The sequence below is a fragment of the Gambusia affinis genome, linkage group LG01, assembly GCF_019740435.1.
Source record: "Gambusia affinis linkage group LG01, SWU_Gaff_1.0, whole genome shotgun sequence".
In the NCBI taxonomy this organism is placed as follows: domain Eukaryota; kingdom Metazoa; phylum Chordata; class Actinopteri; order Cyprinodontiformes; family Poeciliidae; genus Gambusia; species Gambusia affinis.
In genome coordinates this window covers 29,537,659-29,667,080 of record NC_057868.1, presented here as the reverse complement: position 1 = coordinate 29,667,080, position 129,422 = coordinate 29,537,659, and the positions used below count along the sequence as shown (strand labels likewise).

The 129,422-nt window shown below is 37.6% G+C and overlaps 1 protein-coding gene and 1 long non-coding RNA gene across 4 annotated transcripts; one reads left to right on the top strand and one right to left on the bottom strand.

Moving 5' to 3' along the window:
• Positions 1-8,075: 8,075 nt before the first annotated feature.
• LOC122824863 (metabotropic glutamate receptor 7-like) lies at positions 8,076-114,742 on the bottom strand. 3 transcript variants are annotated; one of them, XM_044105739.1, is made up of 10 exons: positions 113,532-114,733; positions 70,249-70,465; positions 54,613-54,748; positions 53,819-53,973; positions 52,126-52,263; positions 49,020-49,220; positions 36,771-36,910; positions 26,239-27,174; positions 15,935-16,187; positions 8,076-10,642 (listed from the first exon to the last, which is right to left on the bottom strand). In XM_044105739.1, the coding sequence occupies exons 1-10, from the start codon at positions 114,018-114,020 to the stop codon at positions 10,593-10,595; spliced, it is 2,715 nt and encodes a 904-aa protein (XP_043961674.1). In that variant the 5' UTR covers positions 114,021-114,733; the 3' UTR covers positions 8,076-10,592. The 3 variants fall into 3 exon arrangements, with proteins under 3 accessions (XP_043961674.1, XP_043961766.1, XP_043961857.1); XM_044105831.1 differs by lacking the exon at positions 113,532-114,733 and adding an exon at positions 78,636-78,748 and having other exon boundaries at positions 8,078-10,642; XM_044105922.1 differs by lacking the exons at positions 8,076-10,642; positions 15,935-16,187; positions 26,239-27,174; positions 36,771-36,910 and adding exons at positions 42,812-48,477; positions 48,582-48,637 and having other exon boundaries at positions 113,532-114,742.
• On the top strand, positions 40,709-45,099 carry LOC122824996. Its single transcript, XR_006369571.1, has 3 exons — positions 40,709-40,792; positions 41,709-41,801; positions 45,021-45,099. It is a non-coding gene; the product is annotated as an uncharacterized LOC122824996 (long non-coding RNA).
• Positions 114,743-129,422: the final 14,680 nt, after the last annotated feature.

The following is a 129,422-nucleotide window of genomic DNA, read 5'->3' as shown; positions in this document are numbered from 1 at the left end:
ATTGTGTAGTTGAGGCTTGGTTGGCCCCTTCTGTTCTCTGTGAGGGTCCACTCATGGGATCAAAACCCAGGAGACTTGAATTAGAGTCGCTGGGTCACAAGGTTCACAGTCTACAAGCTGAAGAGAGACATTACTTCAAATCCAGAATGTACAAACAAACCCCGCACAGGTACAGCACTGTGCAACAATCCTTTCCTCATATTTTGCTTCAAAGGACTTCCTGGTCTGAAATATTAGTTAGATATATTCTGAAAGTCTTTCACTGTTTTCCTATCAGATTGATCGCTTGTGCCAAGGGAAATGATTTTTTTAAAATATCATAACTTATTTTTATTTGAATCTTAGCTTATATTTTTATTTTCTCATATTACAACCACAGTAATATTTTATTGGGATTTGATGTGATAAGCCCACATAATGGTCAGTCAAGGGGATATGTTAAATGCTTTTTAATGTTTAACCAATAGAAATCTAAAAGTGTTTATTTATTTTGGGTTTGTTTTTTTTTTGGTATATGTCGAATGTTTTTACAAACTTATTACATCTACAGATACAATTTTTTGTCCTTTTCTTATGCAAAATGTCCCTCAAACTCAGGGAAGCTGCATGTGATTGTTGGTAATTTTCTTGATTATTTAAAGAATCCTTTTTTGCACAATGCTGTCCAGATGTTCCAGGGTAATCAACATTTAGGCTGTTTAGTCTTCTTAAATGTCTGACTTCTGCTGCTGCTACCCCAACAGATGATGACCAAAGATGTTTCACTCTCCACAACAGACTTATAGAATATGTATAGCATCTTGTTGCAAACGTTTAAACTTAATCAAGAAGCAAAATCAGCTCAGTCCCTTTTTGTGGATGGCTTCAATGTTGCATCTGCAGTTCAGTTTGCTGTCCAGGTGAATGCTGATGTATTTGAGATTCTCCACCATATCCACTTCTTCTCCTATGATAAAGATACAGTAAACATATTTTTCAGTAAGACCACATTTCTGCTTTCAAAAATATTTTTTATTGGTCTGATGTAATATTCTAATTTTAAATATAATAATTAGTTGTCATGATAAACAAGAGAAAACAAGGTGTTAAAAGATCAATCTTTAACTAATGGAGTGACTGAAATAATCTCACTTGTTTTGTTCACAGGATGAAAATATTTCCACACCATGACACACAGTATCCACCCAGGGAAATCACCAATCAGGTGTTGCACAACAATACTACATTGACTGGATCATGCATGGCAACAGTGGACTGAATGTGTTGGATTCTGCAATTTTTCTCGAGGGCGTACATCAGGCAGCATGATGTGTCCCTCATTAACAGGAAAATTAACAAAAGAGTTTCCACTCATCTTTAATAAGCTGGAAGCAGACCTGATCTTTTATCATTCCAGACAAGCTGTTCTGGAGGGTTACATTATTGAAGTGATATTTTTCTTGCCACGTCATGTGGAAATTTAGTCAAATCATCTTCAGCTGCTATTGCAGTCCATTAACTCCATTGTGAAGATACATAATTGATGCAGCCTTTGGCTAGAGTTTAATCAAATGGAGAGTGCTCCACACTCCACCACCACCACCTGAAAAATGAGAGGCACAATGCTCCACAATGTAGTTTGCATCGCAAGACTATAATTCACACTTTGAATTGATTTATCACCCTTTGACTTTACCGCAGTGTCCAGAGAAAGACTTACAGTATTTAAGTACGTGGGGGTGGAGTTGTGTGACAGAATTGTAGAATGGACCTGAATTGGAATCAATTTTCAGAAAGAAAAGACACATGAGTCATTCTGGATAAAAGTATTTCTGAGACATCTCCATCCTTAACAAATGTAATACTTTCCTTAGAAACTGGCTCTACTGAAAAAGTACTGTTGAAACCAGATATTTACATAGTAGGTACAAAAATCTGGGATGCACAGCGGCACAGTTGGTAGCCGTGTGCCGGGCAGCAAGAGGGTCCAGTGTCCAAATTCAATGTTTGTCCTACATGTCTTTGCGGTGCCCCATCATGGACTGGCTGTACATATAATATTTATTACTATGCCTTTAAATAATTTGGTAAAGACCAATGTCACAGCTTAGTGTCTGATATATTTGTGTTAACTGCAGGCACACCTATGCATGTTTTTTCAAGGCACCATGCACCCCACATATACAGATTGCTTTTGTGGTATTAAGGAAAAATTAAAAAAAAAATCAATTAAGATAGCAGAAAGAAAAATTGGGATAACTTCCACATTTGTAGTACTTCCAATTATATATATATATATATATATATATATATATATATATATATATATATATATATATATATATATATATATATATATATATATATATATATATATATATATATATATATATATATATATATATATATATATATATATATATATATATATATATATATATATATGTATGCACAACATTTGGCGAAGGGAGGAGGTTTATAGTTGGAAAAATAAACCATTTTGGTGCAAATCATCCCGATAAAAAAGGAAAAAATACATTGTGAAAGGTGTCGATATCCACAGTCCAACATTGACATTCCTCAATGCCAATGAAAAAGGCATCCCTCCAAATGCAACACAAAATCAAGATTTCAGTTTACAGATACATTTTAGGACAAAGACATGTCCTCTGATCTGATAACAGATGAAACAAAAAAATATGTTTTGCAATAACGACCATCATTACAGGGGTGGCAGCATCACGTTGTTTGGCTGGTGGGACAAAATAGAATACATAATCAGAAAACAATGTTATTTGAAGAAGCATGTCATGATGTCAACCGCAAAGATAAAGCTTGGGCACAAATGGTTCTTCCAAATGAACAACTCGAATCACACAGCCGAATTAGTTACAGAGTGGCTTAGGGAAAACAAAGTCAATGTTTTGGAGTGGCTATCAAACAGTTCTAGTCTTAGTCATAAAGAGCATAAGTAGGCTAAAATGGCAACCTTCAGTAACAGGAGTTCTGTTAGGAAGAATGACACATTTCTGGAAACTGTTATGAGAAATTTATATCTAATACCTAGATCCAATTATATGTTGCTAAATGTAATTGACGTTATTTCTAAAGATGCAACACACATGCAGAAAATGTACGTCTTAGTTAACATGAAAACAGTATGACCCTTAAAGCCCAACGTAAAACAAAATATACTATATGAATATTTTAATTTCTAAAAAGCATAATGTTTTCAAATTACCTTTGGTATCCTGCTTAAAAGAGTTAAAGTACAAATACAAGCACTAATAGAGCTGCTGGTTCTACTTACCAATTTAAAGCTTTTTTCTCTCTGAATCCTTTTGAGAATACATTTCTTTCCCTTCGCCCCTACCTGACGTGCAAATTTGTGACTGTAAGTCAATCATTTATTCATCTCTGTGTACTTTGCTTTTCTTTTGCTTTAGGAATTTGCTTTGTTGGGAAATAACAGTGGAAGGGATGTGGGATGTGTGTGATTGCAATTGCTATGCCGCTTGAAATAAAAGACTCGGCTCTCAGGTTACATTTCAAAGCCAGACACCACTTAGACATCTCTCCCCGCTCTGGTTAAAGCCAATGGTGAGATGCCGCGGTTTAAATGCTCTTGGCTTTTGTTTGGGCTCTCAACCTGAGCTTTGATTCACCTGAAAAAAAAAAGAAATGTGCTGCTTATTTCTCTTACAAGTACAGGTTTTTGATCCTCTGTGCAGCCAAGGCAGAACAGATTTGCAACGTATTTACAAGGTGTACACCAGTTCTCGTCCATATTTTCTTCATGAAGGCATTTCGGTGACGGGTGATGTTGGGGGAAAATGTGAAAAAGATTAGAGCGCCTCCACGGCTGAAAATATTTAAGAGGTGTCTTCATACCCCAGCAGTCGATTAAACCCACAAATTCAGACTTGCACTTTTCGGATAATTATTGACTGCAACTCGAATTTTGCACACGGCGGGGAAACCGGATGGTGAAAACGGAGTGGGAAAAGAGTTGAAAATCCCTCAGCCAGTGATGTCTCAGATGAGTGAAGATAAAGGAGGTGACTGAGCTAATTGTGAACTGTCAGAATTCATCTCTCTAATGACTGTCAAATGAGCAAATTTTCAAACGTATTCTCTCCTCCCACCCAACTCCCTCGTCACAGGGGTGAACATGCCGAGATAGGAATAAATACCAGGAGACACTAATGTGATGAGAATGATGCCTGGTCTCTTCCGCTGATTAAAAATGCAGTAACACACACACGCAGACACGGGCAGAGAGGGATCAGCCTATAAACAGGGCAAGGTGCAGCTCTGAGTAGCAACAGATAAGAATTCAAACCCAGTGATCTCAGGCTAATTTAGAACAGCGGATAAGATTATTGAAGACGTCAACATTTTCCTGTGGAAATATATTTCTGATGAACTAATTGTTTTGAAATTAGCTCATAAATTAAGTCGTGTGTAATAAATTGGTGTTAAAATAATAAGTATTGGACACATGCAGGACAAACAACTATAAAAGTGCATTGCAAGCCCCGAAAATAATTGATAATAATAGTTAGAAAGCCTTCCTGCATCTTCAAGTATATAGAAAAAAAGGTTTTTCATTTGTAAGGTACCTCATCAGAAGTAATCCATAATTGCTAAAAGCAAAGACATTTGCAATCTTATTGCAAAACACTCAAGATGGTCTTGGGAAGATTTCTTACAGAGTAGTCAAAAAGACAATCAAAAAGAATCATAAAGGCTTCAAAGAGCCTTTATGATTTGTCACAACACAGGACTCCACTTTAGAAGGAAAAATCAGGTTGTAGTGCATTTAAAGTTTGATGCTATACATTGTGATAAATTAATAAAATGCTGAGAGTACATAGTCTGGTCAGATGAAGCCAAAAATGATTTCTACATATCATCACAAAACCACCACCCTACAGATAAGTTTGTGGATGGGAAGATAGTGGTTTGGGTCTATGTTTCAATATATGGTACACAAAATAAAAATAAAAAGAAATGGTTGACTGGGAAATGGTACCGAAAAACTCCAAAAGAATCTAAAGAAAAAACAAGGCTAGATTTTTGTTAGACAGACAGTGATGCCAAACAAACAGTCAAAGAGCAGGAGGCAAATAAAGATGCTATGGTTGCCTAGACAACCATCTGTCCTTAAGTGAAAATCTATAGAAAGGACTGTAGAGTGCATACAATGTGCCACCAACATATTTAGTATTGAAGAATGGTAAAGGAATGGCCTGAAAACCCACCTGAGCAATTTAATGCAAGGAGACGTGTTGAAGTTGCCATGACCACCATAAGCCTTTTCTGAGTACTGAATACATTTGAAATGTGTTTATCGAAATGGTTTGGTAAAACTAACTGGCCTGTTTTCTTGAGATCAGAAAAGGAGAAAAATCCTGCAAATTGTAAAAGCCTCATGGCGAGCTTTAGAGTACAAGATACAACAGAGAAGAAAAATAAGAGAACTGAAGAGTGCCTTTATGCACCCCATGTTATATCAGGCTTCAGCTGGTCACTGACGGGAAGCAGATAAGGTTTCACTCAGGCTGCACTTGGATAATTGGACATTTATGGAGAGATAGGAGAGCCTGAGGCCCAGGAGCCATGAAACAGGGCTAATCTAGACTCAGCATCAGTAAATTGTCTGTGAAAGAGCGCATCAGGAGCTCTGACAAGATAAAGAAGGCTTTCCTCAAAGGCGGAGCCGGACCAATGTGACATGAAACTCAGACAGAAGAAAGCCTGAGCCTTTGGAGCTGGGACGTTTACATGTCACAAGAGACACATGTTGAAATGTGCCTTCCTCAGAGCAGCAGTGTCACCTTGTCATCAAAATTAGGTCATGCAGTCCTGTAATTCTTTTGACAGTGAGGACATTTGTGACAGCTGTGTAAGTAGACAGCGCTTAAGAGCAAAAACTTTTCGGCAAGGCGGCTTACATTTTTAAAGAGTCAGTAAAATCTATTGTTCACATCAAATGCAGTAGAAATATGGCAGACCATGCTGACATATAATTAAACCACGGCACTGCCCACCATACTTTTTAAGCTTTCCTCTTAGTCAAAATAGTAGTCAACATTTATCTTAAGTATATTTCAAATAATAACTGAGGTACTAAAACACATATTTCCTAAAGTAAAGAGAGATGTCTAAGAAATGTAAAAGTTTAAGTAATTTAGTAGCTTGAACATACATTTCAGGTGAGGTATCTACCAATCAATTCTTTATAGTCAAAATTAAAATTTCAAATATCTTTACTAGTCCGGAAGGAGGGATTGCAAAAGAATCCAATCTCACAAGACAATGGCTTTGAGGTTGTTTGTTTACAAAGTTATTCTAAATAAAGGAAGAATGTGTGGAAAAGTGTTACATGCCCACTTTTAACAGAAGTTAATGCTCCATATGTGGGTCTTGCAAACTTGCAAAAAAAAATAAATGAATAAATAAAACCTACCAGGAGATTTTAAATAGAAAAAACCTGTGACTCTTATACTCTTATACTTGAAAACAAAAGTTGAGTCATCTCTGGGGTTTCATCATCGGGTCAAGTTTACACAGAAACGTTTCACCGGACACAATCAACCATTTCATTACTTCCACCTTTGCTCTCAGGCCTAAATCCAGAGGAAGATCTGTGGAGTGAGATGAAGAGATGGTATAAGAGTGGACTCTGGATGATCTTGAGAGTGGAAATAGGAATGATTACAAGTCCCTTTCTCTGTAATCTTGTATCACAGGAAATGTGGGAGAAGAATAAGGCTTCTTTGCTTAAAAATAGATCTTTAAAAGGGGGTTGGTGCAAAATGTGAGCAGCAGGCTTGCTAATACGTAGCACCAGTGATCTTGTTAACCAAATTACTTAAACTAAAGGCTGGATTTTTGTAATGTCTCAAAGCGGAATGTTGAAATTGTAATAAAAGACGGGTTTATTTTAAATACTTTACTCATCCTTAACAGGGTTGCAAAAAAGTGTGGGAGGTGCTGTATTTGTTACTCATCATTAATTTCATAATAATATGAATTCTGCTAAATTCTTAATAAACACCCAAAATCTTTCCCACACATTTTTATTTAGATTGTTTATTCTCTAAAGCTGTTACTCAGTAAATAAATAACGAGTCTTCATAATAGCTTGATGTTTTGAGAACACTTTTTCTTTGAGTTTTCAAATAAAATGGGAACATTGGAGTCATTTTTTATTTATAGGTATAACTTATCAGGCTCTAACACAGCTGTTAGGTGATAAATTGGTTTACCGTGGCCACATAATCAGAGATAATAGTTGAGAAAGAAAGACTGACAGTTAAAAACATAAGTTCTCCTGCTTGCTCTCCATCCTGTGATTAGCTTCCTTCCTTTGATGTATTTCCCATTTGATTCGCCCAGGAAACTGCTGCCTACAGAGCAGGTGCATACTGAGCAGGTGGACTATTACGTAGGAGCCTTGAGAGACTGGGGCTGACAGAGTCCATGCTTCATTTTATTTTAGGTGGATGAAAACCGTTCTTGGATCAGCCTTTCTAATATTCCTCTGTTTTTGTTTCACACCCACATTCCAAAAGCCATTGCTTGAGCTGTTTAGCAGTTCTGTTCTTTTTGCTGAGCTGCAAATCTAAACTCTGCTCAGCCCCCACTGATTACTTGCACACAGACTCTGACACAGGCAATTAATTTGCCAGGGGAGAGGCTAGTCTTAATTGGGTATAAGTGGGATTTTTCTTGGCTGTGTGCAACAAAAAATGACAGACTGTGTGCATGAGAAGTGAAGACCATCTGGTCCCTCAGGAGCTTCGAGAGATGCCAGACAAATGGAAAGAGAAACAACAGAAAACCCGTGTGGGTACGGATAATGTTCCTTCCCTCCTCCTCGCTTGTTCACTCTCTTTGAGTCTCACAAACACACAATAAAGGAGTCGCAATCATTTGGTCATATTTCATGTGCCTGTGTAACTGCCTCAAGGGGATGTACAGAAGATGAGTAAACTGAAGTGTTTCAATCGTGGCATATTTATACATGATCAATATAGAAAATACCAACATAATGCCAGAAGGCACAAGCAGGTAAAAAAACGTGGTTAATGTGTATAAAGTGTATGATGGCCTGTTAATATATGGAGCATACTTACTTCACACAATGCGACTTGCAAAAGTAGTCAGATGCTTTTATATTTCCCACAGTTATTCATGTTACAATCAAAATTACCAGTGTATTTTATTAGGATTTTATGTGATAAAGCAACACAAAGTATAATGCATAACTGGGAAGTAGAAGGAAGAGGATATATGGTTTCCAAGATGTTCATCTAGTTAGTAAATAATACTATCCACCTGTCTGTAGTTTCATCTCAGAATAAATCTGTCTGTTATATGAAGGCATCACAGAATATAAGGGCGCAAAATGCATCATAAAGACCAAGAACAAGTCAGGGATAAAATTGCAGAGAAGTTTAAATCAGCCTTGGGTAGAAAATGGAAGATTTATCCTGGTTTTTTATAAAATTTCACAAAGCAAAATTTCAATCCATTTGTCGAAAACGGAAAATGTATGGCACAAACTGAAGACCCACATGACTGTCCCCCCAGAACTGACATGTAAGCAGAGGTTCATTTAGAACCGTGACCACATAGCTCATTATAACTGTGGAGGAGCCACATCCATCGGTGCAGCTAATGGTTCTGATGTTGACAGAAAACCTTAAAAAGTCCATTTGCTGTTTGCCACAGGAAATGGAAAACACTGAGAAAAGCATGTATTGGTCAAATGAGACCATAACTCTCTGGCTGACAAGTAAAATGTTATGAGTGGCAAAAAATACTGACAACAGCAACCCCAAACATAGTGGTGGTAGCATCATGTTGAGGGGACGCAGGAGCATGGAAGCCAGTCAATTTTCATCAAAATAAGTATGTATTAGCAAACTATGGATGGAATTGCTGTATTTAAAAGAACAGACAATGTTAAAGTGATATAAAACAAAAAAAAAAAGACTTGCAGGTATAATTGCATCAGAGAGACTGCATTTTTTTCTGAGATTTTTCTTGTAAAACATTGTGAAAACCATGAATCACTTTCCTTCCACTCCACAGATTTGTATTTGTTGGTCTATCACATAATGTCCCAAAAAACAAATACAGAGTTTGGGTCTGACATGACAAAATCTGGAAAAAGAAGAGAAGGTTTTCAAGTCACCGTAGGTGATTGGTAGTGATACCTTAAATAAGAACATTTGATAAAGACGGATGAGGATGCAAGAAGACAATATGGGTAAAAAGATTGTGCTGGAAAATCTCTTCTCATCAGGTTTTGTTTCTGCTCAGTGAGCTCACTAATATGTCCCACTGTGAGCTGAGACAGTCAAGCAGCACGTAAGATATCCATCAGCTTTCAGAAACAAACACCACAGCGCCTGCTTGTTCTTATCCATTCCCTAGTTAAAACCATTTCGCAAGATGTCCAGCTAAAACACACAGCAGAGTAGGTCCAGGTGGACTCTCCTATGCACATGCATAAAAAAGATTATGATGTTGTCCAATATGATTGTATAAACAATAACAAAATGATTTTATTACATGTTGGTAATTTGACAAACATCACAACATACTTGCATGATTGCTCCGATGTGACTGTTTCCCACACTTTAATTAGGCAAAATAAACCCAGTACAAAACTATATAAAACAAACATGCTTCCAGGTACACTTTAAAGCCATATTCCATAATCTAACGAAATTCACATCTGGTAAAGATTAAAAAATAAAAATGCAGAAGGATGCAGAAGCTCATCATCATTTTCTGAATTTATTTTTCTTATGATTTTTTTTTTGTTTGTTTGTTTGTTTAGTTTACATCAAATAGAACAGACATACATTGGCACATGCAAAGTGGACACTTTGTGGTGCTTTTTAGTTACCATCCAAATCCAACTGAACAAAGACTGGATATCTATTTCTGTGCTCTTCAAACATGAAAATACTCTCAAATATTTACAAAAAAAATATACTCACAATGCCCATCACTCGGCAAAAATCATCTGGGACTGAGTTGAGTTGAAGTTGATAAATCAAAATGCTGTGTGTGGCAGAGATCGCTGTTCAGGGTAATTAAATCAACTCCAAGAGAAAAAAAGAGGCACAGAAGAAAATCACTTAAACAATACAAAACAGAAATCAGATAATGGACACCCCAAGAGAATATGGCTTTAATGACATTTCAAAAGAAAATTTCTTGAAGCAGATCAACGGTCCATTTTTTATGTGTTTGTCCTCTTTCACAGTGACCCCATTTTTCAGCAGGCAATGCGTTCCCCGTCAGACAAAGAGAAGAGGGCCACATCACAAGTTTACAACCTGTGGTTTAGTTCTGAGGGGCCGACACAGTCACACAGGTCCAGCGCTCTGTTCGTATCCGTTAGGACTCATGCGTCATGTCTGAATGAAGGTTGGATGCTTTCCACAGTCCTGGAGTGCATAGGTACCGCAGGTGGTGCTGGGATGCCTGCGCTCTCTGTCTGTCTTTCTTTCTCGGATCCTACAGCTTTCCTTGCTTTTGTTTTTTTTTTCTGATCACAAACAGAGGACAAAGTGATTCTAAGCAGATCAAATCCTGAGGTTGTTGTAGCTCACATACGTTTTCTTTGTGGCTTGACCTGCGAAAAGAAGAACATAAAAAAATAGATTTATTTTGAGACGTTCTCACACGAAACAAAAAGCAGAAAGGAATGGCGCTCGCAATAGTAAACAGACATCATTCACTTTGGCGAACTCTTTCTGCTGTGCAGTGAATTCCTATCACCAGCTGTGTGCAATCAGTTGCAATATTTTCTGGGCTAGCATATCATTTCAGTGTGCGCTCCCTGCATGGAAAGATTCAGCTTCTATTTTCAGATGTCAACTAGTGATAGAAATCACAAACAACACTAAAGTGGGCACCAAACAAATGCTAGGCCATGCAATGTGATCCCAGTCTCCATTACCATGGAAACGTATCAGAACATGGCTGAGCGCCCAGATGCCGTTTGTGTTTGTGTGTCCTACTGCATAGCTTTCATAATGAGAACCAATTTGAGTTTCAGCCCTTGAGAGTGGAAGCATATTTTGTTTTATTGTTTCAGGTCATTCAAGCTCATTGTGACCTTTTTAAGAAATTATTGCTCTCTAAAAGTTAATTCTAAGTTTGTGGATTGTTTCCAGTTTGAGGTCATATATCCCCTTTGATGCTGTACAGCAGTGATTCACAAGCTGTAGGTTGATGCACCAACCAGCTCCAGTCAGGGAGCTTTTCATCAGAAGTTCAAGGTGAGCTTGTGGAGACCAATTACCGCTCAAAATGTTGTGAGCACCATGTTTAAAACTACTGGTTCTGTTTTTATCTTAAGTCAAAGAGTTTATACAAATTTAATTGCTGCACTTCTATGTTTATTTATTTGTTATTATTATTTTTTTATCATGTCTTATCTTCACACTCCAGACATAACACATGGAGAAACTGCTCGTGTATATTTACCATGGCAGTTTAGCACTACAAAAAGGATATCTAAAGAAAGAATTTTAACTATAGTATTGATTTTATTAAATCAATGTTGATTTAATAAAATCTATAGTATTGATTTTATTAAATCAATGTTGATTTAATAAAATCAATACTATAGTTAAAATTCTGTAGCATCAGAGTAGGTAACCATATTGAGGAAATAGTAACCAGTGTTTGTGTGACTTTCTGCCATTTGGTTTATTTGTGTATAATGCCATATTTTCTTATAACGTAGTTTTAAAATAGATATTAAAATGCGATAATAGGAATTACCTTTACTTGAAAATGGTAAATGTTTATTTTACCATTCTCATTGGTGGATCTCTGTAATAAATTATTAACACATTAAATTATTTAATACTTTAATAATATTGAGCAGTGCTAAAGCAGACACAGCAGCCTTTTACAAGTTGTTCTGTTTCTGCAATTAAAAGCATTCTACAAATTAACTATTACTTTGTATATTTTTATCAAAAGGTGCCGACTCTGAGGACCCACAGTGGCAATCAACAAGCACATTCATTATTTGAAATCTGTACCACAACAAACAGAAATGTGTTGCCTGTTTTATTAATTGGTAACAAATACATTCACACCTAAAAGTAGTATTACACATTTAGATTTATGCAGAGAACATAAGATTCCTCAGGAGCGATAAACTCGCCTGTCTTCAAGCTGATTTAATATGGAAGACAAACTTCTAGAAGGTTGACAACAAAAGGTTTTTAACTGTCAAAAGAGGCGAAGCTGTAGTCAAAGTGATCAAACGTGGCGCTTGAGCTTAGTCTTTCTTACAGTACACGTACATGTAGTAGTCTTCAGCTCCTTGTCAGAATAAAAGCAAAAGCCTGTAACCAGTTGCTACAAGACACACTAACATTTAATTCCTGGAAATAGACATGAAAGATCAAGGTGGGTTTTAGTTTTTATGAAAGGCAAATGTCAACTTAAAAATATTTAAAATAAATAAATGATAAATCGGAATTATTCCTTCGTTGCTGCATCTTGAAAATGATTGTGTGTGTGTGTTGGGAAAGGGATGTGGGGGCAGGAGCCCAGACTGAAGTTTGAGAAAACTGGTGTAGAATCTATTATTCATGTGAGGAAATTGACTGTAAATGTAATCTAAGATAGAGACTAAAGATACAAAACCTTTAAAAGTTTTTAGATTTATATGTATGTATGTATGTATGTATGTATGTATGTATGTATGTATGTATGTATGTATGTATGTATGTATGTATGTATGTATGTATGTATGTATGTATGTATGTATGTATGTATGTATGTATGTATGTATGTATGCATGTAGAGAGAGAGAGAGAGAGACAATCTGGAAAGTGTGGCTTGCATTCAATGGTTTGCTAGCACCACATTGTGTTTCTAGATATGGTTTTGTTAACTTTGCACATCTGGAGATTGAAAGATTTGCAGTCCATCAGACTGGATAGGGAGTGTTGGTGAACATTCATTTTCAAATTTCAATATAGAATCTCAATTGCATTGAAGTTTGGACTTTGACTGGGACATTTAAAAATATAAATATATTTTTAACTAAACCCTTCCAGAGCTCAGGCTGCATGTTTTTGGCTGTTGTATTGCTGGAAGGCGAACCTTCATCCAAGTCTAAAGTCTTTTACAGCCTCAAACATGTTTGTTTTCAGGACTGGCCTCTATTTAGCACCATCCATTTTGACCTAACCCGGCTTTAAACTTCTCAACAGCTTTCTTCCAAACCTGTCTGTTGTGTTTCTTGGTTTTCATAATCCTTTTTGTTCACCAATGTCCTCTAACAAATCTCTGCGGCTGTATTTATTTTGAGATGAAGTTACACACGAATGAACGTGTCCTCAGTTTTGTTCCAGGGTGTCAGAGTAATTGGGGTTTTAATACAAATGTACACCTCACATTCAGATTTGTGTGCGTGGAGCAAATATTTCTATAATTCACAATTGTGCCCTACTCTGTTGTTTTATCATGTCTAATCTCAGTAAAAAGAACAGGAAAGTTCAAGGGGTGCAAATACATTTGCAAGGCACAATATGTTTCTGCTTGTTTCAATGAAGAGTGTCTGTGGCGGGTCAGTCAGTATGTAAACCTTCATCACACGCGTTCCTCTTAATTCTCATTCTACTGTGTTAAAGTTGCTATGGCAACCAGTCCCCAGGAGCTACACAATTAAAGTCGCACCATTTCTTTACAGCTGGATTTTGTAGTCTCAGCCTGCAAGTATGATGAATAAAACATTAGAAAGTGTACAACAGGCTCTCGCTGGTAACCATTAAAACTCTTCAAGACGGTTTTTGGAGGGGGAGACATTTTGAACTGTGTTTACAGGTCCAGAACTGATTCATTTACCTTTACTATCCCATTTTTATATATTTTTTTTACATCTGAAAGCTTATGATGTTGTCTCACCATGCACCTTCTATTATGCATGATTTTGGCTTTTGTTACACAGTTTTATTACAGCACTATTCCTTGCTGAATAAATTAAATCTAAAAAGAATTAAGGCCTCCACACACACACACACACACACACGCACGCATGCAGGAGTGCACATACACAAAGGCACACATGCCCATTGGGAAAAATTGTGTTTGACACGGAATCAATTCAACAGAATTACAGAGCAAATGCTTCTGTCTGAGAGCCGTAATCATGAAGATATTACACCTTATCAATACCAATGTAAATCTGCAAAACTGCTAATGCTCTGAATCCTATAAATCACTCTGAGTCATCTCGTGCCGGCCTGATGGGGGCTGGAGGGGAGGTGGTTGGCACTCTGACGGTTACAGGAATTGACGGACAGTCTCCTGGGATGGTCGAGGCACAGTTCAGGTTTCAGGCCGGTCATGCACATAAATTTGCCATTAATAAATGTCACTTCCACTGTTGCTAAAAAAAAAGGGGCGAAAAGAAGGAGAGATTGCGCAGGGTAGGGGGACGAGGCGAGGAAATATTTATGCAGCAGAGGCAGAAGGTTAGAGACGCACAGAACAGATGACATTGTGCACTTTTGGGACTTCCCTCTAGAGGTTACACGTCCTGCTCGGGGACTTTTTAATGTGCTACTGCAACAGATGTTATGATTTTACCCTCGGTTCAGGGTTTGTATCCAGTCAATGAGCCACATGTGTGAAATGCGGGGATCTGTTCTCCCTCCCCTGACACACTCGCCCAGCTCCCTGACTTACATGTGTTCGCCTCACACATTCTGTTTTGCGCCGAGACATGCACCCTCGCAGTTGCACAGATACACCCAAATGCGTTGTGCTCATAACAGATGAGTATGACAACTGCTTGGAGAAATTCCCTGAAAAATCTGCTACCTCAGAGGAATAATTCAAAGAGGGGGCGAGGGAACGGGGTACCTGTGGGTGCCATGATTGCTCGACGTGATTAGAGGCATCGGGGGAGAGAGGGAGGCCTTGAAAGCCATGATGTGAGATTTGCATGGGCTGTCAATCTTCTCTGTCTACGTCCCTGACAGTTAAAGATGAGCAAACAGCTTCCTCTGCAAAGTGAGTCTGAAATGCAGTTTTTTTAGAGCTTTCTTTGAAACTCTTTCTAGTTTTTTTTTCTGTTTCTCATCCAAAACAAATGCTGCACCATCCAAATAAGGGACTACGTAGGCTGCCTTCCTCACCTACTAATACCCCGTATTATCTTTGCTAATAGGATCATGCCTACCGTTTCAGTTGAAGGTTGGCATGAGTAATACACAGCAACAGAAACAGATTATCTGGCTCATTTTTCAGTGACAGGGTCTTGTTTTTTTTTTTTGTTTGTTTTTTTAAATCCTCCTCAGAGCAAGGCCTTCATCTTCTCCCACGCTCGCTGCCATGAACTTAGGCAAAAGGTCTTGCCATTTGTCAGGATTTAAGATAACTTGGCTCTCTGCAGAGGATATGGAATATGATTCCAGCACCCAATTAAATCAGAAGAATGGATTTTCTAGTGAAGAAAAGGAAATATGGAGAAGATCTGAGATAGACTTTAAAAGAAAAGAAAAACGAATGCACATCTAATAGATATCTACAGCTCAGAGCTGAACTCTTGGGGATTTGTGTTCGGTATCATTTCCTGGTTTCACTGCCTTCATTAACTCTTTCAGGACGAACAAGAAGCTGCAATATAAATAATGTGAAGCGGATGTCCAAATTATTTTGATTATATCAAACTAACTTTGGTATTGGCTGGAATTGGTATTTTTTGGGAGGATATTTTATTTCAATATATATATATTACGCCCCTACAGTATTTTACAGTGACAATCTTTTATCAAGCTGCAGTATAAAGCATTGAGAAAAAGTTTTGTTATAAATTTCAGATAAATATAAACGTAAGAAAACTTATGTGTCTTCAGGTCTTTACAGGGTGACCTTTATGTTGTGTACTCACTCATGGGGTCAGCAGCAGGGTTCTCACACAGCTCAGTCTTAGCCTCGCCGTTGGGCCTCTCACTGGGTTTCTGAGACAGACGGGATGACATTGTGGCAGCGGTGACCACAGCCTTGAAGCTACGCTTCCTCTTCTGCACGTTCAGCTCAGGGTGGAAGATAATGATGTACACCTTGGGCATGTAGAGCATGCCCAGTGCGACTGAGGCACTGAGGTTCATGGAGACGGTCAGAGTGGTTGTCTGAATGTACAGCTGGAAGAAACAACAGACAAGAAAAGAATACACAAAAAAGAATCTGTTACTCTTCAGTGAAGTGTGCAACATTAATCAAATTTCGATTGGCTACTCTTTGAGGTAGGTACAAGTGTCAAATCTAAACCATAAAAATATCAAAACAAAACATCAGTGGATGCTGCACATCTGCAGATTCATTCTAGAGTTTCTTCAAGAGATAAAATTCAAAAACAGCATTCAGTCTAACTCATGTGCAAACATTGAAGAGGAACAGGGTTGCAGCAAAGAAGAATCTTATTGGTTTGTTTCTTTCTCAACTGTAGAAGCTATTTTTTTATGAATATAAATATATTAGAATTTATTTCAGTGACTCAGTTGAAATAGTTTAAATTATATATTTTATAGATTCATTACACCTTTTTATACAACACGTGGGCATCTTTATCTTTTTTTCTTCATTTCTTTTATTTCTTTTTTTTTATTTTTCTTTTCTTCCACGAAGCATTATATTGATATAATTTTCTGATGAAATGAACTGTGGATTGAAAGTCATAAGGATCTAAAAAATGAACACTTGAAATGTATTGATCTGAATGCAATGAATCTATAATTACTTTTAATTTTGAATTGGATTCCTCTTATAAATTAAATTTGATATTCTTATTCATTGATATCCACCTGCAAATAAGGGACCATTTTTGATATAAGGAGTGTTATACTTGTAATAAAGTTCTGTTTTTTCATACTCTGTCATGGTTATTATTTGTGTGTCACACGGGAGCAGTGATGCATTCAGTAGAGATGCAGAAGCCTTTATTAAAGCCTGACCTGCAGCTATTCACTCACGACTGAGAAGACAGAGGGCTTTAAAAGCCAATAGCAGTAGCACTGCCATGACTGTATGAAAAATGCCCTTACATGACCTCTGTCGAATCATTCTGTATCCTTTTGACTTGATTGATGGACCACACTGTGAGATAAAGATCCTTTCCTGACAGGATGCATACTCTTTTCCTTTTCCCGTGTTCTATTTTGCAACAGTGACTCCTCAGCCAGCAGTGTTTGCTCCTGGCTCCCTTTTAATGAATATTCTTGTGCTGCACAATAAAAGGCTAAATCGGACCAAGGGAAGCTGATTCTGCAGTACGCAGCAGGTCAACATTTGTTTTCTTCTGCTGCTTTCAAAATACCGACTGCAGCATCCTGAAAAAAAAAAAAAGAAAAACACTCCACAGTTAATCAAAAACAGATTATTTATAAGGTTTCCAGTTATGTGATATGGGATGCTCATGTGAGCCCTTCTTTTAAGGGACTCACATGATAGTTTTTACAATGGTAAGTTGAAGTTGTGGGATTGCATAACCCATAGCAGCCCCATATCTCGGATTTTAAACTTCAACTTCATTAAAATGTGTCGATTCTGCAGAGAGCTTGTAGAGACCTTGCATCGGCAGACATGCGAGATCCCCCTCCTTACTTTTAAGTGTCCTAGAGGAGGAGGAGTAGCATGACGAAGAGGGCATTATTGTTTCAAGAGCTTCCTCACTAATCTACTGCACTTGAAAGCAGCAGATATCACTTATACACCGCCTCTCTGTCAGTCAACGAAAATGGGATGAGCGTACAATTGTAAACACATTATCCACCACCGCGAATTTGCAGAGGCAACATGCTCATTGAATCAGCAAGAGAGGGGGGGAAATGTCACCATTTGCATACAATCTATTTTGGTACATATTGTTAATGATAATTTTTTGATCACACTAGTCTCATTTACATGTGAGGCATGCTTTTGTCTTTTAATCTAAAAAAAAAAAAAAAAAAAAAAAAGAAATCTCATCAGATGCCTAACATCAACATGCCAGTGCAATAAATTTCTCGCGTTTCCTTTCGCAGCCTCCCCGCTTGGCTGTGTAACAATTTCAGAGGCAGTGATCTGCCTGGTATACCATGCATTTATAACTGTATAAATATCACAGTGCACTCTGATCTGTTGCTCTTATGCTGAAAGGATGCAATATCTTAGCATTAAATTGGTTTTACTTATGGTCAAATTTTAGGGTATACACAAGCTATCAAGCAGAGAATCGTCTTGTTTTTGTTTTTTCTGCTTGGGAGCAGGTAACCATGTTAAAAAAAAAAAGCAGATATCTTAGAACCTGCACTGCTGACCCTAAGAGATCTCAGTTTGTGATCGAACTAAATCCGAACAGTGTGAACAATAAGAGCGTGCTTTCTCCCATTACTCAAGCTAAAATGTCTAAACAGCAGCAAAATAAAAAATAAATTAAAATGTGAGCATATGGACTTTCACCCTTGTTAATACTGCTACACATGAGCACAGACGCACACACTCCCCGACATGTAAACATACCAGCACAAATCCTTTTTTCTCACCGTCTCTAATCACAGAGACAGGATTTTTTTTTTTTTTTTTAGCGCTCCTTCTGAGCTTGACCCAAATTCATAGCCTCCTCTCAGCTACCACTCCAATGTTTAGCTTGTCACAGAACATTCATAATTAATTCCTTTTGCTTTAACATAAATAATTACATGAAGTCATTTTCATGACTCCTCGGCAACACTCTATTTATAGACGCCGTAATGATTTATTAAAGTCCTCATCAGGAATCAAACGCCTGCTTTTAAATTTTACATCTCATTGACAAATCAAATGCCAACATTGAGTCGGAACAAAGCGTGCGGCTTCCATCTCTGCAAAAAGCTGATGAGGGTGTTTCTCATAATTAGATCCACTCGGGACCCACGCACTGCAAAGGCAATTTAGTTGAGTATGGTTTAGTACTATAAATGCACACAGTGATAACGACTTGATTCAGTAAGTGACAATTAGGATGCTCTCTGGCCCGTCAGAGCATGCTTAAATAATGAATCCAGGGGATTTGCAGTCTCCACTCAGCTACCTGGATGTCTCTGGTTGTTTTGGGTGGCCTACTTTTTAAAAACCAGCTCATGTCATGAATAACTCTTGGTGGCTTTTGTGCTGCAAAGCCCCGTCACATATTGCAGACAATGCTTTTTGTGTGAATGGGCTCTCCTGGGTTTGAACCCCCATTGCTGTCTTTTAGGAGCAGTGCTTTAAGGGATTGTGACATATTAACTCCCTGAACACTTGTTGGTGTAGGTCAGTAAAAGTCAAAACAAACTGAGCAGGTCACCTGAGAGGGATAGTTAACGATTTTTCAAGAGAGGTCCTGATTAAAGGTTATACAACAAGCAGTGAATGTCTTCCTCCCATTAGACAACGCTCTTTGAGTCTTCATTGGTGTAATTTAGATAGAATGGACCCAGAGGCTGAAGTTAATAACTAGTGCAAAAGGGGCCAGACTTATAAAATCTTGAAACTACTCAAAATTTAAGTATCACAAGCCTTTCAATTCAGAGTAACTACCTAATAAAAAGGAAAGGCAGTGTAAATATCAATGACATAGAGTTCACTTAATCCTCTTTAATTTTTTATTTATTTCATTTATTTTGTTGCTTTTTACATATTAGACAGTCATGTTAAAAGAAAACGGTTTGCTTGCTCTGAGGTTTATGTCCATGCTTCCAGTAGTGGTTTTTGATATGGACAAAAGTTGCCCGGGGCAGCATTTCAAGAGGGACATCAGTTACACACTGAATGAGTTTTGTATTGCTTTTTTACAGCTATAAACTAGGGCTATAAACTTTTTACATTTTAACGAGAAAAGGACAGAGGTGATGCTTTTATGTTTTGTGGTACCACTTACACCCTCACCCCCAGGGAGATGCTGAATATACTACTCTTCTTTATTTTTGTTATAATGTTTCCTAATTGTTCTAATTGCATAGCTCTTTTACATCTTTAAGTTTCTTCTTGTATTTTACTATTTTATTTTGTTTTTAATTTTCTGAACAGAACTTTAGTCCACTGTGGTTGTTAAACTGCTTTATAAATACAGTTGGCTGGAACAGACTGGCAGCAGCAGCCTGTGAGGATTTGGCACGCCCTCTGTTGAGAAGGCACCCGCTGTTTGCTGCTTACGTTAGAGGAAGCAGGTTACCTGGCTGCACTACGTGTTTGGGTATTTTTCTCAGGCCAACGTCAGAGAGTACTTACCAGATATTGATGATGTCGATCAAACAATGCTAAAGTTCACAGAACCAGAGGTATTTTTATGTGAGCATTGTTGTCCTGGAACCAGCCAATGAGCAGTGAACGCCTGGCACTAAATTATTTGATCATCATGAGTCATCATATTTTACATTGTAAACTTTTAAGAACTGTAACAGTTTTGAGTATACTGATGTCAATATCAGAAAATAGTCTGTGATCGTTATCCTGTCAATTTACATTGATTGGGAGCTCAACTACAACTCAACTACTACTGAAAAAACATCAGACTTATTTTTCTGCCCATTAAATGCCTGAAAGATTAAACCTACTACTTTTTCAAAATGTGACTGTATCAAGAGGAAGACAGCAAGGTCTTTAAAGTGGTTTATTTGAAGTGTATTATTTATTAGATACAATTTAAAGACATGTGCTAATAATCAAATGGTAGTACATTTGTGATTTTAATTAGTTTACTTTTATTGTTTAATTATATTACCAGTTTAAACAGAATAATTCGTATATTTTGCAAAAAGGTTATTGGAAAGAAAACTTAAATCAGACAAAATTGTAGATGGCAGGAAACGGATAATCAGTAATAGTCAATCAAATCCTTGGATGTCAAGTTCAAGGACGTTTAATAAAGGAATGCAGATTAAAATAAAATGCTTTGGAGAAAACGAAATCCTTTCTAAAACAGATTTTGTACTGGTGCAGCAGAGGAGGAAGCTATCCATCTCTGTGGAAGCAAAAGTCCTCCAAAAGCTGACATTCTATTGAAATGAGAATAGTGCAAGATTGCAAAGCTGAGGATTACATCCAAACCAACAACCCTGATAATCAATCAGTTTGATCAAGTGTTATCAGTTTCATGCAGCGTGGGAAGGCAGCACAGCCTCACTGTGTGGGTAATGACTAAATACCTTCTCATGTTGAAATTTACCTCAAAGAGACTACAGCAGCTACCGTTTAATTAAATAACACTTTAGATCTTGAATTTGACTTTCTGAAGGAGGGAGTTTTACTGATGCAGCACATAAATTACCATTCGCTTTGCAAGACAGCAACATTGCATGGTTGTATACAAATTGTATCACATAACAAATCCTACTGATTCCCCTGAATGTTTGTGTACCCGCTGACTTTTGCATCAAGCATTTTTTTTTTTTGTATTCTTAAAAAGTCTACCAATAAAATGTTGCTGTCCATTCCACTTTTCAGCTTGACACTAAAAGCTGCAACAAAATTGTGGTGGTCATCACAATTTGAGTTCGCAGCTGTAAAACCCAATGTCACACTTCCCTGTCCTAAATAAATAAATAAGGACTCAGGTTAAAATCAAACCTACAACCTTTCTCTCTCTCCATTACTCTAAACCAGCTTTTGGCTTTTCTACTCGCAGTTAGCCCTGGGTTTCATGCATAAATCAAATGACAGGGAAATTTTACACAGAAAGACTGCAAAGCTCTGAAGGAACTGTCAAGTCCTGCTCTTAAGTGCAGTCGTTTGCAGAGAGAATGGGGATTTAGATGATGCACCTCTCATCTCATTGCATGAAAGTAAAAGAAAAGTATATATATATATATATATATATATATATATATATATATATATATATATATACTTTCTTCAGAATAGTTTGTACTTTCTAATAATCTTCATATGCACATTTTGTCTTTGTGAGCCCTTCATAGCTGAAGAAATACAGATGGTTTTATGGAAGTATTAAAGTGTTCATGACAAATTAACTTTGATGCAAATATAGAATAGAGTTGTCGGAGGTGTTTGTATTTGAGTGGCTCTGTGCTTCAGGGAAGAATGTTATTATACCACCCGGCTCTTCTAAATTCTGTTTTGACACAGTAGCTATAAGGCTTGAATGAATATATTTATGCTTATTTTGAGAAGTTTGATTTAAAGGGTGTCAGAAAAGTACAACAAAAGACTAATTTCTTTTCAGAAAAAAAAAAAAAGAATGCAGTGGCTCTCACAGTTGAAAACACAGAGCAACTGATTGAGGATAAGTTGTTCCAAAAAGGCTGAAGGCAAACTATCCATAAGTAAAACTCTTTAGGTCTTCTAGAGGCAGGGGTTGAACTCTGTCTTTCATTGGATTGAGTTTCAGATATGGGTCATTGTGAATCAATTTCCAGTCATCATAATTAGACTAATTGTATTTTTAATTTATGTCCTAATTTTGAGAAAGATCAAGTAAACATGAGCTTTGCTTCCACAAAGAAGTAAAGCTTTCAGAAACAACAGTGTTATACAAAATATATTAGTGTTCAATTGTATAGTCCAGTTCTTACTAGTCCATATCTCAAGGTTTTAAGGTTGGCAAGTTATAAGGACTCTAATGCCAAAATGCATGCAAATAATAAGATTTTGTGTTTTAAAAAGGTGAAATCTACAACCATTCAGATCAGGTTTGGTCAGAATAAAGGTTGTAGGTTTGAAACTGGAGATGAAAAAAGGATGTTTAAACTCATTTAAGAAAAAGTAAAATTGGACCAATAAGTTCAATGACCATCAGAATCCTAGTAGATACCAATGTCAGCCTGGTTAGCCAGCCAATGTTTAGTCCTGGGGTCTGTAACTCCAGGCTTGAAAGGCACTGTTGTGCAACTTTTGGATGCATCCCTGCTTCATCAAACCTGAATCAAATAAATAATGACTCAGATTTTTCAAAGCTTGCTGATATGCCGAGGGGGTAACATCCTTTTCATTCAGGTGCGGTGGAGAAGGGATGCATGCAAAACTTGCAGTATTCTGACAGTGTGTCCAAATTAATTTATTTGTCTGTCAGTTACCATTTCTGTTTTCAAGAGGGAACCCAAAAGGTTTAAATGTGCTAGAGGCTTCTATAATGCTGCTTTAATCTAGTGTTGTCAGTCAGTCTTAGATGTCTTTTTCAGCTTGATCTGTGATAACAGGGAAACTCAAGAAACAGTTTCTGTCTTTGCAGTAAGAGTTTTCAAACATAGACAGAGTGTCAAGATTCAAACACCTACCTTAATAACCAATAATCTTGTATAAAGACATGCCAAACTGTAACTTCAGAACTGAGAGATGCGCCAAACTTTGATTTTTATGTACACCCATTAACCTGTGTTCTACTGTAAGCGTTTCAAAAATATTTATCTTTGTTTAAAGCTAATGAGGTAATCAAAGTGAGGGTAAAAGTGTGTTAAATATGGACATCAGTATAATATGTACAGAGGAAAATTTATAAATACATTTGGTGGTGTTAAATGTTTACAAACCTGCGTCCAACAAAATCTGCCTATACTTATATATAGAAAAAACGTATGTTTAAGACAGAAAAAGTATTTTAGTATTCTCAAGACAAGAACTGCTGTTACACAGATTGGATGGAAAAAAAAAAACATATAAAAATTAAACAGTTATCATTTTTTTCTTTGAATGAATCATTAAACGGATACATCCTTCAACTGACATGCATTCTGAAGCACATTGATTTATAAACACCATTCTGACATTATTGCTCAAGTCAGATGTTTTTCTGACAGTTTTGAGAATTAGAACCTGCACTGATAAAAAAAAAAAGGAAAATAGTTCTCTTTTTCTTTTGAATAAATTTTATGTCTACTTTGTTTGGTCCTGAAAAATAAAATTCAATAAGTCCAAATAAGGTCCAATTTTCTCCCATTTACTGGAATGGGTAGGCACATTTGCTCATTTGTTTATTTGGTGTAATCTGTTTTGTGACTTCAGTGCTGAAGTTAACCATTTGCATCATGTACAAAACATTCAAAATGGAGATCACTGCGATACTTTGTGAATTTACCCCTCAGGTTGGTTGGATCTTTGGTTACAACATAGTGCTTGGGCAATTAGGAGTGTTTGAAAAGTAGGGGCTGTCAGAGGCCGCTGGCATGGTGCGTTTTGGGTTTTATAAATCATTTGATATTAGACAGCCTGGTGTGAGTGAGATTAGTGATGTCTGAGTGGGTGTTGATTCACGTCTGCACATAAAAACACAACATAGGCAAGACACTTACAGAGCAAGGCCACCGTCAAATGCACAACATTAATTTGTGCAGGTTTCCACACTAACAAATGCACACAGCATCAGTCTAATCTATCTTCTAATTACACTAATTCTTTACTCTCACAATTAAGAAGAGGGATAATTTGATAACTTATGAAGCAGAGAATACTTTCTAAACAAAAGGCATGTAAAAAAAAAATGCACATTGAAAGCTTTAGCACATATAGACTGAAACGAGAACATACAAAATCCCTTAAAACCTCAGTGTGTTTGGCTGTTAACATGTTCAAAGGCACTTCTCCCTATCAGTGGCCGAGAATGGCACTCACTGAAGACATAGCACTCAGAGATACAGTGCTGTGATCCAGATCAGCGTGTGAAGAAAGAGTTAACTGCATAAAGGGGAAAGATAAACACATTACTGCTTCACTAGTTGCCGTGAGTAACATAATGAACTCCTAATCGCTGCTGAGGGTGTAATTCATCTATGAAATCAGCCGCAAATTGAGATGAGGAAAATCAGTTTCTGATCTATCTCATGTGGGAGCTTAGCAGGAAGGATATTGAGCGGTGTGTCTCTCAAAAGGTTAGGAGTAACACATTCCTGTCTGCATTGAAATTCTGTCGGTGGAAAACTTTCCTTTGGCTCCGTCATGTAACTATGGGTTTCGCCAAGCGGCACACGAGTCAAAGCAGATGAATGCATCTGTATGCTGCTCAGCCACAGCCCAGATAAGCAGTGACTAACACAGAAGGTCAGAATGTCATCCTCTCAATCAACTCCAGCAGCACACTATGTCAAATGCTTTGTTGAGTGCAGTTGTCAAAAGATGGACTGTGTTCACCCTCCCAACTCCACCCCCATTCTCCACATTTTCCTTCTCCTCCAGGTCCTCATCATCCTCCTCTTCCACCTCCATTTGCCTGTCTGCCTCTCCAGATGAAAGCAATAATAGTATATGCTGAGCCTATGCACTAGGCTAATGGCACCTCAGGCGCTTCAAGAATTTGGTGCTTGACATTCTCTCCTCTACCACATTCACAGACCTCCTTCGCACAGTCGAGAATCAAGTGTGGGTTGCTGCACCGGTCAGAGAAGTCATCATCCATGTAGACTGTACATTGACCTACAAAGGATCTATATGACTGAGCCTTTTTCACACTTTGTCACATGACAATTGTGTAAAACGAAGAAATGCACATGTTGTATATGCATGTTTTGTCAAATTTCTTTGTAAATAAAATGTGATGTGTTTATTGGATTTGTATCCAGTCACTGTGAGCTAATACTTAGTAAAACCAACTACAGTGATCACATTTTTGGGGTATGTCAATTTGAACATCTAAAAACACAACTTTTTGGTCGTACTTCTTTCACAAAATTCAAGCTCGAACATCAAAACATCAGTCACTAGATCAATAAAAAAAATTATCATTAATGGGAATTCTAATATTTTTTAGGCTTTCTTTACAATACAGCTCAGATTTGTTGAGTGAATATTACAATTTATCACATTAACAGATTCTTTAGTCCGAGCTATTGACGTTGTTCCTCCATAGTTGCTACGGGTCACGCGGGTGTGTCTCAAATTTTTTGCCGTATTTGCCACAACCTTAGTCTCATTTCATATAATATCTCATTTTAAATCATATTTTTTTAGCAGTAGAAACACTTTTGTGCATACATGTATGTGTGCCAGAGTGGAGATTTTTTTAAGCTTCGACTGCTCTGCAACAAGATGTGAACAGGTTGAAACAGTATCAACGTTTCTCCGAGGCAACTGTAAACGTGTATTTATGTGTTTTCAGGTCATTTCATCTTGTGCATGCTCATATGTGTGGGCACAACATAACGAGTCCCATCAGAAATCAAAAGACAAATTGTGAAAGAAAGAAGGGAGCAAATACAAAGGGACGGGTGGTAACAGAGTGAGAAAGCACAACAGAAAGAAATGACTCACCTTCTCTGCTGACTGGGCTGTGCCAAAGAAAATTGGGATGAAAGCCAACCATACTATGCAAGTAGTGTACATGGTGAAGCCGATGGGTTTGGCTTCATTGAAGTCTTCTGGTACATCTCTGGTCTTGATAGCGTAGATGGTGCAGGTGACCATCAACAAGATGCTGTAGCCTAAAGAGCAGATTATTTGCAGGTCTGTGATGTCACACTTAAGGACTCCTCGAGCCAGCATGGGGTTTATCGTCTTTTGCTCGTCGTAGTCAACAATTGTGTTCGGCGGATCAACGGCAAACCACACCAGTACCCCTAGAAGCTGCACAGAGATGAGGCTGGAGGTGATGGCGATCTGTGAGGTTGGGCTGATGAAGCGAGGGGCTGTGACTGTCTGCTTGCCCTGTTCAAAGATCCGATAGATCCGGTTGGTCTTGGTGAGGAGGGCCGCGTAGCTGATGCACATGCCAAGGCCCAGGAAGATCCTCCTGAAGGCGCACACAGCTACATCAGGCTTGGCGATCATGAGGAAGGTGATGATGTAACAGAGGAAGATGCCAGTTAGCAGCACGTAGCTCAGTTCTCTACCAGATGCCCGCACTATGGGGGTGTCATTGTAGCGCACGAATGTCGCCATCACAAAGATGGTGGCGATGATTCCAAGCATGGCCAGAAAGACGGGGATTATTGCCCAAGGAGAGTGCCACTCCAGCTTTATGATGGGGATGGGCTGGCACGCTGTTCTGTTGGAATTGGGTCTCATGTAGTACGCGCATAATCTGCAGGAGGTCTCGTCATACTGGTACTGGTAGCCATCACATAGCTCACAGATCCAGCAGCATGGCATGCCCTTCACTTTCTTCTTCCTCTCCCCGGTTTTGCAAGGCAGACTGCACACGGAGTTGGGCACCTCCTGCTCCCCATCTGGCCACTGAAGCTCCTCCAGCTGGGAGAGATGTGACACAGGATGAGGAGTTAGTGACTGTGAGATATGCAAAAGATTGAAAAAGGTATCTAAAACTTTCAGAACACATGGCATTGATGTGCCGCTCAAACACAACACATTAACCTCCCACTGCCAAAAGAAAGGATTAATACAGTACAAGATCTCTCCTGCTAATTTATTCAGGGGATTGCCTTTTCTAATACTTGAAAGTAATTGAAATCACCATAGCAACAGAGAATACCTTTGTTCAGCGAAGTAAAAATAAATGTGAAATGCAAAAGACATTAGGCTTTAATACAAGACCCGGTGAGGTATGAAATACGTGATGAGGAGGAAGGAGAATGGGATTTGGTTTTGTAAAATGCAACCGTTCAACTATACCCCATTTCTATTCAGAATCTTGTCGTGAAACGAAAAAGTGCAGGTTACGTTAGCAGCAAACACTGTTACAATGTCATAAACACAAAGGCCTTGAGGTGTTTTATGATTTAAGATCAGTAGTTGGAACACACAAGTCAAACTAAAAAGCAATAGAGGTGGATTTACATATTTTGCAAAGGCATTAAAAAATTTATACCACTCTGAGCAGATCTTTTGATTTATTTTGAAAGTGCTCTGAACTTTGGCTTTAAAAGCACCAGGAGGATAAAAGCTTCTCAAACTCAGCTTCACAGAAAATCAAAACATCAACAGAATTAAGCAAAAATCTAACATCAACAGTAAGAGATATGATACTAAAATAAATTGCTTGATCTCCAACATATTGGGACCTGCTTATATTTGACACCAACATGGGTTTTGTGAAACATGATTGATTCAACATTTTTAACTGAAAGTGTCACAAATACTCCAGATCCCCTCATGATCGGTACAACCATAATTTTCAATACTGTGGTACAAAATTACACCAGTGGTACTTAGGCTGCCTTTAGAGCACAGGTGTCAAACTCCAGTCCTCAAGGGCCGGTGTCCTGCAGTTTTTAGATATGCCACAGGTACAAAACACTGGAATTAAATGGCTTAATTACCTCCTTCTTGTGTAGATCAGTTCTCCAGAGCCTTGCTAATGACCTAATTATTCTATTCCGGTGTGGTAAAGCAGAGGCACATCTAAAAGTTGCGGGACAGCTGCCCTTGAGGACTGTAGTTTGACACAGCTGCTTTAGAGGTACTCACAATAAATTCTGGTGTCAGTTATTAGCTAGATAAATAAGAAGAAATCATATATGCTGTGAAGCTAAAAGCGAGCACTAGCACAAACAATGAGTCATTGTAGCACATTGATCTTTGCTTCTACAGAAATGTCTTGAAAGAGAAGTGGAGTTAATTAACATAAAAAACTCTCTCCACTTAAACAAAAGCTGATGATTGCGAATAAGGAACAAGTGCTGTTGACTTCAGCCAAACTCATATTAAGACAACAGTGTATTTATACAACTTTTTGACATTATTCCAACACTGTCACCACATGTTCACAAAATAAATTTATGTGAAAATTTGAATGAGATAAAAATCATTGATCTATTCTCTATTTTCTCTTTCAGTCATAGTGAGTGATAAATCTCACATTTTGCTTCTTGAAATTTCAACTTTACACTGCCTTTTTTTCTAGGTTTTTACAACTCCTTTTTGTTTTATTACCTAACACACACAGCAAAAGTCCAAGTTGGATTGCACTGCAGTTTTAAAAATCCTGCTGATATAGTGGTATTGTGACTGTTTTTATCCACCAAGATTGTTCTTGCGCTGCATTTGATTTATCTCAGACATTGGAGGTCGATACTGGCAACATAGTCACACTAAATGAGAGCATTCTGAATGAATGAATGCTTTTTTGAAAATATGAACCACAAATGTCCACAAGCATAAGTGAACAAATAAACTAAAACCAACCGATTGATGTAATAAATACACTATGTGTATTTATTACGGATGTAGTACTGTCAGAAGAGGAGAAGGTGCATGCCTATAAAATTCAACACTTATTTGAATAATCTATTAATGCCGTAATATAAAATTTCCACAATTCATAAATAGAGTTCCAGTTCAGAAATCAACACTAAATGTATAGCATTGATTGCTAAAATTTTTTATCTACATTTGCCAAACTGGTGGCCATGGGAGAGTCTTGAGTAGTACATTCTTGAAACACATAGGACAATGTACACACATGCTGTAGATTTGTATTTATTTAGTAGTAGGGATTGTAATAACTGCTCGAGTTTACATATTTTACACTGTACTTTAAACATCATAGATAAGAATTTTATACATACAACAAATTACAAGTGCTGTTGTTATGATGACAGCTTCTAAAGAGGACTGTGATATGCCTGACAGTAATGATTCTGATGATATTGATTATTGTTAGAGCTTTGAGACCAACTCTAGGAAATTAGAAGGCTACTGTACTTCTGATTTCAGTGTCTTGTTTGACTAAAACTTTATAGTACCTTCCTATAGTTTAAACTTTAATCTGATGTAAGTATTTAATGCTAATTAAATTAAATTGAGGTCACACTTATATCTTATGAGTTCTGCTAAAATGATCTGTTTAAATATTTGGAAAACAAAATGTAATTTCTTTGCAAAATGCAAAACCTTTTCTACTATGAGGTTTGGACAGTCATTCTGCTCAGAGAAATAATAAACCATCTCAGACTAGGTCACCCCATTAATCCCTCCTGTTGAGAAAGTTTTATGTGGAGGATATTTTTAATGAATGAAAGAAAAAGCTTCAATTAGTTATAAGAATGTATTGTGTTTTAATTATTTATTTTTCTGTCAATCTTTGACCTTCATGTGATAAGTCACTCACTTGTATGACGTGTTTCCTTTTGCAACACTTCCAATAGCACACATCAGTAATGTTAAATTTACAACCATTTGCTGTTTTTTAGGCCATGTTACATTACCTTTGCTGTGATATCAGTGTCCTGCTCACATTTCTATTTTCATTTTTTAAACCCGACTATCTGGGAACGTAATTTCAATGTTCTATGAGTGCCCATCAGTTTTGACAGATAATTATTAGTTGATTGAACCAGAAAGTAGGTCATACTATCAGCTTTGCTTTGAGTTCAAAGTATCCGGTATGTTAAGGTGAGGGAAGTGTCTACATTGTGCAGAATGACATTAAATACTGTTTTTATTGCTGTAATATTTAAGTTCTGGTGAGTGTGTAGAACTGGGACATATGTGAGATATACATGTCTTTTTGTGAAAGTAGTCATGTTCATGTTGCAAAATTTGTAGTCATGTCCAGAAAACTCATGGCAGCTCAGGTTAATATCAAATTGAGCATGCTACAGTGTTTTGTCCATAGTGTGATGGATGTATTCTTTTTTTACTTTAAAAAGTTTGAGAGCCACAGACATGAATATTATTGAGATGTGAATGCAATATTGGTTTCCTGGAGCTCACTGATTGACCACCTACTTAACTGATGCTCAGTAATTGGATTATACAACACATACAAAGGAGGCATTTCTATGGCTTAAATTTAACTGCACAACAACACAAGAAAACAAACCTCTTGTATGTAGCTTTAGCAAAAAAAAAAAAAAAAAAAAAGATGTCTTCCCTTGAGTTCTGGGTTAGCTTAATATTCCTTTCACATTACTTGGATAATTGAAAATAGCAAATGTTTGGTCCTCAAAGATGCATTTCAGCGGAATTATAATTACAAAAACTAAATGACTAGAATTAACAAGGCATCCTTATCTTTGGTTCACTGAAAAAATAACTCTTTGGATGAACATAAAAAAATCATGGAAAGGATTTCCACCTGATTACTTTGCTTTATTTCAGCACCATATAATTCTATTACTCCTATTTAAAGCAAATGTGTTAGGTCAACTTAATTTATTAAGGTTATTCCAATGTAAAGCAATTGTGTTGGCTCAACTTATGTTATTATGGTTATTCTATGGTTGATTCTAAATCAAAGTGTTGGCTGAATTTATCATATTATGATTATTCTAATTTAAATAAAATGAGTTGGCTCAACTTATTTTATTACGGTTATTCTATTAAGTGTTGGCTCAACTTAATTTATTATGGTTATTCCAATTTAAAGCAAATGTGTTGGCTCAATTTAATTTATTAAGGTTGATTCAACTCATTTACTATAGTTGGACCCAATGTCATTTAAAAGAGCCAGCCCAACTAATTTGCAACGCTTTGGACCAAATAATTGACTTGACTAAGATTAATGGCAATTTAGTTGAAACCAACATTTTTTTTTCCCTCTGAAGAGTTTTTGCTGCGCTAGTGGCTCGTATTTTTTTGAGACAGTAGGCAGACAGGGTGAGGACATGGCAAAGGTTGCCAGGACCGGGAGTCAAACCAGCAATGTCAGCGTTGAGGACTAAGGCCTCCAAACGTGCAGTGTGCACCACCACAGAACACAGGAGAAACCAACTTATGTTACAGTGATACCTTCACACTGCTTATTAAGTGGATCCAACTCATGAAAACTAAGTTGGCTCAACAAACATGCTTCATGCTGAAAGAAAGCTATATAATCGTGTGAAAATCCTTTCCATGATTTAATTACTGTATGTTAATTCAAAGGCATTTTTTTTAAAAAAGTCAAAAACTTTTTTTACAGTTCTTAAATGCTGAAAGAAGGAACAGCACTGTTAAAGTGCAGTTTTTAAATGCCAATAGTGCCCTGCAGAGAAAAACAAATAGCCATAGTTTAATGTGTAACTAAAACCGCTTCGATGTTTTCCCAGGCGCAAAACAGGTGTGTCGTGTGATTGTATCACGATTTTGTTTGAAACATGAAATTATTTAGTTAAAAGTACATGATATTCTTTTGTTAATGTGATAACCCCCTAAGTTCATTTTTTTCAGTGTTTGAAAAATTTACTCCAGTTTTTAATCAAATAGTTATCTGAAATTTTATCATGAAAATAATAATAAATAAAAATTAAATTCAATCTTCAAGGATATGCACAAACAATTTCTGTGAGAGAGAATATAAGATTACATTCTTCGACTTGCCTCGCTGAGGGAACATATATATATACAGGATATTTCTGTTATATTCTAATTTGAACAATAACAATTCATATTCCTTCAGCACAATGACAGAAAGAACTAAGTAAGTAACACTTTGTCAAACTATAAAAAAAAATCTACTCTCAAACTATTTAAGGAATGCATAGTCAAAAGTAGGATTCTAGGGAGAAGCTTGACTGAGTTTTAAATCTGCCTGAAATAATTTACTCAACTTCCTGACACTTACGTTGTCAGAATTTAAGAAGGGCTCAAAATCCTTGCTGCCTATCACCGTTTCATAAATTATTTAAAGTGCAGGAGGGCGATGCTTTGAAGTGGTCTGATAGTACAATGAAAAGATTTAAGTATAAATTCATATTTACATCAGTTCTTTCCCTTTTCAGACCTCTACTAAACAAAAGGTCAGCTTCTTCATAATTGTAGTGACACAACTGAAAAGAATATGAACAGAGCTCTTAGACTTTCAGACAGTGAGGCAAAGATTGTAAGTGGCATTACAGTTTCACTAACTGCTTCTTGGGATTTTTCTTTGGTTGTGTTTTTTATAAAATAGTTCTTTGTGTTTTCTATGATAATTTTAATCCTTCCACTATCTGTACCAATAAACAAACCTTTTCGCACTGATGCACTAAACCACTGTGTATCTTTGTTATTAAGTGTTCAAAAGAATTCTGGAGATTAATTTCATTTCTTCTAGACTGAGGCCATTTTTTTCAACCAGAAGCAGGTGGATTGCTCCTTCTGGACCATCACTGAGTCTCTGCCTCAAGTGAGACAGAGCCAGAGATGGATAAATGGTTTGGTGTCATTTGCTGTATCATGAGCAGCTTAGTAAATAATGAAAAATTAAATCGCTGGTTGTCAAAGTGGGTCCAAGTTGAAACATGGTTCAAAAATATTCTGTGGCCTATTTTTATACTGTATCCTCTAAGTTGAAAAAGCACACATTACTCAATGGAAACACCGACTCTTACATTGTTTCATATAAGTTATATCTGGACCTGGGGGCAAACAGCTGAATACCGTAATCGTTTCCTTCTGCAGATAACATACTTGGTTTGATCTTCCTGTGTTCAATCCTATCTCTTCTATAAGGTTAAAGTTTTTGCTCCCTCTTTCATCCCATAGATTTTAGACCTGGATAGGACCCTGCATATTTAGCTGTGTTGTCCGCACGATGAAGCCACTAGAGGAGCTACTGCTGCCTTTAACGCTTTACTTTTTTTGTTAACAAAAAAAGAAAAGATTTCTCACCCTGAATCAGTTTTTTATAGAAGTTTGTTCCCATTAAAAGAGAGTCTTTCCTTTCCACTCTTCCCTCATGCGTGCCAAATATGAGGGATATTTGCAAAGTCAATCCCTCCTTGAAATCGGCTGGATTTTCTTAAATAAATTAACTTTTTTTTTTTTTTTTACAAATTCTCATGCAGTATGATTAGAACTGAGCTGGAATATATGTGATTGACTTTGAAAAGATTCATTTGACTGGACTGAATTTACAATATATTTCTGTTTATAAACTGGATCTGTTCTTGTAAAGTGCCTTGAGATATTTGTTGTGAATCAGTGCTATGTAAAACAACTAAACTGAAATGAAATCAGGAGGGTGGAATCAAATCTTTAAGGAGTTAATTTTAGACCAAGCATTTAACACATTTATCCACAATTAATGAAAGAACAAACAAACTTTTAACACTGACTGAAGTAGTTGTTTTGGAAGTCCAAGGACTTTCCCCCTCATGCTTCAGCTGCTAATTTGGTTGTAATTTCAATGTCACCAAGAACAACAAAAATGCTTGGTTTGAGCAGAGGTATAAATTGAACTAATGGTGGTTAATATGAAGATGAATTCATTTATTTTTAATTACTTGCTCATTAAAATTCAAAATTAGCTCTGTAATGTGTCACAAAATCATTGACTGAACAGCTCCAGAGTATTCAGACTAACCTATTAATATAGACAAAAAAACAAAAACATGCAAAATAAAAAGTCAAACAATTCCATGTGAATAAGAATATCTAGGTTGAGGTGCTCTACTATCGTCAGATATCACTGACTGAATTTGAACATGGATTTTGTTATATAATAAATAAAAAAAAAATGTTTTACACATCACTGACATTTTAATTGAACTTGATTTAAGACACACAAACACACAGCATGGTGTAATTAATTTCCACCACCTGTTGTTGCACTCAAAGTGCCTTTAAAATAAATATTATCAGGTGAAGCAGACACAACAGGGGCATTCACCGTAGGATAAAACATATGTCCAGGTAGGCAACAGAATGCCTCCTCCATATGTAGCCAGTGATTACAATTACTGACCTACAGCCAGGCAGCACTTGCAGCACTTACACACACACACGCACACGCAGACACACACACATCTGCAGTCTGCCTGTGATGTGTGTCTGTGTGACAAATGTATTATTTCTGAGCTGTCCAAATAGATTATCATCTGTCATTTATCAGGGGCTATGAAGGTGCCATTTGTTATTTGGACGATGAATGGTGGTGTGTGGGAAAACCTTCTGAACGCGCACAATGTGGACACAGTAATGAGACCAGTAGTTCTGTTGCCATGGAGGCCAGACACAAGGTTTTTTGACACCTTTAACTGGTAGTTTTCTTTCGGGTTTTGCTTCATCATTTCTACAGATAATTTGAGCTTTTCCATGAGCAAAAACAGGATTATCCTGACCTCTGAACTCTGAACTCAAGGATTGGTCATGTTGAAGAAACGGGATGTTTCTGATTTGTCTTGTAATGAAATAAATTTTCACAGAATTTAAATTAAATATATGAAATATATGAAACTGCATTTTTCAAATTATGATGAAGTTATTGCCCCCCCCTTGCTAAGACATTCGATTAAAAAAAGAGCTCAGAAAACAAAACTTGTTGCAGGGTGGCCTTGTCAAATCTTTTTACATACAGCCAAGGTGGATTGGATTGCTTGTTTTCCTTGACAAAGTTATCATTTGGAAAATTGATATATCTAACTTTCTCGTTATCTAAGATTAGAATGTTTGATGAGCTGAACAGGGTGTCCGAAAGCCACAAAATGACACGTACTACAGCTTTTTCCTCTGTGACTGCAGAATTTTGCATTTTCATTTGATTTGTTGATTGTTGCTATTTTCTGTCATTGCAGCATTTTATGATTGCAATGTTTTTTCTGTTGCATTTCTTATTTTGTGTTAGTATGTTTCGGAGTTCATCACTGATGTATTTTTTTTTTCTGGAGGTTTACATTTGCCGGCCACCATCCCATAAACATGTAATAAGAAAGAAGAAGAAGAAAATATATATATAATTTATTTCTTGTTGGCTATTAAGATAAACTGTCAAATTTAATAATTGTATTTGAACTGAAAGAAACCTACTTGTCTATTCAATGCAAAAATGAATGAGTGGAATTGGATTTTGTTGTTGTAACAGCAACTCATTTGGGTTTTATTTCCAAACTTTCCATTTTAAAAAGCATCTTATTTCCAGCTCTAAACATGAATCTATACAATGGTATGTTTATCGGTTAAATAAATGTATTCTGTATTTTAATATCTTCAATACATTGAAGGTTTTTTGAGTTTATATACATAAAAATATGTTGTTTTTTTTCCTGAGCTTCCAAACAATTTACCCTAGTAGTGTAATTTCATCTGCCAGAATGCAATCAGAGAACCCTACTATGAGCTGTAAAGTCTGAAGGAAGTTAATGAGCTGCACAAACAGCATAGAAGATGTGTGCAGTATTTTAGGTTTCAATTTCAAACAACATCAACATCTTCAGTAACTTTCCTGCCTAAAAAGAACTGTACGTATAGCGCATGGACTGGCATCTTCTTTGAAAATAGGCCCTTTCTTTTCCCTTACTCTTTTGCAGTCAGTTTTTGACAGATGCAGTGTAAGTATAATGAAACCCTCCTCTCACTGTTACCTTACTTCTACTTTTTAGAGTCAATGGCTGTTATCAAGGTCCTACTGAAGTCTTTGCGAAAGATTCCTTTTCTTGGTCAAAACGCATCAGAACTTTTATGTGACATGTTGAATGTAACCAGCGGAAAACCTTTTATCCCTTTTCACACATTAATTTTGAAATGGCCAAGTTTCACATTGTGTTTCTTTCCCCTCTTCCTTTTTTTCTCTTAAAAGCTGAAGATAACATAAAAAATTTAATTATGCGTGGAAACATTTTCTTTAAAGCCTGGCCTTTGTAGGACCTGGCCTTTGGCACATTTCAAGACAACACGTGAACCAAAACATTTCTGTTAATATTTCTGGGTTCATATGTCAAGAAAACAACAGCAGCTAAAATTACATCCCCGAAACATTTATCTGCTGGGTAAATTTATTCAAATAGGTTGGAGAATGTCTTTCTCTCTTATTGGATTGCTCATTTTCTGCTCACACAAAGACTACAAATAACGTCGGAAATGTAAATAGTGTACGCATATTGTCACACTGAATGCTTCAGTTTTTTACATGAGCAACCTATGTGTCTTGATTAAGCAGAAACATTAGAAACTATTTGTCAGTCTTCTGCTTCGGTGAATCACCATACCCTGAGTTGAAGGGTGTCCGCCCACTGTCCCACCACCTTGTACTCTGAGCCGGAGGAGTTGGTCACCTGGAACTGGAACAGGTCATAGCGTCCTGGAGCATCGCCATTCTTGTTAAACACAACAGATGTGCCGGCACTACCTGTGCAGGGTAAGAAAAGGGAATGGAGCAAAATAAACTAAACGAAGAAGAAAATCACATGCAGAGGTCAGAGGAAGCAGTATTTCTTCTCTCTGCACATAAGATGCTTTAACCTTTTGATTTAAACTACAAAGTGACCTCAAAGGAGGTTTGTTCCTGCTGCACGACTGCTGAAAAATAAGTTGTCACATCCATGGTTAAATAATGCATGTTTCCAGCTCTGCACATTCTGCCCCTTTCCCATGTTTGGCACCTTTTATTATATCTGTAAAAGACCTTAAAATAAATTCATCTTTACTTCAGTGGCATAAAAAATTTAAGCTTGGATTTGCATACACTTATTCTACATGAAAAACCCTTGCAGCTGTGAGATTCATTCAACATTTGTTTGGTATGAAAAATCGTGGGCCATCAGATGTTAAAGCTACTCTAGTGGTTTGTTGTTTTCCACTGAGCAGAAATCTGTGTATGTTTGTCTGCAGCTCCAAAGAAGGTGATGACTTTTGAGATTTTTTATTCACAAATCTTGGATGTTTTTAAATAAAATATTTGTGTTGTCACTAAAGTCCTGTGGTTGGAGTTTGATGTAATGTCAAGCAAACCACAAAGACTGGGTGGCTTTCTGAAAATGGTTACATTTTTGTATGTCTAGTGATAATATGGATTTTTGCTGAATAGCTGAAAGTATAAATGTCTCAAAAAGCACTTTGTGAAGTAAAATTTTTGCTGTAGTACAGTAAGTACTCAAACTTACTGGACATTACAGTGCTTTAAAAATAAAATCGTTACTTGGAATCTGCATTTCTTTTTACTGAAGTTGCTTTCATCTAATATTAAAATGTTTTTGATAATAAGAAACAAATTGAAAAAGGGGGGTTAATATCGAACTTACAGATGTATAAATGTCCTTGATACAAATGTATTGATTTTCTCTTTTTATAATCTTTACTGTAATCTTATAGCTAATTGTTTTAAACACCAGTGTAGAAATAAAAATAAATACACCACAATTTCATAACAGCTTCAGCACAAGTCATTGCTCTGTGCTATTCTAAGCAATAAGGTTACAATAAAAGATGAGCGGGAGAAACACTGAAACTTTAACTAGTTGGATTAAAAATGCATAAGTAAAATTCATATTCAACACTGCATGATGTTGTGTTTAAATCAGACATATTGTGTTGCTTATGAAACTAGCAGGTTAGTTAGTATGCACTGTGTGTTTACATTTTAACCTAGAAAATATAGAAAATTTTAATGTTTTAGTATGTATTTTAAAATATTTTAGGTATGGATGTAAAATAAAAGCAAAACTCTACTGTTTAAAAGCATTGAATTTCAGTCTGTATTCTAGTCTGTGGTCAACAACAGGAGATGTTGGGAGGGTAAACAGGTCAGCCAAAGCATCATATGGTCTCCATCTGTTCTCGGTGTGCACTGGCTTTCTCTCCAGCCCAGTCCAGAATATTTCACTAATTAGTTTAGTGAGGACTATGAAAAACCTAACAGGTTCTGTATGTTAAAAAAAATGTTTTTTTATTTCATTTCTCAGCCAAACCAAACTACGCAGTCCTTGTACATGTCGTGGCATATGCACATTACGCCATAATACAAGCACCGTGAGAATGCATGAAGTAACATGCCATGTGAGTGATGTCATTCAACATGAAACGTTTTGTAATGGCATAAAAATGTCTGTGCTTTCTTTTGTCCATGAGCTCTGAATTGCTGATAAGGTCATTCTATTCGTTTCACAATGCAGGGTGAAAATGAAAAAAAGTCTGTTCACCTTGGCACACAGATACAAACAGAGCAACCATCTTTTAAGTGGGACAGGGTAGTCTAATGACTCTTGGCAGGGGAATTAGACACTTTTAATAGGTCTGGCTATAAAAAAAAGTGTAGAGAATGGACCACAAGCATATGTTCAAAACACTTTGGGAACACAAGGTATCATTTGAAGAGCAGATTGTTTGGCTTTTGGACAGAAGGTTAATGCACCTTGTCCTTCATTTTTAGACTAGTTTTTTTTTTTTTTTTTTTTTTTTTAGCTCAAGGACATTTGACCAGTAAATATTCAACAACAATTTCAGGCCTAAAGTCTACCGTAATCTGTGAGAGGCAGAGATAGCATGAGGTAAAGACAGCAAAATAAGATGCCAACCAAAATGTCACAACAAATTACCACCACTCATAATTTAGTTGTCACACCTCCACCCAAATTTGAAATTGTAACATTAAGTGGTTATTTCCATGTTGACACAGAGCCACCAATCAGTGAATGCCTGCAGTCATGTAAGGTGACAGCACATTCTGTATGTTCCATGTCAGCATTACAGTTACAGCGCCGTCTGACCCCGCTACTTAAGGTGGATCACTAATTTGTGAGTTTCAATTTGTCAGCACAGAAAATGAATCAGGACTGAACTTATGATACCTGTTCTGAACGCTGCTGATATGAAAGCCGAGCTAAAGCTCTGTGGGTGGCAGTCACATTCCTGTCACACTTCCAGCATATAGACAGAAAACTTGTTGACACGGCGTATAAAGATGTTGACAAAGTATTGACTTCTGTGAGAAAAAGCGGTGCCAGGGTTGCCATTCTTACTCCTTGCCTCAGCACAATTCTACATTGAGTTCAGAACGGCTCTGTCACTCAGCCGAGCGTCACGGATGATTGGACATCAGGCGCTCCTCAGGTTTAGAGCAAATAATTAAGTAGTGTTTCTGAGGGTGCACATGAAAAAAAAAAAAAAAAAAACCTACCAGAAATTCATTTCTTTTCTTTTATTAGCTGATATTTTCAGGGGAACAAAATGGTCTTTGCAGACTTCTTAGCAAAAGCGCCGTCTAAGATGAAAGATTTATGCATTTGAATGTGGCTGTGAACTAAGACATGACAAAAGTGCACTGCTGCTGAGCTGTGCAAAGCAGCGTGGGTGGACCAGGGATCCACTGCTGTGTTTTTCTCGCATCATTATTCTTTCCTGTTTTTTTTTTCTGTTTCTCTGCCTCTCACTCCTCGGCTCTGTGACTCCAGCACAGTGGGGAGATTAGCTAAGGAGGTTTACACTCCTTCCCTCTCAAACATACATTAGCAGGGGCACATACACAAGATAATTCACATGGTTCCCGTCTAAATGCAATAAGGGGCACTGAGAGATGCCTGATTGAGCACCAGCGGAGTAAAAAGGTTTGAGTTAGAACATCGAGAGAGGAAGAGAGCTGCATGAAGCTTATTTTTGGCTGAGGTGAAATGAGTGTGTCGCTGTGACGCTTATGTAAATGTTTTCAGGAAAAACCAGAGAAGTCAGCCAAGTCCAGATTGTTACTGACACCGGACAGTTGACTCTGAAACCAGTGCATAAATCTGCACTTAGGGTCTCCAACAAATATCGGCCTGAATGCAGACAACTGCCTACGTTCAGTTTGCTTGGTTCCACCTTAAAATAGGTCTTCTCGCCTGCTGGAACTCTGCACTGCTGCCATAGCGACCATGGTAGAGAAAGGCAAGCAGCTTGTTGGGCTTCAGTTCAATTTTTTTTTATGACTGTTTGTATGAATTAGCCAGACACATTACTTGATTACTTAATGTGTGATGAAATCTAGATAAATGATAAATTTGGATAAAATGCTTCTTTATAAATCCTTATGGAATCATGTGGCAATTTATAAAATAGGCTAAGTAAGTAAGTGCTTACACAATACAAGGCATTGTTTGCATGCTATATCAATAGACTAATACACGTAACAGTTTTTCCATCTTCACTCTGCTTCAGTGCGACTACTCCTGCCCTAATATGTACCAGCCTGCCACCGTAAATGCGTAACCTGCTGGACCAGATGGTCTGTTACACAGAACCATCTGTGAAGTCATCATTGGTAAGCATTTGGGAAGCGAGCAGCCACTTTGGAAAAACACAACAAAAAATAAGGCATGTGATTGAATGTAGTAGCATCCATCGCAGGCAACACAAGCTAAACTGAGTCGGTTAGTCCAATCAGGCTCTCGCAGAAGCTGCTGGGAAAAGATTTACAACACAGAGAAAAGCCTCATCATTGTTCTTTTCACTGCTTTCAGCGATGAAGAATCGGTGGAATTAAACAGCTGCAGGAAATGTTTTTTTAAATTTGCATTAAAGTACAACGTGACGAAGAATCTGCAACTTATAATCGTCCTAATATTGGAGAATGAATAAGGGTAAAATACTGGAAGGAAGTTTTGCTACATTAAACACTGACAACATATTTTTGTGTTGCCTTACACTGAGGAACTAAATGTGATCTGATGAGGAACAACACTGGGACTAATTACTGATCACATTTAGTTAAGTAGGCGTAAAGTAATGACTGGTTCCTAATGACAAACTCTTGATCATCCTGACCACACTGTTAAATAGCAAGAGACACTATTGTTTGGTTGTCTAAATAAGAAAGCATTAAATTGGAGACTAATTGCAAGTTAAGAATTAACCGATTAATAATTGCTAACCAAAGTGTAGAAGTATCTTTTATTAAGGTTGATAAAGTAATCTAGAAAAATCTTAGCATATTTGTCTTTTAACGGCTCTCTCCGGATTCAGCTCAATTCAATAAAATGTTATGTGTTCCTGAGGGGGAAATTAAAGGCACAGTGAAGCTGCAAAAACATAAGCACACTCACAATTAACACAGAAAAACACACAATTTGCAATAGATTGGTTAAAATCTTTTTGTTTTCAGTCATCTAGCCTGCAATGTAAGAACTGATAATTAAGGTGCTTCTGAATGATAATGTTTCATTTCTTCCTCACTACAGATGGTTGAGAAAGCATTAACTACTCTGTATGAGGTTTGGCATTATGCAAATGAAGAAAGGATAATTACCAATCGTCAATTCTCTTTTCATCAGGTAATATTTAAGATTTTTAACACACTCTTGTGTATTGGCCTGTAGTTTTAATGGTAAATGACGGCATGAGGGAAAATAATTCTCCTCCATGCCTTGCTACACATTTATGATTAAAGTGTAAACAATTTGATAACCACATCAACCAGCCTGCCTTTGAACGTGTCAAAACATTTCTGCCACATGAGTGAAACAGCTTTTCCACATGAAGCATGCCACAGTTTTTCTACCGAAATAACACATCTATGAAAGATCACAGCAATCCACAGGAAAGTAAAATGCAAAATTTTTCATTCTGGCACCTCATTTGCAAACTTTTCACAAATAAAAGAGACAACGGCACTTAAAACAGACAATCACAGGATGTGGAGTTCAGCAAAAATCTTTTTGTTTCGTCAGGTTTAGATCCACTTAAAATGTTTTTAAATAACCTACATACATGGAATGATAGGAAACAGTTTGATCATTTTCTACTGGTGTGTTAGCAAAACCTGATGAGGAATACATAGTACACAAACAAACTTGTATGTGGATATTTCTCAAAACATAAGAACATAGTTACATTGTAGGGGGCAGTTTTGTGATTATTAATACCAATATTTATTTCATGTCAATCTGTGCTTTTATTTCTCATGGTGTATGAGTAATCTCTGTAACAAACTAAAACTCTCAGATTTGTGTAAAAGCAACAGAATTTAGAAATACTCAGCAACAGCCAAGTTGCAGATTGCAAACAAACCCCTCCTGCACCCTCATTTTCCAAGTGTGTAGGAGAAAAATAGAGTACAACCTCAAACAGCCCCCTGAAGAGTCAGTATTTCACTGTTTCATGGTCACTGCGGAAAAAGTAGCACTGTAGTATTGTGGAATCTAAAGAAAAGGACCCACACTGCCTATATGTATATGTAGACTGCTGCAAGGTTTGGAAATTACTTCCAGCATTTTGAATAAGATGCATTGGGGGAAAAAAAAAAAATCTGTAAACCAATTTCTCTAGTACAGGGTTGTTTGAAGGCTGTAGCCTATTCCACTGGTCACCAATCCATCACACCACTAATATAGAAAAATTCAATTGATCACACATATCCTCTGTCCTACTGATATGAAGAATATGAAAACCCTCCACCACCTGGATTCAAACCTGAAACGTTCTTGTTGTGAGACACATTTCCTGAAAATTGGTTTCTATATTGGCTTAAAATAGCATGTTACATATTATCTGTAGGAAATTTTATGTTTTATTTCAAATGAAAAAACAGCATGTACTAAGCACTACAAAGGTGGGGTGACTGCATTACCATACAGTTTGGAAGTTGGTGTTGAAGCAAGAACATTGGATATTTTCAGCTTCATTTAGGTGTTTAAAAATTAATCAGAGGAAGCACAGAGATGTAAGAACAGATTTCAAATTCAAGCTATTTTTGACAAAATGCTGAGACATTTTGTCAAAGTGACTCTTACTCACATTCTGAGTGTACTCAGACTGTGAGTAAGAGAGAACAAGACTTATTTGGTGGAAATTAGTGGTGCTCATCTTATCAAGAGAACTACTTCTCACTCCAATGCTTCCTAGAATGGTTGTAAATGGCATAGTGGAGGAACACTTTTGTGATGATGTGCTAAAGGCATGTTCTCAGTTCTTTTTAAGTCATTACATTTTTTTTTCTTGTTAGGTAAGAATTACTGGCTAAAAACTGTTGTCATTGTTATCCAACAATAAAACAAATTACCTCCCCCTAAGAGTAAAAAAAAAAAAGCAATCTTGTCTTTTTGCATTCACCACATACTGAATTTCTCGACGACCAAAATCCTGTTGAGTCAAAACACATAAACTTGTGAAGGCCAGAGCATAGTCATGATGATTAAATAAATTTGGTCTCTCATTTCCAACAAAAAAATGAATATTAAAACCACATTTATTCATTGTGTTTCTAATTTTCTTCCCTCTTTCAGATTTTATGATAGTCTGGTAAATACTAAAACAATAAACAGACAAGTCAGACTGAAAATTCCCGCCTAAAAATGTGGCTTCAAATCAATAAGAGGATTTCTTTGTTGTATAACAGCTTCCAGACAGTTCTCCATCGTGTGCAATCATTTGATTTTCATAAAAACGCTTCGACTCACCTCCAAGATTGCTCCTGCACAGTTTTAGTTCAGAGTGAAAGGGATAACTGTGGGATTAATATTTAAATGGAATAAAGCCTCCTCCAACTGTTTATTTCTGATGAAAAAAAAAAAGGATATACAATGGAAACTTAGCCTGATTGCTATGCCTCTCAAATTTCTTAAGTTATGCCATTTGAATTATTAATGGCGATACAGAAAAATTAGAGGATCAGGATAAACAGTGTGACTCATTCTCATCTGGCAATAGGTCTGCTTTAAGCAAGAGACGACATCCAACTATGACAAAAACACATAAAAAATGGTTTTTATTCATTTGTATACAAAATATCAGCATTTTGTTCATTTCTCAAACTAGGCAAGCAGTCAAATTTTCTAATTCCCCCTCTTTAGTCATTGGATGTGTGTTGACTTTTCAGGGTGGGTCTATAATTTCTGAAAAATGCCAGGTTAAAAATTAGCCCCAAAAAGAGGAACGCTCCTAAATATGTACTGAAGCATATATATCTGGTACATAGCCAATCAAATCCTACATTTTAAACAGCAGAGAGTTCATTTTGATAAAGACACCACAAAGAAAACTGGGTTCACCTCTTTAAGTTGAAATGTTCTGAAAAGATTACAGTGATCTATTATTTAATAAACAGCAGAGATGTCTTTAGAAAGCTCTCTAAAAACCCAGAGTACTTCAAAGGACTCTTTAATGATCACTGTCAGACATACATAGCGGAAAATTTGTAGTGACAAAGGTTCCCCTTGTTTTAAACGTATCTCCCTGCTGGTTCCTCTTCTCTATTCACTTCTGAATTTTAAAGCAGCTGTCATTATGAGCTATCTTATTCTGTCTGTACAAGGCTAAATAGTGCAGTAGTTCAGCTAAAGCCACAGCCAAGATACATTTTGCTCAAAATGTCTAAAAGTTTAACTTTGACATTTAAATGAAAGCGAATGTAAAGCTAAATTGTGTCTTGTACTCATGAGACTGTATATCATGTTGTGTTTTTTAGATTTTCTACTATTAACTTGGATTTTTTTGTTGTTGTTCCTTTCCTTCTCCCAACATTAATTTGTGTTTTGTTTTATGTTTGTGTCTAGCATCCATCCATTGCCATCCATTATACCTAGTGGAGTCACAAGGGAGAATCCCCACTATCTCCAGTGGGCAACGGCTCACAGTTTAAACAGTTTATAGAAAGTTATCAATCTCAGCCTAACTCAGGTTTTCAGGTCAAGTCGTTGAGCCAAGCATGCTTAAGAGTTTGACTCAGCTTTCCACCCTGGACCTCACCAACACCACGTCAGGCCACCAGGTCAACGGAAAACCCAGCAGCAAATGCCTCAGCCTTCAAGCTGTGTGCCCTCCATCCCTATTGCCAACCAAAATGTGGAAAAAAATAGCATTCTTTACTGCAAAAGAATAACATTGCACTGAAAAGTGTTGAAATTCAAATATTTTTATGTGACTACTTTCATTTTGTGAAGCCAGATTCTACAAGTTATTGTCTCATTTTCATCCCCGATTCATTCTGAAGCATCAGGCAAACAGTCAAAGCTCAACATGATGTTGATCCTATTTGATGCTGAGCACAAATCATCAACCACCAAGACTTTCAAAGTCTTCAAGATAAAGTTATTTACATACTTCTGTGAAGCAGAACAATACTAACTAAACAAGCTTTTGAAAAGCATGCACTGATAACAGAACCACTGGCCTGTTAATACTTTTTTCAGTGTATAGGTCATTGCCCCACTGTTCGCCATTTCCTGTATCAATTTAAATTCCTTTCTTCCCACTCCTCTGATTTATATAAACGTTGTGGTAGGGCTGCTTCCAAAGTTGACAAGCAGCCAAAATATGCTGAAAGAATTGTCCGTAATAGACCAACTCAAAGTAGCACATAATGGTGAGGTGTAATAACGAGGATACTTATTTTTTTACTTATACAAATCTTAAAAGTATGGATGGTGAGGGGGGGGCTACTTTAAATAATGTAAATACTTTTTTTTTTAATGAAAAAAACAAATTCACACTTATCTACAGCTGTTGGTACTTTTCTCCTTTCCCAGTAGGTCAGCACTTTATTTTTTCCTGTAACATTTTCTGTAGTTGAAGCACACAGAGAGAAAGATCTTTGACCATTTCTCTGGTCACAGTCTGTCTTGTCCAAAGAATATGACACTCTCTTATGATCTATTCTTTTCAGCAACCCCCCCAGGCTTTTTATAAGAGTTAGTACTGGTGACAGTCACGGCCAAGACAGAGGATTTATTTTCTGTTCTTTGAAACATTTTTGTCTCGATTTTGCCGTGGATCTTGGATCATTGTCATGCAGTAAAACATGTTGAAGACCCATTTTCAGCTTTCAGGCAGAGAACCACAAAGAGTTATTTAAACTTAAGGTGTCCTTATATTTTATAGAGTTCATGTGGCAAATTGCTCAAACAAGCTTTCACAAGTATTAGATTAGAAATAGTCCCAGAGTATCACAGATCCTCTGCTATGCTTCAGAGTGCATAACAGTGTCAATGGTTTCTGTTCCACCACAGTGTTGGTGTTAGAAGGCTTAGCCTCATTTGACAATAAATTACATTTCCACGTAAATCTCAATAATGTTTCCCAAACGCCAAGATATTTTCTCAGGGTGTTCTCCAAAAATGCATTTGGCATGTAGATAATGTTTGAAGATGGCTATGGAGACCCCAAGATGCTACTAATTACAGCAGTGAGCCTTGTTTTTTTTTTTACATCCCTCATAATGCTCCTGGGTGAGGAAGGATTGTGGAACGTTCTCATTCAGCCGTGTTCAGACGAACTCAAACAAGCCATCTACAAGTTGAAAATATTTATTTATTTATTAGGGATAGTTATGGGTGGACTGTAAATGCTGCTGAATGGATCCAATGGGATCCAACTCTGCCCGATTTTTTCCCGGTCTTTAGCTCTACAGTTGTTTTGCCTTTATCCCAAAATTTGGTGTGCATCTTCATCATTGCCATTCATCATCATATTCAGACTCCTGGTGCTGGTGATGTTCCTGTTGCTCAAGGAATTTTGAACTGCTTTGCTTATCTGGAGTGCCCCAGGGCTGCTTTCTGAACTGCTTATCTTTTCTTTACCATTGTTTCCAGTTGGGCTTTTTATTCCATTAACCTCATTTTATCCACTTTTGGCTGGACTCTTTTTTTTTTTTTTTTCTTTTTCCGGACAACTGGGAGCCATCCCTTAGGTGCTGACATGGTTCTTTCGTTTTCTAGAACTTTTTTGTTCTGCCGACTATAAATAATGCTATTTTTGGTTGCTTATCTGTTTGTATCAAGTTTTTTTTTTCTTTTTGCATTGCATCTGTTTCCTTGTCTGTTTTGCTTTCCGTTCTCTGAGTCGCATCTGTCCTGAATTTGTTATCAGGACACCTGTTCCTCATGTTCACTATTTCTCTATGTGAGAATGTTTTCCATGTTCTCCTTTGTGAATGTTTCAGATACTCATGTTGCCACTGCTTCTGTCTTTTGTAGTTTTTATTTATATTATGATTTCTTTTGTGTTGGGTTTTTTGATTTTTTTTTTTAATGTTCATGCAAACTTTGTGGCTATTTAAATTCATGCTTGTATAGAAGCGTTGTTTTTCGAGCAACATGTCGTAGACCACTGTCCGCAAGTATTCTCTGTGCTTTTCCTTGACTAATCTTTATGGCATATTGAACATAAACATGATGGATGTGGAATTTTATTTCCTGGTTTTTATCATCTCACACTGCTCTGGCCCTTATGTGCATTCTTTTGTCTTTTTTGTTTCTCCTGAAATGAATGATGATGTAGCAATGAGCCAAGTATGCAGGATATAATGGTAGATGAAACAGTATATTACCATTTTTAGAAATACTGTCTCTTGCAAAGTTATGTCCATCAAACATTTTAACCTCTTTTCACATTACAACCATAATTTTCATCGACTAAAATAGCTACCAAGTGATTGTGTGGAGTACATGTGTGTTCAGTCCTCTTGACTCTTATTTTTCAAAACCACATTTTGCTGCAACTGCAGCTTTTGGCATAGATTTTCATATCTACATACAATTTTTTACTCAGACATTTGTGAACATCAGGGGATTTAAGTCTGGACTTTGACTATACTATTTTAATATATGACTTGATCAAAACCATTCCATTATAACTTAGGCTATATGTTTATGAGTCATTATTCTCCTGTAAGTGGAATCTCGCTCCTCCCGAGTCTCTAACATGTTGTCTCCCATCCAGTTTCTTTTGCCCAACTTTAAAAACATTATGTTACCACCCCAATGTTTTCTCCATAGTGATGTGCATTGTTAGTTGTCTTTCCGTCCTTTCATGAAGGCCATATTTGTAGAGTGTATGACTGAGGTGTCATCAAGTGATTCCACTCCTTGATCTGTGGATCTCTGCAGCTCCTCTAGGGTTACCTGGGGTCTCTATGAGTCTCACAAATGCTCTTCTTGGCAGGCCTGCCAACGTAGGTAGATGGGCAACGGATATGTCTTTGTAGCTTTTGGGTTCTTCATTTATTACCATTTTCTGATGACAGATGGAACAGTGTTCTTTGAGATGTTAAAAACTTCAAATATTGTTTTTTACCAAGACCTGATTCAAACTTGTCCACAGTTTAATTCTTGACTTGCCTGATGTTTTCCTTGGTCTTCACGAGGCTTTTTGTTTGGATGTACTCTAACAGTAACTGGTAAAAATTTATTTTATTTAGTTGTATCACAGTAAATACCCCATACTTTTTACATTTTAATAAGAAAAAAAAATCTATTCTGCTCCCTTTTACACAATTATGTACCACTTGGTTTTGGTCCATCACATAAAATTCAAATAAAACAGATCAGAGTTTGTTGATGGATAATATTTTTAAGTTTCTTAAGACTGACGTTCAATTACAGTGGTCATATTAACAGCTGGGTAGCTAAAATTTTTATTTTAACTTGGTTATAATGATGGAGATGCAGTTTAAATGTCATCAAAACCTAAATTACTTAAGCAAAAGCAAGTGATTTTTGTTCTTCCTCACAGTCTGTGCACATCTGATGAGTAAACTTTTATAATTTGTCACTCACCGTTGAAGCTGGCATTGCGTATGTACTTGAGCAGCATCTTCCCATCTGTGGACTCCATTTGTGGACAGACGCCAGGATGATTGGGACATAAGTCTCTGTGCATGTTGTGCAGCGCGTGGGCCATAGCATACACGGCGTCAATCACAAACTGCACCTTCCCTTCCTGCTCATACTTGGAGTCGATCCCAATCCGCTCCTGGCCTGTGGGAAGAAAACGCCGGCTTTTAGCCGAATGCTTCGAGAAGCTGTTAAACTTTACATTCTATCAGCTCTGACAGCTTCTGTTTTTATCCAGCTCCTCATTAACTATTTGCTGCTGTTTGTTCAGTTTAGATTCTGAGGGAATTACAGCTAAAGGGGACAATGTGTTATAGGAAATAAGAAGACGTGTTTATTTCCCCAGTGGGATATATCAGCTCGAAAGCAGAGCTGTGAGGGAAAAAAAGTCCTTGTGAAAAAAGTCAGTAGAGTCAGACTGAATTACTGGGGTGTGCTTCAAAGTAATAGGCAGGCAACAATGAAGCTCATTTGTCCCATCTGAAAAGAGATGAAGATCACCATGAACTTTAGTTACAGACTCTGCTGCACTAGTTTCCGGCTCCTTTATATCCTCCTGGCCGCCATGCTGCCCTTTCACTATGGGTTGCTGTAAAGGTTTTGCCTTATTCTGCTGGAACACTTTTTGAATACCTAATGCACAACCTCTCCTCTTGTTTTTGTTTCAAGTTGAACTTTCTAGGGGGTAAGATATGGTTTTCAAAGGCTGCCTAAAAATTATAGTAACAAAAATACCACCATTACATTTTATGTTGATCGTTATTATCATCATTGTAATTATGATGTTCAAGCTCCCGCTTACCAAAAGAATGCATCATCAAGAAAATAGAATATAAAAAAGATTATTTTCTCAGTGGTAGCTGTCCGCAGGAGCTCAGTAATCATGTTAATAAGAAAAACAGAGTAATGTGGGAGACTTTTTTGAAAAGAAATGAGCTTGAAAGCAATCTGCGCTGACATTTCATTCCATTTTTCAGATCTTAACATACATCTCAGCCCACACATAACCTTTTTGATTTTTCTAAGCTTCACGTAAGGAGCTCAGTGAACAGACCTCGAATGGAAATACCTCTTGCTAGAGTTTTCATATTCTGGATTACTGGTTTCTTTCAATAAATGAGAATATGCTAAGAAAGTTGACTTATCTCCATGATTCAAATACAAAAACTGAGCTGCACAGATTATAGAAATTAAACTCAGACCTTACTCAAAATTCAGTGCCTTGGAAAATGAAAAATACTAAACGGTCAAGATGAAGAGTTCTGACTATAACTGTCTAGCAGAAAGCCATCCATATACTTTCCAGAAGAAAGGCTTGGAGACTCATAAAGTATGGACTAAATAAAGAGTCAGTACTTTAAGAACCTTAGGATACGAGCTACAACTATTGCTTTCTCTGTGTTTGGCCACTCTGGAGCCAGAGGAGCGTCCTGGCTAAAAATTCATGGCCTAAAAAGCCTGGGGCTATTGGACAGTAAACCATAGTCCTGTTTTCAGATTAGAGTAATTTTTTTAAATCTCATTTAGAAATCCAGGTTACAGAGTTTTGAGGAGCAGTAGAGAGGAGCTGTATCCCTCTTGATTGAGTTCCAATGTAAAATTTTAACAGTAAGTGGGAATTTGGGGACTCATGTCATTTGCTGCTGTTGGTCCACTAAATTTTTTCCCGAGTCAAAAGTTAGCATCTGACAAGACATCCATGAGTACTTCATGTGTTCCCCTGCTGATAAACTTTCTGAAGACGCTGTTTTCAACAGTAGGTTTTCAAGAGGGAGATGAAGGACACCAGGCCCAACAAAACAGATCAGGTTGAAGGTCATTGTTAAAGCAACCCGAGCCAAAGCCTGATCACAAAAGGAGCCCCAGCCAAGAATTGACAGCATACTGTACAGTACATTGGCATACTTTTTAGTAGGCCAATATGTAATGTTGAAATTTTCTAAGTTACTTCAGGTTCTCATTAGTGGCCAGCTGCGGCTCGGTGAGAAGAGTAGTTTTCTTATAACCAGAAGCTGATTTACCAGTTTGCACATCAATGTGTGAATGTAGATATAATGTAAAATACTTTGAATGTATGTGTGACTCCCAAAGCACATACAGATTCTTTGAAATTAACTTAAACAAAAACCCCAATTCAAATATAATGCTTTGTGTATCAAACTGTATATAATTTTAAAAAAAGTTTTTTTTTTTTAAATTAGTCTGTGAAATATGTCAACTTTCTGATGAGGTTCTGGTTTATTAAAAAGCATGCATCTCAGCTTGGGTGTGTATTAAGAAAGTAGTACGTATTTCTGCATTTGTGCATCTGTGTTCAGAGCAATCTATGAAAAAAAAAGAAAAGTGTTTCACTGTCATTTTGCAAGAAGGCCTCTCTGAGTTCAGCAAGTGGAAAAGCATCTATTGTCTTTGACACATGATGAAAGACACAATACAAGAGATTTTAAAGGAAACAAAATCCCTCAGCAAACTGTAATTTGTGTCAAGGCGCTATTGCCGTCATCAGGTATGGAGGGAAGATTAATACAGCATCCCACATTGCCGGCCGTCATCCACGCAGATAATTCATGCAGTGAAATGCCTGTCACACCGTTGGCAGGTGCAGTTTAGGTAACATGAGAATGCATCACCACTGGAAACAACACTATCATTAATAAAACACAAAGACACTGCAGGAGCAGGTTTTGTGAAGGGAATTTATTCAGATTTGGGAAGATTCTCCTGTAATTTCCGCTTTAAATAAAATACACTCTGGCTCCGTGTGTGCTGATATGTCAAGGTTAAGGGGGAACAGAGAGATATGAAACCCAGGAGCAGATGGTCTGGCTACAGCAGTGTGACAAATACATGTAGAGCATTAATTATTCTAATCGTACAACTTAACTGTCCAGCACACGCAGGGTATCAACACCTGGTCTTAGACAAGACGATCAAAATCAAACCACAACAGCCCCCAGTGTCTGTGGTTTCTAATGTTGAATTTGCTCATAATCTTTATGCCAACACAGATCCATTTCCCTAATTGTTCCATGCCATTAAACACATGTACCTGTGCACTTGCGGCTGCTGTCCTCTCTTTTGGAAGCACTGAGCAGCCGGCAGTCAAAGTTTTCCTCCCAAAATTCCGCAAACCACACATTCCTGCGATTGTTCTCCAGGGTGAGGCCCGTAAAGTATTCATCAAATCCTGGAATAGAGGAAAGAAGAGAAAGGCTCAGTTCCGGACCAATTATCAGCCAATTCTGACCTGCAGGAAATGAAGTAAAAGCTGTGGTGGTAGCAGGGGCGCACAGCTCGCCGCTAGGTGTTGGAAGAAACCCTTGCAAGCACTTCCTCATCAAATTTTGACCATGGCGGATCCTTTTCCGCAGAAGCCCCATAGAACTTTAATCGCAACTTTCATCTAGGAAATTACATTAATTAAGAAACAGGATGCATTATAAATAACGCAGACTTTCTAAGTAGTGCCTCAGCCTGTTGCCTGAAGCTTGAAGGTGCTGAACAGGTTTTCCTACTCTGTAAACTTCTCTTTAACAAACTGTTTTTTGTAAAATTACGGCCAACGTAGTTCAGCAAAAATATTCAGCACACCTCACGGCCAAATGTGCTACAATGTGTTTTTTGTTGCCGTTGTTTTTTATTCTTTAACTGCACAACCAACAATTTTCAGAGTAAAAAGTAATCTGAATTTCACTCTCATCCAGTCAAACCAGCTGGTGGAAAAGGTGGTAATGGTTCACTGAAGCTAAATGATTCTGCTTATGTTAATTTCATCAGTCCACCGAGGAGGCATGGTGGATAACTAGAGTCTTCCTTGCGAACATTTTCTCATTTTGGATTTGGCTAGACGTTTCCTAATGACCAAATGCTTCATAAAAATTAGGCTTCCTTTTATGATTATGAGCGTCTGTATGGGCAGTGACACAGACCAGAGCTTAAAATAGAAAGAACAGGCCGGGAATGTTCCATTTAAGCTTTGAATTTTGCATAATCCCTAAAAATGCAGATCTACAATATCCTCATTTGCTTCATTTTGCATGTGGGTAGAAATTTTGTCCTTAAAAAAAACTGTTATGAATATGATATGATAGAAAAAAAATAAAATATAGAAATTAAAGCTTTGACAGACTTTTATCATGCACATGTTTTGACAGTCTAAATCCATCACCAATGTTGCTTTTTAAGAAAGTAAAATCAGTTCCTCACTAAGCCATTTAAATTATCTGGTTTTATGGTTAAATATAAAAAGGAGAGCTCCTCTTATCCAAAGTGGTTTTTAGTCTTATCACTTCAAACCCATCATGGTTATAATTTTTCTCTGAGGACTGTCAAGAGTTATTGGGGTATATATATATATATATATATATATATATATATATATATATATATATATATATATATATATATATATATATATATATATATATATATATATAATATATTTTTTTCTTTTTAACAAATTGCCTACTTAAGCATTATTACATATGCAGCAAAATGTGTGGAGGTCAGTGAAAAAGGTCCAAGTAAAGGCAACTAGCTCTAGTTATGGGTACTGGGAGGAGCCCAAAACACTCAAAAGAGAAAAAAGGCATTTTTTTAGAAGGAAGTCAGATGAGATTTCTTTAATTCTTCAAAGAAAAATAGTATATCTTTGGGTTACAGATATAATCCAGAGGAAATATTTGAAAGGCATAGATTTATAAATAATAGATTGCAGCCTGTGGTGTTCATGATGCAGGTACCTTCAATGGAGGAACGTTTGGGCAGAATTGTGACTGCTCCCACTGCTACGTCCTCCAGCTGGTGGATCGGGCTGCTCTTGGACCCCCAGCTGTCAGATCCAATCCACAGGAAATGGCCCACCTGGTTGGCCCTCTTGGTGGCATTGAGAACTCCTCTGCAAGAACATCCATATGGTTATTAGCAGAAAAAAAAAGAGGGAGAGAGAAAGAGAGAAAGAAAGGTGTGCAATCCTGTGTTTATCAAACTGAGGCACACAGCAAGCCTTAAGCAGCTCTTTGGACATAAAAGGGCTCTGATGGGTTTTTTCTCATTAGAGCACAAGCCAAAAGAAGGTTATTACTGTTCTTACTTTGCAGCATGTGTTCTGGGGAAAGCAAAGATGGTAACATTTAAATAACACAGCATATGTCTGCAGGCAGACACGCTTATTTTTTATCATTCGCACTTCACCTCTGGATTCTTCATTCTGAATTTACATGTGTTAAAGGTTTGATTCTGAGCTTCAACATATAAACATTACTCAGGGGCTATTGTAAATGAAACAATATCTCCTCTGCTTCGTTCCGACCTGAATTCCCTGCTTCCCCTCTGAGCCATGTTTGTCTTGTTGCAGGTATGTTTGTGCAGCCAGACGCAGAGTGTGCTCTTGTTAAAACGGCACTCCTAGCCTTTTTCTTTTCTTTCTCTTTTTTCAGAACCTGCTGCTCAGAGATTAAAACACCCCAACGTGGCAAGTCAGCGGCACACCACAAGAAACACGTATGACTCCAGATTGTGCCGTTGCGCTCCTCACCGTATGTCTTCTTCACTGGCAAAGATGATGATTGCCCGGGCGTTGTGGGTTTCCAGCAATTGTTGGATGATTTTATCGTAATCCTCCGTCTTGGGGTTGTGGGGAATTTTCAAAGACTGGGCAATGCAGATTCCACCTTTATAATGGGGAAAGAAGGTACAAATGAGTAGGCTCCTGGGATTCACTTCATGCACAGTTTCTCAAAGCTTCAGGTCACAATAGCTGCGGCTTTTTCATGGAAATCTCTCCCAAATGGAAAGAAAACAAGTCTAAACACAAAAGGACTTTGATAAAGCTGCTCTGCCTTCTATGGAGTCTAAACGACATCCTAACAGTGTATACATTTACATTTTGGCAACGATCTCCAAACCACAGCAGCCTGCAGTCAAACACTTACTGGATGGTGAACCTTCCTGCTGAGCGCCGGCATCATTTCACAGACAGAGACAGTAACAAACACATCTGCTATTACAAATCCAATAATCCACACCCACTGGGACGCAAAGCTACAGATTTAATATTATGGATTTGAGAAGAAAACACCAGCTCGGCATTGAATTTTCATTTTACGTCACTATCAAACATCTCTTACTGAAACCTGAACCGATCAGATAGCACAGCTGGCAATAACAAACAAAGAGGATATTAATACAGACGATAAATCACTCTCAGGCAGGTCACCGCTGATGAGCTTGTACAGGATGGAAAGCGCTGATTGCCACACGCTGCTCTCAACACGGTACATATTTCCACGTTTTGTTTTAAGCAGATCATCAGATGTCGCGACGCTCAACAGTTCATTATTGGGTAGAGGAGTGAAATCCTCTCTTTCACAAAAATAACCTGAAATTGTGTTCTGTTCCCGTGTGATGTGGCAATTATAGATGTGGAGGACAAGCTAACCTTTCAAGCGCTGGAGATAAACAAATAATATGATAACCTGTACAGAAGGATGTTCTAACTACTGCAGGCCTACACTGAAGCAGCAGCTCATCCCGAGTCAACAGCAAAGCTTTACCCAAACCAATTAAATTTCTCCCACTCAAGCATTTTAATAGTCTACCCAATAACCTCTCAGTTTGAGTTTCCCTGAATAGACAGGGATATGGAAGGAATCTCCTAATTGCCACTCTCCTCAGGCTCATTACTTTGATATAAACAGCTTTTAGCTGGCAGATCAAACATCTACAGTCACGATTATTCTGTGGCATTTCTTAAGGCAGGAGAAAGCAAAATGATAACTGTTGAACCTTTTCTTAGATGTGTGTTTTTTCTAGCATCAGCAAGCAAAGCTGTTTTTTTTTTCTTTTGATGTAAGAAAAGACACAGCAAGTGTCAAAAGGCTTCTCAGAGGGCTGCTGTTATCCAGCTGGAATGGACTGAACATAAAAATGGATCTCCTGCCAGTGGCTACGTCGTTGCTTAAGGGTTTGCGGTAACTTGTTATGAGGAAAATGTGCTCTGTGTCATTTGTGCAGGGAAGGCCAAGCTGAAGGTCTCTAAGGATGAACACTAAGGCTCTGTTTCAGCTCAGAGAGTTCAGATAATTTAAGCCAGAGTGCACACTATGAGACTGCACTTCCAGGTTTCTGTTTTCAGAGCCATGCAAAGAATTAAGCAGCAACTTCCACTTCTGGGCTGATTGTTTTCTGTTTGTAGGATTCATTCACAAGTACTACATACAAAAAGAAAATGGCTTTGCAAATATGATTACATCTGTTACATTTTATAATATTTCATCTCGGCATAGCCACAAATTCCAGTTTGTTTTATTGATAAACAGACCCAAAAGTAGAGCATAGCTGTGAAGTTGAAGTAAAATAATACCTGGTCCAAAAATTACTTTTAAAATAGAAATCTGAAAGCTGTGGTATGGATTTGTAATTTTACCCTATGATAAAATGCTTTCACTTAAGTTTCAGCTACAACGTGGCAGCATTTTGGAGTATCTGTTATTTTCATTCATATTTTTCTTTTTTCCTTTTTTTCCTGTGTTTCTGGTGGGAAAAAAAAATACTGTTTTTACATGTTGGTTCACTGGTTTTGGATGTGCAGCTGGATGGATTTGTGCTAACACTTTATATACTTTGCTCATTTGTTATGATGTAACCATAGCAACAATGTGGTTTACAACAGGAGCAGCTGATTAACATTGCAAAAGCTGAAATGATGCCACAACTTCAAGCCACAAATCCCAAAGGGGTTGAAAATGAGGCATTGTGGATTTTGAGCAGGAGCATAGAGCAGAGAGAACGGGAGGAAGTTCAAACCATCTCTTTGAATGTGAGATCATTTCTCGATGGAAATGATCTCACATTTCCCACTATGGAAATGTGAGGTCATTAGCTAGCTAGGTGGATGAACATGCAAGTAGTCACAGTGGAGAGGTAAACCTCCCCTCTAACAGGAAGAGCCCTCCAGCAAATTTTGGGTCATTGTGAGTGGCTGCCGCACAAAAAGAAACAGAAGAAGTGATGTAGGATTACTTTCTATGTTAATGAAAAGTAAAAAGCTAATAACAGGAGCTGCATAACGTTTAATTGATGGCAGATTAACTAACCTGAGCTGTAGGTCTCTGCAGCTCATCCAGAGGAAACTTGGTTGCCTCTCTGATGCTCTCTTTGAAAGTTATTTTTAGTAAGTTTGAAGTTTCATAGAAAACTATTTTTTGACAGTTTTCTATGAGATGCTCTAAGCTTTAACAACTCAAAGAAAATTGAAGCAAGAACATTAAAGATATGGTAGTAGGACCGAACCCTTCATAGAACTGAACATTTTTTGAAAACATGTCTGCTCTGGACTTTGGTCTTCTGTAGTCTGCTTGTAGTTCTCTAGCAAACTACTAAAATCTTTATAGCACACCAGGGATTAAATTACACACAGCTAGAAATGTACAAATTAGGTAACTTCTGGAGGGAGTTCAGATTGCCTTCAGAAGTTTATTAAGTAGATTTAGTGGGAGTGGATTTCATTTAGCGGTAAAGGGGATAAATGTGCATGAAGGCCACACATTTTATTAGCAAAGAATTTTGCTAAAACCACATTGTTTTTCAAATTTCACAATTACGAGTTGCTATCTTGCTCCATCACATAAAATTCCTGCTGTTACATTAAAAGTTAGTGGGGTTTTTTATTTATTTAAATTTATTTATTTTGATCAGCCAATACAAAGTAAAATCAGAAATAAAAATAAGACAAATAGTCATGCCAACTGATATGCAATTTTACACAATTTGCTCGAAAAGGAGCAGGTTTTAAAGTGAAATATGTGAGAAGTTCAACAGGTACGGATACTTTTACAAGACACTATTATCTATTTGAATTGCTGTCCTGTGAAAATACATCCTCACCAAACCCGGCTGAATCGTGTAAAGAGTAGCAAGATCTTGAACAAAGACAGATTGCAGGTCACAACAGTTAATATAGAGACCACCCAAGCCATTGATGAAGATAAAAAGCATTTGGAGCAAAGCCCATCTTCACTGAGAAATGTGCTGTGAGCTTAAAACTACCCCGGCGGTTGTGGGCTGGCGGTTGTGCAAAAGGGGCTAAATTATTGAATACCTGCGGAATACCTCATCTGTCAGTCAGTCAGATGGTCGAGCAGAGAGAGGCGGGGAGGCTACCATGATAAAAATGCAAGTTTAGTGTCAGTAGTTTCAGAGTGCTGCGCAGTATGTCGGGTCGCCTTCTGCTGTCGCTGGGATGGAAATGGACTTGAAAGAGACTTCATCTCACAGAATATATTTAAAGGAGTTCTTCGAGCCTGTTCTGGTTGCTGATGTCCAATGCGAGGCAGAGAAATGTCAAGCTCTTTGAGATAAAATTGTGTCAGAAAAGCCAAGTACACAAGAACCCCTGGTCCCAAGATATTTTAAAGGCCTGTATTTAAAACAATATGTAATTTTTAAAATGTTTGTCTTATTACGTGCACTATGTAGACTTTCCATTAAGATTTTTGCTTCACTTTATCTCAAAAGAGAACAAAGAAACTCTAAAAAAAAAGCCGCAAACCTGGCTTTTTGTTTTTGGAACAATGATCCGTTCAGAGTTAAAAGGCACTGGTAGGTCACAGCTTATAGAAGAAAACTATCCTAAATATTTTTGCTTATTCCTCATTTGTTATTTGTGTTGTTATTGTTATTTGTTATCTATCTTTCCTATTATCTGTGGGTGTAGAAGTGTCATCAAACGAGTTCAGTTTGTGCTCTGGTTAATGTTTACTTCAGGCAACCATACATCTTCCTACAGACAATTGTGATTCACCCCTTTTTACTCTGATACCTCTAAGGTTTGTTAGAAAACATTAGAAAATCTCCTACAGCGCTAACGGCTGAAAGTGATGCTGCTTTAACAATTCACAAAAGAAGAAAAATCACAGAATGAAACAAATTGTAACAATTTCCAGAGGACTGTTCTCCATTTTCAAAAGTGAAACAGGAAAAAGAACCCAACCTTTGCCCCATCAGGTTTCTGTTACTGAACTTGCCAATACCTATTTGCTATTTAAAGCAGACAAAAAGTAGCTTTTTGTCCATTTCTTCAATCATACTGGTCTGGTTTATGGAAAATATCTGCTGGGGAAATGTCTGGCCACAAAAGTTAGCTTTGAGTAGCAGTTCTACCCAAATAAAGACTACCTTCAGAGAAAAAGGCAGGCAATAATAGGAAATATACATTTTGTGAAACCTATGGTTCACTTGTCCTGGAACTGCTCTTTCACAAAACATCCCTGGTATGCATAGTTTCTTATTTTATTTCTGATCATGTGTACCCTAACTTTTTCTAATGCTTAAAATATGTTTTGTTTTGTCACACTAATATTAACAGTAAACTAAATTCTCACTGTCATGTTATTAACACGCATCTTGTACTGATCAAATTTCATATCCAAGTTCTCCAAGTGTAAACCAAATTTTGTGAAAACAATGTGAACTGTAGCTTCCACATTGATTCTATACACCATATTTTATCAACAATCAATAGCATGAAAAACTGTACTCAAAGACATGTGATTAAATATTTTAATATATTTAACACATAACACTTCAGACATGTTATGTGTTAAAGCGATTTGAAACCCCTAGCATTTGGTGATCATGGTATACTGAGGTTGTATTCTTCATACACCTTTCTTTGTTGTTATCAACTTGAAGTGTGCCTTGATCAGTTTTGTTCTTAATAAGGAATTTAGATTTTGAAAATTGAACCTACCTACACGTCTAAGTGAATAATAATGAATCAATTTTCCCAACGAGTGATTGCTTATCTTTCCAACATGTCCTTTGAGCTAAAAAGGTTAGCTGGCAGTTCCTGTTGTTGACAGCTGAAGTTAGTATGTGATCTGTAGCTTCTTAAATAATTCCCTTTACTAATTTAACATTAGAGTTGGAAGCTTTGAATCAGAGGCTAACTTCAACATTGTGTTTTTCAGCTGAAATGGCAGTGAACTGTTGCTAGAGTAGCTTGCAAGTTAACCTGTTGAATGATTGGGATGGCAGTATTTCCTCTTGCACATGAGAAAATACATGAGGAGAGAATAATATATTTTCTCTTATCATGCCTCTGAAAGAAATGGGAACACTGTATCCCTATTTAAAGTAGTTGGAAAGGCCAATGTGATGCTTTTCATCTTCGCTCTTATTGTTAAACATATTTCACATAATACATTTATAATATACTAATTATCACGTTCTTCGTGTTAATGGTTCAGGATAACAAAGCTTTGATGCATTCTTCAAAATATAGTTGGCAGATTAAATTATTGGCTACCTAGTAATGTTACATTCTGTACACAATTCTAATTCTGTAGCTGCTGTGCAACTATATGAGAGTGCTGCAATACCTTTATTTAATATTCTCTTTAGTCCATATTCTCCACCAAAAATGCTATGCTGAACAAATCAAGTAGTATTCCAGCTGCATATATTGCTTGCTCATATCTAATCTAGATCTGTCCTGGACAGGTGCACTGATGTTTATTTATTTTTTGCTACATCTGGCTATGCATAATTACTCTAATAGTAAATTTTTACTGTGCCAATGAAATCGCTAAGCCTTTAAATCTTTCTAAACTTCCAAACAGAAAACAATATGAACTTCTAAACTGATTCAAATTTTCTTTCTAACACAGTTTTGCCACATATTCAACCTTCTCCAAAGGACACAATCTTAGAAAACAAACAGTATCTATAAATATTAGGCTCAAAGTTGTGAAATAAAACATATTTGATTTGATGATAGTTACGGAGTACAGATTGTGAATATTAATACCTATTCAAGTTTATCTAGCTCACATAATAAAGCTTGACTATCCTGATAATGTAATTAAATCTTTAATTTATACATTTAATTTCTAAGAACTGGCATTTTAATGTGAAAGTTGTACTTGGATGTTCAATATGGATAAGCCCTTTATAGCTGTATCATTTGCATACTCTTCTATAATATCTACAAATATAAAATTGATGTAAGATTTGATGTATTTGTGTGCTCTTTATGTATGTATGTGACATGTGTATTTATAATTATAGATTCATTCTTTTCTTTCTTTTTTTTTACTTCCATCTGTCAAGTTTTGTACAATGACAATAAAGAAGGAAATTGTGTTTTAAATCAAAATATTACTTTGGTGGTATGGTTAAAGTTAAATTCCAGACCTAAATCAAGAGAATCTGTTACTACACTTGAAAATCAATCTCCACACACTTTCTCCTTCCAGTCTGACACAAACTGAGCTGCATTTCAAAAAAGAAGGTGCAGAGATCTTTGTGTCTACTTGTGAAGAGCTAGTAGAAACCAGAAATGTTTACAAGTCATTTTTGCAAGTCTGATGAACAAGAAAACAAGATCTATCCAGAAAAAATATACTATTTCTTATCAAATACACATTTATGTCAAGTGTACTACTGCATTGCTGTAGGCTGGGAATCCAAAACTGTAATGCTTATCTCTAGGCCTAAATCATATCACAAAAAATTTATGATTGTATTCCAAACTTCTAATATTTATAAACAATTATTTAATCTGCCATCCAATAGACTGCAAAAGTCTACTTTATATTGTTTTTATCTAGATATTTTTAGCCAGACATGTACTTGAAATATAGCAGTTAGCTTAGCAAAGGGACTCTGAGGTAAGTTATGCTTATTTATTTTCCTAAATAATGCAGTCACTTAGAACAGCATTGAGTTCAAGGAACAAGTCTAACTCAAGTCTAAAATCTTTCATTATTGCAACTTAGGTGCAACTTGAGTCAGAGTCTCAAACTAGAGTCGCCGTCTCTCCCAGAAGCATTGCTTGAACATGTCGCAGCTTAAGCTGCAGGGAAAGATGGTTCTGACTGAGGGGGACTGAACACAAATCCACACATCAATTTTCACTTTATTTGTAAACAGACAAAGAAAATCACGTATCCTTTTCCTTCCAATTCATACTTGCGGTTTGCTTTCTGTGTTTCTATTATTCAAAATCCTTCTTTAGTGTATTGATGCTTGCAGTTGTTAAGTGGCAAACACAAAAAGGAGCAAAGGGCAGAAATACTTTTGCAAAGTACTGTATACCCTTAAATGGCTTTTAAAAAGTTGGTTTTTGAGTCAATGTTTCTGTTTTGCTTCATAAACCAGGCCATCTAAGCCCGTGTCCCCAAAGCGATCCAAATTTTGCTATATGCTAGTCTGAGCTTGTGTGGGAAATAAAGGCTCTACAAGCTGGTAACTATATGCTTAGGGAGTTTTGAGTCTATTCTGTTTTTTGTGCAACTGATGTCAATATTGTTGTGAGGAAAACAAAGGAGGATTTTATCCTTTTTTTTTTCCTTTTTTCTTTTTTTTGGCATTGATCTTATATCTGCTTTACACTGCAAATGTAAAATCCCCAAACATACAGTTCAGCTCATACAGAGAAGTTGGTTTTTGCTTTTGCTAGTCGTAGTTCGGGTCTTCCTACAAAGTGGACTTAGAGTGAATTTACACCTCTTAGCTTTACATAAACCTAGAAGCAACAAACATAGAGCAACTTGATGGTTATCAGATTTAATAGCAAACCAAATACAAACTTCAAGGTCTTAAAAGATGCAACTTCTAGAAAAAACTAAACTCTCAAAACTCCTCTTATGTTTTGAGGCAAATGACCCCATACCACTCTGCTAGATGCTGCTCATCTCCTCCTCACCAGCAGAAATTAAGCCCTAGCTTTCATTTGATTTATACTGAACCTGGTTCTGCTGGAGGTTTTTTTTCTCTTAAAAGAAAATGATTCCTCTGCAATGTTGCCATTTGTACTGATATCTCCAGTAGAGAAAGTTTGAAAACCCAGAGTCTTTTTTTCCACCCTTTCACTTATGAAGTTCTACATCATTCAGAATGAGTTATCTAAGCCAATGAAGACCATGTGACACAACCAGGTCTCTGTATTCACAGAAGAGCCATTAAAAGATCACTAAAATTGGTTTATAGTTCTTTGTCTTAGGTAATGCTGTGCATGATCCAGTTGGTGAAGTCATCCAGCCTGCTTTCTGCTTCTATATAGAAAATGTTCAACAACTTTATGCATTTGTAATCATCGGCTTTTATAACAGACACTCCATTAGATTCATGCAATCCAATGGGTTGCGTGAAAAATGCAGCATTTTTTATTAATGCTGCATTAATAAAAAATATTAATGCAGCATAATATTTTTTATTATGCTGCATTAAAGTTATAAATTGATATGATGTGGTCACAAACAATTTTATGATATAGATAGGGTATAACTCTTTACCTGGGGTAGAAATTTGTTGTGTAATTTTGTATATGTGTGTGTGTGGTTGGTATGCTCCATATAAAATCCCCATCTTATAAAAATAAGAAAATAGTGTACAATCGTACAGTGTTGAAATAAAGCCCTGTAATACCAGGTGGAATGGGAGATAATACTTTCAGTAAGCAATATAGTGAAATTCATTTTGGTCTTTATTTAAATTGACTACCAATTTATACATATATTTCACTTCTGTGGTATAGATCAGACTTTTGTAAAGCAATTGGAGGCCAAAAGTAACAAACAAAAATCTATCACTTAAGAAAAGGGTTAGAAATTTACTAAATTTGCTAACTCACATGTACTCATTTTAACACTGTTACTTCAAATGATCCTTCATGGATTTAGTCCATAAACTTTGTAAGAGCCACCATTGTCCTGACAAATGTTGCACATTATGTGAAGTCACAGTGGAGAACCTACATTTCTCAGCTGGCCTGGGGATGCCTTGGGATTATATGCATCATTAGTGCCATACTACTGTATAAATTAATCTCAAGTATAACATGGAAAGATAGAAAAATATTTATTTTTAACATTGTGCTTAAAAACTCTCCCCAGTTCTTTATTACTTTCGATCAAGGTTATGAAGAGTAACCAGGGCAGCCAAAGATGGCAAATCGCTGCTTTAGCCAAAGAAATTGTTTTTGTTTTGATTAATAGAAGATTGGACTCAACAGTTCATGGGCATGGAGATATATAAAAGTGCTTTAAAAAGATAAGTAAAAAAAAATTTAAAGATGACTTTAATAAAAGAAATACTTTAAAGATGACTTTAATAAAAGAATAATAAAAATGAAAGGAAATTAAAAATTCAGAAGATACTAGTGGAAGGAACTGTCCTGGAACGTTTTCCTTGAAAAGTAAAGATCTAATTATTATGCAAAATTCTGGGACACTTCTTCAAAATTCTGCACTTTCTTTCCACAAAAAATGACAAAATTGGGTGGGAATGCATGTATCACTACACTCCTAATATTTGTACAGATTGAATCTTACAGCTATAAAAGCAGCAATTGTAAGAGAAAACCCCAGCCTATGTTATGCTTTGCTGTGTGTACATTGCATAAAGGTGCATTTATGTTGTGTCTGCATGTTTCTGCAGAAATATATCCACACAAGTGAAGTGAGAAGTTTTCTAAAGTCAAAATGTGGAGGTGGTCACAGAGGAGAGAGTTACTTCCACCACGCACACAAACAGCCCCCTACAGTCCATCAATGTGGAGAGAAACCGCACCAACGGAGCACGCATGGGCCCAGGGCACAATGTGGAACGTGGGTGGACAGGGGCCAAGACCCAGCAAACTGCATGAGCCGTCCCCCAAGCACCTATCAGACTAGGTAAGGAAAACTGTTATGTTTTATTGAAGCTCATGGTGCTTGTGAAGTCGGATGATGCCAGGTGGTTCTGATTAGGGATGGGCGGTACAGACTTACATTTTCATCTTGATTGTTTGTGGTGCTATTATGATAATGATGAACAACTATTTGTCACTTCTTTTCTGTCTTTTTCTGGGCTACTGTATGGATGTGACAGCTTGGCACAGCAATTGTTGGCCCACAAACCCAAATACTGCTCTGAAAAAATATTCCCATTTTGAATTTGGCTTCATCAGGATACCAGTTTTATAAATAATTGCATTTATTCCCTGAGCTACACACACTAACTGTATTTAACCATATTTTTGAATTTATTGATGCTCTCTTGGAACAAAGAGTGAAGAAAATATAAGAAACTATTTAGTCAGCTTTTGAACATTTCAAACATGACAAATTTGTCATTGTCACATGGAATCCTGAAATTTCAGAAATGTATATTTTTTTACATTAATGATGATACAATAAATGTTCAACTATAGTCGTTAAGACTGGAAATGATTTTTTTTACATTTCCACCTCAATAAATCCAAAAAACTCCTAAAGGTTTGTAGGTGTTTAATCTGTTGGCTTTCTTCAAAGAAACTATCCAAAATTAGGGGAGAGTAAATTATTTAGTTTTCGTTTCTATTTTTTCCATCATGTAAAATCAGTAGTAAGTAGATTTTTGTTAATCAATAATAAATTATGGTCTTCATTCTGTAAACCTTCATATATTTTTATTGAAAAAACTACAACCCAGCCCTGCCAAGTAATAATGATGTTGACTTAAAATATCAATTCTTCCACTTCTCTCAAATCAACCATAAAATTCAGATGTTGGACATTTTGTAATGTAATAAAGTTCACTCATCGATTGCCTCTTCCAACTGATTTGTGAGAATTTATGTAAAAAAAAAAAAGGGTTTATGCATAATAACACAATTTAATTTTGATTTTTAGTTACTGTGATGTTTTATATACACTGTTTTATCTAAACTTCATGTTTATGTTCTCATAAGCCTAGCAAGGGAACATCTGCTTTGTATTATATTGTTTTTGTAAAACAATATTCACCGCACCTTGGTTACATAAACTAATTAATTAATTAAACAGTGGAGGTCATATTCTTGTCCTGATTTAGAACTAAACTATTAGTTCCTCTTTTCAAACTAGTTTACTATCAGCTCACATACTTATTTCTTTAAATAAATAATTTGATTGACAGTATGTTTTAACTGTCATTTAAAATCTGCCAAGAAAGCAAGAGCAGAAAGTGAGGTTATTTCCACATTTATTTACAGTTACTCTAAATGTTGAATTTCTCCCTGCAGCAGATGGATGTGATGCTAGCTTGTGACAGTAATAGCTGCTCGTTATTCACCTACTCCTGGTAATACAAAGGCTTACAAAATAAAGCGCAGTATGCACCTGTGACCTTTGCTCTGCATTAGATTAATATGTCAAAGAGAGTTTCAATAATGATCATTGCTAATTTCATTGGACTCCTGGAAGTTCTCAGCTTATCTGATTGCCACAGGTCATGCACCACATTAACTTCTTCAATTATTCATCTTCAGTGCCCTCGGATCTAAAAATGCATCGCAGGATGAGAGACCCGGCACTCCCATTTCGCTTGATAATATACAAAATCCCTTTAAATTAGGAGCAGTTGATGGTTTCAGCTATCCAGCTTTCCCGCCTACTCACTAGTAGCCTCCAAACCAGAACCTCCAGGGTGTCCATAATGCTGCAATTATATTTATCACCTCGACAGTCAAACGGCAGACTTAATCCCTCCAGTCTGCCTGCCTGAACACTTGGGAGCACATCAAATTGGGCTGACATGCAGCCTATATTCACATTCTACATCTCGGTGCCCTTTCATATTCCGCTTGCCTTTTCCACTGATGGCCTGGGACACGTCAATGTCGGAAGGGCCCAGCAGAAGGATCGCGGTCTATTTTCCAGATGCGTCATACCTCTCCCATCCACTGCTGCATATGAGCCTAATATGTTTTCAGGCAGATTCCTCTCTTGTCATTGTTAAGGACAGATCTGAGAAAGGCTTAGTGTTGGCAAGGTTCTGCAATCAATTCCACGGTGATACTTTGTGGGAGGTTTTCCTCAAGTGCAGGCTATTTTTTTTATTTATTTTTATTTTTTTGTATCTGATGGGAAAAACTGAACTCCATCGCTCTGGCCTGAATCCAGACAGACACAGAAAAGTACAAACAAGATTTATCTCTGCCAGATTCACCTGGAGCCAGATGGAAGGTGCACAATGTGGGAAGAGACAGTGGAGCAAAAATAAAATAAAAAGGAGGGGGGAAAAATGGAAAAGATCAATACAGGCTGACCATCACTCTAGTCTCAGCTTGGGGTAATGGGCACCCATATTGCATTAGTACGCGAGATGGTTCTCCTTGAAGTGGTGAAGCGAGAATCCTACTAATGCATCTGACATTTGGACGCAAGAGAACGGGGCAGCCGTGCAGAAATGTCTCAGGGCCTTACGGATGAGCTTGCAGGGATGCTATAGTGTCAACCAAACAATGCTGCTCTACTTTCTACATTTATTTACAACAGAAATGTTGAAATAAATGTGCTGTCTTCCCATAATAACAAAGATGGCTTTTTTTTTAATTCACTTCAGTCCATTTCAGTCATTTCAAATGCAGATCCCCTGCCACTGAATGAATCCTGTGACTGTTGTCCTATTATATAATTAATGTGTCTATTAAAGATAAATCCTAGGGTACAGAAAATGTTCCTTTAGAGCATCTAATTCTCATTTGTGTATGAATACAAAATAATGTGCGACTGGAGCTCGGCTTTAGCAGGAGGAGTGCAAAACAACAATAGTCATAATGCCATACCTCTTGTGTTGTTGTTTGGGAATCATAATTATATCACTCTGTTTACGGGTCTTTGCATAAGAAAGAGTGAAACATTAGCAGCAATGTGCCTGAGAAGCCCAGCTGTTGGAAGCTGCATTTATTCCAGAATGTGAGAGGAACTGAGACAAAACAAGCCTTCAATCAGGACTTTTCTTAATTTGCTACAACACTGCCTTCTTCACTTCTGTCTTCCTTCACCATGCACTCTCCCTCTGTCGCTGCAAATTACACAGCCGCAAACAGCTTCTTAAAGTTTTAGTGAGTGATCACACTGGATATGAATGCACAGATAAAATATTCATGCATGCTGGACCTCTGATCGGGGGCCTGTGAGATATCATTAGCTTTCCAGATTTTTTAGGGTTGTCCACACTAGTCTACTAAAAAAAAAAAAAGAGAGAGAGACAGAGCTTGCTCCAAGCAAATGTGCAAGAATTCAACTGAGATCCACAGATGTGTAGGTGAGAGAAAGCATCGCCAGACATGTTTGGTTAATCATCCAATACTTGTAATGAGACATCTTTGGCTTCATGTTGCACACAAACTGCAGCAGCCACAGTGGAGAGTCTCTGCAGACTCCGGTCTGAAGACCTCTGAACCATATGATTTGATGAAGCCAGCTGACCCATCGAACTGTATAAGCAGAGTTTATTCTGCCGATAGCACTAACTGTTGACTGACATAACTACATGCCGTCGGCAACACCGGCCTGGAAAAAAAGGTGAGTCGAACATGTGCACAGTTGTCAGGTGTCCTTCTGAACAAAAACATGTGAATGTCTGAATACAAATCACTTATCTTCCAAACCTCTTCAGACATAACAATAAACTTGTTCAGTCTCAAATAGGATAATTTCCTCTTAGAAAATCTCTATTATTGTTCTACTGCATATTTAGACAAGTGAAACAAATGCTTGAAGGCTTTTTTCTTCAAAGCCCCAAAATTTGATCATGTTTAATGCATTTTTCTAAAAGAAAAAGCTCTTTCTTATGATTGACCATCAGCACGATTCTGTTTTCATGCACATGTTCACCGCTAGTCACTGCAAATTAGAAATAAATTAATTATTTTATATATTTTATATTGTTGAATGCAGAGTAATAACTACTGAATAGGACATTGAAAACGGTTTAATGTGATGATAAGTTGAGTGACTATGTAAAGTCTGCTTTAAAAAAAAAACTATTGTAAATTAACAGTGCACATTTGATGTCCCCAAATAACTCCACATAGTCTGATCAGGGAACTGCTTTACTGAGCAGGGGGGCCTGCGGCTGGCTACAAGCTCTAGAACAGCGCCTAGAGATGTTACCCAATGAAGGGTTTACACAGAAAGTTAACAGGGAAATTAAACAGACTAAAAACATAAACAAGACCGTGTGACTAACTGATGTCTGCATCAAGCCTATTTTTTTTCTTTTTAGGTGACGATAAACACTTGATTTCTTGATAAACCTTAGTACTTATTTGCATGCATAACAACATGTCGATATTATAACGTTTTACATAAATTTCTAATATTTTGTCGAAGTGTCACAGCCTGCTTGAAAGCAGCAGATCACGGTCACGACCTTGCAATGCACAAAACCGTTGAGCTTCAGTTCAAGTCTAGCTTTGAGATGGCCATGAAAAATTCCTGATTTGCGTCGGATGATCTGTTACTGGGTTCAGTAGGTTATCTGTTTGGAGTCATTGTTCTGCAGAAATCCAATTTTCAATTTTTGATAGAGTCCATCAGATCTTTAAGTTAAATCCCCTCAAATTTAAAAGGGATTTTAATGTCATTCGCTCCAGCCAGGTACCCAAGGCTGAGGAAAGAACAACAACATCAAAGATCCCCCATCATGCTTAGAAGTGGGATATGCTTTATCCGCATAGCCTGTACTTTTTAATGGCATGTCGTCAATTTAAGTCTCATCTGTTCAAAGCTTATAGTTTCTGTTAGAGTATGTTTTTAGAAATAAAAATATTTTTCCATGTTGTAGGGGTACCAACACTTAAACCTTGATTTCTGATCATTTCTTATGTTTTAGCCTTTTAGTGGATGTACTTAAACTAAATGTTGTTTTTTTTCTTCTGTCTTTTAGTGTGAGACTTTGTTATTGCACTGAAAGATTCATTTATGTTAAGGTTTTCTAGACATGTTTACCAGCGACACCAATAAATGTGGCAATGTACGTTTTCGACTGAAGAATGAAAGAAATTTAAAGCTAAACACCCCCATCAGCCAGCATTTACTGTTCTGCCTCCTCTCTTCCATTTCTCATCTGTATCTTCATTTTGGGAAAAAAAATAAATAAATAATAAAAAAAAAAAAACATCTAAAATGAGTACAAGAAATTCTCATTACAGAGATTTTCTGTACCACATGTTTCTCCATCTACATTTCCAGTAACACTCTACAACTCACTCAGAAGCTAAACAGATCAATAATTCATGCACCCAAAACAGATTTTACGACCAACAGGAACCTCCGTCTGAGTCAGTAAAGTGCAAATGAACTTTTTAATCAAAAAAATACATTTTCGGAATAAGTATTTCATTTTCTGCAGTGCCTTTTGCAAGATTCCCATGGCTTACCTGCTTCCTTGGAGAGCTGGGTGAAAGCCTCCACTCCCTTCTCCCCATAGCTGCCTTCTGAAGCAACAGTGGAGACATAGGTCCAATTTAAGGCTTGGATGATGTCAACCATGGCCTGGGCCTGGAACGAGTCTGGAGGAACCACCCGTGAGAAGAAGTCGTAACGCCTGTCGTCGCTCAGCTCCGGGGCTGTTGACGCGTAGCTGATCTGAGGGATCTAGAGGACGAGATAAGCAGGTGGAGAAGGGAAGAGGAAGGTTACAGATGTGATTTTGCTGCTCTGATGCAGCGTCACCGCAGTTGCTATGGTCCTTGCTCTGACAAATCACATTCTTCAAAGGTTGTGTTTAAAATTGCTTTCTGTTTGTTGTGCGATGTACTGCGCCAGCACTATTTCCCATTTTATTAAAGTGTTCTCAGATTAGTATTTTTAGTCAGATATTTATATACTCCATAACCTCAGCTCACCGCTCATGGAAATCCCCACAGTTGAACGAAAAAGTATTTTCCACTTCCAGGCCCACAATGCACACTGCCTCATTTTACAGATGCAGTCAGGGTCAGCTATATACTTAAAGGCTAAAGGAACTGTGCAGCGCAACAGACTTTCTTGGAGAGAGTTAGATAAGAATGCTGATTCACTCTGAATGCCAATTACAAAGCTGCTTTTAGTGACATAAATTGGAAGCAGGAGAAGTAAACTTTTGGCTGTATGAAAAGGTAAGAACATCTTCAAGGTAAAAGCAATAAATAAGTAGATATTATTTACATCTCTTTTGGCCATTCTGGAAACACCCATGCATGCAGACAAGACAAAGAGAGTGGTGGAGGGCAGGAGGGTCACATTAACAAATAAAATGATATCCAACCAAATATCCAACCTTTCAGAGTTTGTTTTCATTAGGTGAAACACATGCAGATTAACTAAACAGACTCTTGTTTTCAAACCTTTTGTGACTGTTAATTATTGTTATTAATGAAAACATGATATTCAAATGAGAATTTTACAGACAAAAAATAGTATACAGAAATGTGGGCAAAACAAAAAAAATATCTTGAACATTGCACTCAGTTTCCAAAATGCATATTCTACTTTTTGAATGACTTTACAGCTGCACCTAAAATAATTCAAACAGCCACTGCCAATATTTCTGCACACAGAAAATGATGATATCAACAAAGATATCACAAGATTGTCTTCAACATAAAGACTGCTGCAAAGTGCAAATGTTTAAAGTCCCTAATGTGCAACACAACTTATCCAAATACATGGTGGCAGGTCGTCTCCAAGTTGCTCACAACTGTACAAATCATTTTGGGGTTTCTCTTCTGTGAATCCACACTGGAACCTTTTCAAGCATTTGCTGTCAGGAGGAGGACAAGTGAACCCCAGGCTAAAAGGGACACCCCTCGCCAACAGTAATGCATGGTGGTGGCTCAGTGATCCTTCAGGTCTGCTGCACTTTCTCAGGCACCAGAAGCCCACAGCTTGAAGAGGGTGAAATGGATTCTGTCAACGATCAGCGAATGCTGGGAGGAAATGTCATGCTGCCTTTGCAGAAGCTGAAGTTTGGGGATCAGTGGACCTTCAAACAGGAAAATGATCTTCAGTATATCTGAAAGTGCCCCATGGCTGGATTTCAGAAGAAGTCCTTGTAAAGTCTGGAATTCCCAGCACAGTAACCTGGCTTGAACTGTATTGAAAATGCCTGGTGGGATTCAGAAAGCAGGACGTTACAGTAAGGATATTAAAGCCTATTCATGAACTAGTACCCTTTTGGCCATAAGGACTGGTTCAGAATTCAGCAGAAACAGTGCCAGAAGCTGGTGTTTGCCTGGGTAAGAATCTAATTTGCAGCAGGCCATAAAAGCAAAAGGGCACTTTACTAAGTACTAAAGATGTTTGTCCTGAATCAGTTCATTGCAGTAGTCACTAAAATGGCCATTTTGTGTTCATGTACAGTAGTCACTAAAATGGCCATTTTGTGTTCATGTACAAGTAGAACATGTAGAAGTCACTTGTAAAGTTAGTTGTAATGCACTACTTAAAAAGGTCAATTTGTTGCAAGCTGTAGTTATTTTGTAAATTTTGCCAATAAATCCAATTTGCAATGAGGTATGTATAATTTCAGATGCAACTGTATGAGCAGGAAATGTCTTTGCATTACTTTTTATGAACTGGCAGCACAGAACAGTTAAGTGCTCCATCAGAGTTACCCCCTGATGAGACCTTAATCTGTGTTAAGAGCGGAAAATTCAGTTTTACACCTCTGCTACTTACCTCACTTATACTCATACAGAGAATAGACATGTTGTAAAAGAATCATATGTATATATATTACACAATATATATATACACATATATAGTTACTTTTAAAACATTTATGTTTCAAAAAGTGTTTTGTTCCTGCTCCACTGGTTCAGAGCCCATTTGCAAAGCCTTTATACTGCATGAATATTGTCAGATGTTACCAAGTTCATGTGATCTATTTGATCCCTCGGATGAGCAGGATAATTAGATTTCTTTTGCCAACCAAACTTTTAGTGGGCAACCACATTAATAAATGAGTCTCAAGTGGATATAAAATCTCTTCTTTCTGTGAAGCTGTGAAAAAATAGTGCATGGTCGTCACTTTTCTTAATGTCCTGTCTTGTTAATAGTGTGCAGGTGCTCTTCCAAGACCCTAGTCCCTTATTGGATTGACAGCCATAAAATTTGGTGCTATTATGGAGAGCATGACTCGCCTTCGCTTTGAGCAGGCCTCACCATCAAGTGTAAAATTGTAACTGCGCAGCATTATTAATCAGAAACTTTCACACTGATGATTAAAACTCGAAAAAGCAGCACGGCCGAGAGCAATTGTTGAAATGATAAACACGCATATTTCCTGAAGAGACAAAGTTCCACCTGGGGAAAAAAAAAAGAAAACGTCAATGTCCATTAAATTTCAAGCAAGAAAAACAAACTCATGCAGACACGAAAGAAGTAGATCACAGCCATAACAATTAACTGCTCAGCCATCAAAACTATTTCAGAGGAAAGTCTGCAACACCTGCAATTATAAAAATGCCTTTACTCTTATAAGCTTGACGTCCTTGACCAAATCTCAGCTGGCAGTGCGTGTGCATAATTTAGTTTCTATTCTACCTGATTACAACGTCCAATAAGCAGTGCTGCAATGATACATGTATTATTACCAATCCTCACAATACAATTGGCACTCTTAGAAATGGGCAGTTAAAGAATAAATCAGTCACAGGTAACCAACCCTCATGTACTTGTGTTAAGAGCCCCACTAGAAAATTACTGAAGCTACTTTCTGAAGCTATACAAAATAACAAAATGGCCTCAATGGCTGGAAAAATTCTGACATAAAACTACAGCTTTCTGTTTTTAATCAGCATTATTATCACATTTCAGGTGACGTTGTGGAATCAGTGGAAACATAAAGGGGGATATATTAATTGCTATATGCCGTGTATACTCACACTTTATAACACCTCATTGAATTTTATTCATTTAGCTAAACATCCAACCAGGGATTTGAAAATCCGACAAGACCCTAAATAAATGTCAGCACCAAAGGGGTGTCCCACCAGAAAAATGGTGAACATTTTGTACCTCTGAGGGAAAGTTAAGTCATTCTCTTTTTTATTTTATTTTGTGTGAAATTAAGGCTGGATTAAAAATAAAACAAAAATCTCAGTTTATACGCAAGAACAGACCTTGTTTCTTTTCATCATTGTAGCTAAATTGATTCAGTGCTCATAATATTTCCTCTGCTGGTTCTATGTTGCTTTTGTTAGATCTTTTGACACAGATAACTAAAAAGAAAAAAAAAATCTTATTTCACTTGAAAATATCTGGATCAAGTAGTTGTTTTTGGTCTCAAAAAATCCAAAGAATCTTTCAGTCATGCAGTCATTTCGAATGAAATTTTCTCAATACGAAGAATTCCAGTGAAAAGTCTGGGACAGGTAAATTCTCAATCTCAATAACACAAGTCAGCAAAACAGCCACCTTAACCTTTGTAAATTAAAGAACGCATTCTCTCAAAGGTCAATTACTGCTTCATGCTTTTCTCACTTGCAAACTACTCCATAGTAACACCATATTACACATGGATGAACAGTTGCCTAAAAATGTTACTACTAATCACGAATCCTGCAGCCACACTCCCAAATGCCACTCCAAAGTGGGAGCGTTTTACTCCTGTCCTGGTATCTCTTCATTGAAAACCTGGATATCTGTAGATCCATAACAAAATACTACTTAACGTAAACAATGACATAAAATGACACCCTTAGCCTCACATTATCATGTTCAGTTCATTATTTGAGATTCTTCTTTTGTTCAGCTTTAAACTCTATTTTTAAATTCATTTTTATGCTTATCTATTCTTTGTAAAACTTGGCTTGGTCTGTTTCAGATGTAATATCAAAATAGACTTTAATTTACAATGTCTGCAGGGCATTGTTTTGTAGGGGTGGCAAATATGGATTTAGTTTTCAATGGCCTTTGTTGCAACTTTGATTAAAATGACAATAAAAAATATTGTTAAAACAATCACAATGCTTTTTGGTTTTAAATCGATTTCTGTATACAGTCAGAACCTTCCAGGCAGAAATTCTTCTATAAAAACAACTCGATTACGGAATTGGCTACTTCATCTCAACACTTTGCAATATTTGCAACTTTGTGTTTAAACTGCACCTGCAAGTTTTTTGGGCCATGTTTCTTCCACAACAAGAGACTGACATTTTCACTCATCATTTCATGTAAATAAAGACAATGATCAATCTTATTGCTGTACATGTTGAACATATTTTCAAGTCTTTCCAGTTGCTACACATTTTAAATCAGGGTTAGGCTTTGACATTTTAAATCATGGCAATGTTTCAATCTAAACCATTTCACTGTAGCTCTGACTGTTCATCTCAGACAACGGTCTACAACCTGCAGCTCTAGAGCCACAAGTAGCTCTTTGAACCTCCCACAGTGGCTCTTAGTCACTTGGGCTGAAAATAACACAGAAGTCATAGATATTTTTAAACATAGATATAATTACAAACAGTTTTTAAACTGCTTTACTTTTTTTCATGGAAAAGTAACATTAAATTTCAACAACAGAATAGTTCTAAAAAGTCAGTCATATTGTTTTTTTCTATTTTCCTTGTAGGTTTAAAACTTTTTATTTACAAAATTTTCCAACATCACATGCATCCTCTTTTTGTTAAATGTTTTGTTTTCTTCACTTAAAAACATGGAATTGGAAATAAAATGGTGATTCTTCACAAATGACAACTAATTTTCTATGGAAAATATTGATCAAAAATTAGAAGTTAGATTTTTCTGAAAGGTTCATGTGACATTCGTGGCTCTAACTGAGTTACATTTAGCTACTCTGAGGGCAGAGATGGCTTTCTGGATTGTACAGGCTGAAGAATCCTGGTATGGAAGATGGACACTTGCTGGAGGCTGTTTTGCAGTTGCTGACAAGTTTTTTTCTTCATGATTATACTTTCAGCTGTATTCTTCTTCTAATCACATTTGGCCAGCTGCCTTGTCTCTGCTTATGAAATCTACCCAGGATGATAGTACCAACACCATGTTTCATTGTGTGGATGCTGTATTCAACATAACATGTAGAATTTGTGTTCTGCCCAAAATGTTTGGAGGCTCAAAAAATGAATTTCATCTCATCTGACATAGGCACTTTTTCCCGCATGTTAGCAGTGTCTTTTACATTGCTTTCCGGGTTAAAAGTGGTCACCTTTTATTGGATCGGAGGACATACTAGCAAAGAGACAATTTTCTCTTCAACCTGGCACAGCACCCCATCTCTGAGTCTAATCTGAGCACTGTATGAATGCCATCCATTTCTGTTAGAGAGACCAAAAGCAGCTGGACACAGGAGAAACACTGGAATGAGGACAGTGACATGCTGATGGGATTGCTTCAACTCACAGAGTGCGAGTTATAGCTTTGACCCACAACCGAAAAGGGGTCAATTGCACAAAGCTGACAAACTGAGAAGCGGACAATGAGGTCAAGATCACTCAGAGTTTCATGTCACTGAAGATTAAAGAAAGAAAAAAAAATCTGAAAAAAAAAAATCAAAATAGAAATCAACAAACAGCAATTAGTGCTGCAAACAAGCAAATTTACAAGTGAAAATGCAAAACAAGTCAAATCCCTTCAGCCCTGCTTAGATTACACATACTGGGTCAAAGATGGAGGACGGCAGAGTGCTGCAAAAGCAAAAGCAGAAACAGAAGCAAGAGCAGAAGTGATTTGAATTTAAGGACTGTATCCTTCAGAAATACGAAGCATTTATTCTGAACATGTGCTCGGGATCTATCTATCAGCCCTGTTGTTGTACTACAGTGGAGTTAAAAGGTGTTAAAGTTTTGTTGTATCACGTCCTATCTCAGCCACAGCTGCGACACAAAACTGCATGAACATTTGTCTCTCAGGAGCTTTTTGCTGCAGGGAAACGATTAAGAAAGGAATGTCTTTCTACTTTGTCCTAGGCCTGTGCCCTGTTAATGCGATTTCTCCATGCCCTATTCCCCAGGAATCCACACTCTTTTTATTGCAGTGCAAACATTAATTTTATTTTTCTGTTCTGTTCTTTTTTTTAATTATCAATTTGACCTCCAGGTACAACAACGGCGATAGAGAAAATGCTGAGGATTAAACCTGCTGAATTAATCATACATGGAGACGCTGACTAACTGAACTGATTAGAATCTGACTTGTCCACACCTCTCTTTCCATTCCTTTCCCCTCTCTCTCTCTCTGACAGTTAAGTGAATTATATAAGAATGAGCTGAGCCTGATTGTTTCTTTCTTGGTAGATCAGGCATGGCAAAGTTTAGCTTTTTAATGCTGCTTTTCTACACAGCTCCACAACTAATTGTTAAACCCATCAGCAAAATATGCACCTGTTAGCAGCTAATTTAAATGATTTAGAAAGGTTGATAATGAAGAAAGCATAAACCGAAGCGAATAGATTTCCTATCAATGTTTCAAAATAATTTTTGCAAGTGATAAGATCGAAATGAAGTGCTTCTCAATTTTCTTTTGTTGCTTCTGCAGCAGAAGCTGTCAGCATTGAGAACGATAGTATGTTGCACTAGGCTGGTTAGTCATATGGTGACAAAAACAATCATTTTATGCCATAATTGTGAATTTTGTCATTTTAAAGGTGTTGTGACGGTGGCACAGGTGCATATAAGTTTTAATTTCACAGATTCTAGATGGATCAGGGTGTCACATAGAGAAAATAAAGGCATGAAGTATATAGCTTTGGACAGGACAAAAACCCAAGACAGCAGATTTAGGATTGACAGCCAGTGCACAGCGCACCTACGAAGACCAACAATCCAAGTGACAACATATGATTTTCTCTCCAGCGACACCTTCTGTTTGGAGGAGTGCCTACATTGAGAGTTATCAATCACATGCTGTGGAACTGAGAGTCACTTGCTATGATCCCATTGCCAATACACAACTATGGTCTGCCATTAATCTGTTTATTTTTTAAGTCAGATAAAATATATCCATCCGCAGAAATTCTACAAATTCTCTTAACAGAATGCATCAAACCAGAATCGGCTGCTGCATTTATAGTATTGCCATACTTAAAAAAAATTTAAAATGTAACATTACGTCTAATCCTAACCCATACATCAATATGCTAATATAAAAGTCAGTGTCTTTGTATCAACAAAAGAGCAGTTGTTCAATGGCTGCTTTTTCTGAAGGTTTGCCGAAATCAAGATTTAGGAGGAGCAGTTTGGCCTTCCTCTGATCTAAGTCAGCTCCTCTAACTTTGTAGCTGTGGTCAAGGTGGGGACACTCCCTTCTGCCTTTGTCAAAGAGAGGGGTTCAGCTACCTCGTCTTGCTCACGAGTGATAGTAGAACGAAGTGAGGGACAGATCTGTCCTTGGTCCTGCAGGGACCTTCTCAGGTCTTTCATGGTGAGGAAAAAGTCAAGCCAAATCTGTTTACCATAGGACTCCCATCACATTTTCAAAATTACATGAGGATGATGAAAACAGCCTGATCACAAAATTACTATGTTGGCTTTTTATGGCATGAGTCAATTTTCTTGACATAAATTAGCATTCAGTTTCCTGCTGTTTTGTAAAAACTCGTTGCTGCCAGCAAAAACAAACTATGTAACTTAGTTTGTTTTGGGGAAAAAAGTGAAGTGTGGTGTTATCTTCAGATTTTCCCACAGTTACTATGAAAACAAATCAGATGATGTGCTATTATTTTCATAATGCATTTGTTGGTGGACCCCAGATTCAGACAGGAGCTGGGATTGTGGATCATAGTGAATGTTCTTTAACTAAAAAAAAAAAGCAGAAAACTTACAAAACTCGTAGGGTATCAGGGAGCCAGAGCAGAACAAAGGCAAGCAGAATATTGTTGGGGAAGTAACAAGACTGTGAAAGGAATTAGCAGGAGAAACCAGCAAGGAGTGTAAACAGGAGAATAACAGTGAACAGGAGGGTTTAAATACTTTGAGGGAGAATGCTGGAACCAAAGAAATGGGCTGATTAGCTAACAGGTTGCAGGTGTGAGATGAGACTGTAGAGGTGGACTAAGGAGGAAGAGAGAGGAACCAATAGAGCCAGGAAGGGAGGCTTAATGAGGTAAATGACTAGCAGCTGGGGAAGGGGAGTAAATGATAGCCTGACAGAAGGCAGCAGGGGAGGACAAACAGGGGGAGAAATTAATTTGTTGTTTTGCACTGTAAAACATGACAAGACTGATCAGATAAAAATAACTGAACTAACAGAGAAAACAATCATGGATGAAGGAAAAATGAAATCAATACAGGGAATACTTAATACAATACTTTCTGCAGTGGCAGAAAATACTGCTGGAAAATGAAAACTTATCGGTAGGGAAAATAATGAACTGTTCTAAAACATCCTACTAGATGGCTGCACTCACTTTGGTGTTGATAAAACACATTGGACCTACAGATGACACAGCTCCTCAAGTTATCACCAACTTAGAAACACTGGACCTCAAGCATTATGGAATTATGAATTGTTGATTTCCAAGTAAAATACAAAAATTACTTTGACCCAAAAAGGTGACTTTGGCCCATCAAGTTCTGTCAGTCCATTTTCTCTGTAGAACAGGTGAGACGCTTCTGATGTTGACTCTGGTCGAAGGGAAACTTAGCCCAAGGAATGCTACGGTTTTACCTCATGTCCTAGATGAATCTGTGTGTGGATGATCCTCCAGCTGTTCTCACTGCCTTGTGAATCTTCCACAAACTATTGAATGGGTTTTGTTATGTAATCCGATCAATGCTGTGATTATTCTTGTTGCTTGTGCACCTTTTTGTACCACACTTTTTCCCTCTCTATTAACATGCTTTGTGGATTTCTCTCCAGGTGGAGGATACTTAACTATCAAGTAAGCAGCCACCCCCCATGATTTTATAGGCCTCAATGGAACAATTCTGAAATTCATAAGATGTAGGCCGTAACCAGCAGAAGAAACAGAAATTAAATCCTCAAGTGTATATATGAATTTTCCCTTTTAAAATGAATTAGTAAAACTAGTATGTTCTACTAATTCTGCCAGTCACAGCTATATTCATATTTATTCTGAACTTGTATCACTATAGCACTTGAACTAGTACTTGAAATATAATACCCTAACAAATATTGCGTCAAAGCTGTTCTTTGTGATTGCAAGATTGCACTCAAGGATAGTGCCATGACAATTGCAGTTCGATATAATGTGCAGCTCCAAATACAAACGGGGAGAAATGTGGAGAAAAAAAAAATTGTGGAAAAACATTGGCTTAAATTGGCTCAAATGACTAAGGGCAGATTGTCTGGGTTTGGGGGACATGGGGGATATTGGCAGCTTCAGGACTTCTCTGGGCAGTAATTGTCTGCTGATCATCTGTGTGGGCGTGTCAGAGCACAGACAGATGACAAGGAAGGAAGCAGAGAAACGGAGGGAGACGAGCGTCAGCCATTCCCATCCGATGGGAATCGGAAAGGAATGGGACCCACAGATGGGTGGGGAACAGAGGAGAGAAGCTGAAAGTCACAGGTTGCGTGAGGGCGCACTGATGAAACACAGCCTTCACAAAAGAAAAATCTGAGTGAGAATGAGAGACGCAGATGGACAGGAAGAGAGGGGGAGAAAGTGATGGAGAGAGAGGGAGGGGTAGCTGTCATTTTCCCCCCACCCTGCCTTCCTGCCTCCTCGGCTGTGTTGGCTATGCCACGCTCTGGTAAAGAGAGATTACCAAAGCTCAGCCCGAGGTGGCATGTAGGGACACAGTCATTACCTCTGCCCTGCTAACAAATGGCTTTTCTGTTTGGATACAAAGCCAAGTCTGTCTGATGAAAACTATGCAACAGAGCCTTGATTTAGCAGAAAAGTTGTCAAATTTGATAGCTGCTCAATATCTTTACGGGCCTGTTTTTAGAACCGTATTACTCTTTTTTTTTAATGGAATATCAACTGTTGGTGTTTTATGAGGCCAGGCAGCAGAGTTCTGAATAAATCTCCTGGAAAGGGGCACATTTTTCACAGCAAATGTTTATTTCTTCCTAGCTGGGGTGTCCAGAATTGCTTTCAAACTAACTCCATAGTCAGTTCATGGGGTCATGCCTACAGTGTGTGTGTCTTTGTGTGCCATTGTGCTGGTGCTGTGCGTCTTCGCTCTGGCGTTCAGCCACAGACAGCACGGGGTTATAGTTGAATCTGTCAGAACCTGCTGTCATTTCCGCCCATCAAGGAGGCGAAATGTTGCGAACGGCCAAGTGGAGCTGACTGATGTCAAGATATACTTAGAAGCTAATCATGCAGCAAATAGAGGCGCGGGCATTCCTGCAAGAAGAAACTGCCTGCCTGCCCTTTCATGGGAAACATTTCTACCCTGCCAGTCACAGCTCATTTGGAGTCATGTTTCTAAGGGTCCCCTTTTGGGGGCTTGGACAGAAACCAAGACATCATCCGGTTTTTGGTGCACAAATTTTGACAATGACGGTGTCCACTCATTTCAGTGTTTTCTTTATTCCAAGATGTTAAATTTAAAATATGTTATGCATAGTGCTATGAAACAATTCTTTGCAACTCTTACAGATTTTTGTTGGCTTTCTTTTTTGTCAGATTTCTCATTTTCATTTCAAATGTTTATTATGAACAACATAATCAAGATTTGATTAATTTCACTGGCCTGATCACAACCATAGAATCTAGAAATCACTTAAAAAATGAACTCCTCTGACAGCGAAGTAGGATGAAAAGTCTCAAAACGGAAGACATTGAACTACAATTAATCAAGAACAGACGGGAAAACATTGAGCTGTCATTTTATGATTGTAGATTTGCATTTGGCCACATTGAGAGCCACTATCAACAAATAGAGAAAACAAGAAGCAGTGGTCAACCTTCTTATGCCAGAAGGACCAATCAAAATTACTCTTAGAGCACATCACTAACTTATCCAGGCAGTTACAAAAGAAACCAGAAAACATCTAAAATAGAGTTCCATGGCAAATAAAAAAAACACAGCTGACCAAAATCAAAACAAAGATATTTCTGTTTGCTAAAAACATCTGATGATCCCCAAAACTTGCATATTCATATTCTGTGGACTAGTAAGGCACCAACATCATTTCAGGAAAATAAAATCTTTTTGTTACTCAAACCTGTTGGTGGCAGTCTGATGGTCTGTGTTCCCTTAACTGATATAACCCTGATTTCTGTTCTCTAGCATAAAATCCTGAAGGAGAATATCCTGTCATATATTTGTGACTTTAAGCTGAAGCCCACTTGGGTTATGCAGCTTGACAATGATCCATAGTGTGTCATCAAGTCAGTGATGCATAACACTGGTTTTAGAGAGACTTGCCTTTAACAGACCATTATAGCCCCAATACTCTCCAGGGTGATTGAATTAAAAATAGTTCTGCAAAGATGATTGGGTCAAAACTCCTCCTTTCCTACAGAAATGTTAAAGACTTCTTGCCAGGTTGGTTTGCATCACTTTTCCCCCTTAATAATTCAAAATTTAAGTTAATACAGTTTCTTTACTTGCCCATGATAAGGAGCTGATATTAACATTGTTTAGATCTGAAAAGTTTAGGTGAGACAAAAAAGCCAAAATTAAACAAGTGAGAAAGGAGGCAGAAGGTTTTTTCACAACACTGAGCATTCAGCCACAGCTTTTCTCTTTTCTCCAATGACTAGAAGGATAGATGGTTGCCGTTACTCTGACTGAGAGCTGTGCTCTGCCATATGCTCCACGCTGCTCCTCTGGTGACGTTTATTTTTACGTGGGGCAAATGAGAGGGAACAGATCCTGCTGAATGTGCAAAACTTGCTCTGAGCTCATCTAGATCACCACCTACACATTAGCAGAACGGCACAGTTAAAGCACAAACATTACTGTCTCTCACCTTTATTTAGAGCTGCCTGTGGCTCTTGCGCACTGCTAAATATGAGAATCCATCCGAAAGGCCATGGCTCTCTAATTAACTTCACCTGGCATTCCAACTAATTGTGAACACATCTTAACCTTTACACAACCTCACTTAGTCATCTCTCCTCTTAAACGCTCAGGTTGAAATTCTCAATTAATGTCAGTAATCAGATTACCACTCTCTTTTTCCTACCATGACTTCTTTTTTTTCTCAGCCGCCTTCAGAGTTCAGCAGCAGATTTTTATTCAGACCGGCCACAGCACTTTGTGCTGGTAAATCAATAAAGCAGTGTCCCCTATAACAGACCCCTGTGTTTTCCCTCCATCGATTCTGTCAGCTCAGATACATTCAAGAGCAGGCCAGGCGATTACCCTCAGCAATCCTAACTTTGATCCACACTACAGATGGCAGGTGCCAGACATGAGCTTTGGGTAATTGTAATGCTGAAACGGGGAAACGTTAATCATCGTCTCTGGGCTCAACTCATCATCTTTTCGTGGTCCATCACCATCAATGCAGGCTGCATTCAGGCATCCACATCACCTGCCTTTTAGCTTCAGAAGTCTAACAAAGTGTTGGACTCCGACCCCTTCTTAAATAACATCAAGCAGCAAAAGACATGCAAACATATGATAGTACCGTCTGGGCACGCAGACTGAATAAGTGGATGTCACTTAGTAATAGTGACATCCATGAGAATTTGGTAATTGATTTCTTATCTCTGTTTTTCAGACGGGTTGGCACCAATTTTTGATTATTCAAAATTAAAATATTCTTTCTAACCCTCCAGTAGGTGTGTTAGCAAACTTTTCAATTTTGTATAGAAAAAAAGCCCACTTTCCTCTGAATAAACATATAAACATAAAGACAAATATCTAACAACACCAGTAAAAGGTTTGTAGATTTAACTTTATCACAATTCTAACTGTTTAGGAGCTACATTTTTGAATCATAAGAAAAGTTGCAATTACAAAATACAGTGGACGCCTTGTATTCGCAGGGGTTAACACTGCTATTTTAATAGTTTATACACCAAATACCTCAATGTGCATAAATACACACAGTGGGAACCGGCTTGGAACTGATTATCTTGGTGGGTACAAATAATCAGCATCAAGAAAAATAAAGGTTACTCCTAAATTAGCTACGTTGCAAACGCCATCTAGTAGCATGTCAAGCATTATTGCACCCAGGTACTACAGATTCCTAAGCTGCATTTTTATATATATCTTAGAAATAGATATTGAGTTGCATTCCTCAGAGAGTGGAGGACTGCTGTAATGACAAATGAAAAAAAAAGAAAACAGCAATCTTGGTTAGATTGTGGTCAGAATGAAAATCAACTAGTTGGACTATACCTAACCCTCCCTTTTAATAAGCAGAAAGATCTTGTCCATGACAGCACAAGATATTATTATCATCATCAACAGCGTTAGAAAATAGTATGTCTTGAGACAAAAAAATTCAGCACAAATTATTTGAATGCTTATGATGTATAAGCTCACATATCCAATAATAAGATTTTTTGCATACAAATATCAAAATATATTATTTTACAGAATATTTGGTTGATTTAAAAAAAAAATCCCCTAGAAACAGAGCATCAACATTAAGGGCTGGTTTATTGCGGCTACTAGAAATGATATTCTGACTTTGTTTATTTTATGTCATCATAAAAAAAATAGCAAAACTCCAATAACAAGCAAAAAGCAGATGTTGAGGGGAGGTTGCAGCTAGGTGCATAATAACCAAGCAAGCAACTGGAGAACAAACACCAGATGCAAACAGTCTGATGAGCTGCCGAACAATTAGCTCAGGTCATTTGGCTAACACGACTAAAGTTCTCTGTGTGTATTTGCTTTAACATCTTTACAATAACTGGCACATTTAGAGACGCCTACCAACATGTCCACAGGCAGAATGTTCAGGCAAAAAGACAATAAACAAGTTAAGCCTTCCTGTTATCTTCTTCTTACATTTTTCATTGTCCCAGACGGAATGATCAACAAACTTGTCTCTCCATTTTTAACAAAATATGGGTGCCTTTTAAATGGCTTTTTAACACATTTTTCTTACATCTGGTTTAATTTTAAACACCTAACTAATACATTAAATGGCAAAGTCTTCTTGACTCAGCGACAGCATCCCTGTCAAACAGTGTTGTTGTTGGTGTGACCTGGTAGTGCGTGAGTATGGTGCATTGCTACTGACTGCAAAAAGATCATATTTTACATTTTCAAACCAGCTGGGCACGGTTCATGGCTAATTAGGCTGAAAATTGCCCTATTCCAGTCACTAACTCCTTTCTCTGTGCATTTTTTAATCATAAGTGCATGTAATGTAGAGTTTTAAAAGCCCTCTTTTAAAGCTTTTACATTAATTTAGCACCATATTCCCAACATTAAATGCATTACAACAAACATTACTTTTTTTAATTGACATCAACCACGGAAGTCATATTTGCAACAAATAGACAAGTGTTTAAAAGAAAACTTCCTAACATGGTAATTGCTTATTCTATTAGCATGTCAGCTCTATGGGTTGTTTTCATAATAGGACTGAACACAAATATTCTTGCTGAAAATCTGATCAAAAGTCACAAAATCACTGAATTTTCTCAATAATCAGTCAGCTCAGCTTTTCTTTCACTCCATTGCTTTCCTCTTAATCACATTTCTGGCTGAAAAACAGAAAGAGCAAGCATTTTCACATTTTATTGCAATGAACCAGAGGCTCTTGCCAACAGTCTGTTATTTCTACTTCTTACTAACTTAATAATTGGAGTTTATCATGACAAAAACACATCCAAATTTTTATTTTTCAAAATAAATGGTAAATGCCCACCCGTACCTCCATTGATGGGTGCATAGTTTATGTACGTCACCTGAAAAAAACAAACTGAAAGCAAAAGTTCTTTTTCAGCCCCCACAAATCTTAATAAAAATAAATATCACTCTAATGATTAAATATGACTGATTTTATAAAAGACCTTGCAGGTTTCTCCTTTCACTTGTTCAACCATAAGCCACAATATAACACTTGAAAACAGGAAGATGTTGCCCTGAAGCAGGAAAATGACCTTAAGGCATTTAGTTAAACCTGCAACAGAATATTTTTTATTAAAAGCATATGTTTTAATTGGTCCTATTGAGAATCTGTGCGTGGACTTTTAAAAATTCATTTTCACAGCAGTCTGTCTAAAAGAAAAGTGGCCAAGAAGTTGTTGTTCAGATGTGCAGAGCTTTAGATGTATACGCCAAAACACTTGTTTCTGAAACAAATCTGGTCTTAAAAAGAAAACAAAAAAACAGGAGTCAAGCTCCTGCTTTCTCCCTTCTTTAATCAGCAGTGCTACCTTCTGCTTTATCCTGACATTTTATTTTTCGATTTTTGTTCAGGTGCTGTCGATGTTTATTGTTGCAGAATCTTCTTGATGTGAAAATCACACTAAGCCATTTCTGAGTTGCCTACACTGCTGAGCTACCCTCAGTGTTACATGACATAAAAGTTAGGCTTTTATAATCTTTTATCTAACCTTCTACCGTCTCCCTCTTTCAGCCCACTCGTCGTTTTTTCCCAGCCCAATCCCTCACCCTCCGTCTCTGCCGCTCACTCCATGCCGGTCCCCTGGGCGGCTCCAGTGCTCCACGTCGGCCCTGGAAGCTCTTGCATGGCTGCCCTGTCAGAGTGTATTTTAAGACAACCAGCAGGCTTCTCCATGGGTACAGAGGCAAGGTATGACTCACAAGTCAGATATCTGACCAGGAGAGCCACACAGTGGAGTAAAGCTGAGCGTGGGAGGAAAGTGTGGATAGCTCACAAAAGGGAACCTGACCGACCTCCATCTTTCCATCTGGTAAACAAACTGCTATTTCAGCTCTATTGGTATTTGAAATTGTTTCCCAACGCCAAATAGCTCTCCAAGCTTCATCAGAGGAGAGCGTGTACTGAGGACAGGCCCATCATTTATCTAGTGTAGTGTAAAAGGTGTTTAAGTGACAAAAACACAACACAAATGGAGCCCACTGACTTAAGGATCACGCATTTAAAGCTGAAATAACAGTAGAGCTTTTATGGTGTCCATCATGAGAGCTACTGTGTAAAACCACAAATGATTTCATAAAGGTTCTTTTGAATTAGCCCTCACACAAAGCATAGCTTGTTCATTGAACATTGTGGTTCAGCAGAGCAGCAGATAAACGTGAATACGCTCTGCGCGCTCTTCAGGTGTGACAGATATTCAGCTCTGCAAGGTTACAACATAGCCTGCAGGTTCATGACTAAGTGTTATCAAATGCATTCCTTGAAATTTGCAGGATCTCACAATACAACCAGCTGTATTGATTTTTCTTGCCCGCAAAGCATACTGGACTACGTAGCCTTGTGATCTTTATAGCCTGCATAATAACATTATTTTAGCGCTGGAGGGAAAAGCATGTGAAATAATAAAACAGCCTCTGAAATCTATAAATGTTTGTGTGCTTGGAAAGAGAAGAAAAATACATAAAAGGCAAAATATATGCACATGTTTGGGAACATACGCGACATCTTTACTTCACTCCTCTGCGTCTCGCCCTGTCCGGTCCTAATATGCTGGTGACATATTATTTATCAAAGAGCAAGTATGGCGATTGTTTTTTTCTATAGCTACACCTGGATCGCGCTGGGTTTGACACATTCATTGTCAGCCATGCACCTGCAGCACCCTGACCTGCATCCCAATGACTATGACTGTACTATCTTTGCTCTCCCTGTGCAGCTCTCTCTTCAGACTAGACAGAATCTCATCCAGAGGTCCATTTCTCTCCTAATAGTGCAGACAATGCGGGCGAGCCTCCTCAATTTTATCTTTCCTTTCGGCTCCTCACAAAGAATTATTTAGCAGGGGGCCATGTAATTACAGACTCATCTCGGCAGTGGAAAATTTCACAGATATCCCATTCCTTCTGTTAGTGTGTCTGATGCCATGCACTTGAGACATACAGTATGCACTGGTTAGGAATGAGAGCAGAGCATTAGGCGCATTAGGCAGCTCTACTATTTCAGCATGGCGTGCTGTGCAGCCTTGAATCTCTATCCGACATTATTTTATGTTACCGTGAGCACCTGCATCCGTAGCATGCATCCACGCAACCATCAGACCATCAGACCCTGAGCTGTGATTCAGTGAAGGTGTAAATGTGTAGATGGATCAAATTTTCTGCAAAATGTCCCACTCGTGATTATTTAGGGCACTAAAACTGGTGAAATCCCTGCGGTTAATTTCTTTTTCTTCACCAAAACATTGTGCATTGTTGTTGCAGTATTTCTTTTCGGTAGGAAATGTGCTGTGATAAATGAACACAGTTCCAATGTATTGTACAATTTATGGAGTACAATTTATGCAGAACTAGCATTTTGTGCTGAAAAAATACAAGAAGAATGAGATTCTTAAACTGCCGCTCAGAGTGGAGTATACAGTGCTGGAGAAACGTTTATTCTCATGAATGACACAACAAATTAGTTTTTAATTATCTATTTGAAGAATAAATTTTTTGAGGTTAAGTACCAGGATAACAAAGCCTCTCTGAACGCAAAAGCTTGAATTGATTTTGGATTCATCTAGCTGATAAATACAAACACTGATACTAATATTAGTCAAATATACCTTGGCATATTGCTGTAAAACCACACACATTATGCTGACATCAATAAGCTTTTGTCACAAATCTGTCTGGATTTTTGCTAATATTCTTATCAGAACATAATTGATTTGTTGGTTTTCTGGTGGTTTGGTCAATAGATTCTGTAATAATCTGAGGCCAGAATTATTCCAGAAACGTAATTAAAGTGTATTTTTCTTTCAAAGAGGCGAGTTTGGTGTCGTGTTCGGCTGGCAAACTAACTATTTTATTATATGTAAATATATCGTTGCTGCTCCCTATCACAATACATGTCATGCTATAAATTTTATGCAATCACTAGAACCCACTTAAAGCAAACTTTCTTAGAACAAAGATAAAATATCTACTAAGAAATTTGTTTATGTCTACAACATGCATTCAGTAGTGGTGCATTTCGTAAGAGACATTTAGGGAAATATCATTTGGGGTGTATGCATATATTTCAGTTTTCTATGTCTCATAAGCATTTCATCAGAATGGCTCAGATAAATCACCAAACGGCCCCCTTTAATGAAATCCATTACCATGATGGTTGTTTGTAAATTTTTAACTAAAACTGCATAAATCATTGCTATCAGTGAACCTAGGAACAGTTTAAATTTATTGAAAAGGGAAAAAAATAAATAAATAAATAAAAAACACAAGGCTGAACCAGCAAACCAATTAAATAGTCACTAAACTGAGGAATAAAGATAATGCAATGCTGCTTCAGACAACTCTGAGTTCAAGTTGAAGAATTTTATTGCCAACTGAGGGAAGTTATTACCCTTTGTTTTAGTGACACATGCACAATGACCTTCCACTCTGCCTTTATGAACAAATATCACCCCCTTCAAAGCCGCTGTCAGAGTCTACTTCACCTGTACTCATCTATCCCTAAAATGAAGTATCCTTTATCGTGAAAGTACACATTCTACAAAGAACATTTGAGGTCAATGAAGTAAAGTTTCTTCCCTCCGGCAGTCTGGTTCCCAGTGGCAAAAGCCCAGTCACCTTTCCTTTTCTGTCGTAAGGGGGACAGCCAGAACCGCCTCAGGATGTCAGGTTGCATCTGACTTACAAGGAACTAAATATTCTGATGGGAGTGGGGCCATGGCTCCATGCTTTCAATTTGAGTAGGATGACAGAAACCCAATATTACTTCATCTTATGAGCCAGTGAGTTGATGTTAGGAGTTTACGATGTAAAATACTGATGCATTCTGATACATTGGAAGGTCAAGGTGAGTTGGGTGAAAAAAGTCCCTTGAAACCTCCTTTTTTTTACTGTAATACGTACATTGTGCTGTGAATAGCAGTGAAATAGAGCAAAGCTTCAGTATACTTAATGAGATTCTAAGTGATGGATCCAAGTCTGATTGTGAAGTAGAAGGGAAATAATAAATCGTTGTCAAAATATTTAAGAAATTTGTAAAGTGTGCTACAAATTTATAACCCTGAATCATTGCTTTGTAGAAACACTGAAACTCAAATGTAGAGTTCAAAAGATTGAGAAACTGTTTTAATACCAGAAAACCCCCCAAAAAACAATTATATCACAAATTGTTTTCCTTCTTTGTCACTTTTACTTTGTGGGTGATTCCAATAAAATATGCCGCACTTTGTAGTTCTAACATACAATAAAATTAGATAATTCACGTAAATGTTTCTAAAACTGGGCTGCACAGTGGCACAGTTGGTAGAGCTGTTGCCTTGCAGCAAGACGGTCTTGGGTTTGATTCCCGGCCCGTGGTCTTTCTGAATGGAGTTTGCATGTTCTCCCTGCGCATGCGTGGGTTCTCTCCGGGTTCTCCCACAGTCCTGTGTGTCTCTGTGTTGCCCTGCGACAGACCTGTCCAGGGTGACTCTACCTCTGGCCCGAAACGTTCGCTGCAGATAGAGACCAGAAGCCCTCCCAACCCCACTAAGAACAGAAAATGGATGGATGTTTCTAAAACATTGAACTTCAAATGAATTTTTAAAGATGTCATTTCCTCCATGTAACATGAACAATTTACTTGCCAAAATTAAGTTGATATTTGCTGTTTTGAAAATACTGGCCATCAACCATGACTTTACATGCCTGGTCAATTACTAAGAAGTCATTTAGCAACTTCAAATAAGAATAAAATAGTGTGTCCAAATGTTCTTAAAACATTTAAAGTTTCCACATTTTGGGACCAAGCAGAATACTCGTGCTAAACTAATGTGAATGACATTTGAATACTCTGTGATCTTTCATTTAAAAAAAAATCACTCTTTTTTTGGATGTTTTGTTTTCATTTCTTATTAAATCCAGGCTTCAATTTCATTCAGGCGCAATTTTGTGAAAAATAAATATTTATCCCCAAGACAACTGTTACATTTTGTGGTTTGTTTTAAATTATTTCATAACCGAAATGTTCCCTGTAGATATTTAATTAGCATGTTACAGTGCAGCCAACTAGTTTTTTTTATAAAGTTGTACTTTCTTGTGTCAATTAAAATGGTGACTTACTTTGAGTTTCATCTTACTAATTAGTTTCAGGAATTGCACAGATTTATTTTTTTTTATCACTACAAAATGATTTAAGAAACAAATTTAATTTTGCACAGATCATGTTTTGCTGCGTTTAACACCAATATTAGTTAACTGATGTCATGTGCTCTATAATTAAAAGTTTTGATTATCTGTTTGAATATTTTGTAGAATTTAAGGTTTAAGGTCTTAATGGCTTTAGTTAAAGAATACAAGGGAGCAAATGTCAGGAAAATCATTCTCTTTTACTTAGACTAATCATATTTACTAGATGTTGGACATGTAACCAAGAAAACTGGCAGCTGAAATTCAATCAAAGCTTCCTTCAACCAAGCATGGGTGTAGATTTACACTTATGTAAGCATAATCTTACCACCATTTGCAGCAGCTCTGTTCCCAATTAGAAATAAAAAGCAGTCTGATAATTAAATGTCCCAGATATTTTCTTAAGAATGTATAATTATGAAAAATGAATAAAAGCAAAATTCTTCACACCAGTTTTAATTAAACTAATTACAAAATGGTGATCAGCAAACTCATTATTTAACTAAATACATAAGTACATAAAAGATGAGGTAGAATTTGAAATGATGAAAAGCTTGAACTTTTGAAACTCATCTTGAGTAAATTGGCTTTTATTAGTAATTGTGTAATTATTATTATTATTCTTTAGTTACTTTTTGAACTACTAAATGTCTACTACAGAAAAAGAAACTGTAAATAAACACTCAAAGTACTCCTTCTGGTGTAAATCACGTGAATAAAGACAGCATCAGGTTTGAATTCAACATTTCACTTAAAAAGTAAATAGTCCTTCTGAACAGGTCAGTACAGATCTAATGTCAGGAAAACTGACAAGTTTTTAAAATGTTACATTTTTTTAAATGGAATAATTGCATTGGATTTCAACAACAGATCTGCTAAAAGTCAGTGATATTTTTTTTCTTCTTACATTGAAGATCATGTGGTTTTAATTTTGCATCGATATCAATATTCCACAGACGAATATCCATCCTATCTTTGCTTTATTAAGTTCTATTTTTTCTTCTTAATTTTAATTACAGACAAAATAGGGTTTTGTTAAAAATTACACATTTTCAATAGATATTAGTAGATATTTAGCAAAACTTCTCACTTTCCCTTAGTTATGGAAACTGTTAGTTAAAGCACTCTTATAAGTTAGCATCAACAATGAGTCACTAAACTTCCCTAAAATTAGGAAACTAAATGGAAAGTCTAAAAGTGAGTTACTTTAAATATCAGCTTACTTGGATCCGCTTGGGTTATTGTCAACTGGTATTATTGTTTTAATGACAAATTTGATTTGATTTTGTCGAAGCTTATAGTAGCAATATTTTCAAAATTGATGCTCTCTACTTCAGAACAGTCTAATTCTGAATATGAGATTCTTCCACACTTATTTATAAGAGCCTGGCTTCTAAAATGTTTTTATTGATCTATTAGCCACTGAAAAGTTTTTGCCCAAAGTTGCTTATCTTGTGTGGATTATGTGGACTTCTTAGTTCACTAGAGATGTATATATATAAACTCTCTAACTCTGTAACCAACTCCCTGAAAACCTGAGATGACCAGAATACTTTTGGCTTGCTCAAATACGAACTGTAAACGTACTTGTGACTGCCATAGCAATGCACTGCCTCCAACAAATTGTTGTTTACAGTGGCTTTATTAAAACATAAAGAATATTGGTTTATTTTATTAGATCAGCATTATTAAATCTTTCATTTTTAATATTTCTTCTGTGACCCACAGAATTCCCTGTGAATGAATGGTGCTACAAAATAAACTTGGCTTCCTGTGACTGCTAAAAAGCATCTTCTGTTCACTTTTGCCCTTCAGCCCACACACACCTTTTCTTCTCACATCTGCAGATGTAGTGCATCACTGAGGACATCTGACCTTGGAGTCGTGTCAGCAACACCACAGCACCACAGCCAAGCCAGAACAATGAACAATTGCCCACTCAGTGAGCACAAAAAGCATTTTCCAGTGTTGCACCGAACAACCTGCCAACTCTGGAAGAAGTGGACACAGTCGTCGAGACACAGCTATTCTGTATACACAGACTCCCATTTAAACTCACATCATGATTCATAAAAGCCAGCGTCTTGACTAATGGAGCAAGAAAGATTTATGTAGAATGCTTTTTTTGTGACACGCATTTCACATAACTTCCACTCGCAGAGAGACAAAGTGTAAAAAGGCGCACTGCATGCTACCATGCAGCTCAAGGCCTGAATCAAAGATGTGGAACAGACACCAGATCAGACAATTACCCTCAGACAAGTTAACCAGGCAAAACGGGAAGAAGCCCAGTCATGTACAATAGAACTGTCACACATCACCACTGAAGGCTTATCTTTTGTTTTCGGCAAGAGCAGAAACAGGCATCTTTTGCAAAACGTCTCAAATGAATCCAAACTTTGATAATAATACAATCTGTCAAATGTGTGAAGCAGCCCAAAGCCTATGCCGTGAACATGTATGCAAAATGAAAACACGGGTCCATTGATTTTTTAAAGCCGAACATGTAGGAGAGAGTCAACATTTGCGAGAACTTTCAAACATCAGTCTGTAACCCATTGTGTAAAGGAGAATCTGAATCATGAATAGAAGATTTCTCAACTGCATTCTCAAAAATGCTAAACCTTTTTTGAGAATGCAAAATTCTCAATAAATCCTTTGCTTCACTGCTAAATAAAGCAAAGGATTATGTGAACAGCACATGGGAGAAACATGAAGCATTTACACTACAATGTAGTGTGAGTGGGAGACAAAAGTGTCAAAGCCTCTGTGGTAAACCTGCCAGTGTATATCTATCACCAGCAGGAAGAGATTTGAGAACCATGTGATTCTTCCTTCTTTTATTCACTTTGGTTTCTTAAAATGCATTTAAGTCAAATTTCAGAAAGGATCATCTCAGGTGAGATGCGCGGCTAGCTGTACAGCAGTGAAAGAAGACAATTAATGAGCCTTCAAACACAAACACACAGACGTATTTTGGAATTTAGGAAAACGTCACATTGATGCATGCAATCTCCTCTGAGAAATCCCTCAAACTGTTACCACACTCACCCCAGTCACAGGTTCACTACTACAGAATCTTAGCTCTGCTCCAGCTTTTGTCTAAATATTGCAGATGCCGCAAGAAAAATAAATGCAGTGGTTTAACTTGTGCAGACCCACATTCGTCTTTTTTTATTGTACTTGGCTTTTATAGTACTCTGACTCTGTAAGGCTAGCATAAATACATTCATAATCTTATTGAATAATTGAAGATTTTCCAACCAAAATGTCCAAATTAAATAAGTAGCAGCAATATTTGCTATACAGTGAACTCCCAGTATTTAGGAGGTTCAGAACCATCCATGAATACTTGATATTTTCTCTAAAAGCAATTATAACTGCCTGTTTTGATAGTACAAACACTCCAAAATGTGACGTAGCGACTAGCATGACATAGAGACGAACACCTATAATCTTACTTATCTTAAGTCTTGCTGCTATTTCTCTCAGCCAAAAAACATCAAAGAAAATCAATTGTGCTCCTGGATTATTTTCTTTCCAAAGGCCGGTCAATATTCTGTCTAGTGGCATTGAACAAAGGTATTTTAGCTTCTCAAGCTGCATTTCTTTTTGAATATTTTAGATACTCTATAAATAGGTGAATCAGCAAATACTGAACTGCCAATAGGTGGGGATCCACTCTAGTCACCTGAAGAGGAAATAAGCATTTATGGCAATTCTCACTCTATCACAGATCATGTAAGACATAAACATATCATTTTCATGAAACATATAAAGGATTATATCTTGCATATTTATAAATATGCAAAATATATTTATCTCTAAACATGTCTTGCATTTTTGTAGCAGGTAAATCATTTCGACTTTGTAATTTTTGAAGTATCATATATCAATTTACCATTGATCTTCAGGATTCAATTCTTCTCTTGGGAAAACAGTCGATCACCACCAAGAAAAATAAACAACCCTCCTGGATAGGCTGCTATATAATATCCCATCTTCCCTCATTGCAACGTTCCTCAGAAAAATACACATATAGAAAGTGTGCAAAAATGTAACTATGAATATGTGGTGGTTCAGTGCACTGTTGTTACACGAACACAAAAAGTATTACTGCACAGCTATAGGAAGATCTTTATACACACAATCTATTTTCTCATAAAATCAGAAAACAGACATCAATCACATAAAATACATTTTCTGTCTTGATTGTAGGAAGAAAATGATTGGCAGTGTGTCCTTTTGTTTTTGTTGTTGAATTATTATAGTTTTTTTTTTTTTTTACATGTGTATGTATTTCTGGAGTATTTTGTTTACCTGATATGGGACCACGGATGGAAATAAGCCAACGGATTAATCTGATCCAACACATCTGTTCTCTTATGAGATTAATGTTCTTGTGTAAGACGAATAAAGGAACAAAAATACAAAAATACTGACTGTGAATCCCGACTCTGTATAATATGTATACAACGCCATTTCTCAATTAGCCTAATCATCATATCAGGTTTCTATTCAGCTTTGTGCATGTTTGCTTTTCCTCTCGTCTTTGTGCTCTCATACACTTTAAATAACACAGTATAACTGCCTATAAAGCTGCTCTTATTCACTTTTTTCTCTATTGTCAGACCATGAAATGAGTTTAATTAAAAAAACACCCCATTAAAGGGATCGTGTCAGCTGAAGCCACTTTCAAACCACTGAAAGGCTGATTAAAAAGAAAAACCTGAGTCAGTGTCATCTGACTGCACACTATTCACACAAGTATAATACAGTAATTGTCAAAGTCAAAGAGGAAGTTAAGATTATGTTGCTGCTCCTTTCGGGTACTCATTTTTAACACCAAATGTGAACAGATTACATGTGCATGATTAAGTTAGTGTGAGCTTTTAGTAGTTTGATTTAAAGCAAAGAGGAGAGGAACGCTCCGTCAATAACGACTGTCTGCAAGCCAGATGTGTAACACCTGAGGAGCTGAATGAATCAGCCTGCTACTGCTCACTTCCTCTGTGTATACAATTACATCCCATCTTTCACATACAGTCTCTAAGGCTTGCCCTGAATGTGTTTTATTTTACACCAGCTGTTCACACCTCACAATAATTAATTTGATGCTGCAAGAGACAAAATTTATGCTTGTCAGTTAAAGTTATTTTTTTGTTAAAATTAGGAAAGTTGGGTTTTTAGATTTACATAGTACTCTGAGTCTGTTTTAATATTTTGCATAGCCAATCTAAAAATTTTCTTTCTATCGATCTAAAAAGTTAATTCTAGGGCGAGCTGTGGTGGCGCAGGGGGTTAGCATGCCCCACGTTTGGAGGCCTTAGTCCTCGACGCGGACGTCGCGGGTTCGATTCCCGGTCCCAACGACCCTTGCTGCATGTCTTCCCCCTCCTTCCTGTCTGCCTACTATCACAAAAAAAAAATACAAGCCACTAGCGCAGCAGAAAAACCCCAAAAAACAGTTAATTCTAAACTAAACATTTTTAGTCTACTTAAATTAAGAGGTTTCCAAATTTACAAGAACCCCTGGTAAATATCAGCGAATTTCAGATGAATTCCTCTTTTATTCCAGCACAATAATATTGAAGAAAAATTGCGGCAGCAAGGTTTAAGGATATTTTTAACTCCTCTTCCATCCTCCTCCCTGTGCGTGGTGGCAGGATGAACTCGGGTCCGCATTCAGCCTTTTTTGTCCCAGTTCCAGTTGCTGTAAAGTTTTTTAATTATTGTTCTGGCTCGAAACACGAACAAGCTTAGATATTAAGTTATTAGTCATTTCTTAACCATTTATACTGTAGAAGGAAAAAAAAAGGCCCTACTTTAAGGAATAACTGCTTTGAACGAAATCATTAGTGGACTCCTGACAATTTCCATAAAATACATCTAACTTATTATTATATTGTATGCTTTGATGATCGATCAGAATGTTAAGAAATTTCTATCTGGTGACCAACATTTTCTGTTTTTCCAGGGCATAGTTAACACAAGACACAAAGGTCCACTTCTATTAGTCACTCTTCAAAAGCATAAAGAAAAGAGAACATACCATCCAAATCCAAAAAAAATGTTTGTTGATCTTTGTTATTCAGGACAATAATGTGCAGAAAATAAAATTACTCAAATCTACAGACTGAGCCTTAATTAATAAGTTTAAAACAACTAAAGCTACGGCAAACGTGGCTTGCTACCACAACAGAGACACAGTCTCAAGTCCAGAACTGAAACTTGAGTCAAACTTAAGTCGCAAAACAGAGACTTACACGATAAAAACTGGCGATTTGACTTGAGTTGTCTCTACGTACAACATGTGCGTTTTCTCCAATGTTTTCAACAGGAAAGTAAGAGGAGTGGACAGCATCTTCCAAGTCTGTTTTTATTTAATGCAGCCATGGACCAAGTGTTTACAGAAGGTAAGCCACAGACTGCAGCTTGATGAAGACGTTAAGAGAGAAAAAGAAAACCCCCAGTGCTCATTCTTGCGTGTAGAGTGTGAAATTATGCAACTGCAATGATATAAGACTTTATTTCCACACCTTTTCTCGTCGAGGGTGCTGTATAATATTTTTTTAAATAACTGTTTTCAGGGGTGGTATTGCAGTGAAACAGTTTTTGACTGAATGATGCAAGATTGCTGACTTTGCCTTACAGACAACTGCAGAAATTTGCAGGCAAGTATCAAATCTGATTGGCTTTTAACCACCGGGTAGAAGGTGAGTGACAGCTCTGTGCAAAATCCATTGATGAACAACCTTTTATTGATCTTCCTGGCCTTGTTAGGGCCGACATTTGAGTGCTTTGGTACCGATAAGGCAGTTAAAAAACATTATATCATGCCCTCAATAGCTTTTGGCCCTCAGTCAATGGCAGTTTAAGCAACCTTATTTCAAAGGACAGAGGTTGTCTAATTTGCACAATGTCAATTGTGATTGAGGATTTCCTAGGAATCAATGCAACATTCAGAATGCTGCTGTTCTCAGAGAGCACTTGAAATCCCATGGGATTTGCATCAGAACACAGTAATCCTGTCAGCTGATTTTTCTTTCTTCTTTTTTTTTTTTTGCCTATGCTCTGGCGGCTGAGGCATAAAATAGTTTTTCAAGCTTAAAAGACAAGACACAAAAACTCTTAACTGCACTCACACACAACCCTCCCAGAGAGAAACGGAAAAAAACAAACAAAAAAAAAACAAAAAAAAACATTCGGCAAAGCGTTTTCTCGAGGGAAATTCACAGAAAATGAAATTGAAGCTAATAAAACTCTGAAGTTGAGCTCTTTCATTTTCAAATGCAAAATCAACAGGTATTTTAGCTTAACTACCCGAAGCCCATGCTGCACTTTAATAATTTAGCCTCCGAGTACATGGCTCGCATTGTACTGGCTGATATATTGCTTATATATTACTGCCTGTTGTTTGAAAATGTTCGGATGCGCCCTGAAGCCCTGCTGCAATAACACAACACAGGGACCAACAATGAGTCCCGGTGGCGGTTTATTATGTATTCTGAGAAACGAAGCACAGTGGACCCCAACGTGTTGGAACGACACACACAAGTACAATTTTTAGGGGGGAACATGAACTTATTGGGTCTAATTTGTTTTCTTCTATTTTATTAACCATCTATTATTTCTTTCAAAGAGTAACTAATCATATAAACTACTTTTAGCAGGGCGGCACTAGAGCACCATTTTGAACAATTACTCTTATTTTTTGTGGCTACATTTCATAGTAAAACTGTATTTCTTTTCCCCTCACATTTATATGACAGCTTTAGTACGTAGTTGTATAATTTTTGCACTTACATCATATTTTATAAACATTCTACAGTGGCATGGATTAAAATGCAAATCCCTAAAAACATTAATTCCAAAACAAGACATAACTAATTAAGTTGTAGTCATATTTGTAGTTAGCAGTAGATACATATGAATAATGGTACAAGTCAGAAAAAGGGAGAAACATCAAACTGATGCCTTTATATTTGCATGACTTGAAACCACCAGAGAAAACCGAGAATATATAAAATCACTCTAGCAGAAGGAACAATGCAAGTTTGTTTCACTCTCTTGCAGCTCTCGCAGCCATGTGGCGTGTCTCATTCTTGCTGCTTTTCATGCCTACATTAGAGTTCTCATATCAGCCTGCAGTCGAGGCAGAGCCTCGTGCCATAAAGCTCAAGGGACAGAAAGACATCTTTGTGAGAGTTGGCCCTTCTCTTCATTTCATGTGTGAGACATGCCACACATGAAATGAAATAAGACTTTACTATCTTAAGTGTATTGTCGCATTAGCGTTCTTACATAAGCGTGGCTGTAATGGAGACAATGGAGGTTTTGAGCCTGACAACCATGAAATTTGGCGCAGACATTCTCAGTCCTGGGTGGTTGAATTTTAATGACATCTGCGATCCAATGGCAGTTTTTTTTTTCTTTTCCTATAACTGACTTTTGGATAAATGTCTCACAATCTCCTCAGGGTGGACAGTCATGAAAATGGCCGCAGTCAATCATCCCCTGCAGTTCAAATGCTGTGACTTTTGTCCCTATTGTGTCCTGATAAATTACACAGTTTACACTGTTGTCTTCAACAAATATGTGAGTAGTTAAAAAGTCAAGCGGAGATGTTTGCATTCCTATAAGACTCAAATATTATTTTGTACCAAGTAGAAAGTCATTTGATAATGTAGACAAACCTTGTGAATGTCTTGCTACCTGCCATCATTTACTGCTATTAAAATGGCTCAGTGTATTCTGAGCTTTAATCCTCATCTGGTGAAGCCATTCTTTTCCTGATTTTGATGTCTCCTTTTTGAGGGAGAAACTTTGCACCACTGTGGAGGTGCAGTGTTGTTTTTGTCTCAAACATCACTTTCGCACACATAGGCAACAAACAATTTCTTTTTTTTTCAGGGTCCTTCGACCTTTTATGTCTATTGAATACTTTATCATTTGCTAATACCACATAATTTACTCTTTACGCTTCAAGCTGCTGTTAGTGACGTCTTATGATATGTTTACAAGTATAAGCATTCATGTTTGAACTCCCTCAGACAACAGTAATTACATAATGCCTCAGTGCTATAACAAAGAAAGTCATTGTGCTTTTTGATTCTTTAGACATTTTTTAAAAATATTTATTTTAACGGCTTTTTTTGCTAAATATACATACGAGATGGTAGCAAATACAGACAATATGCTGCTCCATGAATGTCTCAAAAACAGAGATTTCTGAATATGACATAGCTATACCAGACACAATCAGATGGTTTCCAATTTTTCTTTCAAAATAAATGAATTATAATTTTCTGTAAAAACTATTTTCAATAATTTGCTGAATTCAAGGTTTGCAAGTTTATGCAGAACCAGTCCTTGTAATATCTGTTGAATGAAATAATTCAAATCATTTGCCAATAATTTTATAATCAAACATAAATTGTGGTATAATTGCAATTTATCATATTTTTAACTTATTTTTGAGTTTCACGTAAACCTCAGTAGCATAATTCTATTTCTTTTTTTCTACGGAAGAGAATTAGGGTAGCTCATCACAAACCCCCCCCCAAAAAAAGTCATAATTTTGAGAATGAAGTCATAATTCTTTTTTTTTTTCAATGGCCCTAATCCTCTTCTGTAGTTAATCACCTATCTGACAAATATAATATCATGTCATCCTGCCTCAGCAATCCCAATGCACTAAAGACTTGTAACATGGCTTAGCTCTGCTGCATTCAGGTCCCCAGCAAAAACTATTTTTAAGAGTCAGCTTGAATGTTTGATTGGCAAGTCAATCAAGCTGAACATCTGTTAATTATTGTGAGAACCTGAGTCCCGTTGCGTCTCAACATGGAAAAAAAAAAAAGCTCAATAGACAGGAAGTCTAAATCCAGATGAACATATAGACTCTCTGATGTGTTCAGCTGAGAGATGACAAGGAGAGAATAAAAATTAGTGGTTATATTTCAATCAGTTTCACCCTCAAGTGCGGGAAAATGCTTTGTTGGACTTGATGACTGAAAATTGCAGTACATTTTAAGCATATGAAGGTGAAGTTAATTAACAAATTCAATGAACTTTGCAATTTCAGCCAGAAGCTTTGCTTGTATTTTATATTTTTATGTTACGTGGCTGATAGGATAACAGCATTTTTACGCTTGGAAGGAACAGTGCTGAAAAAAAAAACAACTCCCCCTCAAATAAACCACATGGTTAAAAACATGAATGAATAACTGCTTTTACAGTTGTTCCTTTAGCACATTCACTTTTCCCTTCCCAGATTTCTTTTCCCTTGTGTAGTACAGAGAGATGCAGAGATTCAGTATTTATTCAGTATTCTGTATGTTTAGACTTGTTATCCCGCTGGGAGGTAAAGCTCACCCCCAGTCTCAAATCCTGAGCATGACAAGTTTCTGTTTCATCGCATAATGCTGCCACCACCATGTTTCATCATAGTGTTGGGATGTTCAGGGTGACATAGCTCGTGGCAAACTTAGCTTTCTTTCTTTACAATTCTGACACGTTGTACATGTAGGCCAAGAAGTTTCATTTGGGACTCATGTGAGTGACTCGTTATACATGTTTCTTGTTACTAAGATATGTTACTGTATTGGTTCCAAAAGTTTTTGTTTTTTTTCTAAAATAATGACATAAAGAAATGTGTCCCATTTGTTATTTCATTAAGATATTTAAAAATTCCAGAATTTTCACTTAATTGTATTTTTTTTTGTTGCTTTTCTGATAACATGACATTAGCTGCTCAGTTCTAGAGTATTTTCATAAAATACTGTTTACTTTTAGTCAAGCAAGTTTTTCAATTTAAAGTAAAGTTTCAAGAGTAAAGTTTTTAGTGACACATGGATTAAATCTATTCATTAACTAGATGATTTCTCCTGGAAATATTTTTTTTAGTGGATTTCATTCAAAGGTATTGGAGTAAGGAGGAACTGAACACAAATACAAGGCAAACTTTTGAGGTTTTTATTTGCACAAAAATCTGTGAATGTGTGAAGCTACTCAAGCTTTAGGGATACTTTAGCAGGGAGCTAGAAATTACTCAATTTTAGACACAAAGGTTACATACAGTTTGTTGTCCTACCTCTACATTGTAAAATTGTCTGGATACCCCTGAATTATTCATGTATTTAGTACTTAGCTTTAAGCTAGGTATACACAACATGACTTTTGGCTCAGTAGCAGACGACTTTCTAGTAGTGTGACAGTTTTTGCTGTCTGGTGGAGTCTCAGCCAAAGTATTTGTCATGCATTGTGAATTACAGAGTGTAACGAGAAGCGATTAACACCTCACAACCAGCTCCCAATCAGCAATCATTCGGCTGCATGAAAATCAAGTCTGTTTGAAATTCTGGTCGGCACTCCTGAGGGTATTGCACTGTTGAATATAATATGATATATATTATTATTATTATTATTATTAAATGTTGCTTGACTAAAAGTAGACGTGTTAGCAAAAAGGATAGGTGGAAATTTGAATACTGGAGTTTATGAACTTCAGAAGTCTTCAAAGATGCATAAAAATAAATATATTTTTTTCCCAAAGCATTTATCCTTCCATATGTACTTAAAGGCTCTCTCATCTCCCTCAAATTAGCATACATCGAGATGCTTTCAAACACTAAACAACTGCAGTAAAGGAATGTAGCTAACTGTAATGAAGTTAAGGTTGAAGTTTCTCCGCACAGAACAGCAAGGGGTGCCAATGTTTGCTTTTGTGGAGCATTCTTTTATTCTCAGGCGGCCATCTCCTCACTTCTGGATTTTTCTTTTTCCTCTTTTTAACTGTGAATTCAAGGTTACGTGTGGTGAACGTACGGACAGTGTGAGCAGTCAGGTCTCATCCGAGCATCAGGTCGTAGGGTGTAAGGACATGATTCATGACTGAATTATTGAAACCTGCAATGTAGTCATATAGTTCAAGTTGGTGCTGAAAACAACGGCCATGCAGTGTATGCCCAAACCTAACTTTCTTTTTTTTCTTTTTTTAATCATGCTTCACACAAGTTTGACTGATGAAAAACTCCAAACTTGTTTTTATGCTCCAGAATTCTGTTGCAAAAATTAACATTTTTCTTATTTTAAATGAATTGATTTCACTTCTTTAACCCCACCACTTCCTTTAGCCACTTTTGTGTGAATGAATATTTACCCCATGACGTAAGTGTGTCTGAAACTTTTCATTAAAGGTTTTTATATTGCTTAGAAATGTGGTAAACATTCCTGTGTGTTTCTCTTTTCCTCATACCTTTGTGGCCTTTTCCCTTTCATGTCTCAACAGGGAATTCTCTGTGACAAGTAAATCCACCATATTAGTCTTAAGTGCTGTATAATTTCTAATGTGCCTTGTGATTTCAGAGGAGGATGTGGAAAGTGTTCAGAGTGATAAAATAGAGAACAAAGCATAGAAAAGGAAACTCAATATTGCGTTTTGAAGCTCCAGACACACTGAAAGGCAGCACTAAAAGCAGCCTTTTAGCAAATTTACTTGACTCATTTACGCAGATTTGTGGGACTACGAGATAAGTGCTTGTAAAAAAAAAAAAAAATCAGGAGAAGATCATATTTAGAAGGCAAACTTCTTACTCATCTCTACAGACCTTTTGTACTTACATAAGGGCTGAGAAACAGAGTTGGATGTTATTTAGTCATGCAGAACATAAACCCACAACAGATGAGAGGCTTTGAAATCGATGCCCTGCACTGAACGTTGTGCAGGTCACAGATGATGCTGTTTGAAAGGAACTACAATGGGCTCCGCGGTGGTGCCTTTCACTCCACACTGGATGGCTTTCTGCAAAACCAAGTTTTCAAATCAAGTTTTACTTTCCAGAGGAATGAGTGAGTTGAGAAGCAGCAGCAGGCAGAGACCTCCTTGTGCCTTTCCACTCATCCCCGTAAGAGGATCCGACGTAATGGGGTTTCCTCTCCTCTGGCTCCTTCTGCTCAGTAGAGGAAAAACAGAGCTGCACAAAAACTTCCAACGAAGTCTGATACTCCTATATTCTTGTCACATTTTACAGCGACTGAGACGATCGGTTCCGAGTGGTTGGGCTGTGACCTCAATGTGAGTTTATAGATGCATTTGTTGTGATCTCAAATGCAGCACAATAAAGAGTATGACCCTAGAGAGTCGAATTGTTGAGATTATCCAACCAAAACCTTGAACTGATGTAGAAGTCAGGCGTGATACTTATTAAAGACAGCAAAACATTTATTAGCTGTAACTCACACAAAAGAGCAATAAACAAGCTCCTATGTGTTAAAAAAAATGAAGACCAGAATACAAATGTATTCTCTTTTGCTAGAGAATATATTTTTCATATAGGAAGCTATTACTTTGCTGCATAATAAAGCTAACCCTGCCCCCCCGGCCATAGGGAATAACATTAATATTACTTGTTCACAAATTCATCTTAGCAGGCGGCTGACCCAACAGCTTTGTGTCAACAGCAATGACAACTTGTCTAACAGCAGCTGAATTTATTCCTTTTATTAACACTGCACAAGCAGCTCAGGCTGTTTGCCTATATGTCCATATAAGTTTATATATAGCTGCAACTTTTTATCTTTGGAGTTTCCTTATGGAAACACTAAAATTCAAACTCCCAAATATAATTTAAACATAAAATTAACTGTTGGCATTAGCTGATATTTGCCTTACAAAATATGACATTTTTCGCTACCAAACCCCTGAGGGCCACAAGGAACACTTGAGTACAAATGCATGTGGCCCTTTTCAGATTAAGACTTGTAAATATTCTTGAAAACAAGGTGCTGTTTTGCTTTGGGTCATGAAATATATCAATGCTTTTGTTTGTAATGTGATAAAATGCAAGAAGGCTCTTAAGGCAATGTGTTTGTGTCCAAGCATCCAAGTAAATATTCCTAAAGAAAAATCTTTCACCTGCATCCTCTAGTCATCCTCGAGCATTTCACCCTCAGAGCCAGAATGCTTTTGTTTCAGGACATAAACCGTTCTCGCCTCGCTGACTTCTTCAAAAGTTCAATGTGTTTGAACTCTGCCCTCAGAAAACAGCGATACTCACTGATACACCAGCCAATTTGAAGGAGCGGGTGGTGGTGACCTTTCCTTAAGTAAGTATTGATTGTTTGCTTTCCTGTTTGTATAACTGCATGCTTGAAGAACACAAGTAATTCCAGGGAGGAACGGGGGAGGGAAGGAGCTGATGTTGTGCAGCTCACCATGACTGAGCTGCAAACGTACAAGCGTTTAAGCATTAAGTACCAAACAAAAGGCGTGTTGCTGTCATCTTGTAGAATGCCATTGTTAGCATACTTGCAACTCTACTTCTCATGACGTCCTCATTACTTGCTTCAGAGTATGCGTCAACTCTTCTTTGACAATTCGAGTTTATTTTGGTCAAAGTACCTGAAGGGTTCAAACTATAACCAGAAGAAGGAGTCACTGAACTGAAGGTAATAGTGTCCTAACATATCAACTTTGTATGACACGGCCCACTGATTTCTATTCAGATGCTTACATTGTTATATGTTTACTCATGTTTTCCAAAAATCCTGAATGGAGTACAACATAAATAAGCAGTGCAATGTCTCCTAAACACCACTTTGCATGAAATAGCATGCATAAATCACTGAAGTGTTATGTAGTGTTTTTTGTGTGTTTTGTGATGGACTGGCAACCACTAAATTACTACACCATCCCCATTCAACAATGCTGAACAAGATCAAACAGCTACAGAAGCTGTTTAAGCCGGTTAATGGGTAAATCTTAGATTTTGGAAAAGTTAAATATTAATTTATTATGAACATGAAGTCAACAAGACCTGCATAAAACCACCTGTCTAACTGATGAATTATGAATCTGTCTATTTAGCTTTCTATCCTAGTCTGTTAATGTTAACTTTTATTTTGTAATTCATTCCTGTTTGTTTCTTGTGGGCTGTGAAAGCAGTGTGACACAGAGGGCAATTCAATCAAGCTTCCCTTTAAAATAGGAAAAAGTGTCATGCAGATAAGACAGATGTGTGTTGATCTTTGTGAGTTAGGAAATAGTACGAACAAATAATTCCCAGCCTGCACTTACAATCAGAGCAATCTTTAATGGTTCAAACCAGTGAGCAGGAAGATAAAGAAGGTAAAAAAAATTAAAACACTCCAGAGCTCCAGCAAACAGTTGAATCTTGGGATCACCAAGTCTTCATAACAAGCACAAAATGTTAAACGGTACAAAACCATGCTCACTGTCAGTAAAACAAGACTACAGGTAGATGTGCATGGATGAATATGAGGTCAGAGACCTTTAATAACTCTGTGGAGTATGAAGGGAAAAAAACTGTGGATCTACTTTTCTTCCAAAAACCCTAGGAAAGTTGTTAGAGTGTATTGCATTATTAACTCTCTGAAATACTGAGGTATTTTAGTAGAAGTATTGTTGCGCTCTGCCAGACTACTGAAAATATCTCTTCACTAGGCCTGTCACAATAAACAATAAATCAATTAATCGTATGATAAATTAAAACTATCGACGTCATTTTAATTATCGACTTTATTGTCTCTTCCGGCCTTTTTCTCTTTCTTTTCATGACACTGAATGAAAAAAGGCTCAACTCCGCTGCTCTCCACTGACCCTCCCTTCTTCGTTTTCTTAATATAATGCCCAGAGCACACTACACGGCTGATTGTCGGCCCATTTTCAAAACCTGACAGACCACACATTAGCCGACAAAAATCCTAGGTATAACGGTTCGATCGGGTTCGATCGTGCCGTGTGGTGTCCAACAATAGGCACAAAACAATGGCTACTAGTTCAGTTAACTAATTTTAAAACCTGGCATTAATTAATGCTTTACTATACAATCCACCTGCAATGCATGTGGCTCTAGTGTCAGTCGTAACTGAATGAAAATCATTATAAACTATTTATGTCACGTTAACGAAGAACAGCTGAAAAGTTACCAGGTTTATCAACTGCGTAGCAATTTCGTTGTCATTTCTGTATTCTTTGCACAAAACCTTTTATAAACATTAATGTTTCCACATATCATCTCCAATGTCTGGACTTCAGTTGCGCCTGTCAGCTGTTTGGGATTCCCCTCTGTAATTTCCCCTCAGAAAGCATGAGGAGAATCCGTGCTTTCTGATTGGCTACCTGTCACATTCAACAGGCTCCCAGTCGAGGAAAACCCCTAATTTAGATCAGAGCGGCCACAACTATCTACCATAACACACCACACACTACAGGACGATTGGTTACAAAATCTCCAGCGACAATCTTAGAACGGCCAAGGTAAGGGTATGTATGTGTGAACTAAGTGTAGTGTGAACTATTGCATCAGGTAGTCGATGTGCCCATCTTCTCTATTTAAATCTAATGATTACTGAAGGGCAATATGGTATCCAGACTTCATAATCTGCACTCTTTTGGTTGAATGCAGTATATATTTACACTTTGGTGTTTTTATTCAAGTACATTTTTGTTAATGGAGACTGAGAATCCATTTTATTTTTGTTTTTGGTTCTTTTGTTTAGTTCCAGTGTTGAGTGTTCTTTTGAAAATAAAGTGTATCTATCTTTGGCAGAAAATCGCATGCATTATTAGGACATTTCCATTAAATCTGTGTAATAAGGTCTTCAAATGATATTAGCGTTTTACGCAATAATTTTTGAGACAATTAATCGCTCAGCAAAATTTGTTATCATGACAGGCCTACTCTTCACTGGATCTATCAACAGGTTAGTGATCGAAACAACACAGGAAAAGTGAGCGAACAGAAGAAGGATCCAGAGAGATTTAGAGACAGAAAAAGGACAATTATAAACTTAAGTTTGACTTCTAAGAAGAATTAGATTATCAAAAGTAATGACCGACAAAGAGCTAAAAGGTCTGATGACAGCAGTGACTTTATGATTAACATTTATTTCTGTAGCATTATTTATGTAGTATTTTTTACTAACAAATAAAGCTGCTTAAATTAACAGTCAGATTTTCCAAAAGCTGAGTAAATATGTACTTCTGGAATAAAATTCGCTTATTTTAATTTCATTCCTTAAAGTATAGCTAAAGTATAGCACCCTAGTTGTCTTACCTGATATAGTGTCACAGGTTTTAACAATTGTGTTCATACAAGAATGTTTCAATGTTTAAACTTGTTTCTGTCTCATCTAAAGAGAGTGGAAGCTTTAATACTGAAACACAAAATCACCTGCTTGTTCTTGTGTTCATTATTGGTTTTTGACGCAACATTTATCTATTTTTGACCTGAACTGAGCACTAAACAGAGTAGCTCTTTGATGCAAATAAAAGAAGTGTGCTGGATATATAAAAGAATCTAAGTTAAAGGCTTATTTTAAAATGCTTTGAAGAATTATTTATTTCTCATAACCATCAGGACTTTATGACCTTACAAATCCAGAAATGTAACTCAATACATTATTTATCTGACTGCTCTGCCCTACAGATGGGCTGAACATTTTGATCCATGATTTAATTCTCTTGAATAAGCCACCCTACTAATGAGTGCCTGGCCATGATTGGCCCTATTTGGTGGCTTATTGTAGTCATCCATATCCCAACACAGCTTTAATATCAGTCCACAGGGTAGATTGTGCAGAATTTTCTTATGGGAGCTTTTAAAAATATCCAAACAATATTTCTTGTATGTTCCAGCTAACAGTGTTAGAAAAATTTGCAGTTCCACTTCCTTATATCCCACAGGGACATGTGCACAATAGAAAGGCACCAGACTTTTCTATTGAATGGTATATACAATAATGTGAACAGAAATAATTCCCTTTACTTTTTATATTTTACAGCGTTGTAAAAGTTAAACTGTACTCGGGCAAGTCTGTGTTTAATGGCACGAGAAGCAGCCCATTAGCAAAGATGGAGAGAAAACATAAAAGCTGAAATCAGTGATTTGGTTTATTAAATGTCCACAGGACCCTTTTGTCTTCTGTCCTTCAGCAATTTTATTATAGCAGTTTGTGAGCATGTAGAAGTCTTTCCACAACTTTTTGGCACTCTAGCATTAAAACTGCAATGTACAATGTGTTTCATTGGGACTTTGTTTGATATACTGACAAAAAGGTATTTGTGATTTTTTTAACACTTGTACAACTTGATGCACATTTACATTCAGCTTCTTTAATCCAGTATCCCTAAATAAACCCAAGCAAAATTCAAAGCACCCAACTATGCTCAGAAGGTAACCAATTGATATGTTGTCCATCGGTGTGTATTTAAAAAAAAAAAACACTCCAGACAGGTGAGAGATAAAACAGTGGAGAAGCTTAGAACATTGTTAGGCTATAAAAAATCCCAAGCTTTAAACATAATAACTACAAAATTGCCTGAAACATGGCCATCCACTTGAGAAAACAGCCAGGGCAAGGAAAGCATTAATCAGAGAGGAAGCCTACGGGTCTTTGGTAACTCCAAGGGAGCTGCTGAGATTCACAACTTGGATAAAAAATTTTGCCAACAGGACAAGTTAGTCATGCACTTTACAAATCTGCATGAAAAACTAGTAAAAAGAAATCCAATTATTATTGATAGCCCAATAATTTTCAGTTTGAAATGTTGCACAGATCAGAGGAGACCAAAAACATTTTCTTGATCTGGTCAGATGAGACTTTATACAGAGTGGAAAGTTTACACCACATAAACTCTGAACACTCCATTCCAAACGTGAAACATGATGATGGCAGCATTATGCTGTGGGAGTGCATTAAGACAGGACAAAAAAATTCCGTCTCCAAGATGAGTTTTTTTTAAAATAGATATATTGACTCAGGAGGGCTGAATGCATACGTTCGACCTAATTCCAACCTTCATTTGTTAAATTTTTCAAAAAGCACATATCCTTCACCTTTCACTTCACGCTTTAGAGTGCTATGTGTTGGTCTGACACATAAAATGACAGTAAATTATACAGCATATCTTAGCATACTAGCTTTTGACTGTAAGATGTCAAAATGTGAAAATGTGCTTTTTGCAAGGCTCTGCACTATAAGTATGTGCCTACTTATGCATGATTACCCACTCATAATCCTGCATATTTGACACACCATCTGCAGTTTTTTTTTTATCATTTATCATCTGGCTGAATATTATAGCAGGGTTGTGACTAATTGCCTTAAGCAAAAGTCCACAGAAAACCGGATTTACTTAACCTCTGGTATTTAGTGCCATATTTGGAGCTTGTAGTGTCACTCGCACACACACGCACACCCACGCACACGCACGCACACAATGAGCCCTTCTTATTCCTCTGGTGTCCATCTCCTCCACTGTCAGCTGAATGGATCACACTGCAAGTCTTCCATCTCCTTCAAATCAGTCACAGCGATGATTCTGTGAAAAAGGAGAGCCGACTGGAGCCTGTCAGTGCTATGAGAGCAGAGGACATCAATGCCTCACTTAGACAGCTATTCTAAGGGGGCTGCTTCCCCCGACAGGAGGACAAGACGAAGTTCACCTGGATTCAATACAAGGTTTTTCCCTCAGCCTTCAGCAGAAAAAATGCAATGCTGAACAGCAGACCGCACTCCCTGATGTTAAATGTCATCTTGATAAAAATCAATTTTATGATTAATTCAAGAGGCTAAAACTTACAAATGGACAAAAGTTGCCTCGTCCTTTGAACTGCGTTGTCATCCTTCTTCTCCTTATGATCGAGAGCAGAAAACAAGGGATTGGGTGGTTTTCTTTCTTTTTTTTTTTCCTGAAAAGGTGCAAAACATCATAGCTGCTGATAACAATTCCTGAGTTCTGCAGATTGATTTCTTTTCTTCGTGTGGCATTGTTGCTTCTCATTTCCAACGCAGCATGAAAGGCACAGAAATAAAAACATCTTAGCAGCAAATCGCCCTCACCATGGCAACAGTATTGATCAACCCTCCTGGGTCCTCAGAAAAATCTATCCCTCATGTCAATTTCCCAGCATTAACAGTTCAGTAGCCACTCATGTCTTGAATAGACGGGCCATGATATTTGGAATCTGGCAATAAAATCTGCGATCATTATTTAGCTTCCCTGATGATCCATTTATCACAGGAGTGAGACATCAAATGACCTATTGATATTCAGAGAGAACAATGAGGTAAGTAGGCTAGGAGGGCAACTTCAGACATTAGGCTTCAGGAGTACTCACTCTGCTTTGGCATCTAGATTGAGCTGCTGTGAAATATTTTACTTAAAAAGCTTTTCTCTCAAGAAATCAATGTTTTTTTGGGGGGGGTTTTCAGGGGGCAGGGGGAGGAAGTGTATCTGTTCATAGCTCATGAATTACAAGTTGGGATGAGGACATTTGGATTTTGTTCAGAAACCTGTCAACTTCCAAAAGACAATGAAGGACTGGAGTACTTAGCTGAGCACTCACTTTGCAAAAAGATTAATATCCAGTAATATATTTAACATTTTTGATGTCAACTTCAAACTTCAAGGTGTTTCATTGTTAATTCCACCATCCAAAAACAGGAAAGGTATGGCAAAAGTGCAAACCAAAAAGACATTTCCACCTAAACGGACAAGCCAGATGAGGAGATCTTCACAGAAAATGGCATAAACAAAAGCCACTGTCTAAAAACTGCATAAGTAGTTCAATTTGCTGTTGGTCAAAATCCATGAAGGGGACACAGCAAACAAGCACTGATCAATTAAAACCAGGATTTAAATTTTCATAACTTTAAATAACTTTCTTTATCGACATCATACAATCAAAACAGAAACATTGAAGTCATGTAGAATGTCAAAGTTTAAGAATATTTAAGGTGTGTAAACAGTTTGTCAAGGCACTGAGTTGCGTCATAGGCTTGCACTGAAAGTTGCATTTCTATCAGTTCCACCTAGTCCATTGAATTATTAAAAACAGGATAATGCTAAGGTGAATATTTTTAAAGGAATGCTTAATTTCTCATTGTTCATGTGTGGCAATTTTGGCATGATGATTAAGTCTCGCTCTCTGGGAACAATTTCGGGGAAGCAACGGGTTGATGCTGAGTGATGGATGAAGCTGCATGACAACTGCTGTCACTCCAAAGATTCCTCAAGCTTGATTACGACAGCCGAGCTTCAGAGCCACATTGCGCATGAACTACACCTACACTCTGACACCTTGACGCTCGCAGACGTGTGGATCCGACTGGTGGGAGGAGAAGAGACTGAAGAGAACTAGAGAGTAATCTGTCCTGCAGATCTTGCGTAAAGATTAATGAACAGAAATTTTATGTGCACAGCGCAACCGAACACTCATCAATAAATTACATAAATAAAGTTAGAATAATGACTGAAGGGGTGTATGTGTGTGTGTTTTTTTTGTGTGTTTTTTTTTGTTATTTTTAACCAAACTACTATCATGGAAATTTCCTATGCTACATTAACAAGTGAAGTGGCGGCAAGACTAAAAGCTGTGGTGGAGTCCATCTGTCCAGCCACTTGAGCCTCAAAACCCACAAAATAGCCGATAAATAAATAAATGATGGTATTATGTTTGTGGCGCTTTCTGTATGCGCATGTAAGAAGGAAAAATATGGAGGAGCTAAGAGCTTGTTAAGTATGTTGATGGTCTTCCAGTTGCAGTTTAACTGATACTTACTGTCAGGCCAATGCTCTGTCTAATTGAACTGAAACAAAACACTGCACAACAAGTCTGTGAGTTGCAATCTGTGACCGCAAATCATTAGCACAAACAGCTCCTGCTCTATTGTCCCCATGCACACAGGAATAACTGCTCACAATTCTGCACACTTGCAAGAGTAGCTATGTTGTGTTTCAAGCAATTAGTTATTTTACCATGGAGCTGTGCTTTAAATATTTAATTTGGTGTATTGGTGACCTGCTGCTGCTGCTTCCTGTTTGAAAGCAGCACCAGCAGCTGACTATAAGCAAGATAAGGAGATGGGACCACAAACACCTTTTTAAAAAATAAAACATTCAGTCTCTCTGACTTGCAGCCATCCAGTTCAATAAGGCTGAAAACAGTTTGAAAGCGAGGCCTTGTGGAGATGAAAGCAAGCCAACTCAACTGTAATCTAGGCTTTGAGTTTTAAAACAATTTTTTTTATATTTATATATATATAAAGAACCGCCTGCAGTCTCGTTGTACAAGAGACTCCTATAATCATGTGCAATCACATGAAATAGGCCTGTTATTCTCAGGAGGGGGGTAGTTGAGTTTGGGTGTGATTGTGTCAGGCTGTCAATGCCCACTCATCCAGACTCTGGAGTGAGACTGGAACAGACGGGAGCTGTTCTTTCAGCACCACCGGGGACATGCAACAGCACACTCAGCTGTCGCATACACACAGTGTATGGTTTGGAAAGCCAGCCAAACTCACACCACCTGCCCTTCTATAATCCCCACCACTTAGACTAGAATTTGCGATCAGAATATGAATGAAAACTTATGCAGGGGAAGTATATCCACTTTTTTGTTTAATTATTTCTTCTTCTCAGAGAGGGAAAGAGTAGGCGCACCACTTCCTCCGTCCCCCCTGAAGCGCACAAATGCCAGGAGATTGTTCACAGTAGTGGAAAATACATAATAAAAACATGAAAGCCACACACAAGAAAAATAAATAAATAAACTTGCTCAGAGACTTGCCTGAAACAGGCGTAGGATGTTGGCAACCATAATCGACACCGAGCTCGCCGAGGCTCCGATCACTCCCACCACTTTCTCTGGCTTGACGAACACCGGCGGCTCCCCGTTCGTGCACCTCACGTCTGAAGTGTCCTTTGTGATGAGGGCTTGCACAAAAGTTAAGGACTGCTCCAGAGCGTACGTATCCCTCGAGCAAGTGTCAAGCACCCGTGCGCCAAGGGTGATGTTGGGTAAGAGTTGCTCGTCCTGGTTGATCTGGTCCAGCGCGTACATCATGGCCTCCAAGCGCTGGATGCCGTTCTCTTTTTTCAGGTCCCCGCACGGCGTGCCGTCGGGTCCCCTGGAGTGCACCGGGAAGAGCCCGCCGAGGGTCAAGTGCCCCTGTGTCCGTATGGAATGTGGCGCGTAGGTCTCCTGGAGCAGCGCAAAATCCACCAAGGCGCTCAGGAGCCAAAACAGCCTCCAGACGCAAACACCCGGACGCGCCATGCTCAACTTTTGTAGGAAAGATGGAGTCGACTGATGATGATTTTTGAAGTTTGTTAGAAAATCTCCATTTTAGTCACCAAGGTGGAGATTCAACAAGCTGGGCCGAAGAAGCGAGACGTAATGAAAGGCTCAGGCAAACTGCGCCCATCGCTGTGCAGCCAGGAGGAGCGAGCAGCGCAGCTTGTTGAATAGTGAAGCCCCCGACAGTAATTCAGCTCCCCCCATCCATTAGACGGACAGTATCAGTGATCGCACTCCGAAGACTAACTGGCTGTTGGAAACACAGGCAAGTCGCGCTCTGCTCAAATCTGAAATACCTCAACAATCGCAATTCAAGCACATTCCGTGGGAAAAAAATGGGGGCAGTGATTATCTCTCAAAATCTGCGCTCAAAATGAAATGTGTGCACCGGCAGAAGTGGGTGACATTCTTCCCGGCCATAGCAACTCCACAGAAGCGCAGGGAAGCTTGGCTCGTCTGTGGTGTCTGTCTCCCATGGGTGCATAATCATCTCCACAGCCTCCAGAGAGAGCAAGAAAGGGAGAGCACAGGATAGAGCGAGAGAGAGACAGTAAGACAAAAAAAAGAAAGATTAATACCCGCGCAAATGAGCGATCACTGAGCAGAGGACTGAGAGAACCCAGCTAATTAAATCCGAGGCTGTTTTTTACCCCCCGTCTCTGCAACCGGTCGCATTTAAGGGCGAAATGAATGAGAGGTTTCAGTGTGCGCGCCGAGTTTTCAGCTCCCCCCTTTTTTCCTCTCCTTGCGAGACGTCACTCAGCTGGCAGTGAAGGGGGGAGGAGGGAGGGTGAGTGAGGGGGACTGGCACCACTACACAGCAAGGTTTCCAGGAAGTTGTCTCCAGACTCTTAAGAAGGGAAAGGCGACGAAAAGAAATCGCATATACGCTTAAATAATGAGGGGGGGAAAAAACGCGAGTGGCTCTCACTGCTTCCCCCTCAAACACACGCACGCACGCCAACACGCATACACGCTGGGGGAAAAAACTCAGCATTTCCTTTCTTTTGATGTTGACAATGGCAGGCTTGAAATCAAAATTGGTGGCATTATGAAAACACAGAGAAGCGGCAGGTTTTATGAGGGGCTTCACCCCACCCACAGGAACGTGCCTTTCCTGAAATAGTTTTGGATTAATTACTGAGGCACCTTTAAAACAGGGAGGAGGGAGAAAGAGGGGTTCCAGACTGGTCTCCCAGGCAACCCTTCTTCTGAAGATTCTCCTGTGCAACCTACACCCCTCCAATACACACAGGCACCCAGTGGAGATAAAAACTCTACAAGCTTCTGTTCAAATGCCAGTTTTTGTGGTGTAAAATAACGAGAGCATTATGTATCATTTTAACAAAGTTTTCACCTTTAATGAGGCAAACATTTTGTACAGTCTAACTTGAAAACAGAGAAATCAATAAAGGTACTTTTAAAAAACATCTTCAGCATCTTTATAAGGTTTTTATCAGCGTTAAGTACGTTCAAATACTAATTTGAACGTACTTAACCAGATTTTTTTTCAATTTTTTTGAACTCTTGCCCATTCCTAGCCTGGTAAAAACCAGCTCCTTGTACCACACATTGCTCATTCAGAGGGTCTGTACTCTCAGCTGTTGAGAAATAATTACTTCACCGAGGCATGGACTATGTTGAAGTTTTAAATTTTATTCAATTGGAAAAGTTTGCCCAAGACAAACGGTAAGAAACCTACCAGAGATTGCCCGCGCTGGAAACAACCATTCTCCACTGCAAATGGAGAAGTTCCAAGCTGAACGACCCGGCTGTTGAAATAAATTTAATATTTGGAAGCGTGGCCTATGCAGACTGAATGGCTTTGTTTACTTCCTCCACTGCCATTGTAAAAATTCCAGTCAGACTACAATTTTAAAACATCGCAGAAAATCAACATCATTGGTCACAACTTCACCTTGTGTTCGCTGATTGGCCTGGTCAAGAATCGACCAGAGGCAATCCGAGTCAAGGGGAGAAAGCACAGACTGTGATGGAAGCCAGATTTCTTTTTTCTTTTCAAGTGGTATTCCACAGGAAAGTAATAGCCAGGGTACTCCATCCAAACTTTTTTTTGTCGTGTATTTATTCTTTTGATTTGGGGGTACACTTGGACCCATTTTTTTTCTGAAAACTAAAATTAATCTTCACTTTTCTAGCAAAAACTTAAAAGTTTTGGGTTTTTTTCTTATCAAGATGAATGTTTTAACTTGTATTTCATTGCGGATATAATCCCAGACCATGCTGCTTCCACCGCCAAACGACAATTTGAGTCTGATGGTTGGCAGTGTGTCTCTGTGTTACACTGTGATGGATGTCTGCTGGACATATCAGCCCCTTGGTTGGCCCTGCAAAGATAAATGGATGGATGGATGGATGGATGGGTGCATGGGTTGGCTTTGGGTATGATGCCTGACATTTTCCCTTGTAGTAGAATTGTTTGTTTTTTGGTTGAATTGTACAGGATAAAAAGGAGAAAGTTCTAAATAAGTTATCATGTCGTAATTTTTTTTTCACCACCAAAACCTGGCGTTTCAACAGAGGCATATAGACTTTTCTTATCCTCTGTGCACACATGCATCATGGTGTTGGCACACTCACTGATAATAACACACCACACCTCCAGGAGCAAGGAAGCATCGCATCCCACTGACAGAACACTGCCATAACAAACTATTTAATTGCACAGATGGTTGTTTTACCAAAAGCAGATTATGATAATTTACATTAGCCAGGGACTCACTTGGCAATTTGAAGCAATAATTAAAAAAAGGTACTTTCTTCTTGCTACTCAAAGTAAATCTAATATGCAGAATAGCAACAATAATCAATGTTAGGCTCTGCTAATGAGTACATGCTCAGTGGGTTATGTGAGAAAGTGCTAATTACATACTTGGTAAGTGCAATATTTGTGAGTAAGCTTTCCGTTCCTGGTAACTTTAGTAACTGACCACTTTTAAACCAGCTACAGCACACAGTTATATTTACAAGGCTGCAGGTGTTAAAATATGACAGCAGTATCATTGTAAAAAGATTGATTAAGAAGTATATAACGCAGTTATAAAGAGTTGGACACGTCTGAAAAAAATTGAGAACTAGAATCCAATTCCATAATATGATAAACAAAATGTTTAAAAAACATAGACTGATTATTAGAAAAATACACTTTCCATATTTTTATGTGAACATTTTTGAAAACTATTCTAACATTTCACAATTTTATGCTACTTTATGCATGCACATGTAAGAATGCTTTTACATACCACTGTATAAGAAGTTAAAATATTTACAGATTTTGTTCATACATGTTTGAGCTGCAAATTATGGCCAGTTAATATAAGAAATGTATTCATTTTCTAAAGGGTTTAATTAGGTTCCATAAAATGACTTTGCAATTCTACACTTACAAAAGGCAACCTAAACTCCAACCCTTCCAAAGTAGGCATTCCATCAAGTGATGAACCTTGTTGCATGTGTGATTTGCTGCTATCAACATTACATTATATTCACATTTGCTCTGGGTTCCATCTTTTTAATTCTATACAGACTTGGAATTTAGGTCAGGTTAAAAGCGGTCACTGAATTGGTGTATCACAAAAATGATAAGAAGGCATAGAATCCCTCTTTATGAAAATGCTTGTTTCATTCGTTTTTACTTGTTTTGTTTAATTAAAAGATTAGAAAGAGTGATGTTGCTGTAACTGAAACTTGTCCTGATGACATAACTAGCCCTGAATGGACACATTTTCTAATTAATCAAATTGAATAGAAACTAATTCAAGACTAATCCTGCCAAGTAGTGTATTTATCTCCATTAGCCACACTTGGTACATGGATATCTTTCAACAGGCTAATTGTGCATGTGCAGCCTCAGGCATGATAAGGTGCTTTTGGATGTAGATTTTGTGCACATTCGTGAGACCAGAAATACATTAAAGATGCGGGAACTGCTCAGAAGAGAACGCTGAAGGGAGGAATCAGGGATATAATCGAAGAGTGAGGCAGATGGCCACCTCCACCGCGAGCACGCTGATAGAGACAGGCAGGGCAGGAAAAATGCAGCAACCGATTCCACAAACGACACCCTAAGAGAACGGTGTCACAATGCACGACACTAATTTCACTCCTCGGACTGTGCAGTAAGAGGCTGACTCCCACTTATTCTGTCAACGGAAAGGTTACTTTTGAAAAATGGGTCCCTCACCATGATTTAATTCACTGACTAACCATGGGAAGAAGGGCTTTTCCCCCTGGGAGACTGTGTGATTTAGACTGAGATTACACTTCGGTTTGGATCTTCTCACACTCTCCCACCTCACTTTTGTGTAGACAGTGCGTCATGCGTGTGCTCGCAGATATTCAGATAAATTCAATTTCACCTCATGCAGAAGGAGAGGGAGGCAGGTCTCAGGGAAGTGTGAGGACGAATCCTGCAGGAGGTTTATTTTCACACAGCTGACCAAACAACAAAAACACACTCAAGATATGCAGATGCTGAAAGTGGAAACACTGAAACAAAACCCGCCAGATAAATTATAGGCTCTTAGAAAGCAGACAAAGCTTTTTGTTTGAAGTGTTCGCTAAAATGTGTGCTCGATGCTGTCTTTTTAAAATCAATTACCAGGCTGCCACTGCGTGATCCATTGAAGAAGCACGAATCAAAGAACAATAAAAAAGTCAACCATCAGGACAAGAGGCAATAAGGTTTTCTTTTGGGCTGACACTTGGCACAATGGGCTCTGTCTGTCAAATTAATTAACCCGGAAACCTGTTTAATTTCAAGAGCCAGATGAAAGGGTGGCCACATGACCGGGAAAGAAATAACTCTGCAGCGGGCGGTAATTGCATGTCGGGGTGATTTGTTCGAAAGCACGCGGGGGCCACCGGCCTGTTCAGAGTCATGCATATTCTGTTCGGGCAGAGGGGTTAACGCTGGATCAGTGTAGGGGCAGTGTTAGATTAGCAACATGAAGGTCACCGAGCAGACAAGACCTCGTGTCTTTCTTTCTACCATCTGCTACGGAATAATAAAATCATACAAGTTTTTTTCTTTATCAATGTGAGCAGCGTCACGGCTGGCGAGGAGTAAAAGTGTGTGTGTGGGGGGGAGTGGAGGTTGTATTGTAATTCTACAGGCATTCTGCATGAGAAGACAAATTCCTACCTCGTCTGCTGTTTATGCCGAAGACAAAGCAGGTGCTTTGCAGCGAGGACGATAGACTCTCCACACTCTCAGTTACGACTGTAATCCATCTGTCATAGCTTCTCCCTTCTAATTATGTCTCTGTAAAGCTGTCTCTCTGAGCCGAGTGCCCATTCACACTGTGAAATGTGAAAGATATACAGATAATGCACAAGTGACCACTGGAATACATAACGGCAGTGCACAGCATGGTAATGGGGGAAATATTTTTCCTCTTACCTTTGAAAGTCACGAGTTAAAGGCCACGCGGCCTGCATAGATAATAGTTTATACAAATATGACACCTTATGAACATGCAGGGGCTTAAAGTGGGAAATTCAAAGGAAAATGTTGGCTCCAAGACAACCATAACTACTTCTTTCTCACAGATATCACAAGTGCCAGGCTTCAGGCTGGGAGCCAGGGTGGCAGTGATAATGATCAGAGGTATGAGATGTGACAGTAAAGGAACCAAAGGTGCTGAACTCCCACCCACACAGTCTTGGAATGTTCCAGATACCCTTTCTAGGTGGCTGGCTGTTTGGACTGATGACTAACTTCATGCTTCACAGGACACACATAATAAGTAGGTGCAGCCGTGTTGGTTAGCCAGAAGGACTCTAACCACAAATTTAACTGTGAAAGCAAACACCTTTCCCCATGCGGCTGCTAATTAGGGGTGGTTTCTGCTGCTGGGATTTTTTTTTCTTGCATCTTTTGTATTTTCCCGATTTGTTGTGATAGAGGAGACTTTATCCCAAGTCTTGGCGAATGACTCATTGCAGCCCCTCCTTAGGCTGTTTCTGTGTAGGTGGGGATTATGTGATGGTCCTGGGTGAAGGCAGAGGAGAAGAAGGTAATCTATAAAAAGTGTACAGGCTTGAATAAATAAATATATTTCCATTGGAAATAGCCATTCTGTAATAAAATGAATGATTGCCACCAATACACCTTTTGACAGGAGGAGCAGCACGTTTTCTAGTCAGCTATAAATCTTTTAGTTCTTTTAAAGGATTCTGGTTCTGTGAAAATCTCTCCTGTACTGCTACCTTGCTTTTCTATTCGTGGGTCATTAGGTTGCTTGCATTCACCATTGTCATGTCATGAAACAAATCATTTTACGCTCATCATTTCTCCAAATGGAGCGGTGTTTCTTCTAGAAGTAAATTTAGTGTTCAATCAAGTGACTTACTGTCTTATTAGTGAAATGTGAACAACATAAGCCGTAGAACCATGTAGTGAAGATTAAAAACTCAATTTTATTGATTATCAAGATGTGAATTGATTTAACTTGTCAGTAAAATTTATTTGATTAATGAACGGATCTATTTTTATTGAATCAACTTGAAAACTCTAGCAGTCTACTGTTAGACTGTTAGTCTAGCACTCTAACAGACTGTTAGATTTCTTTTCTTTAGAAGAAAAGAAATCCCATTAATCAACTGAAAACTACTTGCTACATGTAAGAAAAATTAAATGAATGTCTACTGCAACTTTCCGGTCATACCAATCATCAAAGTGCTTTTCCTCACATTCACCCTCACAAAAAACACACATTGATTCACCAATACCCAGATTGGTTGGCATCTTGGGGTTAAGTGTTTTACCCAAAGGCATATAGAAATGTGACAGGAAAGCTGGATAACCTTCCAATCTTTCAATAATCTTCCAATTGATTTTCACCTGACACTGCTTGGCAATTAATTTTTTTCTACAACATCCCTCAGTGGGGCAATGGAGGCTGACTTGCAGCAAAGTGACAGGCAAGTCAAAGCAAGTAGACTAACAACAAGGTAAAAATATAAACACAAACATAAAGCAATAAAAACTGTACATTAAGAATAAATTAAACGTGTGAGAAAATGCAGTGTAGTTACTAAAAGATAAAATACAGATTCAAGGAAATGTGCCACTTAGTTGTATAATTAAAAAAGAAAGTACCGGTACTACATATGCCTGTGTATTTCTGCATAAAAAGACTATTTACAAGTTTTGAACAAAACTGTCCAAACAGCAGGTGTATAATTGCGCTCAACAAGAACATAAAATTATCTTGTTGAGCGCAATTATGGTTATAAAGTGCCACAGCTCCTCACAGGAAGGATCTGCAACATCGCTCCTGTGGTGCATTTAGGATGCAGCAGTCAGTCACTTGAGGAGCTCTAAAGGACGTTTCATGTCCCACGACAGAGTTGACCTTCATCATGAGTTTATCTAACTGCTTCCTCTCAGTTGCTGATAAGTTGCTGCTCAAAAAGAAAACACAAGAAAATCACCACACAGTTAAACAAGGTCTTCAACAGCACCCACTCCTCTCCAAGAGCATACTATTTGCAGGTGTCAACATCTGACTCCAGTAGATTTGCATTAATACATTCTGCAATGCTTTTTTAAAATGCTCTACTTTCACATTTATCAAAATGACACATTATTTGAAAGGTCATGTGGGGATTTTGTTTCGCTTTTCCTGCAACCCTCCAAGTCCAACTTGTTTGAAAAGCCCTACTCCCCTCAGGCAAAATGTTACTGAGAAGACATAAAGAAGACTTTGAACTTTGCCTTACATCGAAAGAGCACGTAAACATGGCTGTGAAGTGAAAGGTAAAAGAATCATGACATAAAGATGTTTATTGATGTCTAAAATGTATTTGAAAAGTTGTTATGGCTGTAAGGGAAGATTTCTGATCACATCAAAAGATCCAACCTAACCTTTTAACACTTCTTTAGAGTAAATTTACGCAAATATGAGTAAAAATGTCCAATATTCCACTTCTCGACTAAATAATGCCAAGGGCCATAACAGCTGGACATGTGGTGTTTGGAGCGTTGATCTGTGCAATAGGTGAAGCAGAAAAGCCTGATGCAGGAGTTGCAATCCCTCCCCCAATTAGCACAGTAAAAGACTGATGCAAGTCTTTCAGCCTTTGGGTCTTGTTTTTTCCTACTCAGTGTTTTTGCAGTGGAGTGCTGAGCAAACATCTCTTAAAAAAAAATTTTATGTGTCCTTTTTAATGATCCGAGACACTAAGACATTTGTTCTGAGACTATAGGTTCTCAGGCCCTCAGGCCAACGTTCTCTCATTCAGATGTCTTTGTCTTATAGTTAGGTTCTGCTTTAGGCAGTCTCACCTTTAGTTATTCTCTATAATGGGATTATTATGTCTATTCTCACTTTGCATTCACATCACTGCATACAGCACATAAGGCTCTAAGCTTTGAAGCTTAGTTTAAAAGAGTTGTTGCCTAAAAATTGAAAAGGTTTGAGTGTCAGCTTCCCCCCACTCACATGTCATAAGAAATATTAGTAATATTGGGCAATACAAGGAATGAAAAGTTGCATACGACTTCAGGTATGAATGAATCGGTGTAAATGTAGAGCAATAGTGATTTGAGTAGCTCATAAGAGTAGAAAGGTCTTATTTACTCTAATCCATGCAGTACATTCAGACCTCTGAGAAATTTTAGCACCTGGCACAGTTTAGAGAAGAAAAAAAAAACTGAATTAATAATTCAGACTAATTATTGACCTCACTCATTAACAAAGTGTAAAGACAGCCAGATATAGATATTTTGGGTTCAGGGCAAAGTCTTTCTGTGTGAAGAAGCTTTCTAGAGACCTAATAAGGCAAGGTTGCCAGGCAACCATAACCTATAAAAAACATCTTTACATTAGCTTATTACCAGAATAAGAGAATGGTGTTTCTGGGTAGGTGGTGGGTCACTACAGAAAGACCCAATTTGATAGTGTACAAAGGTATATAAATAATAATGAGGATTTTTTTTTTCTTCTTTTTAGTCAAGACATTTTTTTTTTATTATTCGTTGCAGTAAAATCAACAAATAAACAGTTCCTCTGAATGGTATCATGAAACCTGAGGACTTTTATATTTCTAGCAATTATGTAAGCCACATCGGCCAAGGAGTTAATAAACATGCAGCGCCAACCCGGCTTCTGCCAGCTGAAGGACACATTTGTTGGATTTTCCTGAAGGATAACTGCTTCGATTGGAGGCCGTTTGTCTGCAAATACATGAACAAACCCCATTCCCGTGTGTTAATTACACAATCTGAGATCTGTTAAACATTTTTTCAGCCGGGATAATTTGGAATGTTTGATAAATCATCACAGCAGGAAAGGGTTAAAGCTAAACCGTCTAAGCCTGACATTGATTGGTGTCTGTATTCTCTGCTGAAGCTTTACTGGAGGGGATCAAATAAGAAAAGTGGAAGGTTCTGAGAAAAAGCTTTAATTTAGCTTTCAGTGTCGAGCATGAATATTTGACATTGATCTTCTCATCAAACTTTCAACAAGGAAGCCAATAACTGTGAGAGGATGACCCATTTGTTACTAAAACTCCATGAAACAACTTCTGAGTGACAGAAAACTAATAACCACTAATAAATCCTTGTGTTGTGGTCACATATTTTTTTCCTCAAATTGAGACAATCTTGTTTTTCGTTTCTGCTATTGAAATACGGCAGGGATCCTTCCATCCTTTTTCCCTGGAAGTCAGTTGTTCCTTCCAAACAAATCAGAAACATAACAAAAGATAAAACCTTCACTTTCATATCAAATCAAGATGCTTTCTCAGGAAAAACGTGTCCAGCTCAACTGTTTTGATCTATGATTTACATTTCTATTCAACAATGGGATTGTGGGAAGCTGTTCCCACAGTAAACATTGTCCAGTCATAAAAGGTTTTTTTTTTGTGTACACACTGACTTCAAATGAAATGTAACTTTTTGTTTGCACTTAACCCCTCCCCCCTCCTCCCGCTCCCACCAAACCTTTCCTCTTCCCCTCTGTCAGTTCAGGATTCCTTTATTTACAAACCATGACAAGTTTTAAATGTCAGCTTGTCAGAATGAGCCAATTTCACTGGATTAAAACATTCTAGTTAATGAACACAATATTCGGCAGATAAGACATAACCTCATAAATCCTTTCTCTGTGGTTGGCAAGCCTGCTAATTTGTTGCTCATTTTGATTTATGCTTTTGTTGCCTGGTCACTCCACATCGACTTTGTGTTCAACGCATTTGTTCTGCTCAAACCCCTCATGGAATTATTCTACTTTTCTTAAAAGCCAGCCGTATTATTGGACAATCAAGACCATTGTTCCATATTTCATGTGAGCTCTGAGCATTTGAAAAAGCGCTGCTGTTGTTGTCATTAAAACTGTATGAGTAGATTACGCCCTTGCTTGTCAAATAGGCTGCAGTGCTGTTTGTGATGAGAAGGGGGGGGGACATATTTTTTTCATCTTGCACAGCTCATTACCATATGGAGTTGCGGTGCGGTGGAGGACAAGGCTGCTTATTTCAGACAAGTGCCCCTGCAGTTTTCCTCCAGAGTTAAGAAATTGAGCACAAATGTATACGCACCTGCATTTTGAAAAAGAATGTGTTTAGTGCGAGCACTTGTCGCCTCGCAATTCATCAGGAACATGAATTAATTTCCCGCACTCATTAGGCGGAAATTAACGGCACAGCAATTACTGCACATGGATATCACATAAGGTGGAACGATAAATCACTGCCTTTCTGGAAAAGCCATAAGCTTGATTAGAAACTGCCTCCTGAGCCTCATGTCACCTACTTTAGCTGGAGGCTGGACACAATTAAAAGAGGTTCAAGTTAAACTGTTCCCCCATTCTGACCGAAGCAAAGAGTGCAGTCTGACGGTAATCCCTCGGGTTTAAGTGCTCAGGAAGGTATGTGCCATCAAGGATCCCTCCTGTCACTTCACCCCAGCCTTTTCTCCCTTAACGTCCCAGTGGGCCAGAGGTCTCACAGGACCGCTGTGGCTGGAGCTGTTAGTCACAAAAGCAGCTGTGTCCCCAGGCCTGTTCCCCCGTCAGTCCACTGGAAACCTTCCGTAACCATCCCAGCTGATCTCGGAACAGTGCGTTCCATGTTCATTGGCATCTCTGGTAAAGATATACTAGGATTTAAGAGTGGCTTCTTATTGACTCATGGTGACCCCAAGATGCCACTCTTTGTTGCAGTTCTATATCAAGAGGCTGTGGATAGATATGCACTGGATTTTCTCATTCTGCATGAGGCCATGAACAACTTTGATTTGTTTCATAACAAAGTGATACATTATTAATTAAAGCACCTAGTCTTTGGGATAACTTGGAAAAGAAAGATTAATTTTAAAGAACCTGTTAAGAGTGCCTCTTTTGTGGGGTTACTGATTATGTTGACTCATGTCAGAGCTAAGTTTTTCTCTTTAGTGAGAGAGTATAATGCAGTAAATGATGAATTCATTTCAAATATATGGATTATTATGGATATAAATATATGTGAATGTGTGTGTGTGTTAACACACAGCTACCTACTGATGTACATTAGTCATGGCTCGTTTTAGATACAGCCTGAAGATGAGAAGAGTCACTGCTAAGTCAGGCTGCTCACACCGCAGTGTCATCTACGGCTGAGGAATCACATTTCCTGAAAGAAAGTAACAGCGAGCACACTGTGTTTACAGAGTTTGCGGGGAGGGGTGATTGTGTTTTGTAGCATTTAATGGGCGCCCAACAGTGTCAAGTGAAAGTGAGTGCTGTCAGCACAGGGCACACCACAATACAGATAAAGCAGAGTGGGACTTCTTATGACTGCTCTGGGATGGAATAGAGCCCAGTTCATTTGCCGCATATCACGTTTTGTTTCATGCTTTGCAACATTTCCTCATATTTCTTTCTTGGAGCCAGCAATGGGTTGTTTTATATCATTCCTATTTCCCCACCTCTCTGCTCACTTTAAGCTCCTCCATGTCACGATGGTGTTTTTTTTTTTCTTCCTCTTTCTTTTGGAATTTCTCCCCTCCTAGCTTTCAAGCTGAAAATCAAATCTATAAATCAAAGGCAATGGGAGAAAGACGTGGAGACTGAAGGGCATTTAAATCCTTTCAGGGTTCCCAAAGCTTCAGAGGGCGAAATAAACAGGAAATTAAAATGGAGCAGGGAATGGCAGCAATCCTTCTTTTTTGGGTGGACTGAAAGCAGGTGCATTTCTCAATGGTTCCTGCTTTAGATTCTGATCTAATGGGAATGAATCATCCTCTCGCTTATTAATTTGTCTGAGAAAGAAATACCCTGTGCTAGAAAAGCTGAAAAATTTATCGCTTTGTTGTTGTGTTATGAGTCATGGCTGTTGTGCAAAAAACTATTCATTTTCCAATTTCAAGGGTTTTAAATTATTTCTTCTTATAGTTATTTCAAACAGTCTACAGCCACCACTGCTCACCTTGCTGTGAATTCAACAAAGATACTGGCAGGTTTTCAAAACGCTCTTCAGTGGCATAGAACTACATAATTATAGGAATATTAACAAAGAAAAAAAAACTCCACCAACTCGCTAGGCTATTCATACTGAAACGTTAAAATTAAAACTGTGATGTACAATTCAGCATATGATCAGGAACCATAGGGACAAAGGTTTGATAGGATAAAGTTTTATAATATATGAATGCAACAATTTTATAATTTACATAATTGCATGACTAATAAATTGGAAGATCAAATATAAATCTGCAGAGTGAAAAATACCCCCCCAATTTTTTGTCGCAAAGAAAAAAGAAGCAAAAAAAAACTTAAATCAAGGCAGGTAGATTTTATCAAAAGAGATGCGCTGCCCTGTGCACAGAACATTGCTGTACAAGGTTATACCTGGAGGCTGAGATGAACAAAATGTAACAGTGCTTGCTGCAGCAGGGGTAAAAAAAAATAAATCTTATGTTACATGTGAATTGTAGGTTTATTTTTATATTCTGAAGAGTGTCTGTTAGGTGGCGTTATTCATCCTGATGAGCAGCTTGTCCAATACAGTTGGGGGTTTTTTCTATTGTCAGCACCAGAGCATCCCCCAGCAAACAATCTGACTTTTTCTATTAGTTTGTCCAGCTTCTTTGAGTCACAGGTCGGAGACTGTTGCCTGGTTGCAAAGCCTTTGTAAGTGGTCACAGCCTGTAAATATTCGATCTACAGATTTCATCCAAGCGATCTGCTGGTAAATTAAAACGCTTTTCTATCTTCATGCGACAAAATCCTGTCAAATTGTCTGCTGTTTCAGTTGTAGAAGTGTTTTTTTGTACTTTAAATTTATTGTGACAGAGTTATTGCAGAAAAAAAAAAAACATTGACAAGGAGGAAATGTACACAAAGAGAATCTTACAAACACACGGTTGCATAACAGCAAACAATCATAGATGAAGACTTTGCTATCTACCTTTTGATTCAATTTCAACATTTAATCCCTGGAGTGCCTACTTAACATCAAGAAGAGTGAATCTGATTTGCTTAAAAAAAAGTTGAGCTATGTTGCTAGTATTTCCAGAGATTTGAGAGGATCTGATTGTACAAGGCATGTCTGCAGGAGAAGGGTGTTAATGGCCTTCCAATCTCAAAGATGCTAATCCCCAGAAATACATTCGGAAAATATCATCCCGGTTCTAATCAGGGATGTTAAGAACAGTTTGGTTCCTGAAATGTGAAAAATGTATCAAAGAGAAACATAAATATATTTCAGCATGCAATGTTAGAAACTCATTTTTTTTCACCAAATATAAATAGAATTGTATGAAAATGATTTTAAATGTAAAACTAGTAGGAATAATTTGAATAATTTTGGTCTTAACCACTGTACAGTGTTTCAATGGGAGTTAGCTGCTACTCTGTAACCCCTGTAGATGATTCTTCATTAAATGAAGAACATTATGAACAACCGTGAGCATCCTCTACATCAGTGTTACACAACAGAGTCTTCAAGTCAAGTTTCTTTGTAAAGAACATTCAACAACAAGGCAATTAAAAGTACTATACATGAAAAAACATAACACAATTAAACAAAACTAAAAAGAAACATATTACAGTGGCAGAATAATAAATACTGAAAAGTCGTAATCCAGACAATCTATTTTCCAGTAAATAATAAAAAGCAACTCTAAACTGGGTTGTTAGCCTTTATGTATTAAGTATTAAAGAAATCTTCATTTCAGCAGTTTTGTAGTTTTCTGGAAGTCTGTTCCAGATCAGAGGATTATAGCCAGAGGCTTCTTCAGAGCCGCTTTAATACAGTCGGCTACAGGAACTCCTTCCTGCTATCAGCCGTCACCATTTAAAACAACTGTTTGAAGAAGCTTGTATAATATGAGTTGCAACAATGTTTTGTTTTTTTTCTTTGGAATTATTAAAGTACTTTTTTAAGAATTTGAATTGAATTGAAAGTAAACTAAAAATCTGAGGTGAAAGCACCCTAAATCAGGGACAGTAGTGAACTTTCTAAGTCTCAAAATTCTTTATGGTGGATGAAAAAATAAGCTCAGCTGTTCATCAGTCATCTGTCAATTTTATCAAAGGTAAATCCTTTTCTTCAAAACTGTCAAAATGTCATCTAGATTATTGCAATGCTTTGCACTGTCAGTCATTCCTTCAAATGGTGCAAAATGCAGCAGCTCGCCTGGAAGGAGACTATCACTCCAACACTGGCCTTTCTGCACTGGCTATCTGTTGTTCAGGATTCAACTGAAGTTAAAAAAACATTAAATGAAGTTCAAAATACCCAAATGATTTATTGAAACATTACGATCTCATCAGACATCTCAACATCTCAGCTGCTACTGAAGTCTCTCCCTCTAAATAAAGATCTAGAGATGATTATCACCATCCCTTTTAATCAGAAGTGACCCCAGACATTTAACATTTTTCATTGAGACAAACGTGTTAACCAGCTTTTAACTTATGAGTATGTATATATCAGTTTGATTATTTATTTACATTTCATTTTTTTAATTTTAGCTATGCAACTTTCACTCATATTTGAGCTTTGCTTTATTTCATGTGTTTCTCTTTGTCATACGGTACATCAACTTGCAATAGCAAGAAGTTGTTTTGAGACGAGTTATATAATGTCAATAAATTTAAACACTGACATTTATTTTTTTCATTTAAATACATTTTTAGCAATTGTTTGAAGAAAACTGTCAAAAAATACAGTAGCTGAGGATAGATCATGAAATGCAACACATAGCTTGACTGGACGCATTTAGTGGCTAAAAATGAGCGCAAAATTAAAAACTCAAGTGGAAAACTCAAAGCCCATGGTATCATAACATGCAGAGTAATTCCTCAACATTCCCTGTAAAACATTTCCTCAGAAATACAGATGCTTGTATTCTGTTAAAATATTTTACACAAG

What these genes read in the sequence shown, in the direction of transcription:
- LOC122824863 (XM_044105739.1), bottom strand. Translation starts at nt 114,020, where the DNA reads ATGGCGCGTCCGGGTGTTTGCGTCTGGAGGCTGTTTTGGCTCCTGAGC. An exon ending in ACATCCTACGCCTGTTTCAG is followed by an intron (nt 70,466 to 113,531) that starts GCAAGTCTCTGA and finishes CTCGTCCTCTAG; the next exon opens with ATCCCTCAGATCAGCTACGC. An exon ending in CCCTGCTGCTGACCCCATGA is followed by an intron (nt 10,643 to 15,934) that starts GTGAGTACACAA and finishes TTCTTTTCGCAG; the next exon opens with GTCAAGCCACAAAGAAAACG.